This window comes from Bufo bufo, chromosome 11 (assembly GCF_905171765.1).
Source record: "Bufo bufo chromosome 11, aBufBuf1.1, whole genome shotgun sequence".
NCBI lineage: Eukaryota > Metazoa > Chordata > Amphibia > Anura > Bufonidae > Bufo > Bufo bufo.
Genome location: NC_053399.1, coordinates 46,871,302 through 47,011,344, shown reverse-complemented (window position 1 = coordinate 47,011,344; position 140,043 = coordinate 46,871,302). Strand labels below are relative to the sequence as shown.

At 44.5% G+C, this 140,043-nt stretch overlaps 2 protein-coding genes across 3 annotated transcripts; one reads left to right on the top strand and one right to left on the bottom strand.

Moving 5' to 3' along the window:
* Positions 1–18,772: 18,772 nt before the first annotated feature.
* PPP2R3C (protein phosphatase 2 regulatory subunit B''gamma) lies at positions 18,773–44,280 on the bottom strand. The gene is made up of 14 exons (XM_040412559.1): positions 44,189–44,280; positions 39,197–39,265; positions 38,863–38,984; positions 37,836–37,940; positions 33,256–33,368; positions 33,047–33,144; positions 26,085–26,155; positions 25,088–25,220; positions 23,006–23,061; positions 22,611–22,686; positions 21,428–21,564; positions 20,782–20,919; positions 20,634–20,693; positions 18,773–19,446 (listed from the first exon to the last, which is right to left on the bottom strand). The coding sequence occupies exons 2-14, from the start codon at positions 39,243–39,245 to the stop codon at positions 19,258–19,260; spliced, it is 1,347 nt and encodes a 448-aa protein (XP_040268493.1). The 5' UTR covers positions 39,246–39,265; positions 44,189–44,280; the 3' UTR covers positions 18,773–19,257.
* A 234-nt stretch (positions 44,281–44,514) lies between these two features.
* Positions 44,515–137,012, top strand: LOC120982427 (protein only RNase P catalytic subunit). 2 transcript variants are annotated; one of them, XM_040412557.1, is made up of 8 exons: positions 44,515–45,618; positions 50,727–50,774; positions 53,163–53,295; positions 112,077–112,184; positions 129,340–129,488; positions 132,242–132,434; positions 133,890–134,023; positions 136,967–137,012. In XM_040412557.1, exons 1-7 carry the CDS (start codon positions 44,645–44,647, stop codon positions 134,019–134,021), a joined length of 1,737 nt encoding a protein of 578 aa, XP_040268491.1. In that variant the 5' UTR covers positions 44,515–44,644; the 3' UTR covers positions 134,022–134,023; positions 136,967–137,012. The 2 variants fall into 2 exon arrangements, with proteins under 2 accessions (XP_040268491.1, XP_040268492.1); XM_040412558.1 differs by lacking the exon at positions 136,967–137,012 and having other exon boundaries at positions 133,890–134,107.
* The last annotated feature ends 3,031 nt before the right edge of the window (positions 137,013–140,043 follow it).

The following is a 140,043-nucleotide window of genomic DNA, read 5'->3' as shown; positions in this document are numbered from 1 at the left end:
GAAAAAGTGCATCTTATGGGGCAAAAATATGGAAATCCTAGGCATAGGCCATCCAAATTTTTTAATCTTTAAGATGCGTCTGTCTCTTTGTGACTTTGGACTTTTTTATAGTAGAGCTTGAAATGGACACTACAGCTGGAAGATATAACCTCATTCATGTTCAGTTTAAGGCCCCATGAACACGACCGTGCCCATTTTGCGGTCTGCAAAAATAAGATTTTTGTAGTTACCGTAAAATCAGTTTCTCGTTCAATTCATTGGAGGACACAGCACCATGGGTATATGCTCAGCTACCACTAGGAGGCGACACTAGATATCAAAAAGGTTGGCTCCGCCCAGGTGTGCTATACCCTCTCCACAGACACTAGGCTAATCAGTTTGTACCAATAGCAGTAGGAGAGAGAAACAAAGGCAAAGAACCAACATGTCCTGGTCCGGGAAGGAAAGAATAACAGCAGCCCGGTGACAGAGAAATGAAAACAAAGGGTGGGATCTGTGTCCCCCAACGAGAAACAGATTTTACGGTAAGTATAAAAAAAACTATTTTCTCGTTAATGTCATTGGGGGACACAGCACCATGGGATGTCCCAAAGCAGTCTCCGAGGGTGGGAAGGAAATCTCATGCAAAAAGTTTGGGTGTACAGATGCAGGAGAACCATGTGACCAGGCTACGCCCCATGTGCCTTTAGCTAAGCCCCTGCATGTGACCCAACAGGACCAGGAAAGGCTATAGCATGAAATGGTAGATAGAACACTAAGGAAGTGAGCCGAGAAGCTCCAGGACCAGGAAGAGTCCAAAGAAAAATATTATGGGAGACCACCAGGATCCCAAGGACAAGTGCCTGGGGAAAAAAGGCCATATGCAAGAAGGGGACAAGGGGAAACACCCAGCTCCACAAAGGTGGGAAAAATTAGAAGCTACAGCATAGGGAGCAGGGCTAGATGTCCTGCGCAAGAACAGAACAGAGAGTTGAACGAGTACGCACTAGAGAGCCCGAGGAAGGATCTGGAAGAGCCAGGGCTCCACCTGAAGAAACAGGAGAGCAGCACAACCGAAGGTGTCTGTTGGTAATGACCTAGCGCTCTGCATATAGAAGAATGCTCCAGGAGGAGGATCTATAAGAGGACAGACCCAACAAGAAAAATTAGACTATGAGGGGACCAGGCGGGAGAGAAAATGCCTGGGAAAAGGACAGGAGCAGTCCTGAACTGGAAAAAAGTTCCTGGAGACAAGCTAAAGGAAGACCCAGCAGACCACCCCTCGGCAAAAGGAAGGCGATACCATAAGGCCTGGAAGCAAGTGAACCTGACCAGTAAGAGGATCCGGCAAGGAAAAAACTCTAAACTGTCTCAGACCAAAAACATGGCCTGTCTGTGGCAACCACCATGTGAAGGCTAGGGTAGAAAGAGAGGAAACAAGGAAGCACTGGAGGCTGAACGATTGAGAGAAAGAATAGCAAAGACTCACCACGGGAAGGGAGCAAGCCTTCTTCCACTGCAAGGCAGGTGGGAACCCCATCCTGCCAGAGAAAGCAGCCAACCCCTGGGGGAGAAGGGGATCCTAGGTAATGGCCAGGAAAAGGGAACGTAAAGACATGCGTCCCATACAAAGGAGGCGAGAATCGAGCCTCAGAAAAACTGGAACAAAACATCACTGTGAAACGTAAGACCAGAGAATCCCTGGCCACATGAAGCCTCAGGAAAAAAGGAACTAGTTTCAGGCCCTGGTGATACAAGTGGAGACACACTCGTCTGAGAGATATTGGAGTAGAAGACCGAGGACTCCAAACAGCCTAAGGAGGAACAGTTCTCAAATTGAGGGAAAGCTTCATCCCAGAAGTGGCCAAAACGAATGTAAATTGCAAACCGGAGCAATAATTCCCAGGTACCAGGACCTGAATCTGGGGCGACGGGAAGAGAGATTAGAATCTCAAGAGGGAAACAAGCCTATGGGGACCCAGGAGGGAAAAGAACCAAACTGTGCCTAAAGAATCAGCTGTCATGCAGTGCATGTGCGGTCAGAGATGCCATGAGTAGCTTTTTCAGAGGGAACCGGCCAGCTAGATGGTCTAAGAATCATTAGGGCAGGGACTCCAAGCAGGATTACCCAGTCAGAGGCTCAAGTAGGGTCCACAGAACTGGACCACATGAGGATAATAATAGCCAGATTATCGAAGGGGCAAGTACAGCAGCATGGATTTTGTAAAAGAATCGCCAGACCTCCATATGTCAGAAAAGGATGCGGAATTCGCCAGGGGAAGCCGGGAGAGACTACACTGACATGTAGAAACCAGCTACCAGCAGGGCACAATGAAACCCCCAAGGAAGGAGGAAGAAACTGACAGGTGCAGACAATGGCAAGGCCCAAGTGAACGGCACTTCTGTCATGCAGCACAACTAGTCAAAGAACATAAGGGAGTTCCAAGAACGCCCGGACCATGGAAGAAGAACTACGGGACCATGTCCGAGTGAGCAGCGGAAAATTACACCCACCAAGTAGGTGTGTGGCGCTCACTAGTCCTGTCACAGCCATATCAGAGAGGATGTCCAGCGATGACCTGAAAACTGCAGTAGCAGCTGGTGCTCACAATGCTTCGTATCCCTGCAGGATAGAACATCCAGTGGTGATCCAGGTACTCTGCCAGGACTGGGCCATGTAACTCTGTGAAAACAAAGCAGAGAGGCATTATCAACAACGCGAGTACTCCATCCATGAAACGGGGTAATGCGGCTGTGTGGAATACAGTAGTACTTTATAGGGTTGACAATGAACAAACCTAGCATGATAGCCAACAACCTGCCCATGGCGGAGGGAGTGTGGTGGTCTGGTGCATAACAGGACTGAGAAGTCCTGTTAAGTATTGCATCAAGCAATAAAGTAAAAATCATGCCTAATACAGGGGCAATGAGAAGACTTGGTGCATTCAGAAGGCCTGGTTTAGGAGGTACTGCATCGGGTGTCAGATCTGAACAGGCCAGCCATATACTGGATCTAACAATTGCAACTCTACTCCGCCCAAGAAAGGGGGGGGCGGGACATATGGTTACCAGGTACATACTACAACCAGGATGGTTTGTCGGATACAGCGCCTTGAGATAGTACAAGTACACCGCCGAGGATGACGGTAATGGGTGCCAGATGCATACTAGAACCAGAAAAGAGTGATGAATACCGCATCTGGGGATGGTACCATCACTCCGCATGAAGAGGGGCCATATGATTACCTAGCACACATTAGAGCCAGGAAAGGGCAATGCAGGAGCCGTATGGGCCACAGATTGTACCAATAGGGCACAGCACTTGGAGATACTACAAATACTCCGCCTGAGAATAGGAGTAATCTGGCTGCATGATGCACACTATAATGGGAGTGGAGACATGGCTACAGCATCTGGAACTGGTATAGGTACTCCGCTTGATAAAGAAGTTATATGACTGTGTGATGCACACTAGAACCAGACAGGTGTAATGGCTACAGCATTTGGAGATGGTACAGGTACTCTACCTAATAAGGGGGTAATACGGCTGTGTAGTACAGATTAAGGCCAGACAGGTATAATGGCTACAGCATCTGGAGATGGTGCACACTAGAACCAGAGAGGTGTAATGGCTACAGCCTCTGGTGATGGTACAGGTTCTCCACCCAATAATGGAGTAATGTGGCTACATGGTGCACACTAGTACCAGACAGGTGTAATGGCTACAGCCTCTGGAGATGGTACAAGTACTCCACCCAATAATGGAGTAATGTGACTACATGGTGCACACAAGTACCAGACAAGTGAAATGGCTATAACGTCTGAAGATGGTATGGGTACTCCACCCAATAATGGAGTAATATGGTGCATGGAGCGCATTAAAACCAGACAGGTGAAATGGCTATAGCATCTAAAGATGGTACAGGTACTCCCCTTGATAACGGAGTAATATGGTTGCGTGGTGCACACTAGCACCAGGATGGTGTATTGGCTACAACATCTGGAGAAGTAATACGGTGGCCTGGAACACTCTCCGACTAGGAGGGTGTGTTAAATATAGTCCCAGGTAATAGTGAAAGTACTCCAGCTGAAAAGGAGATACATTGGATCCAGGAAAGTCTGCCGGATACAGCATTTGGCAGTGGTATGAGTACCCCCCTGTGAAGGAGTACATACCTGGGACACCACATAGGTGGGCCCGCGTGCTAAACACAGTGGCGGGTAAAGCACCACCTACTGGAGAGGCGGCAAGCTGACTTACCTGTGTGGATAATTACCTGTGCAACCAGGGGAGTGCCATCTGAAAATCCACTAAAGATACCAACACTGCAGAGGAGAGGTTCCTCAGTGGACATTTGTCTTTGACCACCCAGAAAGATTCTGCATGGTGGAAGACCGCCTGATGCTCTGTTCTGAGTCAGACTCGGTGCAGAGGAGTCCCCCGAGGAGGCAGGGTAAACCTGAGGTGTTTCCCTCAGTGCTAGTCCCATCCTGGGAGGAAACCAGGATGTAGGGGGTGAGCAGGACCTATGAGGGGAGATCCTAGGCCGCTATTAGACTCTGCCCCCTGATATTGACCAAGGCAGGAAGCAAAGGACTCCCAGGGGGGGCCTATGCTGCCGCATGAGGGCAGGGATTTTTGTCCTGGAAGTGACCGGAGGACACAGAGGAGGAGCAGGACCTAGCTGAGACAACCCAAAGTCAATTACGGGACCTGGTGTCTAAGCGTGAGCGTACCCCGTTAGCAGAGAAGTACTTGGGGGGCAGAAGCGGCCGCATTTGGGCAGGCAAGCGGTCCAATTACTTCAACATGGATTGGGAGGGTAGTGCTAGATTCCCTATGGCCTGGGATAGAGAACAGACCCATTCAGGAGGGGCAGGGAGCCTGGAGACCAGGCACTGCGCACAAACAGGGCCAGGCTGACCACATGGCAACTTTCTACTGAAAAATACGTGGCGACCCCGAAGGTAGGATGGGAATGGGGAACTTCTCCGCATTGCCAGCCTGGAAGTCGGAAAAACAGTCAGCCGGAGGTTGTCCTACCGGACCCCAGGTGCTGTGTCCCTGAAGAGGTGCTGCAGCAGCCACAGAAGAGTGCAGGAAGGCTGTATGGGATGATCCTTGATGCTGGCAAGATGGAAGCCCTGAAGCCGGAGTTAAGTGAAAGCTCTACCCCTCCCAAAAGCCGAGAGGAGCGGGGAGGGGCCAGGAAAAAAGCCTGGGAAGCCAGAAGGGGGCGGGAGAGGATGCGGCCTAGCCTAGCTAAGGTAAAGGCCGAGGCCTCGATTAACGCGGCCGGAAAAAGTGAGCTGTTAGTGGGACGGAACCGCGGGAAGCCGGGGGCCCTCCGGAAATAAAAAAACAGACGTGGGGGGCTCCTGAGGAGGAGCGACGCTCAGGGAGAGGAAAAACGGGGCAAAAGGCACTCTTGGGACCCGAGGACAGGCCAGAGAAGATGCCGCCTAGTCCCGGCAGAAGCCGGGGACTAAGGTAGAAGGAAAGGCTGGGGAGGGACATGGGTGGCCAGGAGGAGAAGGGATTCCCAGGCCCCCCGAATAAAGTGAAACCCACCCCCTGGCCAAATGAGGGGAACTAACCCGAGACCCCATGGGACAGGGACGCAGGGGGTAATGCTTACCATCCGGCGTCTTCAGGCGCCGCAGTGTCACCCCTTCGGCAAACTTGCACTTACGTGGGATTACCGGAATGCCACTGCAGCTGCAGTAATGGGGGACTGGGTGACCGGCTAGGTACTCAAAGTACGCGCCCGCAGGGGCTGCAAGTAAAGTGGTTATCCACGATGGAGCCCCATCCTGCAGCAGGCAGAGACCTGCAGACAAAAAGAAAAAGAAATAAAATAAAATAATAAAAATAAAAAAGCAGCAAGACCTGCAAAAAAAACAGCAGGTCATGTCTGCCTCCTACGGACACTAGACTAAAACTGATTAGCCTAGTGTCTGTATAGAGGGTATAGCCCACCTGGGCGGAGCCAACCTTTTTGATATCTAGTGTCGCCTCCTAGTGGTAGCTGGGCGTATACCCATGGTGCTGTGTCCCCCAATGACATTAACGAGAAATATGGATGTGGTCCGTGTGCCACCATTGACTTCAATGGGTCCATGGTCCACATTTTGCACACATATCTCTTTTTGTGGAACGGTTGATCCGTGTATTTTCTGCATCTGTATGTCCGTTCTGAAAAAAGGATAGAACATGTCGTATACTTGGCCCTAAAATTTGGACAGACCCGATAAAGTCAATTAGTCTGCAAAAAAAAATATGGACATGTCCATGAGGTCTAAAAGAAAGAGCCCATAAACTGTTACTATGGGAGACCTGTGATTTCTCTTTAATATCAGTTTGATGTTCTCCAGCGAATGGGAGATATCACTTACAGTATTTAGCATTAGGTGACTTTTTTTCTTTTTCTATAGGCGGCCCTTTCTAGCTGCTTCTGGTCACCATCTTCCCTGTCTCCTGAATACAATGTCCGCTCACAAAGACACTTCCATTCAGTGCCTCTTTTTCTATCATTATCCATATGTTGTGACTCTCGCGTCAAATGTTTGAGATGGGTTCAGCCCTTTAATAATGCCACGGTAGCTAACAGCAGTTAATAATTATAAAAGATAAAAAGAGATATAGCACTGATGCCATCAAAAAAGGAGACTTATAAAAAGCTTCTGATGGAAATAGAGGAAAGGGTGAAACAGGTGTAGAGCTGGCCATAGCCACACAGTACGCTATAGGCAACATTTTTTTATAGAGAACCTGTGACCAAGAAATTTAGTGCAGTCTGCATGCGGAGAGTCATTAAAACTTGCAAATTACACATTTAAAGGGGTTGTCCTGTTTCCTATATTCATGACCTATCCTCAAGATAAGGCATCAATATCAGATCGGCGGGGATCTGACTCCCGGCACCCCCTGCTGATCAGAAGAACGCAGCACCAGCGCAAGCTCTGCCTTCTCTTCACTGTTTACCTGCTCGCTGTCAACATCACAATGGCGAACAGATGTAAGTGCAGCTCCTCCGTCCCCATTCATTTCAATAGGAAGGAGCAGACAGAGTGTAACTGCTCCTTACCATTGAAGTCAATGGGATGAATGAGCTGCAGGTACACTTGCTTACTGCTAAACAGTGAGCGCTACATACTCTTTAAACAGCTGATCGGCAGGGGTGCCGGGAGTTGGACCCCCTCCGATCTGATATTGATCACCTATACTCAGGAGAGTTCATCAATATAGGAAATGGGACAACCCCTTTAAATCTCTGCTCTTTAATTGACAGCAATCTATCTATACATACTTACAGGTGAAACTCGAAAAATGTGAATATTGTGCGAAGTTCATTTATTTCAGTAATGCAACCTAAAAGGTGAAACTAATATATGAGAGACTCATTACATGCAAAGCGAGATATTTCAAGCCTTTGTTATAATTTGGATGATTATGGCTTACAGCGTATGAAAACCCCAAAGTCACAATCTCGGGTACCCTTTGCTCAGGGGGTATGGATTAATTAGCTGACTAGAGTGTGAGACTTTGAGCCTTTTAACTTGCATTACTGAAATAAACTGAACTTTTGCACTATATTCTAATTTTTCGAGTTTCACCTGTATACATAGGGGAAAATGCTATCAGTCTCTGATAAGACACCCACTTGACTACAGAACTCAAAAAGATCAGATATTTAAAGTGTACCTAAACCTTCAAATACACTTTATTAAAATATGTTCTAAATGTGAGGGAAATAATTTTTGTAATATACTTTAAGGGTAATTTGTCACCTGCATCATCGCTATCTAAGTAAGGGAATTGCATAGTAGCACATTATAACGTATTCACAAATAGCAATAGGTTTCCTATTTTCAGCCATGGCTTGGGCTCTGCATGAAGGGGGGCTCAGGCACTGGCACTAGGTGGACCTGGGCAACTTCAGCGGAGGTACAAGTTATACTGAATCTTTTCCCATAAAGTATACATTAATCTGCTCAGCTCCTCCTGCTCTATAATATGCTACCTGCGGCTTGCACTGCTTTTTGTGATGACAGGTTCTCTTTAACCTCTTAATGCTCTGTGACATACCATTGTAACATAGATTGCTGGTACTCTGTGCTAAAATACTATGTCAATACTATGCAGGCTTAGGAGCTGGGCCAGAAATACTGCATGCAGGTGCCGGCTGTATTATGCGGCAGGGACTTGGCTCTCTCTGCCTGGATTGAGGATAACTCAGATCCCAGCAGTTTAACCTCTTAAATGCAGCGGTCAACAGCATCTGAGCGGCTAGACATAGAAGGAGCCCCCTCAGTCTTTCAGCCAGCATCCTTCTAACGCAATCGTGGGGTGCCCAGTACTTGGCAAGGCAGCCAGGGGCGTTCTGAGGGGCCCAAGGTATTCCATGTCCCAGCCAGTGATATATCCTGCCAGTCAGAATCACTATGCATCGAGGGACTAAAAAACCCCAAAAAGATTAAAATTCAAAAAAACTAAAAAAATTTAAATTCAAAGACACCCTTTTCCTAATATATATATATATTAGCGTTGATTGAGCACCAAAGTGCCCGGGTGCTCGAGTAGAACAGTTTGGGATGCTCGGGTGCTCTACAGACCCTGCTCTGAAGAGGGGACGGTGTCTGGTTCACAGGAAAAGGTCAGAAATTGATGGAAACACCACTGAAATGGTTCTGGAACAGCATGGGGAGGATGTCTGGATGCATCTTGGACTCCCAGGTCGCTGCTGGGAACGATGTTGTCCGAGTAGTACGCCACTTTTACAGACTGACAATAATACGCACAAAACCGAAGATAAAATCGATTTTAGAGGAAAAATTGTCAGGAAACATTCTTTCCTGTATATTTACTTGTATATAAAGTGCAAGTGGTGCCAAAAATTACAAGGAAGAGGCACTTCGATACAACCTGTATATCACAGAAAGGAGGGCCTCATACACACCCTTGAAAAATTATGATTGATGGCCTGCTGGTGACTGCTGCTGAGCTGACCATCTAAAGCATTATGGACGAGGGCCTGCTGGTGACCCTCTAAAACAGGGGTAGGCAACCTCCGGCACTCCAGCTGTTGTGAAACTACAACTCCCAGCATGCATACTTCCTCTGCTCTTCACAGAACTCTCATAGAAATGAATGGAGCATGCTGGGAGTTGTAGTTTCACAACAGCTGGAGTGCTGAAGGTTGCTGATCCCTGCTCTAAAACATTAGGGGTGAGGGTTAGAGATGGCCTTGCGGTTCGCCTGGCGGTCGTTTCGCAGCGAACTTTGCTCGTTCGCTGCTCGACAAACAGGCGAACATATGGCGATGTCCACCGGCGCCATATTCTTTGCATTGTGCAGAACTTTGACCCATGACACATCCATCAGGTGGGACAGGACAGCCAATTGAGACGTTTCAGCACATGGAGACACCCCCTACCCTATAAATAAACCCGATCTGGCTGCTTTACATTCAGTTTTTTTCCAGTGTAGGGAGAGGTTGCTGTGTGGAGCAGGGACAGACTGTTAGGGACACCAAACACTAGCTAATAGGGCCACAAAAGTCCTTTGAAGGACTGGTATAGGTGTGCTATCGATAGGTGTGACATACTGAGGGGTGTGATATACTTATAATATACTTTCTAACATACAAAGTATATTATAGTGCATTTGTGTTGTGTGCGGTTCTGCTGCGATACTGCAGCTATACAGAGGGACAAACGTTATTGGAACAAATAATTGCAACTGGTGTGCTATACCAGTTGCCCCCCAAAAAATCTGATTGAGGCAGGGGTGTGATATACCTATAATATAATTTCTATATAGTGCATGTGTGCAGTTCTGCTGAGATACCGCAGCTATACAGAGGGACAAATGTCATTGGAACAACTAATTGCAACTGGTGTGATATACCAGTTGCCCCCCCAAAAAACTGATTAAGGGGTTCTATATACCTGCTTCCACAAATACTGCTCTTCTCTAGGGACCTTGGCACAGGGTCATTTTGAAAATGACAGGCAGAGGAGGAGTGGGCCTTTCCGCAGGGGTGGTAGGGGTCGGGCAGGTGCACAAGGCCGGAGCCTAAGTGGGAAGTTGGAGAAGGTGCGTGCGATTACGTCAAAGGACGCACCAGAGTTGGTTGAGTGGCTCACTCAGCCTTCCGCTTCTGCACCCTCCTCATCCTCTGTATCAGCACCCTCCACACTCTCTGCTGTGTGCACCCCCAAAGACACCACCACCACCATAGCCTCTCCATTTCAGTCAGAGGAATTATTTTCCCATCAATTTCCAGACCTTACCGATGCGCAGCCATTCTTGGCATCGGATGAGGAAGAGGAGGTAGCAACGGCCGCCACCCAGCGGTCTGACGACAGTACCCAGAACAGCCCAAGGAGGGTGGTCCCTGTTGTTGCTGCCTACTCCGAGTGCACAGGAGGCAAAAAGCAGACTGCTAATGTATCTGGACTGAGCCATCCACCATTCACGGTTACTTCTTGCGCACCCAGGACGCCGGCACATGGCTCCACAGTGCTGATAATAGTGTTGCCTGTGCTGTCAACGCATACGTTTCGGTAAGCCCAACACACACCTAGGGACGACCGCCTTAAGAAGGCACCTGGCCTCCCATCACCGAGCCCAGTGGGAGCAAAGCCGTCAGAACCCACAAAGCCACATTCCTGGTGCTCCACGTCCTGCCTCGTCTCCTTCTCCTCTCTCCTCCCATTTGTCCTCCACTCCACCTTCCACTGTGCTGTCGTCACGTTCATCTGGCAGAAGGTAGGCTTCCGTGACCCAAATGTTCAAGCGTAAAAAAAATGATGTGGGTGATTGAGTCAGCACAACCCTGTATGTGGTGCACATCACTATGGCGAAATACATATACAAACGCAAAATACAAATGTGATAGCACTCTGCAACCAGCATTCTGCCCTGACTCTATGCTGGATGAGGCATTGGTGTACATTTTGGCCAAAGCGTAATAAGCCACTCAACACGTCAAGGTCGCCTCTATGGAGTGGTCCCTAACACTCGTTCCTACCTGTTTATGGGCCATGTTAGCCACACAAAGTCCAGGCAATGCAGGCTAGCATGCACGCCAAGCACACTCTGCTTTTAACCCCGTCCGGTGCCATTACAGCTTTCATCGGATCCAGGGATGCAAGTACCAACATGCATGCTGAGCCCACCATATAAAAAAAATGATGACTGCGGATAATCCTCTTGCCCAACGGCTGACCGCTGGCTTGTGGAAACTGCTAGCCCACCAACTACTGCCATATAAATTAGTGGACTTGGAGGCCTTTAGAAAATTTGTGGCCATTGGCACACCGCAATGGAAGGTCCCCGGAAGGAAATATTTCTCCCAGAAGTGCATCCCTGAACTATATGGCCACGTTCAGCGGCAAGTTAATATATCTTTGGCACACAGTGTTGGTGCCAAGATACATCTGACCACAGACACGTGGTCTAGAAAACACGGGCAGGGAAGGTACATAACTTTTTCTGACCACTGGGTGAACCTTCTGACGGCCGTTAAGCATGTAACCCGTGGCACTCGTGTGGATTTGGTGTTACCGCCACGGATTGCATGCAGGCCTGCCTCTTCTTCTCCTCCATCCGCTGACTCCTCCTTTTCCACTGCTACCGCCTCTTCCGCTACACCCCCCAAGCTCCCCAAAACCTATTCGACGTGCCAGGTGAGACGTTGCCATGCTGTGCTGCAGCTGTTGTGCCTGGAATCCAAGAGCCACACCGGTCCTGCACTCCTTTCAGATCTGCAGTCACAGGCCGATCAGTGGCTAATCCCGCTCAATTTGACAGTTGGTAAAGTGGTGTGCGACAATGGTGCCAATCTGCTGAGCACACTGAAACAGGGCATGGCATGGCACACGTCCTGAACTTAGTTGTGCAGCGATTCGCTGCCAAATACCCCGGGGTCCAGGACGTCTTGCGGCAGGCCAGGAAAATCTCTGGCCATTTTAGAAGATCTTACATGGCCATGGCTTGCCTTGCTGACGTTCAGCGGCGACACCACTTGCCCGTCAGACGTCTGATTTGTGACTGCCCGACGCGCTTTCCAGCAGAAACGTGCCGTTAACGACTACCTGTACGAACTCTGTGGCAGGACAGGTTCTGGACGGCTTTTTTTCTTTTTCACCGCGCCAGTGGCTGCTCATGTGCGACGCATGCAGACTTCTGCGGCCATTTGATGAGATCACCAAACTAGGCAGTCACAGCCAGGGCACCATCAGTGACATCGTACCTTACGCCTTCTTTCTGGATGTGCATTGCGTCGTGTCATTGATAAAATCGTCGAGGAGCAGGAAGATGAGGAAGTCGCAATGCTGAATGAATTGCCAGGGGGGCTACTCCATCTGAGACAAGTCAGCAGTAGTCTGAAGAGGAGTCCGAGGCGGATGGTGCCTGGGGGAGGAGGAGCAAGAAGAGCAGGGTTTAAACTTTTCTGGGATCCCTGGTGTTGTCCGTGGATGGGGGGGAGCAGCCCGAGGACGACATTCTCCTGGGCGATGAGCAGGAGCCAGGCCACTCCACCGCTTTCAATTTAGTGCAAATGGGGGCATTCATGCTCCAGTGTTTGAAGAGGGACTCCCGTATAAAAAGCATAAAGGGCAAGGACCAGTACTGGGTGGCAACGTACTTAGACCCCCGGTACAAACAGAAAATGGCGGACATGTTACCAGCCTCACAGAGGGCTGTCAGAATGCAGCATTTCCAGGCCTTGCTATAAGAGATGCTGCAGTCTGCTGTTGCGGGCGCTGGCAGAGGAATTTCCACCCACAGAGAAACAGTTGCGAGTACCAATCCTACAGCACATGCAAGAAGAGGCCGGTTTAAAGATATGTTGATCTCTTCGGATATGAAATCATTCTTGCAGCCAACCCATCGACAGCCGCCTTCCGGATCCAGCCTCAGGGAACGCCTAGACCGACAGGTGTCCGACTACATCGGGTTAACGGCCGATGTGGACGCTCTGAGAAGCGAGGAACCCCTTGACTACAGGGTGTGCAGGCTTAACCTGTGGCCAGAGCTGGCACAATTTGCCATTGAACTCTTGGCTTGCCCCTCGTCGAATGTCCTGTCCGAAAGGACGTTCAGCACAGCAGGGAGATCGTGACCGATATGCGCACTTGCCTAGCTCACGACAGTGTGGACTACCTCACATTTCTAAAAATGAATGCGGCATGGATCTTGGAGGAATTCAACTGTGACGACCACGTTTAATGGAGTTTCCTCATGACAGCCCACAAATATCCGACACCACCAAGAACAAATAATGGTCCCTGTCTTAGGTAAATACAGCGGCATAAAAGGCCTTTTCTGTCCGGTGAATGCCTAATGTTTGGGACCTCAGAGGAATTCAACATCTGTGACGACCACGTGTTATCGAATTTCAACTATTATCATTTGGGGTTTTTTCAAGAGGGGGGATTTCGTTAGCCATGTTTTTAATCCAATTTTATATTTTTTGTTCTTTTAAACCTGTATTTGACATCTATTTGTACTGGCCTGCAGTAAAATTTATATCCAATGACCGTCTAATATACCTCCAGCCACATAATTACTTGTTCTTTTTTGTCCGGTGAATGCCTAATGTTTGGGGCCTGTACTCCACTGGCCTGCAGTAAAATTGATATCCATTGACAGTCTAATATACCTCCAGCCACATAATCACTTGATCATTTATGTACGGTGAATGCATAATTTTGGTGCCTGTAATCTAACTGGATAACAGTAAAATTGTTATATGGTGACTGCTTAATGTACCTCCAGCCACATTATCAATTGTTCTTTTCTGTACGGTGAATGAATAATTTTTGGGGCCTGTAGTCCACTGGCCTGCAGTAAAATTGATATCCAATGACCGTCTAATATACCTTCAGCCACATAATTACTTGTTCTTTTCTGTCCGGTGAATGCCTAATGTTTGGGGCCTGTAATCCAGTGAACTACAGTAAAATTTTTATGTATTGACCGCATAATGTGCCTCGAGCCACATAATCACAATTTCTTTTATGTCAGATGAAGGCCTAATTTTTAAGGACTGTACTCCCGTGACCTAAAATACATTTTTTCTAGGCTTCAGCAGGGCACTTTTCTGAGAATTTCCCTTTAAGACGCATAAAAATGGCCCCCGATTAAAATACATATTTTTGGGGGGAATTTTTGCCATTGATCCCCCTCTGGTATGTCACTGTCCATGTTGTGGGATGATTTATGCACTTCTTTTAAGTAATTGGTGGCTGCAAATATGACCTGAAGGTTTTTCAGGTTCGCCTGCCATTAAAGTAAATAGGGCCCGCCGTGAACTTGCGGTTCGCGAACATTTGATCGCGTTCGCGCGATAGCGAATCGTCCCGGCCGATGTTCGTCCATCACTAGTGAGGGTCTGCTGCTGAGCTGACCCTCTAAAACATTAGGGGCGAGGGCCTGCTGCTGATCTGACTCTCTAAAACATTAGGAGCGAGGGCAGTCTAATAAGCATGTTGATATGATGGAGGAGGAGGACGAGAAAAGGAAGATTGAACCATATACCCTTTTTTGTGGTGGAAGGGGTGCATGGGAATACAGTGTATTCAATACACCATAAAAGCCACATTTAAAGTGCCTTTATGTTCAGCCGCTTTCCTCTGGTGGAGTAGAGAAGTCAGGGGCAATCCAGGCCTTGTTCATTTTGATAAGAGTCAACCTGTTAGCATTTTCAGTTGTCAGGCGGATGCGCTTATCAGTCATTATGCCCCCAGCAGCACTAAATACCCGCTCTGACAAAATGCTGGCGGCAGGGCAGGCCAGCACCTCCAAGCCGTAGAGCACCAGTTCGTGCCACGTGTCCAGCTTGGACACCCAATAGTTGTAAGGCACAGAGGAATCACTGTCGACGCTGACACGGTCTGCTATGTACTCCTTCACCTACTTCCAAAACTTTTCCCTCCTGGTGACACTAGGCCGCGCATCAGGGTGAGGGTGCAGGCGGGATGTCAAAAAACTGTCCCAGGCCTTGGAGACTTCCCCTCGTCTCCCCTCTTCGGTTGCCCAAGGAACTACGCGCTCTGCCGCCAGCGTTGTCAGCTGGAAATTTTTGGAGCAATTTTTCCACAAGGACCTTCTGGTATTGCACCATTTTGCTAGTCCTCTCCACCACAGGAATGAGAGATGAGAAGTTCTCTTTGTAGCGAGGGTCGAGAAGGGTGAACAACCAGTAACCGGTGTTGGCCAAAATGCGTATAACGCGAGGGTCACGGGAAAGGCAGTATAACATAAAGTCAGCCATGTGTTCCAGAGTCCTAACAGACAAGACTTCGCTGTCCTCATCAGGAGGACGACTCTCAATCTCCTCCCCCTCTTCGGGCCCATCCACGCTGAACAGATGGAATAAACCTGCTATGGGTACTGCCCTCTGTAGCGGAGGCAACCGTCTCCTGCTTCTCCTCATCATCCAATTCGCGCTGAGAAGACGGAGGGTGGTCTGGCTATCACCCTGTGTACTGTCTTCCCCCATTTCCACATGCAAAGCGTCCACCTTAAATTGTGAGCAGCGAGCGTTGTTTCAGTAGACACAGAAGTGGGATGGTTACGCTGATAATAGCGGCATCGCCGCTCACCATCTGTGCTGATTCCTCAAAGTTGCGTAAAACCTCACAGAGGTCAGACATCCATACCCACTCGTCGCTTGTGAAGAGCGGAAGCTGACTGGAAAGGCGACGACCATGTTGCAGCTGGTATTCCACTACTGCCCTCTGCTGCTCACAAAGCCTGGCCAATATGTGGAACGTGGAGTTCCAGCTCGTGCTCACATCGCACAATAGTCGGTGAGCTGGCAATTGCCAAGCACTGCTGCAGCATTGCCAGACCGGCGGCAGCTGTAGATGACTTTCGGAAATGGGCACACACGCGGCACACATTCACCAGTAGCTCAGGCAAATTGGAGTAGGTATTGAGAAACCGCTGAACACGTGGGCTAGGCATGGTATGTGTGTGAGCTTGCTGAGCTCCAAAGCCGTCACCAAATTACGGCCATTATCAGACACAACCATGCCTGGTTGTAGGTTGTGTGGCGAGAGCCACAGCTCAGTCTGGTCCCTTATACCCTGCCACAGCTCTGTGGCGGTGTGCTGTTTGTCACCTAAGCAAATTAGTTTCAGCACGGCCTGTTGCCACTTCCCCACTGCAGTGCTACACTGCTTCCAGCTACTGACTGGTGCTGCAAGATGAGAATTGAGAGGTGGAAGTGTAGGGGGAGGAGAAGGGGGGTTTGCAGCCACTAATGTAGGTGGTGGCGGAAATCCTGATGGAAGTAGGGCCCGCAATCCTTGGAGTCGGCAGCACCTGTGCCATCCCACGGTACGACTCGCTCCCGGCCTCCACAACGTTCACCCAGTGTGCCGTCAGGGAAATGTAGCCTCCCTGTCCAAAAGCACTTGTCCATGTGTCAGTCATTAAGTTCACCTTCCCAATAACTGCGTTGGTCAGGGCACGGGTGATGTTACGGGACACATGCTGGTGTAAGGCAGGGACAGCACACCAGACTGTTGGCTACTGAGACTAGACTTTGTGAAAGACAGGGTGGTGCTTAACCGACTGGAAGCATTATCTGCTGCAATCCAACCGACCACCTGGTCGCACTGGTGTAACTGCAAGAGTGGTGTCCTGCGCCGCCCTAAAAACTGGGACATGAAGCTAGGGATCGTGAATGAGAGTGTTTCTTGTGCTCTGGCAGCAGGCACAGTTTCACTGCACCCAGGGCCATGGCCTCTGCGTGCACCATCAGCAGCACGACCACTTCTCCGTCCCTTACTGCTCGTCTTGAGCATATTAAATGGTATATATGCTTGCAAGTATGTCACACATACAGTAGCACAGGATTTGTAAGTGTATGCGCAAATAAATTAGACTGAATGTCACAGATATTTAGGATGCGCAAACGTTATACCGGAGATGTAGCGCAGGTAATGTTGCTGTCAGCAGCGGCCAAACAATTGCGCTTAATGACACAGATATTTAGGATGCGCTAATGTAACACAACAGATGTAGCAGAGGTTGTGTCACTGTCAGCAGCGGCCAAACAACTGCACGCAATTTAGCGCAGGTTGCGTTAATAATATATATTGCAGCCAGATAAAACAATAGTCCTTAAAAGGACTTTTGGGTCTCTAACACCTTTCAACACTAAACAATTCCTGTCCCTACACTATCTGTCCCTTCTGCTGCAGCTCTCCCTGACTAAGACTGAGCCGAACCACATGTCATCTGGTGCTATATAGCACCCGATGACGCGTTCCGGCCAACCAATCACTGTGATGCCAGTAACCAACATGGCTACGGCATTACAGTGAGGGCCAGTACCTCGCAGCCAACAAACGTGCGGGGAGGAGACTCTAGCATCACACACAGACGATATAAAAAGATAAACATTATGGTCATCACAGTGTCCGTAAAAAAAACAACAAAAAAACTGAATTTAGTTTTTTTTGTCTCGGCCAAATACTGAATAAAAAAAATTATCAAAACTCAAAAGGTCCCTTCTATCCCAAAAAGGTATCAATAGTACTACAGCTCGTCCCGGAAAAAATGAGCCCTTACAGACCAGTAGCAGAAAAATAAAAATGTTACAGGTATCAGAACATAAAGCAATCTTTTTTTTTTTTTTTTTCAAGAGCATTTAGATTTTGTAGTGGTAAAACATAACAAAAGCCATATACATTTGGTATCTTCTTAACTGTACTGACCCACAGAATAAAGTTAAAATATCATTATAACCACGCAGCGACTATTGTGAAAACAATGGCCAAAATGTGGTGTTGCTGCAAACTGATGCCTCCAAAAATGTTTAAATATTATACAATTCAAATGATGTACCCCAAAATGTTACTGCTATGTCAGAAAAAAAAAGTTATGGCTTTTTAAATGTGGAGATCAATAAATGTGGAAAAAATATAAATCACAGTCTTAGGGTACTTTCACACTAGCGTTTTTCTTTTCCGGCATAGAGTTCACCCCTAGGGGCTCTATACCGGAAAATAACTGATCAGTTTTACCCTAATGCAGGCATGCTCAACCTGCGGCCCTCCAGCTGTTGCAAAACTACAACTCCCAGCATGCCTGAACAGCCTACAGCTATCAGCCTACAGCAGGGCATTGTGGGAGTTGTAGTTTTAAAACAGCTGGAGGGCCGCAGGTTGAGCATGCCTGCGTAATGCATTCTGAATGGAGAGCAATCCGTTCAGGATGCCTTCAGTTCAGTCTTTTTGACTGTCCAGGATGAAGATAATACCGCAGCATGCTACGGTTTTATCTCCGGACAAAAATCCGGAACACTTGCCGGAATGCCGGATCCGGCATTTTTTTCCATAGCATTCAATAGCATTTCCATAGCATTCAAAATACCCCAATGCCAGAACCGTCCTTCCTGTCTGCGCTTGCGCAGACTGAAAAAAATGTGAAAAAAAATAATTGCCGGATCCGTATTTCCGGATGACACCGGAAAGACGGATCCGGCATTTCAATGCATTTGTAAGACGGATCAGGATTCTGATCCGTCTTAAAAATGCCATCAGTTGGCATACGTTTTGACGGAACTGCCTGCCGGATTCCTCTGCCGCAAGTGTGAAAGTTCCCTTAAAGGGGTTCTATCCATTCAAGTGAACAGAGCTTATCTGCGCCCAGGCAAGTTGATACAAGTCGTGACGTCACTGGGCCAGCGGTAAACAGTGAGAAGGCCGCGGCGCTACTGGAGCGCGCCGCTGCCTTCTCAAACAGCTGATCAGCGGGGGTCCCGGGTGTCTGACCCCCGCCGATCAGAAGCTGATGATCTATCCAGAGGATAGATCATCAGTTTAAACAAAATGCAGAACCCCTTTAAGTACTGCGTCCTTACCAGGTTACATATATGACTCTGTATTTTATAACCAACAAAACTGTTTTAAGAAACATTTACATTCGGACAACTGGAAAAATGCTCAAAATAAATTACTTAAAAAAGTAAAATAAATAGGAAAACGAAACTAAAATCTGCTGTTCAGTCCCAAACGTCAAGAACATATAAAAGATAACTCTAAAAATGGTCTTTCCAGCACAGAAATGGCCTTTATGTGCTTCACCAATACTCGTCGCTTGGGAGAAGACCGGATTTCAAAACCGCAGTGCATCATGGTAAAATGGCGTGCAGTTATTGGTGTGCAGCACACGACTGCTAAGTGTAGTAGGAGTTCATCCACGTGGTATCCATTGTAGAATTCGTAGACGTTTTGACCATCAGTGGATGCCTATGTATATTCAATATCAGCAGGGCTTTCTCCATCGGTGGCTACCAGGACTTCTCGATTTTCATAGGTCCAGAACCCATTAAGATCTATCAGAATACTGCACACGGTGTCTCCTTGGCTGCTTTGGATCAGATCTTGGAGTGAAATGCGTAGGGGATCTTTTGGTTTTACCATGTCAAAGATTTCATCCTAGGAATTGAAATGTTACAAATGAATAAGCAGTGTTACCTGACTGCCTTCAACATGCCCCATAACGTACTGAATACTAGCAAGTATTGCTTATTATGTGCTATAAAGTAGAAACCTATTTGCGTTATGTACATATATGCCAGCACAATGGGGCAGATTTACTATTGAACATGCTCCAGTTTTTTGGCGCATTTTGCCTGAAAAAACTGGCGTGCATGCTTTGCATCACATTTACCAACTGTTTTCCACACTTTTCTAGGCGGTTTCCAGCTCTTCTGACAAGGGATGTGGCCTAATTGCACCTCCAAGCGCCAAAAAATACACCAAAATGTTGGCGCATTTTTGGAGTAAAACTTCAACATATAGGTTACATCAACTTAGTGCTGACAGTTTTTTTGTTGCATGGCGCACAGATAGAATCCGGAGCAGGTCCATGCTCCAGACTAGTCAATTGGTCTAATAGTATTCTTAGCGTAATGTAAGACACTATTAGTAAATCTGCCCCAATGTGTTCATCCTCCAAAGCTACTGTATATTTACAAGGGTTAAATTGGATCTGTAGGTATCATCATCAGCAAACTGGCCTTGTTTACATCAGCTGGTATTCTGTGAATTAAATTCTCAAATAACACATATATACCGTGTTTTTCACTTTAAAAGACGTAACTTTTCCCTGCAAAAGTGGGGAGAAATGACAGTGCGTCTCAAAGTGAATACTAGTGAGCGCTCACTAGTATGCAGTAGGTGCAGGGGCTGAGGTGCAACGAGTGCTGCCTGTACTCACCCCTCCCTGGGTCCGCTCTGCACTGTCCTGACGACATACAGTGTCAGGACGTAGTGTGCCCACTATAACCGGACGCTGTACGCAGTCGGTCACAGTGCAGCATGGGCCAGAGAAGACCTGACATCGTGACTGGAGGCGAGACCTGCAGAGTATTTATTTCAAGGTCTGATACAGAGGGGGGGGGGGTTCTGACATTGAGGTCTAATGGGGGTCTGATACGAGGGTCTGGCGAAGAGGTCTAACGGGGGTCTGACATAAAGGTCTAATGGGGGTCTGATCTGGTGTCCTGATATAGGGGTCTGTGTGTCGGATCTGATGTTTTCCTTATTTTCCTCCTCTAAAAGTGCATCTTATAAAACGACAAATACGATAGATATGTATATACACACATATATGGATTTACCTTTACATCCTGAAAAGAGACTGGATCTTGTCCATGGATCTTCATTTGCTCTTGAATGGCCTATTATGTAAAACCAGAGAATATTTCATATACATTTCACAGTCACCGGTTTGACTTTGTCAGAGGCCAGCTATGAGAGACAGCATACCCGGAAGAAGTAGTTCAGAGAAAACACATTCAGGCTGCCTTTGTTCTCAATGTCCAGAAGCTTGAATATATACTGCAGGGCAGCTGGCTCTTTCCTGTTCTCCAGTGCTAACACAAAGTCTAAATATGTCTTGTAGTCCTGCAAGGGGAAGGGGTGAAGACAGAAATACCGGTAAGTAATACCAATTCTCAGTGTATAACAGTAAGCTCATTTTGGGCTACTGCTGCCATTCTTTAGCCCAGGTCTAGTTTCATCACATATGCTGTCTATTTTAATAAATACTTGAATTCCACCTAAAATAACAAATCTGGAGCCACTTTGCATTGTGCTGTTCCTCTATTAATCCTCCAAGAAACATATCTACCACTAGGTGTTACCATTCCTCTTGTCAAAAAGGGCTGTCCCTAACACAGTGAGCACTGACTGGATAATGTCAGCGTGAGCATGGACATACCCTCAACTGTTATCACCAGGATGTCATTTATGCATACATTTCTAAGAGGAATAACAGAGCAACAGCAAAATGCAGAGGTATGAGAAAAGATGCTTTAAATTGTTACTAAAATAGATGTGTCTGGAGAACAGATGAGTCCTCTTTAATCTAGTATAACACCTCAAAAAAGCTCTGAAGTAATAGGGCGCTTACCATCTCGCCATCATAGGTCAAGCATTCCTGGAACACCCGATCCAAGAAGACGCTGGTCAAGGTACCAGTTCCATACCGGGAGAGCTCTTCTTTGCTTAACATCCCATTGTGGTCCTTATCAAGATTCAGGTACTGACCTAGATATTTGTAGTGTAACATAAAAATGTAAAAAGATATTGTGCATTTCACTCACTCACAGGTTCTTGAAGGGGACCTTCTGCTTGCATCAACTCTGCTTTTCCAGCATCTGGAGTATTGATCTTCTGAGAGCGTTCTGGGTATCAGCTCTGCTTTTCCAGTATGCGGAGTATGGATCTTCTCAGAGCGTTCTGCACCTTCTGCTTGCATCAGGTCTGCTCTGCTTGTCCAGCATGCAGAGTATGGATCCTATATAACTTACCATGCTGAAAATCAGAGCAGGGCTTGTGCACGTCGAAGGTGTAGAGCGCTCTGAGAAGCACCACTGCACCTTCCATGCTTTCAGTAAAGTTTCCTTCTAAAAATTAAGCCATTTCTTAGTTATATCTGCCACCCAGCTTTCCCAGACACCTGAACTGATATTTAAAGAGGTCGTCCCACGAAAAATATTCTACAGTTTTCAAACCAGCACCTGGATCTGAAATCTTTTGTAATTGCATGTAAATAAAAATTTAGCATAACCACTGAGCTATTGAATTATATCTGTACAGCACCACCTGCTGTTTTTTTCTTTTTCTTATTTCTTTGTTTTTCTCACTGAGATGGCCGCACATGTTCAGTTTCATCCTTCAACTGCCTCCTGAGCGGTGATAGGTGGAGCATGGACACGCCTCCTGAGCTGTGATAGGTGTAGCATGGGCATGCCTCCTGAGCTGTGATAGGTGGAGCATGGACACTCCCCTTGAGCGGTCAGCTTGATATAAATCTAGCAGAACAATGAATGAGGAGATCTCTGGATCCATGTGAGGTACAGGGCTGGTTCTAGCTTTGTTAGAAAGAGATTGTCATCTACTATATGATGTCTGATTTTCATTTTTTACTTTAGTCATGGGAGAACCCCTTTAAGAAGCCTATTCCGATGTTGAGGAAGTTGTAAGGCAGCAATTTAGTTGATGGGGGTTTTAAGTTTCTACATATTTGAACTTTGTTCATGTCTCAGTTTTTCCGGGACTTTATAATCACCACTAAAATTATATGAACTTACCATAAACCCTCAGTGCAGAGGGGGCAGAAAACCAGTTAGATTCCTGACTCTCCTTAGAAAGTTCTTCATCTCGTAGCTGTAAAAACAGAACAAGTCACTTATTAACTGTGTCGCCAGAAGAGCCCAGAGACAAACAATTACAGGGTCTGTATAAGAAAGCTGGGAGGCACTTTTGATGGCAGCTGGCACTTTTGGTTTTGATGCAATGCCAACCTGAATAAAAAAAATAAAAATAAATACTAGCCTTCTCAAAGATCAAAAAAATACGCAGAGCACTGGCCTTTTTTTTAAACATTTGTGCTAGTTTTTAGGCTTTGTGAATATAATATCCTCATCAGTGCACCAAAGTCCAAAAATTAGAAGTTATATTCAGAGGAAATGACGAAGACACTTACCTCAAGTAAATCATCCAAAAAGCTACACGCTAAAATATCCTGTATTTTTATCTTTCCTGGAAAAAATAAATACAAGTGATAAATCAATCTACTAGTATAGCTGCTGTGCAAATGTATATAATGATAAAAACAACAAGTGTATGGGGCGCCACAGTATGTTTTCCAAGTAAATAGAATAAAACGGCACAATTGGTATAAAAAAAGAGCAATCTTATCTTTTAGCTCATAAAAGGTATACACATAGGAGGTATACACATAGATTAGAATTATAACCCTAAAACATACGCTAGGCCAGATGAATCGAATATGTCATTTACTTCACTAGGGAGGGGGGTGTACAAGATAAACTTAAGACGCTTGACATCCTTTCCTCCCTCGCAGAGATCGCCTGTAGTATGTTAAAACCACCAAGTCCACAAGGATGATGACCCGGGGTACTTCCAAACATAAGGTGCTTTATTAGAAACCAGCTCAACGCAGCTCATTTCGGGGAATGTATATAAAATCCCCTTCTTCAGGAGCATAGACAGTGAACAGACATTGAAAAGCAAACACTTAAATAGGTGCACAGAGGTAGCACATGACTAGTCACATGAGGTAGCACATGACTAGTCACATGAGGTAGCACATGACTAGTCACATGACATTCAGGTTCATTTCTAATCATGCGATCTCTAAACCAGAAATGCGTTCTATTTTTCATTATTGAAGTACATAATGAATACAATTGTAACTTGTGGAATACATAGATATATATTATATAATGCTACATAATTATAATAATAAAAATACCAATATTATGGCGCCAATCAGCATGAAAACTGCTTGTATTACGCGGGAGACTGAGAAGGCCAGACCGGAAGGAGAGCAGCCCTTCACTTCCGGTTTGCCTTCCAGCGTAGAGCGGGAGTTATGTCTGGATTTATCCCGGTTAGACTCTCCGGGATAGGGAATGAGGTTGATTTCGCTAGTCTATGTTGAAAGTTGCTCCTGTAAAATGTTCTTCCTCGATATCAGCAACTGCTGCTGAGTGCTCCGACAAGCAGCAGGTAAGTAGTTATCAACAGAGCGTGTGTCAATGTCAATACTACTAGGATTATTGGGAAAGGAAGTATGGGATCTACTGTATTCCCATGTCCTAATTTGACCCTTTTCATAATCAGTTACGTCTCTTAATAATTTCTTAAATTTTTTATATACTACATTATATTCAAATCTTCTAAAGAACCTCCTTGGTGGTAATGGAAGTTGAGTATTTGACTTCACAGTATTAAGACTGCTAGAGAGACTCTGCAATTTAACAATGGATAGTTCACACAGATTTTGGCGTTTTACAATAAGATTAATCATCAGTTGTTTCAAAAGTTTCAAAAAGTACCAGTCAATTTCATGATGGATGAGTTTCTTGACTTCTTCAGTGAGATTTCTTTCATGTCATGTATATAATGAATGGGGTTGGCCCATCTGGGACATTGATGAATCCGCTCCAATCTAGAGAAAGCGGCCCCCCGAAGTGAAGGAGAGTACACCGCACAAGCTTGGCTGTTTTCAGAAGTCCTATAGCCGGTAATGAAGAGCACACAGTGCAAGAGCTGCACCTCAGAATTCCCAAAGCGGTGAATGGTCGGCGGACGCGCATGTGTGTACATAGCGGAGGAAGGGAGCAATACAAAGGATAAAAATGAAGCTCAATATGGTCTTCATCTGGAAATCACTGGGCTGCCATTCCATTTTCCACCACCTTGTTTGCAAACGCTGCATCTCCCTCGGCAAGTTCTCATACTCATTAAATTGTGGATAGAGCCAACCTGGGATAGGCCCCCTCTCTCTACAGACCCCGGAGCCGTCACATATACCATACTTATGAGCAATTGTGCAATTTTCTTGATGTGGCACAATGCTCAAGAGTACGGCCACAATGGATGAGAGCCTGACATCCTGACTATACAGACAAATCACTACAACCTGCTTGTGTGGAGGGATGAAAAAACATCAGGCCATAGGTGGTGCAGGACAAGGCAGGTAGAAAACATAACCTGGTGTTTGACGTCCTTTGACGATATAAGTATTTGTTTGCATTACCTGTCCTTAGAGGATCTAGGAAAAAGAAGAATTTCCGGACAGCAGTGCAGACATAGAAGGAGTAGAAGGACTTCTCCAAACCGTCCAGCTGAGGCAAGGTTGGAATAAGCTCAAGGATGTAATTCTCCAAGTCCTGTAAAAATAATGAAGTCATCACCGGATATGTCTCTGATATTAATCGCCGCTATTCTCATTACAGACTTCCTTTCCTGCTCTTCATACAATACAGTAACCAAAATACCTACAACTGTACATAAATATGTAGTAAAGGGTTAAACAATCACAAAAATCCTTGGAATTTGTTTGGATTTTAGCTCAAATGGACTTTCACTGCAATCTGATATCATGCCACAAAAACTGGAGGGTTAGGGACTAATTGATCTACCTACTCTTACCCAGTAGAGATGGCATCAAAAAGTTGCAAAGTTTTTGGGTCTATCTGCCGAATCATCACTTTTTAACCTGCAGGGATGCAACTAACCTATAGAGATGCAACAAAATTAAGAGAAGTGCACCTCTTAAAGCCTGTGGTGCATCTGACGCCAGTGGGGGATAGATTAAGACCAGCATGTATATAGCCGCTCTTAATAAATGCCCCCCATTGCTTGCATAAATGGGGTACATTACATTTGTAAAGAAAAAAATTAGTGCTGGGGTACAGCACAATTCTTCCTGTCAAAACAGCTGGAACCTTGGCGGAACCACAATGGGGACTATCGGTCTGGTGTAAAAAACATTTAAAGAGGTCGTGCTAAGTTTTGCTTTTAACTAACTGAAACTTTGGGATCCAACCGCTGGCACCCCCGGGGTCCCATTCCACCATTCTGATGGAGCAGCAGGTCGAACCAAATATTACTGTTACGTGGTAGGTGTGAGACCCTGTTAGGACCCCTATGATGAACAGGCATTAACTGTACTATTATGACAGGTTTCAGAAAGACAGACTAGGAGGACACAGTAGTGTGCAAGCAAGGACAGTATGGAGACTGCAACGTACCGACTCTCTCAAGTAGCCTTGTCCAGCCACATCATACAAGCTTAGACCGATCCTGGTTTGGTGGAGCCATACTAAAAGAAAGGATGTATCCATTAATATGATTTGAAATGTTAAAGGTGGTGCCTGACCCCAAAACAAATTTTTAATTAGAGTCGGTAACGGTTTAACCTAAAGAAAAAAAAAAAAAAAAAAAAAAGGTATGGCAACTAAGGGGTTAATCAAGCAGTTTGTATATATTTCTAAGGCCTCTTTCACACTTGCGTTGTCCGGATCCGGCGTGTACTCCACTTGCCGGAGGTGCCCGCCGGATCCGGAAAAACGCAAGTGTACTGAAAGCATTTGAAGACGGAGCCGTCATCAAAATGCGTTCAGTGTTACTATGGCACCCAGGACGCTATTAAAAAGTCCTGGTTGCCATAGTAGGAGCGGGGAGCGGGGGAGCGGTATACTTACCGTCCGTGCGGCTCCCGGGGCGCTCCAGAATGACGTCAGAGAGCCCCATGCGCATGGATGACGTGATCCATGTGATCACGTGATCCATGCGCTTGGGGCGCCCCGACGTCACTCTGGAGCGCCCGGGGAGCCGCACGGACGGTAAGTATACCGCTCCCCGCTACACTTTACCATGGCTGCCAGGACTTTAGCGTCCCGGCAGCCATGGTAACCATTCAGAAAAAGCTAAATGTCGGGTCCGGCAATGCGCCGAAACGACGTTTAGCTTAAGGCCGGATCCGGATCAACGCCTTTCAATGGACATTAATTCCGGATCCGGCCTTGCGGCAAGTGTTCCGGATTTTTGGCCGGAGCAAAAAGCGCAGCATGCTGCAGTATTTTCTCCGGTCAAAAAACGTTCCGTTCCGGAACTGAAGACATCCTGATGCATCCTGAACGGATTTCTCTCCATTCAGAATGCATTAGGATAAAACTGATCAGGATTCTTCCGGCATAGAGCCCCGACGACGGAACTCTATGCCGGAAGAAAAGAACGCAGGTGTGAAAGGGCCCTAACTAACTTTAACACTAACTGTTTAATGTCACTTAAACGGGGCTGAGCCACGAAAAATATTCAACATTCTTCAAACCAGCACCTGGATCTGAATGGCTTTGTAACTCCATGTAATTTAAAAAAATTTGTCTAGCCACTGAGCTATTCAATAAAATGCATCTGTATAGCGCCATCTGCTGTTTGTTCTTTTCCGTATTTCTTGTCCACCTCACTAAGGTGGTCGCACACGCTCAGTTTGAATCTTCGAGGGTCAAAAGCAGGGCAACTAAAGTAATAACTGGAATGGGTAGACTACAGGACCCAGACGAGGGGACATCCTCTACCTGAGGAGCTGGTGATGGTGAACTCAAGAGGGGCCTGGATGTATTTCGGGAGTGTAATAATATTACAGGCTATAGTTACTAGATTTCTGGAGAAGGGTTGTTGATCCAGGGAGTTATTCTGATCGCCTGATTGGAGCCTGGAAGGATTTTTTTTCCCTAAAATGAAGAAAATTGGCTTCTACTTCGATCAACTTACAGAATAACAGGCTGAACTGGACAGACGGGTGTATTTTTTTCAACCTTAAAAACTATGTTACTATGTAACTGCCACCAGCCATATCCTTTGTTAGAAGCTGTGACAGTTACAGGGAAAGAGCTGCCGCAGAAAGGACATGTCCGCTGTGAAAGGACAAACCCTCTGAGCTGCCAGCCTGAAATTAATCTAGAAGAGTAACTTGAAGCAATGAATCTCTGGATCCAAGTGAGGTTCTAACTTTGTTAGAAAGAAGTTGAGTACTATATGATGTATGATTTTCATTTTTTACATGAATTACAGCATAAACCCTTTAACAAGAAAATGTCCTTTTCTGTGTCATAATTAGCCTTATTATGGTCTACATTAGTCATTGCATGAAAATACGCTTTTATGACTAACCTGATAAAAGTTACCGCCTGCAATTACAACTGCTAATTCAGCACCCTATGGTCTGAAAATCCCAGAAATCTGACAAGCAACAAAAAAAATAAAAAAATAGTCCCATAGAGGACTACCTGGAAAATGACCAGATAGTCAGGCACTGAAGCGTTTCGGGGCGAGCAGCAGGGTGGACGGAATTGTCATCAGGAACCAATGTGCTGCTGCATTCAAATCAGCATGTATTGAAGGGGTTGTGCAGTGATGTTAGGCTACTTTCACAATAGCGTTTTTGCTAAAACCGACAGGGCTCAACACCCGACAGGGCAAAAACGCTTCTGTTACCGAAAATACAACCATCTGCATCCGTTATGAACGGATCCGGTTGTGTTATCTTTAACATAGCCAAGACGGATCCGTCATGAACTCCATTGAAAGTTAATGGGGGAAAAATCAGTTTTCTATTGTGTCAGAGTTAAACTTGGATTGTGGGTCATACCGGATCCGTTTTGCTTCGCATCCCGTAGACGTAATAAAGCCATTTTAACTACATGCTTCATCTAGATGGTATCCTTGGCAGCGCCCGCAGAAGAGGTTCATCTGTTTTTTATCCGGCACAAGTTTTACTTTCCCCAGATTACTATGGTACCTTTCATAATGCCGGTTATCGCCGATTTGCTCCAAAAAACTGTTTTATACCATATGGTAATTAGGTTCTGAAGGTGCCCAGGGGCGGCGTTCATGCGGCCGGTGCCCAGGCCCCTCTGAGCTTTGCTTACCAAACTCCTCCTCTTTCACCCCTCTGGCCCGCCCTTGTTTAATCTTCTTACCTCCTCCTCTCTGTCTGAAATCCTGTGCCTCTGCCAGCTGGATCGGGTTGCGCAGGCTGGCGCATGCCCATTGAAAGTCCCTGTTCCTCTGCCCATAATGGGCAATGCAGTGCAGCGGGGACACGGGGATTTCAGACAGAGAGGACACGGGATTTCAGACAGAGAGGAGGAGGTAATCAGATTAAACAAGGGCGGGCCAGAGGGGTAAGAGGAGGGGTTTGGTAAGCAAACACAGAGGGGCCTGGGCACCGCCCGCATAAAACGCCGCCCCTGGGCACCTTCAGAACCTAATTACCATATGGTATAAAAGTGTTTTTTGGAGCAAATCGGCGATGGACTGCAATATGAAAAGGTACCATAGTAATCTGGGGAAAGTAATGGAGAACCTGATCTGAGTAGTCTAGAATGGTCATATTTGGTGAAAGAATCCCTTTAAGCTCCACATACATAGGGGAATGATCGGACAGACTTCTGGGCAAATATGTAGCCTCCACTACAAGAGACAATACATCAGGGGTCCCTATGGCCAAATCAATTCTAGACAGTGAATGATGGGAGCTGGAGAAACATAAAAACCGGCGTGCATTTGGATTCCTCACCCGCCATATGTCATGCAGGTCCAGCTCCCGCAGTACAGTGGCAAAGTTAGTATCTCTGCCCTCGCCTGAACCGCCTACCCTATCCAACCGTGCAGAGGGACAAGTATTAAAGTCGCTCACTATTAGCAGAGGACACTGAGATAGCCTGCCAACGTATATCATAATCTCTCTTAACACTTCACTACTATAAGGGGGAGGAACATATACTGCCACTAAAACAAAGGAGGAATGATTACATGTACAGTGCAAACACACATACCTTCCTGCTGAGTCTATACGGGACAAATGACAGATAAATGATATAGATTTGTGCACAAGGATACTCACACCCCTAGAATGCGAGGAAAACGTGGAGTGGTAGGAATGACCCACCCATGGATTGTGCATGACATAGGTGGTAGTGGGAATCAGATGTGTCTCTGATAAACAGATTATTGCAGGCTGGAAACGTTGTAGCGCTAAAAAACATCGCAGCTCTCTTAGTTGGGTCCCCCGAACCTCTTATGTTCCATCTTACTATTTTAAGACTATCCGCCATATTTCTCAGACTTATACAGTCAGGTCCATAAATATTGGGACATCGACACAATTCTAAAAAATTTTCTCTATACACCACCACAATGGATTTGAAATAAAACTAACAAGATGTGCTTTAACTGCCGACTGTCAGCTTTAATTTGAGGATATTTACATCCAAATCAGGTGAACGGTGTAGGAATTACAACAGTTTGCATATGTGCCTCCCACTTGTTAAGGGACTAAAAGTAATGGGACAATTGGCTTCTCAGCTGTTCCATGGCCAGGTGTGTGTTATTCCCTCATTATCCCAATTGCAATGAGCAGATAAAAGGTCCAGAGTTCATTTCCAGTCTGCTATTTGAATTTGGAATCTGTTGCTGTCAACTTTCAAGATGAGATCCAAAGAGCTGTCACTATCAGTGAAGCAAGCCATCATTAGGCTGAAAAAACACAACAAACCCATCAGAGAGATAGCAAAAACATTAGGCGTGGCCAAAACAACTGTTTGGAACATCCTTAAAAAGAAGGAACGCACCGGTGAGCTCAGCAACACCAAAAGACCCGGAAGACCACGGAAATCAGCTGTGGTGGATGACCGAAGAATTCTTTCCCTGGTGAAGAAAACACCCTTCACAACAGTTGGCCAGATCAAGAACACTCTCCTGGAGGTAGGTGTATGTGTGTCAAAGTCAACAATCAAAAGAAGACTTCACCAGAGTGAATACAGAGGGTTCACCACGAGATGTAAACTATTGGTGAGCCTCAAAAACAGGAAGGCCAGATTAGAGTTTACCAAATGACAACTAAAAAAGCCTTCACAGTTCTGGAACAACATCCTATGGACAGATGAGACCAAGATCAACTTGTACCAGAGTGATGGGGAGAGAAGAGTATGGAGAAGGAAAGGAACTGCTCATGATCCTAAGCATACCACCTCATCAGTGAAGCATGGTGGTGGTAATGTCATGGCGTGGGCATGTATGGCTGCCAATGGAACTGTATTTCTTGTATTTATTGATGATGTGACTGCTGACAAAAGCAGCAGGATGAATTCTGAAGTGTTTTGGGCAATATTATCTGCGCATATTCCGCCAAATGCTTCAGAACTTATTGGACGGCGCTTCACAGTGCAGATGGACAATGACCCAAAGCATACTGCAAAATCAACCAAAGAGTTTTTTAAGGGAAAGAAGTGGAATGTTATGCAATGGCCAAGTCAATCACCTGACCTGAATCCGATTCAGCATGCATTTCACTTGCTGAAGACAAAACTGAAGGGAAAATGCCCCAAGAACAAGCAGGAACTGAAGACAGTTGCAGTAGAGGCCTGGCAGAGCATCACCAGGGATGAAACCCAGCGTCTGGTGATGTCTATGCGTTCCAGACTTCAGGCTGTAATTGACTGCAAAGGATTTGCAACCAAGTATTAAAATGTGAAAGTTTGATTTATGATTATTATTCTGTCCCATTACTTTTGGTCCCTTAACAAGTGGGAGGCACATATGCAAACTGTTGTAATTCCTGCACCGTTCACCTGATTTGGATGTAAATACCTTCAAATTACAGCTGACAGTCTGCAGTTAAAGCACATCTTGTTCGTTTCATTTCAAATCCATTGTGGTGGTGTATAGAGCCAAAAATTTTAGAATTGTGTTGATGTCCCAATATGTATGGACCTGACTGTATGTAGTGACAAGGGGTACACTTAAATGACCTTTCCACCCTATAGATACCTGCCCTATAGATATTGAATTCTGCAGCGCGCCAGAAGTGAACAGACCACAAAATTGCAGTCCGAATGATCTGAGAGTCCCAGAGAATTCTAACGGAGGTAGCTTAGTGCCTACTGAACAGATGCTAGTGCAATTTGCATCACTAATGCCACTAAAAACAAGAGTCCTTTTGATAGGGAAGAAAGAAAACGGTAAAAACCAGTGCCCTGACTTCTAATGAGAACATCTACTGTACATTTGATACTTTGCAGTTACTAAAGAAGTCAGTGTATATTAAGTAGTGGTGTGTCTGAGCCTCTTTATGAATCTTCATAGTCAACTGGATGGAGGTGCAGGGTGTCGGACCCCTGCTGATCAGATAGCGATGGCCTTTCTTGGCTTTACAGCTCAGCTTATTTTTTTTATTCCCTACCTACAAGATAGGGGATAAGTATCTGATCGGTGGTTACTGCTGGGTCCCCTATAATTATGAGAATGGGGATCCTGTGTCCACAAAGAAATGGAATCGTAGGTCAACCATCTTTCCTTCTGCTTCATTCAATGTCTATGGGACTTCTGGAAACAGCTGAGCATTGTACTCGGTTATCTCTAGCAGTCCCATAGAGGGTGAACAGAGTAGCTATGTGTATGCTCGACCTGCCACTTCATTCATAAGGGGACACAGGATCCAGTTCTCGTAATCAGTGGTGGTCCCAGATAGTCTGTGGATAGAGGAAAGTTTTGTATTGATAGAAACTAACTCCGGACCACATACCCATTGGAGTCAATGGATCCACAAAAAATACGGACGTAACATTGAACACATTTTTGCGGATCTGGGATTTGCAGACCATAAAAAAGATATGGTTGTGTGTATGGGGCCTTATACAGATTCTACAGAAAAAAAATAAAAATTAAGGTACAGTAAGCAGAGTACCTCCAACGGAGGCATGCCACGCAGCTGCTATGGGGCCCCTGGAGGAAGGGGTCCCAGTCTTGGACAAAAGGCCCCGCCTCCTAATTACACTTAATTCTCGCTTTTGTCTTGATTCCCTGCTTCCTCTGTCCTGTCCTCGGGGCCCCCCTTTACTCAGCACATCATCAGTGGCTAGCGCTGCACCCGCTGGATTCCCGACTAGCCCTCTATGTTGTTTCGCTACTGGGCACTGGGCTGGCCAATCAGCATTAGTAGTGCTTGCAGAGCCTGCTGCTGATTGGCTTGCCTAGCGCCCATCAGATAAACTTTAGTGTCCTGTGCCACGGGAGTTGGGTTTTTATTCTTCTGCCATTAAATTGCAAGTGACAGTGTAGAGGATGAGGAGAGTGACTTCTGCGTAAACGCTGACTTTAGGTGAGAAGGGACTGTGCTGTGTTTTGGGTATTTCTAATTTGGTCTCACCTTTTCTCATAACATAGTTGAAAAACTGCATAATTGATATCCTGCCATATGGATCATTGTGAATAAGTTTGCTGAAGACTTTAGCTGCAAAAAACGGCCTAAAGTAAAAAAAAAAATACATATTAGTAACAAGCAATTAGTAAATGATATATACTTCTACTGCCTGACAGACAGCAAAGCTCTAGTCGATTTGTAGAACATGGACTAACTTGCATTTCGGCCCAGCCTTTTCACCAACAATTTGGAAGTTAGTATAGTTGATCATGGCTTCCTCCCCAGTCATGGGAGGCGACTGGTGCTTGTCCAGAAGGAACCACAAGTTCTAGAAACATACAAAGAAAAAAACATAGGCAACTAATATTGGAAAGCATAAAATGATTAGAAAATAGCCAAAAACATGAAATACAGCTGAGAATACAGCATAGTAATAATCCCAGCAAGTTCTACTCTGTTATCTCTGACCTGGACTATTTCTAACTGATGACCTATCCTCTGAACAGGTCACCAGCATCTGATTCCTTGCTCACCAAGCACACTGCTGAACATTGTATGGTGGCTGTACTTTACCTGAATGAGGCTGAGCTGCACCCAGGCCATGTGACCAATGGTCGTGACATCACTGGTCAAGGGAAGGCAGCGAGAAGGCCGTGGGACTCATTGGGGCGCTGGGCGTTCTCAAACTGTTAATTGGTGGGGGTCCCCGGTGTTGGACCCTAGTGATCAGATGCTGACAACCTATCCAGTTGGTAGGTCATCAGTTGGAAATAGTTGGATAACCCCTTTAATGTGTCACTCAATGATTTGGCAATCCTTCGAAAAAAAACAGTATGCCGTAAACAATCTTATGCCAGAAAATGTTCTGATAGTCAAAGTGCTTCAAGGTACATTATCACCGATGAAGGCGCCCGGCGGCTGTTCTCAGAACTGCCTGCTCCCGGTGACCGCATTTGATTTCTGACCGGCTCGCGGCACAGGCACAGGTAAGGGCTTACCTGTGCATCGCCGGACGGGTGAGTCAAGATGGCAGCCCGCATGTGTTTGCAGCAAACACTGCGAACTGGCCAACACTGGCAGGGTAGTTGCAGCATAGGGCAAAGGTATGCCAGGACTCTGCAGGGTAGTTTTATTTTAACTATGCCTAGTTCTAACCCATGCTTCCTCCCAGATATGGGTCAAGGTAAGTATTAATATTAGTAACCTATGTCTATACTTCCAATAATTAAAAACGAAAAGTTTTTTTCTGGGATTTTTACATAGATTTTTTTATCCAAAGGTAAAACCATTATCAGGTCGTTGGGAGTCCGACACCCCGCTAATCAGCTGTTTGAGGGTTACCAAAATGACACAGCTCCATCCATTGTGTAGTAGATGGAGCTACTCCCAATTCCAGTAACCAGCTCCCCCCACTACACAACACATGAAGCTGTATAGTTCCTGCACCAGAGCTACTCTATAACAGCTGATCGGAAGTGGTGTGGGGTATCGAACCCCGCTGATCTGATATTGATGGCCTATATTGAGGATAGGCCAGCAATAGAAAAATAACCAAAAAACTTTTGGAATATCTGCTACCTTTGAGCTCCCAAACATGTCTGATTGTTGGAATTTTACAGCATACAGTTAAGGCAAATGCAGAATTAGTGGTTATGGGCCAAAACTACTATTTCTCAGCTTCCATACATATGTAGCCAACATTATCTTACATAGTTACATAGTTAATATGGTTAAAAAGAGACATGAGTCCATCAAGTTCAACCAAGGGATAGGAGGGGACACGAATTTTAGAAAAGGGAGTGAGACCCAGATTATTATTTTTTTTGATTCAGATAATTTTTATTCAACAGTTATCTAAGTTACATAAGCATAAGGGATTATACATAGGTGTCAGCTGTGTACCAAAAAACAGAACCCCCCAGCGAAGAGACAGTTACTGTGTGGTCTGGACCCGCCTGTCTCCAAATTCAAACCTAGCTCCCATTTCCCCCTCTACGTCATTCTCACCAAATCTATTGTTCGCTACATTGGATCTGAACACAAAGATTTGCTATTTAACCGCACCATATAAGTCTCCCCCCCTCCTCCATCGCCAGGGGATTAGAGGCAGGCCCGGAGGAAGACGCACCAATCCTGGAAGAAACCCACTTACCCCATATTTTTGTAAACTTGGCGATACACTGCCTTTTGACATAGACCCCTTTTTCTAGTCAAAGTATACCATCCATTCTGTTTAGAAACTCAGCTAAAGTGGGGGGTTATGAGCGAAGCCAGTGCTTAGCGATTAGTTTCCGGGCCTGAAAAAGTATGCGCTGCACACTCAAGAATGTACAATGGTCCGCAATAGGGGTGCACCGAAATTCCGGCAGCCGAAAATATCGGCCGAAAATGTACCTAATCCATTTCGGCCGATATTGTTACATATCGGCCGAAAATATGGGGTGTGGGATTTGTCACCCACCAAGTAGCTCACCATCTGCGGGCGGGCGGTTTACTTTAAGTCACTGCATCTTTATTTTACCTTACAATCGTGACGCTCCAGTAACAACTCTGCAGGCAGAGCGGAGGGCGGCGTAACGTCACTTACTCACGTGACGCGCCTGCTCCGCCTCCTTCATTCATAAAGTGGGCGGAGCAGGTGCGTCACGTGATTAAGTGACGTTACGCCGCCCTCCGCTCTGCCTACAGAGTTGTTACTGGAGCGTCACGATTGTAAGGTAAAATAAAGATGCAGTGAGTGATTAGTCTGCTGTGAGCAGCAGGGCCGGGGCTGTTATGGGTAGGGGGATCGGTCTATGGCACTGCTATGGGGAGGGGGGATCTGTGCACTGTTATGCCCATAACAGTGCACATATCCCCCCCTCCATAACAGCGCCACCCACAGATCCCCCTCTCCATAACAGCGCCACCCACAGATCCCCCTCTCCATAACAGCGCCACCCACAGATCCCCCTCTCCATAACAGCGCCACCCACAGATCCCCCTCTCCATAACAGAGCCACCCACAGATCCCCCTCTCCATATATAATATGATTTATTAAATTCATGAAAAATAATTATTAATAAAATAATTTAAAAAAAAGGATTTTAAAAGTATTTGGGCAAAAAGGCGGTTTTCGGTTTTCGGTCAAGGGCATCCTGAATTTTCGGTTTCGGACCAGAATTTTCATTTCGGTGCACCCCTAGTCCGCAATGTCCAATATCCCAAATACACATGCCTTAGGAGGAACCCCTACATCAGGGGTGGCCAACCTTACGGACACAAAGAGCCAGAAAAAAAACAACTTATGACTACCAGGAGCCACAAGCTATACATCGCGCGGTTGTGATTTTTTTTTTCTGTTATGGCGTTCACCGCATAGGAAATATTTTTTCATATTTTAATAGTTCACACATTTTTTTGGGCATGGCGATATGTAATATGTTTATTTTTTATTGTTTGTAAATTTTATATGTAAAATTGGGAAAGGGAACGATTTAAACTTTTTATTTATTTATTTACTTTCAGCCCCCTTAGGGGCTAGAACCCTTGTCCTAGTCACCCTAGTAGAGCTCTATTAGGGTGAATAGGACTTCACACTCTCCCTGCTGCCCTGTGCATAGTACACACGGCAGCAGGGCTTCAGTAGCGTCCTGGCTGCCATGGTAACAAATCGGAGCCCCAGGATTACACTGCCACCAATAAAGAGGGGGAAGGGGACCCTGTGGCCACTGCCACCAATGATACTAATACTTGGGGGGGGGGGGGGGGCACTGCAATGATTAGAATTTATAATACTAGGGTGGGGCGCACTGCGCCACCAATGAATGTAATTAACACATTAATTCAAGTATAGGAGGCAACGTGTGCCGGCGGCGGTATCACATACCCGACCTCAATAATAGGGCATGCAATCCGCAGAACCACGGCAATTAATTTGAAAGCTCCGCACACTCACAGAACATGTGCACTAGAGACGCAGGACCCACCCCACATCTCGGGCAGGAGGCGTCAGCTCTCACCCTGATTTTAAACAGAAAGGATGGGGTCCGGTATACGCGGGAACGAGAAATAGTTGAGACACACGCTGGCCTTCACTGACCGATAGCTGTGGTGTCAGTGCAAATACTGCACTCCATTGATCCACAGATATAGGGCCAACATCCTTCTCCCATTTTTGTCTAACCGGCAGAGAGATTTGTCTCCCACAGACTTCACAAAAAGATCCTATATATGAATGAGATTAGCCCTCTCGAAGAGCGCCGAGTGAGAATCTGCTGCATCAGAGGGACTATTACACAGGAAACTGGGACCCAGATTTCTACACATTTTCATAAGCATTAATGTAATTTACTTACGAATTTATCTAGGCCCTTTTTAAAACTGTCCACTGTTCCTGCTGTGACCACGTCCTGACTATTCCACTATTCACAGTGAAGAAACCGTGATGCTTCTGGAGACTGAACTTTTTCTTCTTCAGTCGGAGGTTGTGCCCCTCTTGTCTTTTGAGGGGATTTTACATGGAACAGCTTTTCAGCATATTTTTTGTATGGCCCATTTATATATTTGTATAGGGTAAGCATGTTCCCCCCCCCTTAAAAAGATTAAATAAATGTAATTCTTTAAATCTTTCCTTATTACTAAGACCCTCCATGCCCCTTATCAGTTTAGTCGCTCTCCTATGTACTTTCTCTAGCTCCAGGGCATCCTTGACATGGTAATACAACAAATCTTGTTTAAGTGACCCTCTTAGCGTGCCTGAAGTCAAGATAATGCTGGCTACAATTTCAAAATGTATAATAAAGTCAATCTCACCTGCAGTTCCTCATTGTCCAGCAATTCACGGCTTTTCCTCTGTAGAAAGACAGCTCGTGACTCTTCTCTCAGCTTCTGCTGTAACATCTCGTCCTCTGCTGGTAACTGTGTGGAACAAATATCTGAGGCTTTTAGAAGGGCACTTCACTATTTTAGTTATTTAATACTATGGTGCCATGTTTTAAGCTGGCCATACACTTGTAGAAGCAGCTGACAGCTATTCCTAACCAACATCTCATACACCTACTGCTAGGTTCGGCACATTAGATAGTCGGTTGATTCCCCTGAAATCAGCAGGTTCAGCAAACCTACGTCTAATGTTTATCACCACCTCAATGGGTTTGTCCAGGTGTACATACTGATGGGCAGAGGTATAAAAAAAATGTGTACCCTACTTCCTAAAAGGGGTTGCACCCCAGCCTGGAATAGCTGTTGAGAAATCCATACTCACCTGCTCCCCGTTTCTCTACCCTGGTCTTCTGATTACTATCTGTCAACTTCCAAATGGAAGGGGTCACGTACGCTGCTGCAGCCAATGACTGGACTCAGCAGTGATGTGTTCCCAAGCAGCACATGACCCAGTAGTGACGTGCAGCTTTGGGATACATCACTGTCATTAGCAGATGTGCATGTGACCCCGTCCATGTGGAAGCTCAACCGATGGGAATAATAAGACTAGTGTAGAGAGACAGGGAGCCAAAACAGAGCAGTGGGGAGCGGGTAAGTATGGGTTTCTCCACAGGCATTCCAGGCTGGGGTGCAAAATTTTAAATAAAAATTATTATTCTGGAAACCTCTTTTAGAAAGCAGGGTGTGCATTCCTTATACCTCTGCACATCAGTACATACACCTATACCTTCAGCTTAAAAAAACTAGTACTGGTACTAGGTTATTAGCAGATATAAGAGATTACAGCCCCTTCTGGAGATACACAAGCTATTCTATTAGGCAGTTCTCTCTTCTGCAGCTTCCGTGGAGTCCTATGGCGGCCCACAGTGACTGATGTAAGACTGGAGCATGTGCTCACCCGGTAGTAGAATCGAGGGATGCTTTGGGAATTTGGACCCTTCTGGCCGCCTTTCCATTCTGTATAAAACCTGGTGAACATGGCCATTTCTTCATCTTTCATCTCTTCCTCGCTTTTTCTGCCTGATGAACAGAACCATTTCTATTATAAAGCTCACATATAAACATATACTGAGAGAGTGACAATCCCCGTCGGCATAAGGACATTATAGAGGGAGAGTGTCGCTCCCTCTGTCCCCTCTACTAGCCACTGAACAAAGCAGCTCCTGCGCTGGCGGACTTGACATTTCCCATAGTGTATCACTGAGTAATTAATGCTTATTACATTATACTACCTTTATTATCTTTCTCCAGCTTGTTTTTGAGACTTTTCTTCCAGTCCATTGTAGTGCGACGTGATTTTTCTTAAAAATAAAAAATAGATATACGTAAGAATCCAAACATGTCAAAAAACACAAACCGCAGCATGCAGTGGTTTCTGTCCGGCAAATTCTCTGAGAATTGCGTCTCGATCTCTGCCAGACCCCATAATAGTTAATGGGGCCAGCGAGCATTCAGTTTGCATCCGGCAGAGCTGGATCCGGAGAATTCTGACGGAATTGCTGCCGGAGATAAGAAACTAGCCTAATGCAGCTTATGGAAAATCAGCATTTACAGTAGCAGCAAAGTGGATAAGATTTTCCAAAATCTCATTTATGTTATATAAAAAAAAAAAATCTGCTGTGTGGAGCATAAAGGGAATCACCAGTGACCTCCAGCTGTTTGCATAGACACAGCTGTCGTTCTCCTGATTAAAACGCTGTTTTTCTTTTGTTGATCTGAGGCTCTGTTCCAGTTATGATACTTGTTCTTAATATGCAAATTAGGCCTTTGGTGCAATAAAGGCGTCACCATTGTACTTGTTGCACCCAAACTCTGCTCATTTCTGTGGCCATCCTCACTCCATCAGAGCTTTGCAAAAGAGCAATGGTGATGCCCTCATTGCACCAAAGGCCTTATTTGCATAGTAGGTTTCAGGAGGCCTGTAAGGTAGCTGAGACTGTTTTTACTGATAACCCCTCCGAGGCAAACAGGTTGCATTGGCTTCTTAAAGGGCGGCAATATATGCAGCACTTACAGGTGAAGAGCGACCGAAAACTTTTTTTCCTTAAACAACAATCATTTGAGCAGGGGGGACAGGCAGGTAAGCTACTCGCCCACATTGCTAGAAACAATGCCTCGGCCCCGCCAGTTCTCCGTATCAAGGGGTTAGATGGAGAGATAAAAGAAAAGTCGCCAGATATTATCACTAGATTCCAAGAATTCTATCAAAACCTATACAGTTCAGCGGCACAGTATTCACCCCAAGAGCTAACAGATTACCTACGGGAGGTGACATACCCCCGGTTGAGTGCTGAAGATAGGGACATGTTGGAGGGGGAGTATACCCTAGATGAGATTCAAGAAGCTATGAGAGGTTTGTCGACTGGTAAGGCCCCCGGACCGGATGGAATTCCGATCGAGGTGTACAACAGATATAGCGCTATTTTAGCCCCCAGAATGAAACTCATGCTACAAGCGGCTAAAACCCAGCAGAAACTACCGGACTCCTTTTATGATGCCACCATAGTGGTAATCTTGAAAACAGATAAGGATCCACTGGAATATGGTTCATACAGACCTATATCCTTACTGAACCTGGACTATAAAGTCCTTACAAAAATAATCGCCAATAGACTAAATAGGGTAGTCGCCTCTGTTGTACACCTGGATCAATCCGGTTTCATACCTGGGAGATCCACCTCCAATAATATTAGAAGGGCGCAAGTTATCACGCAATTAGGTAGAGCCCTGGATAAGCCATGGGTGTTGGCCTCTCTAGATACGGCCAAGGCCTTCGATTCGGTGGAGTGGCCATACTTACTGGAAGTACTGGATTGCTTCGGCTTTGGTCCGGTTTTCATCAATTGGGTACAGATGTTATATACACAGCCTAGAGCTAATGTACTGGTGAATGGAGCACACTCAGATTATTTCGACTTGGCTAGAGGGACAAGGCAAGGATGTCCTCTATCGCCCCTCCTGTTTGCAGTCGCAATAGAACACCTAGCAATTAGACTGAGACAGGACGAGGTATACAGGGGTATTTCCTTAGAGGATAGAGAGGATAGGGTGGGACTCTACGCTGATGATTTGATTCTTTTTATGGACAGGGCGGAACAGTCACTACCTAGAGCGATTGAGTTGATTGAAAATTTTGGCCGTTTCTCTGGATTACACATTAACTGGTCCAAGTCAGCACTGATGCCTCTCAAGCCGGAGGGTTGACATACGGTATATCACAACCTCCCGGTGGTAGACAGGTTTAAATACCTAGGTATTATAATTACTAGGGACCCCCCTCTAGCGTACACCTTGAACACGGAGCCTTTAATCTCCATATTTACTGGGAAGTTTGCGGCATGGCAATCCCTTCCCATTTCAATGATGGGGCGTCTGAATCTCATTAAGATGGTCCTCCTCCCTAAGGCCCTATATGTTCTAGAACATGCGAGCACAACCGTTCCTAGAAAGTTCTTTCACCGCCTTCATTCCATGATGTCAGCTTTCATTTGGGGTAAAGCCAGAAGGAAACTGGCGATACGCACTTTACAGAGGCCTAAACTGCAGGGAGGTGCGGCACTACCGGATCTGTTTTTATATTTCCTAGCGGGACAGCTGCGCTACCTTGTCACCTGGGTATCCTCACAGCCCTTACCCAATACGGAGTTCTATCTGCAGAACTTCCTCCAACTACACTCCCTATGGCCGGTTCTGGAAGATATTAGTCTGTTCCATGGGAAAGCCCTCCCGATACATACGCTTGCCCATCAGGTTTGGGAGGCAGCCAAGCTAAAACACTACACTGACATCCCGGACTTAATACCCTTGTGGGATAATCCTATGTTTCAGCATCTAATTGGGCATGAAGGAGCTTCGATGTGGAAGGAACATGGTATTCTTACACTGAGAGATTTATATGAGGGAGGCTCCTTGAGATCCTACTCTCAGATTCAAGAAAAATTTGATACCCCAAGACACATGTTTTTCAGATATCTACAGGTTAGGCATGCCCTATCTGCGCAGTTTGGCAGGGACTCAAAAAGGATTTCTAAATACCCCCTGATTGGAGTGCTTTCCACACAAGGTCCTAGAGGTCTTATATCAGCTATCTACACGCACCTCATAACTACGAAGATAGACACACCCCCATTGACTGTTGAGGATAAGTGGAGGGATTGCATTCCGTCTCTTTCTAGAACAGAGTGGTGTGAGGCGTTGGCGGCCCCTACAAGGGTGTCCCCCTCAGTTAACAATAGGATGATACAATTACATATACTGCATAGAAGTTATCTTACTCCTAGTAGGTTGTTTAAAATGGGCAGATCTGAGAATGACAATTGCCTAAGATGTCACCAAGCTGGCGCTAATTTCTGGCACATGATGTGGGACTCCAGACTTATTCAAAAATTTTGGAAAGATGTGACGTCCCTACTGTCAGATCTAGTGCCGGGTAGGGTCCCCCTTTGCCCTAAGATGTGTTTGTTAGGAATCATGGACGAAGAGCAATGGTCCCACCATCATAGGGTATTTCTGGAGGAAACTTTATTTTTGGCCAGGAAGGCTATAGCCCTTCGTTGGATGGCTGATAGAATGACTAATGTTAACCACTGGAAACAAGTAGTAAATCAGATTATCCCATTAGAGAAAGTAGTCTACATTCATAGGGGATGCCCCCAGAAATTTGAGAAAGTCTGGGGAGAATGGTGTGAGTCCGCAAATACGCTAAGTTCTCGTTGAGACTCCATATGCTAATACAGATAGTGAAGGGAACTGTGAGGTGCTTTTATAGTAAATTATTTGCATAGTATCATAGCTCAGGAACGGAGCCTAAGATCAACTAAAGAAAAACAGTGTGAATGAACCACGGCTATGTGTCTATGTAAAACAGATGGATAGGGAGGTCGCCGGTGACAGGTTCCCTTTAAATCCGTAACATGTCAATTTATGTTGCGGTGTTCCACCACAGATGTTACCCTTTGCAATCCATGGGTGACACCCGCAACAAATCCACGTAATTCATGCTGATTCTGATGCATTCTCACCACCAGATGTTTTGACTGCAATGTACACGTGTCGGACTGCACATTGATTCTGGTGTGGAGTCCATGACTAGATCCACATCCTATACATCTGAATGGGGCGGTTCACCTGCTTTAGAAAATTCTCACTCAGATTTCCGGCTGCGTGGCAGAAAATAATCCCCTGCAGAAATAGGTGGCACATCACTTATTTCAGATGGAAACTCCAATGGTTATCATATTGATGACATTGAGGATCATTCTCCTGCAGACCCTGAGCACAGCCGAAGGTACAACCTCAGATTCTTGCTGGATTTTTATCTGATGTGTGAACACACCCCAATGGTTCATATACACCTAGTCTGCCAGTGCCCGTATTGCGGCCTGCAAACGGATGGATGCGGACCCATTCACTTGAATGGATCCGCAATCTGGACGACGATACGGAGCGGAAGGCCACGGAAGCACTACAGAGTGCTTCCGTGGCATTTTGGTCGTGCCTTCGCACTGCAAGAAAATACAACACTTTTTTTTTGCAGATGGATGCAGACCCATTCAACTTGAATGGGTCCGTGATCTCCACCGGACAGATCACGGACCCATTCAAGTTGAATGGGTCTGCATCCATCTGCACCAGCCACATGCACAGAAGGGGTGGCACATGTTCGTGTGCATGAGCCCTAAACGGTTGATTCCAGGATGGAGAGCAGACCACAACGTGGCCCAAATCCAGGGTCACACGTGATTGTCACAGACACACAAGACCCAAATTTCACCTGTTTCTTTGCATCTCTGCAACGGCACCTCTGTTTATGGCGGGCATTGCTGTCACATCTATATCACTAAGCAGTGTCTTACTAGCTGCTGAGGGACTACACTTCCCAGCATGTCCTGAGAAAACAGTGACGCAGACAGCAAACTGACAGACACAATTCTAAGTACATAGGAGGGAGATTTATCTAAACAGGTGTAAAGGAAAACTGGGCTAGTTGCCCATAGCCACCAATTAGATTTCCACAGCTCTGAAAAAATGAAAGGTGGAATCTGGTTGCTATAGGCAACTAAGCCAGTTTTAATAAATGTCCCCCACAAAAAAAATATAAAACTCTAAAGGGACAGGCAATGTGTCCTCCTGATCTCTACCCCGCATTCTGCACCTTCAAGCGATCAGTAACCCAGTCCAGTCAGTGTAAGCAGATTCACAGCACCTAAGAAGCCATACATTACCTGCTGATATGGAATCGTTACCATAGCACACTCCAATCTCCACGGTGGTTCACAGCGTCACTTCCATACTAAGCTATCGTTTACCCCGACAGTTACTGTCCTTCATAACACAGTTTTACGATATGTCTCCGGTTCCCTACGCAAACTGTAGGCAGGGAAGCCATGTTTCTGTAGACCTCTTTCCTATACAACGCTCTAAGCGTTCTAAGCAAACATGGCGCACGTTTCTGGAGACAATGGCTAAAACTTCCAGCGCTCTAGTGATGTTTGAACTCTAGCGAAGTTTTGATTGGTTCCCTTTGAACCCGGAAGTGATTGCGATTTGACATAGACATGTGGGCACAAGGAGAGAAGCAGTGAGCTGAGTTATGGTGAACGTAATGGATTTACTTCATAGCTCATGATAATGAATACGAGTTTATTTCTGTAGTCACTGAGCCTGGGCTATCCAGCAGCATGTTATCCCTCCAGCTGTGCAGTAGGTCCTGGTGTAGGGCAATAGGTGCCAACAGAGCACCAGTATGTCTGACCACTGCTGGTTTCATGCCCTACATAAGCCGGGTGCCAGTTTACAACCCTGTTCAGACCATAAGTGCAACGTGTAGCGTAAACGCCGCTCGTGTAGACAGAGACGGTTCCTCTGTTAAATATCCAAGGCAGTCTGAAAGGAAGGAATACCTGAGAGGCTCATCTGTGTTCTCTGCTGGTGCCGCCAAAACAAGGTCTGACAAGAACAGAGATTTGACCGCCGGAGGCAAGGGCCCTGCTGCCCGTGTAAATGATGGTAAAGTAGCTTTGCCCCCTGGGCCGTTGAGTGCCGATGGCTGGAAGAACCTTCAACTGGACCATAAAGAGGACAGTAATTTTGAAGATCATGCAATGGCTCAGATGATTAAAACCAATGCTGATATAGACATTGCCAAGTCCTTGTTGTCTTACGTGGCGGGAAAGGACGGCGACGTTACGTACAAGTTACTCCTAAAATATCTGGTGCTATGTGTGCAACAGAAGCAGATCAAGGAAATCTATGACATGTCTGACATCATGAAAATGAAATTCCAGACTTTGGAAACCGGGGTTCACAGTCTCCTTATTAAAGGCCTGTGCTACACTGATCGCTGGAGGGAAGCGATAGATTCTTTAGAAACCTTAAAAAAGGCCGGTACCCCATCCGCCAGGAATTATGGAGAGTGCATCAAAGGAGCGATCGACCATCGGGATGACGAGCTGGCCTGGACCCTTTATGATGAAATGCTACAGAGAGACTTGGTGCCCCCTGAAGAGTCCATTCAGAGCCTGTTTAATGCGGATCAGGACCTACAGGATCAGGCTTTCAGGGACAGGCTTATTGGTGTCCTCAGATATTTCAGGGAAAGTCAAATCTACCCTGGGCAACCTCTGATGAAAACCATCAAGTCCTGGTTTGAAAGGTAATGTTGGGTAAATCTGCATTGATGTATGCAGGAGTCTTGATGATGGAGGGGTTCTCATATATTTAAAGGGAACCTGTAATCAACTGTATGCTGACCTCAATGAGGGCAACATAAAATAGTGACAGAAATGCTGATGTCAGCGCTGTGTCACTCATGAGCTAAAAGTAAGTGGTTGCTGAGAACCAGCATCATAATCATGGATCTCAGGACTTAATGAATAACCAGGACTCTTCTCAGGTGGCCCTGACTCTTTTCCAGGCCCCGTCTACAATGTTTGTGATGTTGGTTCTCGGCAACCACTTACTTTTAACTTATAAATGACAGACCGCTGAAATCAACTCGCCTGTCTCTACTTTGACCGTACTACTTTGACACGACCGTATGTATTACATTTGCAAATATGGATGACGTCCGTGTGCATTCCGTATTTTGCGGAACGGAACAGCTGGCCTCTAATTGAACAGTACTTTATCCTTGTCCGTAATGCAGACAATAATAGGACATGTTCTATTTTTTTGCGGAACGGAAATACGGAAACGGAATGCACAAGGCACACCTTCTGTTTTTCTTGCAGACCTATTGAAATGAATGGTTTCGCATACGGTCTGCAAAAAGAACGGAACGGACACGGAAAGAAAATAAGTTTGTGTGCATGAGCTCTTAGATCCACCACAAGAGATCTCCACCGCATGCGTGAGATTTCAGGGCCAGGCGTTGGAGCAGTCTCGCTAGGAGAGGGAGTGGTGCTCCGAGCAGTCAGGCCAGCCCCCTTGATGCTTTGAGCACCTTATTTACATATAACTAAAAATAGAAATTTTTCTGCATCTGTAATACTGATTGCAGGGAACTCAGTTAATTCTCCACGATCAACCAGTATGCCAGGTTTAATAGGTTTGATCATGGTAACAGACGCTCTTTAAAGGGAGTCTGTCACCAACTTTTCAAGTTCTACACTGCTTATATTGCTTTCTTGCACACACGACTATAACATTACCTTTGTTGTTTTAGTACGATTTTCTAAAGCTGCAAAACCAAGGTTTTAATGGTATGCCAATGAGGAATTACTCAGGGGTGGTGTTCTGACTGGAGGTGTCCAGGCCCCCTCTGCGTTTTGTGCTCTTAACTCCTCCCCAGCTTTGTCTGGCCAGCCCTGTAATCATCTTACATTATCCTCCCGAGATCCGGTGCGTGCACAGTTCACTGCAGGGCCAGGGCATTCACATTGCTGCAAACAAAGCCGATGCCATCCGTGGTTATTGGAGTGCGCATGCCCGAGCCCGGTGGTGAACTGTGCACACGCAGGATCTCAGGAGCTGGAGAGAACATAAGGTGATTACAGGGCTGGCCAGACGAGGCTGGCGAGGAGTTAGGAGCGCAAAACACAGAGGGGCCTGGACACTTACAGTCAGAACACTGCCCCTGGGCACTTACAGTCAGAACACTGCCCCTGGGCACTTACAGTCAGAACACTGCCCCTGGGCACTTACAGTCAGAACACTGCCCCTGGGCACTTACAGTCAGAACACTGCCCCTGGGCACTTACAGTCAGAACACTGCCCCTGGGCACTTGCGAGCCCTCATTTGCATACCATTAAAATCTTGTAAAGAGTATGGTACTATTATGGTCATCTGTGTGTGTGCAAGAAGGCAATATAAGCAGTGTAGAGGGTGAAAAGTTGGTGACAGACTCACTTTAACATAGCTTGAGAGAAGAGGTGATGTGAATTTTGAACATCTTGGTTCCCATCATTGGTGGTAAATGATTGAGTTTCTTGAGGGGGAGGAATCACAGACATCCTGTATACCAGCGGTGGCGAACATATGGAATAGGTGCCAGAGGCAGCACTCAGAGCCCTCTCTGTGGGCACCCGCATCCTGGAAAAAGTATATGGTGTACCAATATGCCTTAGACCAGGGATGCCCAACCTGCGGCCCTCCAGATGTTTCAAAACAACAACTCCCAGCATGCCTGGACAGCCTACAGCAGGCTTGCTCAATCTGCGGCCCTCCAGATGTTTCAAAACAACAACTCCCAGCATGCCTGGACAGCCTACAGCAGGCTTGCTCAATCTGCGGCCCTCCAGCTGTTGTAAAACTACAACTCCCACAATGCCCTGCTGTAGGCTGTTTGGGCACGCTGGGAGTTTTAGTTTTGCAACAGCTGGAGGGCCGCAGTTTGAGCTTGCCTGGCCTACAGCTATTAGAAAAAGCTGTCAGTCTGTTTTCATTGAATGCTGTCATCTGACAGCTCAATTCATCTCTTATCTCCTCACCTAATAAATACTCATTATAGCTAAATTTTTCTCAAACTGATAAGAATTTGCCTTAAATAAGTGTTTATGATGTCAGGAGATCAGAGGTAAGAGCTAGGGATCGACCGATTATCGGTTTGGCCGATATTATCGGCCGATATTGAGGATTTTGAACGTTATCGGTATCGGCATCTATTTTGCCGATATTCCGATAACGTATTGGGAACACAGAACGCGCTGCTCTCAGCGCGTTCTGTGTTCCCTCCGCAGCACAGGGGAGAAGGAAGCAGTGTCTCCTCCCCCTGTGCTGCTGCTGCCGCCAATGAGAGGAGAGAACATAGAGGAGGGGCGGGGCTGTGGCCGCTGCGCCACCAATGAAGATAAGCCTTTCATTCATTCATATACAGGAGGCGGGAGCCGGCTGCAGAATCACATAGCCGGCTCCCGGCCTCTATGACAAGTAGCTGCGATCTGCGGTAGTTAACTCCTCAGGTGCCGCGGATCGCAGCTACAGTTCATAGAGGTCGGGAGCCGGCTATGTGATTCTGCAGCCAGCATGATTGAGAGACTTATCTTCATTGGTGGCGCAGTGCGCCCCCCCCCCCCAAGCCCCCCAGTATGAATCATTGGTGGCGCAGTGCCCCCCCCCCATCCCAGCCAATAGTAAAAACATTGGTGGCGCAGTGCGCCCCCCCCCCCCCCCCAGTATTACTCATTGGTGGCAGTAGCCACAGGATCCCCTCTCCCGTGCTCCTCCGATCGGAGCCCCAGCTGTGTAAGCCTGGAGCTCCGATCGGTTACCATGGCAGCCAGGACGCTATTGAAGCCCTGGCTGCCATGTTCAGCTCCCTGCTGCTGTGTGCACTATGCACAGAGCAGCAGGGACAGTGTGAGATCCTATTCACCCTGATAGAGATCTATCAGGGGGAATAGGACAAGGGTTCTAGTCCCTAAGGGGGCTAAAAGTTAGTAAAAAAAAAACACAAAAAATATTAAGTATAAATGAAAAAGATTTATAAAAAAAATAAAAAAAAATACACATTAACAATAAACAAAAAAAATACACATTAACAATAAACATTAATTTTCAGCAGATTTGTGTAGGAATTTATTTTTTTTTCTCAAAAATGAAAATTCCCAGAATATCGGTATAAATTATCGGCTATCGGCCTGAAAGTTCACAAATTATCGGTATCGGCCCTAAAAAATCAATATCGGTCGATCCCTAGTAAGAGCTACACATGAGCCGTCCGATGATGGGATTCAAAGAAAACAGACTGTGACAGCTTCCAAACAGACTGATTTTTAACTTTTATATCTCAAAAACGGCTGGACATTTTTAATAACGAATAAAAAAAAATCTTTTTAACCCCAAATGAGTAAAATGGTGTTCATAGCCTTTAAGCAAGATTGGCATTTTTACACTACCTTTAAAACTTTCTGAAAAGAGGGAAGGGTATTTGCAAGGACATCAGCCCCAGCATATTTATCATCATTTACGCCAGTGTCTGGTGTAAATAATGACTGAAGTGTATGTGCACTACAAGCTGCCATAGATTGCAGTCGGGTGTAGGGAATGCAGGAGGATATGCCTTAATTATGATGAGGCCTGTGCCTCTTCCTAAATTATGTGCATCCTCCAGGACTCCAGGAGATATCAGCACACACCAATCTTGATAAATCTCCTCCAAGCAGTTAGTTTTTTGGAGAAAAAAAAGTAATGACTGAGGAGTAGAGGAGTAAATAGTTACTAATTCTGCACCAAGCATTTTGAAAACCATTTCCATACTGCAGAGAATGAATAAAGTGATGGCTAAGGCCATATTCACACGTCAGTGTTTGGTCAGTGATTTCCATCAGTGATTTTGAGCCAAAACCAGGTGCGGGTAAGAAACACAGAACAGGTGCAGATCCTTCCCTTATGTCTGTGGGGGCTCCACTCCTGGCTTTGGCTCATAATCACTGATGGAAATCACTGACCAAACACTGAGGCCTCGTTCACATTTTGTGTCGGTGTCACGTCTGTGAAAAAAAGCATACGTTTCCTCTGTGAAGTCTGTGTGTCCGTTTTCACCATCCGTGTGTCATCCGTAATTCACTGACATTGCTCAGCTGAAAATTAATTTCCAAAGAATCCCCTATTAGTCTTCAGTGAAAAACGGACGCAACACAGACACAACACGGATGTGTGTCAGTGATTTTCACAGACCCATAGAGTTCAATGGGCGTGCTTGGTCCGCATCACGGATCAAAGTAGTCCATGTCCCCGTGATTTATTTACGGGCAGTAAAGAAAATACTGAAATTTGAACAGACACATTTAAATCAATGGGTACGTGTGCGGACAGGACACGTCAGTGAAAAATGGAAATGTGAACGAGGCCTGACTGCGTGAAAAAACCTGTGTACCAAATATCCCTGTGCAATACTGGTAGCTAAATTGTGCCACTGTTTTAAGAACTTGATGAAACTGTCTGACCTGTTACATGTGCACTTGGCAGCTGAAGACATCTGTATTGGTCCTATGTTCATATGTGCCCGCAGTGCTGAGAAAAATTGTGTTTTAATATATGCAAATGAGCCTCTAGGAGCAACGGGGGCGTTACCATTACACCGAGAGGCTCTGCCGCGCCCTGTGCACTTTGATTGATAGAGTCGGGCAGTGTAGACCCTGACTTCTCCTTAAGTCTCACTCAATGCCATGCGCTTCAGGAACCAGCGCAGACACAGTACAGGGAAGAGGCTTGCCGGCAGTTCTCTTCCAGAGCAGGTCATTGATCCATTGACAGTTAAAAATCTAGTAGTGAAAAACCTGATAAAATCTGTTGTATAAATTGCTTTTTTTTTTTTTCAGAATTCCCAATGAAACTTGGAAAGGGCAGCTTACCAAAGTCACAGACAGGTAAGTGTTACATTTGTATTCTAAAGTAGAATACATGTAGATTTGCATTTCCCACAGAAATTCACAGATTTATTCATGTCCTACAATTAAATGTCCAGTAGGAGGCGCTCTTGTCATTAGATTGCCATGCAAATAAAAATTTTTTTTATCTTGCAAGGTTCTTGGCAAACAAATCATGCATTTTCTCTGTAGTGCTGGCAGGACGTTCTTGTGCTCTTTTGTACCATGCAAATGCAGGACGTTCACATCTGCGTCATCATGGATCCAGCAGGCTGTTCCGGCAAAGAGCAGCATGCCAGAGTTCTCCAGATCCACCATAGGCCAAATCACCATTTAGCTTTCCATTCTTCTGATCTTTTAGAACAGAGTTGCCCAACCTGCGGCCCTCCAGCTGTTGCAAAACTACAACTCCCAGCATTCCTGGACAGCCTACAGCTATTAGGGCATGCTGGGAGTTGTAGTTTTGCAACAGCTGGAGGCCCGCAGGTTGAGTATCCCTGTTTTAGTAGAATGGGGGAAAAAAACAAAGCCATTATTTTGAGCATCAGTTATGATCTGTTTCCATCCGTTTGTGTCACTTCCACCAGTTCTTTTTGACAGGAACAAAAGTATTTTTTTCAGGACTTTTTCTCCCGTCAAAAATAACTGATCTCTGACAGAGGTGACTCATAAGGCCTCTTTCACACGGGCGAGTATTCCGCGCTGGTGCAATGCGTGAGGTGAACGCATTGCACCCGCACTGAATACGGACCCATTAATTTCTATGGGGCTGTGCACATGAGCGGTGGTTTTCACGCATCACTTGTGCGTTGCGTGAAAATGGCAGCATGCTCCTCTTTGTGCGTTTTTCACGTAACGCAGGCCCCATAGAAATGAATGGGGTTGCGTGAAAATCGCAAGCATCTGCAAGCAAGTGCGGATGCGGTGCGATTTTCACGCACGGTTGCTAGGAGACGATCGGGATGGGGACCCGATCATTATTATTTCCCCTTATAACATGGTTATAAGGGAAAATAATAGCATTCTGAATACAGAATGCATAGTACAATAGGGCTGGAGGGGTTAAAAAAAATAATAATAATTTTAACTCACCTTAATCCACTTGTTCGTGCAGCCGGCATCTCCTTCTGTCTTCATCTGTAAGCAATAGGACCTTTGATGACGTCACTACGCTCATCACATGATCCATCACCATGGTGATGGACCATGTGATGAACGCAGTGACGTCATCAAAGGTCCTATTGCTCACAGATGAAGACAGAAGAGATGCCGACTGCGCGAACAAGTGGATTAAGGTGAGTTAAATTATTATTATTTTTTTTAACCCCTCCAGCCCTATTTTACTATGCATTCTGTATTCAGAATGCTATTATTTTCCCTTATAACCATGTTATAAGGGGAAATGATACAATCTACACTACAACTAAACCAAACCTAAACTTCTGTGAAGAAGTTCGGGTCTGGGTACCACAGTCGGTTTTTTATCACGCGCGTGCAAAACACATTGCACCCGCTCGATAAAATCTGAACATCGGAACGCAATTTCCTTCCTACTCGCGCGGGTTTGCCGCAATGCATCGGGACGCATCCGGACCTAATCCGGACACGCTCGTCTGCAAGGGGCTTAACTGATGCTCAGGATAACATATCCGTTTTTTTCTTCTGTTATTATGATGGATCAGAAGAACGGAGAGCTAAACGGTGATGTGAACTCGGCCATACCCGGATAGTGCCGCGCACCGCCAGACCCCATAGACTATAATGGTATCCGGCTGCAGGAACAGCCTGCCGGATCTGGGATCGCATATATAAACATACCATTTATTCACTTTGGATTATATTATATAATTCCTGGCATCAAAATATATTTTCCCTTTTTAACGTATAAAACTTTAGACACGTGTGTTCCTCCAGCTTCCACAGCGGAGGGTAGAGAGACCTATGTGAATTTTTTGGTAGTTTTTTTTTTTTTAACTTATTCCCATCTTAGGATATACTAGCTCATGATCATAACCACTTTATGAAAAATGGGGCTTTGACCACTGGGAAGCTCAAGGATCTTTTACTGCTTTTTCCTGCCCAGCAACTACCCGCATAGCCTCTCTGCGGGGTATGGCCGCAGTGTCCTCATTCAGGTGAATGGGCCCCCCAACAATCATAAAGTGGTGGCATATCCTTAGATGGGAATAGCCCATGAATATACATGCATTCTCAGGGAGGTTCTTTATGTGTGTGCAAGCAAGTATACCCGCAGTGTCTTGACCAGCCGCTCTGGTCTTTCCATAAGTTATATAACCACCCCAGAATAGTTATGGCACCCCTCTGTATGTGTGGCTGACTGTTCTGGTAGGCTTTGCCACCTTTCAGTAACACATACTGTTTCCACAGTGGTCACTGTCAGGCTTGTAAACAACCACTGGAGTCCATTCACCTGACGCCAGAGGAATACAGCACCCTGAAGAAAGTGGTCATTGACCGTGTCATCAAGGGGGAGGATACTTTTCGTAAGACCACCCCAGAGGTGAGTGATACTTATTCCTTCATCACATTTTCACCATCAAGTGGCTCGCTACCAGCCGCCATATTGCCAATGTGTCATGGGTCTTAAATACACTTTGGAATTGAAGGTCCCTTGCTGCCCATTTATGGGTCATGTGAACACTAGCGGCCAGCAGTCTCTGTGTTCATCGGATGCAAGATGGCAGCAGGCACATGATCTATTCACGTGACTGCTTCCTCTGCTGTCCCTAACTGCATCCACTTCTGTGCGGGCACAATAACTGCCTAAAACACTAACCGTCCCTTCTGTGCAGTAACGGTACCTACCAAAATCGGTCAAAGGAATGACAACTTCTGAACATGTGACAGGGTCATGGACACTCGAGGCTCATTGATGCACGTGGGGAGTGAAGTTTATCTCCCACAGGAGACCTATTGTAGCACAGATTGCTGAAAACGTTACTGCTGACTATGATAGAAAGGTGTAAGAACATGAATTACTTCACAGCTTGTTGTAATGTAGACAGACCAGAGTGCCCATGGCTAAAAGCACCAACAATGGTCATGGGAGCATCAAAACTGGAGCAATAGAAGAAGGTGACCGGGTCTGATGATTCATGGTTTTCTTTGTGTCAGGTGCTACCAAATTTAAATCACCCTCCTTTTCCTAGAATAAAAAAATAAATACATAAACTATAAAAAAAATATAAACGTCATGGGCACCGCCACACCCGAAAATGCCCTTACTATTAAAGTCTAAAAAAGGCGAATGGCGTAATGGAAAAAATTATCACTGCACCATCCAACCAGGAGACTACTATTCACTGCACCACCCAACCAGGAGACTACTATTCACTGCACCATCTAACCAGGAGACTACTATTCACTGCACCATCCAACCAGGAGACTACTATTCACTGCACCATCCAACCATGAGACTACTATTTACTGCACCATCCAACCAGGAAACTACTATTCACTGCACCATCCAACCAGGAGACTACTATTTAGTGCACCATCTAACCAGGAGACTATTATTCACTGCACCATCCAACCAGGAGACTACTATTCACTGCACCATCCAACCAGGAGACTACTATTTACTGCACCATCCAACCAGGAAACTACTATTCACTGCACCATCCAACCAGGAGACTACTATTTAGTGCACCATCTAACCAGGAGATTATTATTCACTGCACCATCCAACCAGAAGTCTACTATTTAGTGCACCATCGAACCAGGAGACTACTATTCACTGCACCATCCAACCAGGGGACTACTATTCACTGCACTATCCAACCAGGAGATTATTATTCACTGCACCATCCAACCAGCAGACTACTAGTCACTGCACCATCCAACCAGACGACTACTATTCACTGCACCATCCAACCATGAGACTACTATTCACTGCACCATCCAACCAGACGACTACTATTCACTGCACCATCCAACCATGAGGCTACTATTCACTGCACCATCCAACCAGACGACTACTATTCACTGCACCATCCAACCAGACGACTACTATTCACTGCACCATCCAACCATGAGACTACTATTCACTGCACCATCCAACCATGAGACTACTATTCACTGCACCATCCAACCATGAGACTACTATTCACTGCACCATCCAACCATGAGACTACTATTCACTGCACCATCCAACCAGACGACTACTATTCACTGCACCATCCAACCAGACGACTACTATTCACTGCACCATCCAACCATGAGACTACTATTCACTGCACCATCCAACCATGAGACTACTATTCACTGCACCATCCAACCAGACGACTACTATTCACTGCACCATCCAACCAGGAGACTACTATTTAGTGCACCATCTAACCAGGAGACTATTTTTTTTGTTTCAATCGTTTTTATTGGTATTTCAATGTAATACACAATACAATAAAAATGCATTACAATACTTGCATTGTCAGTTGAGTTATTAATAACAAATATAGTACAGTGACATAACCCTTGTCAAAGTAAACAAACACACATATATGACATCCATGTTGAAGCCTATTCAGCCCATAAACCGAAAACTTAATGTTTTCCGAACCATAGGCCCCCACTGTAGGAGCATGCGAAAAGAGTATCTAAAAGAAAGTATCCACCACCTCCCCCTTACATTCGACATACTTTATAAATCTGCAAGATTTATTCTTTATTGGTTGTCCAACACTCGTGTGAGTCTAAATCTACTAGTTAAATTTCAAGGTATGTTTCAGGGAATGTTTTTCCTCTTTCCTTCCCATCACTTTTTGCAATATGGAGACGACATCCAAACTTGCCACAATTTCAAGAATTTTTGATAAGTGCCATTCCCTAAGGCTATAATTCTTTCGTAGGCAAAAGTGGTATTAATTGCTGACACTAGGTCCCTCAGATGTGGAATATCCCGAGATTTCCATCTCTGTAATAACATCAATTTAGCTTGGACATTGAAAACACAAACCAATTTCCTGTTTTCCACCTGAAGATCTGCCACTCCAATCAATAGTAGGACAAGTTGCGGTGACCATACCAACTTTTGTGGGAGTAGTAGGCCCAACATCTTTTCACATGCCTCCCAATATTCTGAAATCAATGGGCATTGCCAGAGGATGTGAAGAAGCGTCCCTCTTCCTCCACATCCCCTCCAACACTCGCCAGACACCCCCTCATACATATGTTGCAATTTTTCTGGGGTGTAATACCAATGTAAGATTGTTTTCAGAGCTGATTCTACGTGAGAGGAGCACTGTAAATTAGAATGGATCACTCTGATTGATCTCTGCCAATCTTTCTCAGCTATGTCGATATTCAAAGACCTTTCCCATTTATGCATGGGGTGAGATTTTTTAAATTGGGTTGGCTGAAGTAATGCCTCATATAGTGTCTTAATCCCTTTAAAATTACCTGAAATAAATGTCATGCCTATTCGATTATATTTCAGGTTAGCAGGGCGAAGTGATTGTAGCAAATGCCTAATTTGTAAGTATTTAAAAAAATCAGACTTGGGAACCAATAATTGTTCCTGCAAGGCTTGGAAGGTTTTCAGCGTTCCATTCTCATACAATAGTTCAATTGTACCCTCAGTCCTCAAAACCCACCCTGAGAGATCTACGTGTGGAAGTAAGGCTTTTATAAAAGAAAAAGGCAGTGATATCACATTAGGCGGGTGTCCCTCATTATCTATACTATGAAATTGCTGCCAAGCTGAAACAGATGCAACAATTATCGGGTTCATATTCTTAGGGATCTGAATGCTCCAGAAAGGTAAATGGAATAAGTCTGGCAAACTAAACGGAGCTGCCTGTGCTTGTTCTATTTGCACCCAAGGGATTTCCATTAATTCTCGTTTCCAGCTTCTAAGCATGGATACCAAAGTGGCCAGGTAATACGCTTTCATGTCTGGGACCGCTAGGCCACCCCTATCTCTGGGTCTCTGAATAATATTTTTAGCCACCCTTGGTTTCTTGTATTCTCATATATATTTGGATATTGTGTGTTGCACTTTGCTGAAAAACCTATTTGGTAGCGGAATGGGGACCGTACGGAATAAGTATAAAAAACGGGGGAGGATAAACATTTTAAAAGCAGCAATCCTACCTAACCACGATGTTTCATGCTTATGGAAATTATCTATGTCTTTACCCACTTCTGTTAGTAGGGACTCATAGTTGAGACTATACAGTTTGGACAACGAGGGAGTCATACTAGTTCCCAAATATTTAATACTGTCTGTACACCAGTCAAAGTCCCATTTCTCTTTAAAGGACCTAGTTAAGGTATCCGGGATATTGATCGGCAATGCCTGTGTCTTGGAGGAATTTAAATGGTAGTATGATATGTTTCCATAGATTTCTATCTGACTCATAACCGCTGCTAAGGATGTTTCTGGATATGAAAGAGTTAGTAAGACGTCATCTGCGTAAAGTGAAATTACATGCTCCTGGCTTCCAATCATAACCCCCGGGATGAGGGGGTCCATTCTTATAGCTTGAGCTAGTGGTTCCATGGCTATAATAAAGATCAGAGGGGACAGTGGGCAACCCTGTCTAGTGCCGTTTGTTAAACTAAACGACTCTGACAAGGCCCCATTGACATATACCCTAGCCGTGGGGTTGCTATATAAGGCCTCTATTGCGGACATGATTGGACCACTAAATCCCATGTTCGAGAGCACCGAGAATGCGAATGACCATCTTATTCTGTCAAACGCCTTCTCGGCGTCTAAAGCCAGAACCAGCATAGGACTCTTCTGCTGTTTGACTTGGTGGAAAATGCCCAGCATTCTCCTAGTATTGTAGTAGGACTGGCGGGTTGAAACAAAACCAGTTTGGTCAGTGTGTATTATGGAAGGGAGTATTGCAGCTAACCTAAGAGCCAGAAGTTTAGCATAGATTTTAATATCTTGGTTTAATAAAGATATGGGCCTAAAGTTTTGGGGTTTATCCGCTGGTTTACCCGGTTTAGGTAAAGTAATGATAGTGGCTTGTAAGTTTTCTTCAGGGAAATTACCAGATTTCAGGGCGGATTGGCAAAAATCCCGTAGAAAGGGGCTTAAGATATGTGAGAGCTTTTTATAGTAATGACTCGCAAACCCGTCTGGGCCAGGGGCTTTGTCTTGAGGCAAGGATTTTATCACTCGTTCAACCTCCTCAGTTGTTATGTGAGTATTGAGGGTGCAAAGTTGCTCCCTGGTTAGAGTGGGTAGATTCAGAGTATTAAGATATCTTCTTATCTTGTTGATCAGGTCTGGGGGAGATGGAGTTGAGTCCTTCAGATTATAAAGATCATGGTAATAGGTCTGAAACCCCTCTGCTATATCTGATGGGGAATACATTTTTGTTTGTGTAATAGGGTGTAAGAGATACGGTATTCTACTTTTTGTCCGTTTTGCCTTAAGGCTGGCCGCTAGAAGTTTACCTGCTTTATTTCCCTGGGAGTAATAGCGTGCTTTAGATTTCCGGAGTCCTTTTTCAAAGGTTTCTAACATGTGATTCCTCAGATCCTGCCTGGTCTGCTTTAAGGCTTCCATATTGGAGGGTGAGGGATTATTCTTGTTCCTATCTTCCAGTTGTTTCAATTTGTTGAGCAACTGTGTTATGGTCTCCTCTAATTTCCTCTTTCGCACCGCCCCCTGTTGGATGAACGTCCCTCTTATAAATGCCTTATGGGCATTCCATAGTACCACCGGATTAGTATCCTCTTGTTTATTAAGATGAAAAAATTCTCTCAGGACAGATTCAATACGCTGACCATGCTGTGGACAAGATAATAAAATGGGGTTGCTCCTCCAAAGATATCTTGGGGAGTAGTTGTTTTCTTCTGACAACTTCATTGTAATTACAGCATGATCAGACCACTTAATCTGCCCTATTCCTGCATCTATAACCTTTGTCAGTGCCTCCCTTTCTATCAAGAACATATCAATGCGGGAATAAACATTGTGTACCCCTGAATGAAACGTATAGTCCCTCTCTGATGGGTGTTTGATACGCCAAATGTCAAACAATTCTGCTTTCCACAAGGTATCACTTAGGGACTGGTTAGTTCTACTTGATGAAGAGGATGTATCTATTTCTGGGTCTGTAGTTAGATTGAAATCCCCAAATAATAAAAGTTGCCCCTTCTTTTTCTTACTAATTATTTTCAATACTTTTTTCAAGAACCGAGTTTGACCCTTGTTGGGAGCATAAATTGATACCAGGGTGAAAGGAGCATTGTTTAAAGTGCACACTAGAATTACATATCTCCCTGCTGAGTCACTGGTTTGCTCTATTAGTGTGAATGCTAGAGAATTTTTTATAGCTATCATCACCCCTCTAGTTTTGGAGTTGGAATGGGCTTGAAAGATGTGGGGAAATTGTGCATTTTGTAGTCTATGAGCATCCTTAGCTAGTATGTGGGTTTCTTGTGCCCCTAGAACATCACAATTAAGAGACCTAGCCTCCCTCCATAGGTGAGATCTGCGCATTGGACTGTTCAAACCATTTGTATTAATGCTTGCAAAAGATATTACCATAATAAAGCAGTTTAAAGCGTAAGGTAAAGAAATCGCATAATATACTGTAAAAAAGGTGCAGGACGCCTCCCAGCCAGCGCGCCCGCCACCAGAACACGGAGGAGGTGGACTCTTGTACAGGCCTACGTATGGTACTATTCATGGATGTAACATCATATAACAGTATTAAAACATAATAATAACACATAACTAAAATCATAACTTATAGGTATACCCGTAAGAGCCAACAGGCTCTCCGTAAACCTAAAATAACTCGGGGTATAAATGTCCTGTCTGAAGCCTGAGTAGTAACCTAATTGGACAGGCACTCAACCCCGGCATTTGCACTGAGATCAATTCCACCTTCTGGTGAACCCTTGTTTAACGGACAGTATCCCAGTCCTTCTGGATTTTGTCAGGTGGAGCCCGGCGTTGTTCCGTTATTAAGTCCATTGGGATGTCCCAACTCTGCAACAAATCCTTGCCTTCTTCTATAGACTTTATAATGTAGAATTTCCCGTCTTGATGGATCATGAGGCGCACCGGGAATCCCCATCTGTATTGAATCTTGGCTTTTTGTAGTGCCGCTGTAATAGGTATCAAGGCCCTTCTTTGCCTAAGTGTTGCAGCCGATAGATCTGCATATAACGAAACATGATGGTATGGAGCTGGCAGTCCCCCATTTTGCCTAGCAGAGGACATTAGTTGCTCCTTAATAGAGTAAAAGTGGACTCTGGCCAGGACGTCTCTAGGAACATTTTCATCCAAATGCCTGGGACGCGGGACTCTGTGGGCCCGATCTATCTCTAGGTCTTTGTCACTGCTTTGAGGCAAGACGCATTTTATCAGCGCCCTTACATATGAGGGAATGTCCTTGGAGGCAACACTTTCAGGTATCCCTCTTAGCTTTATGTTGTTACGCCTGCTGCGATCCTCCATATCCGCCATTTTGTTTTTCAGGGCCTCCACTTCAGCTTCTAACGCATAGTGAGCGTCGATGAGGTCGTTATGGGAGCCTGCAAAGTCCCCAAATTTGCGTTCTAAGTGATCCGTTCTCGCCCCCAGGTCTTCCACCTCTAATCTTAAAGGGGCCACTATGGAGCGCATATCATGCAGGAGAGAGCGCCTCTGTATCAGCAGCATGTCTCTCATCACAGTGTCCGTCAGGGCCATGTTAGTAACTGGCAAAGCTAAAATTTCAGCCTCCCCTGTATCTTGTAGGTCCCCATCTGTTCCCAAAGTACCTGTTTGGGTAACCTCCCGTTCCGGAGATCTGATGCGTTGTGGGGAATGTGGGGAATCTGCTGCTCCTGTTGCCGCTTTTCTCCCCTGCGCCTGGATAGAAATGATCGCATCGCACTCACCCTCCTGCCCTGTAGAGGATTCTCCTTCGTCGGGTGCAGGTCTCGGTATCTTCCCTACAGCCAGCTCTCTGTCTGGGTCCGAGCCATTAGCTGAGTGGGTGGCGACCTTGCGTTCGCTTGTAGCTGCGCTCCGGTCTCCGGCGCCATCTTGGGACCTTCCCGCTTCCCTTGTGAAGTAAAATTTTGTCAGCTTCGGGTGCGTCACCGCTTTTTTCTTTCGACCCGTCATCTTCAGGAAGGGTTCAGTAACTCTCCCTTTCAGTATTTAGGTGTCCACCGTGGATTTAGTCGCTGTGTAGGTCGCTGAAATACAGTGCTAGCTCCGGAGCTGTATCACACTACATCCGCGCGCCTCGGCAGCCAGACCACGCCCTAACCAGGAGACTATTATTCACTGCACCATCCAACCAGGAGACTATTATTCACTGCACCATCCAACCAGGAGACTACTATTTACTGCACCATCCAACCAGGAAACTACTATTCACTGCACCATCCAACCAGGGGACTACTATTCACTGCACCATTCAACCAGGAGACTACTATTCACTGCACCATCCAACCATGAGACTACTATTCACTGCACCATCCAACCAGGAGACTACTATTCACTGCACCATCCATCCAGGGGACTACTATTCGCTGCACCATCCAACCAGGAGACTACTATTCGCTGCACCATCCAACCAGGAGACTACTATTCGCTGCACCATCCATCCAGGGGACTACTATTCGCTGCACCATCCAACCAGGAGACTACTATTCGCTTCACCATCCAACCAGGAGACTACTATTTAGTTCACCTAGCTTGGTAGGGGGCATGGTTTAGTGGAAAAGGGCTTGACTAAAGATGCATCGTTTTGCACCAAAATTTTGTCACAAAGGTGGTATAAAGTTAGAAAGAAATGTCTAGCCATGCACCACATTTCTAATCCAGCTTGAGCCCTTGTGATAAATTTGGCACAATCAAGCTTTACTCTGTGTACAGTATAGACAGGATTAATGTATACAGTGCTCCGTGCATATAGTAGCGCCTGTGCTGGGTATCACAGCGTTGTCACGTTCAAGTGAATACAGTATTCAGCCAAACCGCTACTATTTGCTACGTTGTGCTGAGTGTGTGGAGCAATTTAAAAAAGCTGCAGTGCTCAATGTCAGTAGTCAGACTCCCGAACAATCTAATATTGATTGCTTAGGATAGGTCTTCAATATTAAAATCGATATCTTAGAAAAAATAAAGTCTTATTTTATTCCCTCGTCTTATTTGCCAATCATGGATACATTTGTGAATTAGGTAAAGCATTTTTATTCTTCTATCTATCTTAAGGAACAGAATAAATCTTGCTGGTTTAGTCTGTAATTTCCCTCTGTTGTGTGGTACATATGTAGGTGGAAAGCAGGACACTCATTTTGTTATCTACCAAGTTTTTTGAAGATATGACTAATCCTCTCATGCTGAAAGAACCCACGGCTTTTCACTGGCTTTACCCGCTTTACTAATATATGTAGTTTGCATTTAGTGGCGCATATTGTTATAGATTTTTTTTAAATGTTTTTCTGAATTGAAATGATATTTAACATAGGGTTGCTTCGATACCAAAATTTTGATTCGGTTTCGATACCATAAAAAAGTATTGCGATACTCAATACCATTCGATACCACGCAAAAAAAATAAAACACCAAAAAAGCCGCGTGCATTCCGCATTTTATGGAATGTCCGGCCCATAATTGAACAGTCCTATCCTATTTTTTGGGGGTGACTAAAAAAAATTGGGAATCGTGCGGTTTTTATTTATTTATTTTTTCTGTTATGGCGTTCACCACATAGGAGTTTTTTTAAAATATTTAAATAGTTTGGATTTTTTCAGACGTGGCGATATGTAATATGTTTATTTATTGTTTATATATTTTATATGTAAAATTGGGAAAGGGGGCGATTTATACTTAATAATTTGGTGTTTTTTTAGTTATTTTTTTACTTTTTATTTATTTAATAACTATTGCCCTTAGGGGCTAGATTTTTTAATCCCTTGTCCTATTCACCCTAATAGATCTCTATTAGGGTTAATAGGACTTCACACTCTCCCTGCTGCCCTGTGCATAATGCACACAGAAGCAGGGAGCTTACCATGGCAGCCAGGGCTTCAGTAGCGTCCTGGCTGCCATGGTAACTGATCGGAGCCTCGTGATTACACTGCTGGGGCTCCGATCAGAACTGCCACTGTACCACCAATGAGGAGGGGAGGGGACCTTGTGGCCACTGCCACCAATGATTTCAATACTGGAGAGGGGCGGGGGGCGCACTGCGCCACCAATTATTTTAATACTTGGTGGGTTGGGAGGGCGCACTGCGCCACCAATGATAATTAACCTTTATTACAGATACAGGAGATGTATTTGTATTAAAGGTTAATTATCATTGGTGGCACAATGGCTAGGCACCTGCTATGCTGGCTGCTTGACTCTGGGAAGGACACTCAGGAGGAGGAGGCTGCTGCCGTTCACCGAGCTCACTTGCTCAGACGGCGCAGCAGTGTATTCCCTACCCCGTCCAGCCTCCTGCTTTAACTAATAGCGGCACATTCATTGGTGGCAGTGGTGCGGGCAGCTTCAGAGCCCGCTCAATTCATTAGGCTCAGCGCGGCCGTGTCCCTCCCTCCTTCTCAACTGTCGGCGCGCGCGCCGAGTGCCATAAGAGGAGAGTCTAGTTAGTATCGAAAAAATGAACCTCCTTATACCGAATCGATACTGGCAAAAAAGTATCGATTGGGTATCGAAAGTTCTATACTCGAATCAACCCTAATTTAACATAGTTATCACAGAATAAGTTGTAAGTAAGATGTAAAGATATACTAATGTTTTAAATTAAAAGTGCAGTTCTCTGTAAATCAAACTTTTCTCAAACTACCGGTATGTTAATTATTTTATTTTTAGGATATGTTCACACAGGAGTGAAACCGTTTTACATCCCAACCAAGTGGATGAGATCTTAAAACATTTTTTTTTTTTTTAGACGCTGCGGAAAAAAATCTGAACTGTAAATCGACCTGCGGTGCAGATTTTAACTCCTCAGCGTGTCAGTTTATGCTGCATATTTAATTTTCTGCAATGCAGAGGAATAAATCTTCTGGAAATCTTCCGATAAATCTGCACTGATATTTCCACTGCGTGGCCATACCCAAATTTTTACAATAAGAAAGAAAATTATAATCTTGATTATTTTTTATTTATTTTTTCTAACAACTTTTTTTTGCATTTTTCTGTTAATTTTGTCATATGAAAGCTTGTTTTTTGCAGGACCTATTGTAGTTTTTAGTGACACAATTTTGGAATACATATAACGTTATTCAATTGTTGCTTTTTTGCACTTTAAATTTATGACATTCACCATCATGACATAACTATCATGCTAGCAGCAAGGGCTGAATGGATTGCACAGGCTGAACAGGTTTTCCTCTGAACAAGCCATCAACGTGTAATTGGTGGGGGACCCCCAACAATTAGTGTATAAAAACATATGTCTACGCTACACGGGTGAGCTCACTACCAGACATAGCTGCACACATATGGCCTGGGGTTGCTAACAGAATGGTTTGAGTTTTTCGTTAATAAAGTCTATTTCCTAAGTTACCCCAAATGGCAAAAAATAACTAAATATAAATAAAAATTAATATATATACACCGTGTGTATGTGTATATACATATATATTTCCCCAGTCGTCTCCATGACAGCACAACCTGAGATTGACTTCCTCTGATAGGACAGGAAAAAACACAGAGAGGTTAAGAACCCCACCCCTTCCACTCATCACCAGTGTTTTTTCCTGTCCTGTCAAGGAAGGAATACCAGAGAGGTGTGCTGGGAGCTCGTCTGAGTTCCTTCGCTTAACTCTGCAAGTTTTATTCTTTTTTGTTTGGTTCTCCTACCGGATTGTTGTCAGGCCTGAGGTCGGTTCCGGAGGTCCGGCTCTTCCCTCCTCTGTATGCGGCTTGTGCCCGGGTCCCTCTGTGTTTGGTGGCCCCAGCGAAGCTCCCTCCTGCGGCGGTCCAGTGGGGCTTGATGCGGAGTGGATAGGCGGCCGGAGTGAGGCTAAGACGCTCTTCCCTTCGGCCGCCGGGTGATGACGTCAGATGCTGAGGGGGCGTGGCTTAGCATCTTGACGTCACGCGGCGCACGGCCGGGAGCCTGGCGGTAAATTTCAAATTGTCATGGCGGCCTTCAGAGTGCGCCCAGCGTCTCCTCACCTGCCTGCAGTGTTTTGGTAATCCTGCTGTGGACGGGACCGACGATGAGTGCCCCTACCACCGCCGGCTCTGGATTGGAGCCCCCCACTACCTTGGGTTCTGTGAGTAGCCTGTTTCAGGCGCCCCTCGTATGTTTGTTTGCCCTGTAGTAGTTGACCCTTCTCTCCCTTGTATTGCAGGGAGAAAAGGAGTCCTCCTCTTCCACTAAAGTTAAACCCAGGAAGTGTGGCCGTTGTGCTAAGCGCTTACCTTCCTCTGGGTCTAAACTTCAATGTAAAGAGTGTACCTCCTCAGTAGTCAAGTCGGAGTCTTCCAGTTTACTTGAGGAAATAAAATCCATAGTTAGAGTGGAAGTCCAGTCTGCCATGTCTGCCCTGGAGCCCACCCCCACCCCCACATAGACCATGTTCTTCTAAGGATATTATGAATGTTGGTAGTGATTCCGATTCTCTTAATCCAGAATTCTCAGACTCTGAAATATTGGAAAAATTTCAAGAGTCTGATGAAGGTAATGAATACAAAAAGTTTCTCTTCAATTCTGAAGATATTGATGATCTAATTAAAGCCATAAGAGCCACGATTAGGATGGAAATTCCTAGGAAACCTAGGTCTGTACAAGAAGAAATTTTTGGGGGGCTGGGGGAGAGGCAGAGATCTGTTTTTCCTGTTCCTGATAATATACAGAAACTCATAAAGGCAGAATGGGTTAAACCTGAAAAATGTTGATTTATTCCTCGTGGCATAAAGAGACGGTACCCCTTTGAAGAGGCGGATTTTACGGACTGGGAGTCCATTCCCAAAGTCGATGCTCCAGTGGCCAAGGTCGCTAAGCGTACGGTCCTGCCCTTTGAGGATGCAGCCCAATTAAAAGATCCCATGGACAGAAAGGCAGAGAGCTTACTCAAAAAAACCTGGGAAGCCACTGCAGCCCTATTAAAACCAGGGGTGGCTGCGACCTGTGTAGCCCGCATCTTAGCCGTATGGTTAGAACAGTTGGAGCTACACCGAATTAACAAGACCCCTAGGGAGCAAATCCTAGATAGTCTCCCCTTACTCAGGAAGGCCACAAATTTCCTAGCGGATGCTTCCGCTGAGTCGGTCAGGCTGTCGGCTCGCACTGCAGTACTCTCCAATACCATCAGGAGAGTCCTGTGGTTAAAAGCTTGGTCAGAAGATATAGCCTCTAAAAATAAGCTGATATCTTTACCATTCCATGGACAATATGTGTTTGGCCCTGATTTGGACAAAATCTTAGAGCAGGCTACTGACCGTAAAAGAGGCTTCCCCGAAGATAAATCTGGGAATAGAAAACAGTTTTTTCGCAAGCAGCAGCAGGATTCCAGACCTGACCGTGGAAGGTCGGGAGGACGGAATTATACCAGGGGGAATAAAGTGAAAAGCTTTCTCTTTAATCCCAATAAGGGTGGTCCCTCCGCCTCCTCTTCCAAACAATGACGTCATCCGAGTCGGGGGAAGGCTCAGTTCCTTTTTAAGTTTCTGGGAACAGACCATCACAGACCCGTTTATTATCAGCATCATAAAAAACGGGTATTCTTTAGAGTTGGATTCCCTTCCCCCGCAAAAGTTTGTAATAACCCAACTCCAGGGATCCCTAGAGTCCTCCCTGTCCGGGAGTATAAAAGAACTCCTGTCCCTATGGGCAATAGAAGACGTCCCCAAGGAGGAATGGGGGAATGGTCACTACTCGCCTCTATTCATGGTCCGGAAACCAAACGGGAGATTCCGAACCATCATAAACCTAAAACCACTAAACAAACACATTTCATATCACAAATTCAAAATGGAAACGGTCAAGACTGCAGTAAAACTTATCAAGAAGGGGGCTCAAATGATTACAATAGATCTCAAAGATGCTTATTTCCACATCCCAATACATCCCCTTTCCAGAAGGTTCCTGAGATTTGCAGTGAAGATGAAGGGAAAGATCCGCAACTATCAGTTCACCTGTCTACCTTTCGGAATTGCCTCAGCTCCTTGTATCTTCACCAAGGTTATGGCAGAAGCCGTGGCCTCTCTAAACCGCAGGGGGATTTTAGTGGTCCCTTATCTAGACGACTTGCTGGTAGTGGCAGAAATGTCAGATCTCCTCCTAATATATCTACAGGTGGTCCTCTCTCACCTTCAGAACCTGGGGTGGATCATCAACAGGGAAAAGTCCAATCACAAGTCACAGGAGAGTGTTCTTGGGCATTCTACTGGATTCGACACTCCAAAGATCCTTTCTTCCTCCTACAAAGATCCAGGATCTAAAACTAAGAGTCCAACAATTCCTAAAGATGCGTTTTTAGTCTATCCGTCAGGCTATGAGGGTTCTAGGTCTTCTATCCTTCTGCATCCCAGCCGTTGCCTGGGCCCAATTTCACATGAGGCCTCTGCAGAGCCTTGTCCTAAAAAGGTGGAACATATCCCAGTTGACCCTAGAAGACAGGATGTCAGTAACCAGAGACATAAAGGCCTCCTTGATATGGTGGCTCTCAGACAGGAACCTAAAGACGGGGTTTCCCTGGAGCCAAAAAAATGTACTATCACTAACGACGGATGCCAGTTCCTGGGGTTGGGGTGCCCTTTCTGCCACCGGTTCCTTTCAGGGTGCCTGGTCAGAAACTCAGAAGAGAATGTCATCCAACTACAGGGGACCTCTATGCCATATGGGAAGGCCTCAAAGCAATCCAGATTCAGGCCAAAAACTGTCATGTTCTAATAAATTCCGACAACTCCACAGCGGTAGCGTTCATACAACATCAAGGAGGGTCGAGGCACGGTCATCTTCAGAACCTCACAAGACAGATATTCCTCTGGGCAGAAAGGAATGTGAAATCATTAGGGGCGGTACATCTGAAAGGCTCACTTAATACTCAAGCAGATTTCCTAAGCCGGCAGAGGCTGGATCCAGGCGAATAGTCTGTCACAACCAGCCTTCCAAAAAATACAAGATCAGTGGGGCATTCCATCCCTAGACCTATTTGCCTCAAAAAGAAATCACAAAGTTCCACATTACTTCTCTCTAAACCCGAAGGATCCGTTTGTGGCAGTGGATGCCTTCACCCAGGACTGGACGTCGGGGCTGGTGTATGCCTCCCCCCTTTCCCCCCCCCCCCCCCCAATTCTGATGATCCCAAAAGTCCTCCAAAAATTCCAAGCAGAGAGATGTGTCCTGATCCTAGTCGTTCCCTTCTAGCCCAGAAGAGGCTGGTTCGGTCTCCTGAGATCCCTCAGTCAGGAGGACCCAATCCTATTTCCCCTGGAGAAAAATCTTCTGATGCAGGGTCCAACCCCTCACCCGAATCCCAGACTCCTCAGTCTATCAGCTTGGTTACTGAGAAATCCATCCTATTAGGCCGAGGCCTCTCTCAAAGGGTAGTGGATACTCTCCTTCTTAGTAGGAAAACAAATACCTGTAGGTCCTACCTTTAAAGTCTGGAAGAAGTTCGCTGCCTGGGTGAATTCAAGGTTTAACCAATCCTCACCAGACATCCCTCTCATCTTGGAGTTCCTCCAGGATGGGTTGGACATGGGCCTCTCCCCTAATACTCTTAAAGTACAGGTTTCTGCCATAGGAGCCCCTTACAACACCAGTCTTTATGAGAATGCCTGGGTGTCTAGATTTTTAAAGGCAGCTGATAGGTTGAGACCCACAGTTAAAAACCTGGTCGCTCCCTGGAACCTGAATACCGTACTATCATACTCCTTTTGAGCCTTTGGATTCCCTATCCATTAAATGGCTCACCCTCAAGACCATTTTTCTAGTGGCCATTTCTTCTGCAAGAAGGGTATGTGAGCTTCAGACCCTGTCGATTCAAGAACCCTTTCTTTCAATTTTTGAGGACAAACTCGTCTTTAAATTAGACCCTGGGTTCCTCCGCAAGGTGGTGTCCACCTTCCACAGGTCCTAGGATATTGTTATTCCCTCCTTTTTTTCCCAATCCTAGGAATGATCAGGAAGTAAAGTATCATAACCTAGACGTTAGAAGATGTGTTCTTCATTACATGGAAGTCACAAAAAGTTGGCGAATTGATAAGAATTTATTTGTGCAGTTCTGTGGCCCCAATAAGGGAAAAAAGGGAGCAAGGAGCTCTATATCCAGTTGGATCAGGTGTGCCATCTCTGAGGCCTACATGGCTTCTGGCAGGGAGCCTCCTCAGTCTCTCAAAGCCCATTCTGTAAGATCTGTTTCCACCTCTTGGGCCGAGAGGGCCTCTGCATCACTAGAGCAGATTTGCAGAGCAGCCATGTGGAAGTGGGCCCATACCCAAGGTCCTGGGTGCTGTTGTCCCCCCCCCCCCCCCCCAAAATAAGGTTACTTTGTTAGTTCTCAGGTTGTGCTGTCATGGAGACGACTGGGGAAATGAGTATTACACTCACCGGTAATCCGGTTTCCTGGAAGTCTCCATGACAGCACACATATATCCCACCCTTTTTTTCTTTATTGGTTTCAGATTCCTTTAATAGTTCCTTTCCCCTTTCCCCTTTCCTCGTTCTGTTATAAATACACTGGTGATGAGGGGAAGGGGTGGGGTTCTTAACCTCTCTGTGTTTTTTCCTGTCCTATCAGAGGAAGTCAATCTCAGGTTGTGCTGTCATGGAGACTTCCAGGAAACCGGATTACCGGTGAGTGTAATACTCATATATACATTAGTGGCATTTGGTTACTTGCAGAGGAGAACCAATGAACACTAATGGTTATGTGTTCATTTCAGTGCTCTCCCTGTCTTTTCCCGACCTCTTTATGGCCGCTGTAATTTTTTTTTATTTATTTTATATTTTTTATGAACTAATGCAGGAGACAGATCCACAAAAAAAAAATGGTTTCAAAAATCTGTATATCCTTTTAATTTCTTGATCCTTCGTAACCACTTTTTAGTGATCTAGTAGTTTTATGAAATTGCTAAACTTTTTGTCCCCTGTATGATGTTCTTTCTGTAAGAAGAGCCAATTTAGTCCTATAGTACGAGGACCCCTAGGAGAGCACCCAGAATATTCGATTCTGCGGTTCCTATCACTTTGGTGGTAGTGGAAAACCTGCTCACTCAGGGAAAACACAACCCAATCCTTTGTGCGGATCCACAGCTTGTTGGACTTCCAGAAATGCCAAAATATAAGGAGAGGAAGGATCTAGCGTGTTGTAGAAAATCCAAGGCTGTATTAGAAAATTCCAGTAAAAATACCATCTTCTCAGTAAAAGCTTCACTTGCTTACATGTTATAACCGTCTGGTGCGGTCATTTCCAATAAAGCCTTGGATTTTTATACAACGCGCTGGATCCTTCCTCTCCTTCTATTTTTGGGTTTCAATTTTTTTGTCACTTTGCTGAAGAAATAGGAAATTGTGGTTACCGCCAGTCATAATTTTCATGTTTGGCTTGCGCCGTCCTTTAAGTTGGATATCAGCTAAATGAAATTAAAAGGGACCTGTCAGGATTTTTATGCGGCCAGAACAACGGCCAGCATGAAGTCCCAACAGGCTCCCTCATTATGGTGAATTAAGATCTGGTGCAGTTGTGTGTGGAGGGCAGGATAATTACATATTTATTTTGCTCACTTTTATAGCGTTGAGATATTCCACAGCAATTTACAGACACTATGATTAGGGATGAGCGAATCGACTTCTGATGAAACATCCGAAGTCGATTCGCATAATACTTCGTTTGAATACTGTACGGAGCACTCGCTATTAGAATGTATTTGCTCCTATCAGCCGAAGTTATTACTTCGCATGATAATTTCATAAATCAATTTCTACTGTAAAAAAAAACATTTCCCGAACTTAGGTTCAGTTCCAAGTGGTACCTTGGAACTGAACCTGATCACAGTCCCTTTTACATTTGGCAGACAATGATGTAGAGGTCCACACCTTCCTGTAGATGGACTCCTGTTTTTCTTGTAGAAGTCAAAGGACAGGTCCTTGGTACCCTACAGAGCTGGGAAAATCCCAGGGAGTTTAAAGGGCATCTGTCCGCAGTTTTGTACCTATGACACTGGCTGACCTGTTACCTGTGCTCTTGGCAGCTGAAGACATCTGTGTTGGTCCCATGTTCATATGTGCCAGTGCCTGCATTGCTGAGAAAAATGATGTTTTAATATATGCAAATGAGCCCCTAGGAGCAACAGGGGCGTTACCATTACACCTAGACGTTCTGTACTTTGATTGACAGCGCCAGGTGTGATGACATTTTCATTGCCTGGTCCTGTCAATCAAAGTGCTACAGTTGCAGAGAGATAGGTACAAAACTGCTCACGAATGCCCTTTAGAGAAGACCTGTCACCTCTCCTGACTTGTCTGTTTTAGTAACTGCTTGTATTCCCCATGTAATAATAATTCAGGAGCATCTATTTTCTTTATGTTTATGTTGTGTCATTCTTCTCTAATTCCTTATAGAAGTTTATGGATAAAGGTACAGATGGATGTTATCGGTTGTGGGTGTCTCCCTGCACACTTGTTCATCGGGTGATTGGCATCACATTTACGTGGCCAGATTGTGGGGAATGACTGTTCGCAGGAACGTTTGTGTCAGTGGCGTACATAGAGAAGTAAGGGCCCCATAGCAAGGATCAAACCAGCCCCCCCACATAGGACAGAAGGGGTTCTGCCTAAAGTCTTTTCAAAGACCCTTGGGCCATTTTTCCACTGCTTCATTTGCTAAAAGTTGTTCCTTTAGAGGGTAGAGTCCTGACCAAGTTTTCACCTCCAGTAGAAGAGGAGATAATCCCAACTAAGACTGGGCCCCCTCTTGCCCTGGGCCCCATAGTATTCGCATGGTCTGCCGCTATGGTCGTTACTCTCCTGGGTCGTGTCCAATTCTCAGACCGTGTAAATGCACTTTTATCCGCAATGCATGTCGGCTCTTGAACTTCTTAATGGAATAGTACTGTCTATTGTTTATTGAACATATGGGGTGGTCTACCCTATATGTAGAGATGGCCCAATTCTCCTATTACTATACAGGCTATTACCTGAGGTCAGGAGTTCATTGTTCCAACAATCATATGTCACCAGGGCATTAACCCAACTGTCAGATCAGAGAGTATACAGAAAACTGAATATTCGAGCACAAGGTGGACATACTTCTGCTTGACTTTGTGTCAAGTGCAATTATGAATTTCAAGATGGTGAAAGCTTTGATCTGTGAATATCAAAGGATGCCTCTTCTGTACCTGTTGACCAAAATGTAAAAGATGATAAAATTCCTCCTGGGCTCCCAGTTGTATGCGGCATAGGATCATTGCTACAACCCTCGTCTGTCTAGATTGACTTCTCACTGGAGATCGTGAAAGGTGATATCACATTTCTGAGCGCACTTGATGTACTGAGCTTATCCGCTAACAAACCACAGGAGGAGGGCATGAATTGTGTAAAAGAGCGGCGGTGGCAGGACAGGCAATCGGGTAATGAGATGATTGTGTTTCTGATGGCATTTGTGAGATAAACTGCCAACAAGATATATGAATAGGAAATTAATTATTATAGATAGGCACTCTTCATTAGGAAACATAAATGTCTATTAAGATATTTAATATTATACGTTCCTAAACAAAATATACTTCTAACTTAACCCCTTCAGGGCCTTGCCATTTATTCACCTTAAGGACCAGGCCATTTTTAGCAAATCTGACCAGTGTCACTTTATGTGGTAATAACTTTAAAGCGCTTTTACTTATCTAGGCCATTCCGAGATTGTTTTCTCGTCACATATTGTACTTCAAGACAGTGGTAAAATGGAGTAAAATAATTTCATTTTTAGGCCTCATGCACACGACCGTCGTTGTGGTCCGCATCCGAGCCGCATTTTTTGCAGCTCGGGTGCGGACCCATTCACTTCAATGGGTCCGCAAAAGATGCGGACGGCACTCCATGTGCTGTCCGCATCAGTTGCTCCGTTCCGTGGCCCCGCAGAAAAAAATATAGCATGTCCTATTCTTGTCCGTAGTGTCTTTTAATTCTAATGTGTGTCACCCCTGAGCTAAAAACTCCCTCAACCACTGCCCCCTGACATGTTTCACCAGTTACTCTGGCGTCTTCAGGGGGACGGGCAGTGCTTGAGGGAGTTTTTAGCTCAGGGGTGACACTTCATTAGAATCGAAAGACAATAATGCACAGTAATAGTAGTGAGGGACAGAGTTAGATAGAGGGAAGAGTGGAACAAGCGCGCCGTTACCAGCCTATCTAGTCCACTGCTGTAGACCTAACACAGTGTTGTAGATCTAAACAGCAGTGACAAAATGAAGTGACACAACTGATAGTTTTAATTTTGTTTTGTTTTGGTCACAAGAGACATTTTACAAAGTCAGCATTAAAAGTAAATTTTTATGAATAGTAAATTAGAGATTCAATGGTCTTTGTCACAAGATATCACTGAGACGTGTTATCACGGTTCCTTTTATTCTGCTAAATCTGTATGTTCCTTTGGAGAACCCTACACGGAGCAAACTTCAAAACAGATTTAGAATCTAGGACTAAGAAATTCACAGTAGTGATGCACATTTAGTGCCCCTACACTGTAGTTAAGCCCCCTTAGTGCCCCCGTTACAGACTACTCCCCTAGTACCCCAAAACAGTAGTAATTTCCCCTTAGTGCACCCTTTACTGTTATTATGTTCCCTAAGTGCCCCCCACACAGTAGTTATGCCCCTTAGTGCCCCCACACAGTTGGTATACCCCCTTTAGTATCCCTACACTGTAGTTAAGCCCCCTTAGTGTCCCCATTACAGTAGAATGCACCCTTAGTGCCCCCACACAGTAGTTATGCCCCCTTAGTGCCTCCACACAGTAGTTATGCCCCCTTAGTGCCCCCACACAGTAGTCATACCCCCTTAGTGCCCCGGCACAGTAGTTATGCCCCCCTAACAGTATCGCTGCTCCCTTCATGTCCAGTCTTACAATAATGCTGCCCCCTTAGTGTTAATAAAATAAAAAAGTCATACTCCCCTAGCTATATTCCCCCAATTAACAAAGCACATTCTACTCCAGCAGCAGGCGTAATGCAGTGACGTCATCGCTGAGTAGCAGATTGCACAGGCTAGGGATGAACTCCGGCCTGTGCGTTTTCGTGCTCTGCTCAGCAGGCACTTGACGTCGCAGCATTACGCCTGCTCCTGGGGAGCACACAGGCCAGGAAGTGGTGGAGCAAGATGCTGACGGCTCCCAGCGTCACCATTGCATTCAACTGTATCTGTGTCCTGAGGATGCAGATACTGTTGAAATTGGGGCATACCTCAGCCGTCCCGGGACTGTGGGACAGCCGCCAAAATCCGGGACTGTTCTGCTGGATCTGGGACAGTTGGGAGGTGTGCTTGTAACTGTGCTGGTAAAGGAGCTCTTGATTGTAAGCCAGAGTGGATTTGATTTAAATCAAACCGATTTAAATCACGATTTAAATCACTAGTCAGTAAGGCTTGATTTAAATCATAGTTTTTTACATAAAGATTCATATTTGGACAATTTTTCTGTTGTACTTAGGAAGGAGAAAAATAATCATTACCTTAATAACAATTTAAATAGGATTTATTCAACTGAAACAATAGCATTACAGCATGTTATTTGCTTAAACATCCATGTTTGTTAACTAATTTGGCTAAAGAAAATATATATATTTTAAGAAACTTAGACTGTCAGCCCAGCCTACAAAAGAAAAGCTTAACAATGTCCTCTGTAGCTCACTCGTCATCTTCATCTTATTCTTTGTTCATAATCTGGAAAAGAAAAACAAGCTTTCCTGCTTTATCGGGACCCAAACAATTTCTCAATTTAGAATGAACGAGTCCAAAGGAAGAGAATATTCTTTCAACGCCCGCAGAAGAAGCTACTGCTGTTAAAAGTGAAATCATTACTTGAACAGTCTCTAAATCCAAGTGCTTAAAGGGAATCTGTCACTAGCAATTTACCCAATTTTTTTTTTCAGGAATCCATGTTTAACAGAGTAACTTTTTTCCATCTGTCTTGTTCTTTTGATTGTGAGTCTTGTCATTTCTTCAAAAAATCGATTCTTATGATATGTAAATGACGCTGTAAGGAGCCCAGAGGGGCGTTCTTCTTTCTCCACGGTGCCCAGGGACGCCCCTCTGAAGTGCCGTGCCCGCCTAAATTTGAAAACTAATAACGCCTCCAAGTTCATCTAAATCGCCTCCCAGAGGCGCGACTAAGTGCTCAACACCCCCCCTCCTCAGCGCCGCGCTCTGCGGCAAACACCCCGATCCTCCTCTCGCCGGCATCCCAAATCCCGCGCAGGCGCAGTGCCGGCGATTGCCTGCGATATGATGAGATGATTGACGGCACTGCGCCTGCGCGGGATTTGGGATGCCGGCGAGAGGAGGATCGGGGTGTTTGCCGCAGAGCGCGGCGCTGAGAAGGGGGGGGTGTTGAGCACTTAGCTGCGCCTCTGGGAGGCGATTTAGATGAACTTGGAGGCGTTATTAGTTTTCAAATTTAGGCGGGCACGGCACTTCAGAGGGGCGTTCCTGGGCACCGTGGAGAAAGAAGAACGCCCCTCTGGGCTCCTTACAGCGTCATTTACATATCATAAGAATCGATTTTTTGAAGAAATGACAAGACTCACAATCAAAAGAACAAGACAGATGGAAAAAAGGTACTCTGTTAACCACCTCAGCCCCCAGTGCTTAAACACCCTGAAAGACCAGGCCACTTTTTACACTTCTGACCTACACTACTTTCACCGTTTATTGCTCGGTGATGCAACTTACCACCCAAATGAATTTTACCTCCTTTTCTTCTCACTAATAGAGCTTTCATTTGGTGGTATTTCATTGCTGCTGACATTTTTACTTTTTTTGTTATTAATCGAAATTTAACGATTTTTTTGCAAAAAAATGACATTTTTCACTTTCAGGTGTAAAATTTTGCAAAAAAAACGACATCCATATATAAATTTTTCTTTAAATTTATTGTTCTACATGTCTTTGATAAAAAAAAAATGTTTGGGTAAAAACAAATGGTTTGGGTAAAAGTTATAGCGTTTACAAACTATGGTACAAAAATGTGAATTTCCGCTTTTTGAAGCAGCTCTGACTTTCTGAGCACCTGTCATGTTTCCTGAGGTTCTACAATGCCCAGACAGTACAAACACCCCACAAATGACCCCATTTCGGAAAGTAGACACCCTAAGGTATTCGCTGATGGGCATAGTGAGTTCATAGAACTTTTTATTTTTTGTCACAAGTTAGCGGAAAATGATGATTTTTTTTTTTTTTTTTTTTTTCATACAAAGTCTCATATTCCACTAACTTGTGACAAAAAATAAAAACTTCCATGAACTCACTATGCCCATCAGCGAATACCTTGGGGTCTCTTCTTTCCAAAATGGGGTCACTTATGGGGTAGTTATACTGCCCTGGCATTCTAGGGGCCCAAATGTGTGGTAAGGAGTTTGAAATCAAATTCTGTAAAAAATGACCAGTGAAATCCGAAAGGTGCTCTTTGGAATATGGGCCCCTTTGCCCACCTAGGCTGCAAAAAAGTGTCACACATCTGGTATCTCTGTATTCAGGAGAAGTTGGGGAATGTGTTTTGGGGTGTCATTTTACATATACCCATGCTGGGTGAGAGAAATATCTTGGCAAAAGACAACTTTTCCCATTTTGTTATACAAAGTTGGCATTTGACCAAGATATTTATCTCACCCAGCATGGGTATATGTAAAAAGACACCCCAAAACACATTCCCCAACTTCTCCTGAATACAGAGATACCAGATGTGTGACACTTTTTTGCAGCCTAGGTGGGCAAAGGGGCCCATATTCCAAAGAGCACCTTTCGGATTTCACTGGTCATTTTTTACAGAATTTGATTTCAAACTCCTTACCACACATTTGGGCCCCTAGAATGCCAGGGCAGTATAACTACCCCACAAGTGACCCCATTTTGGAAAGAAGAGACCCCAAGGTATTTCGTGATGGGCATAGTGAGTTCATAGAAGTTTTTATTTTTTGTCACAAGTTAGTGGAATATGAGACTTTGTAAGAAAAAAAAAAAAAAATCATCATTTTCCGCTAACTTGTGACAAAAAATAAAAAGTTTTATGAACTCACTATGCCCATCAGCGAATACCTTAGGGTGTCTACTTTCCGAAATGGGGTCATTTGTGGGGTGTTTGTACTGTCTGGGCATTGTAGAACCTCAGGAAACATGACAGGTGCTCAGAAAGTCAGAGCTGCTTCAAAAAGCGGAAATTCACATTTTTGTACCATAGTTTGTAAACGCTATAACTTTTACCCAAACCATTTTTTTTTTACCCAAACATTTTTTTTTATCAAAGACATGTAGAACAATAAATTTAGAGAAAAATTTATATATGGATGTCGTTTTTTTTGCAAAATTTTACACCTGAAAGTGAAAAATGTAATTTCTTTGCAAAAAAATCGTTAAATTTCGATTAATAACAAAAAAAGTAAAAATTTCAGCAGCAATGAAATACCACCAAATGAAAGCTCTATTAGTGAGAAGAAAAGGAGGTAAAATTCATTTGGGTGGTAAGTTGCATGACCGAGCAATAAACGGTGAAAGTAGTGTAGGTCAGAAGTGTAAAAAGTGGCCTGGTCTTTCAGGGTGTTTAAGCACTGGGAGCTGAGGTGGTTAACAAAAAATTTAACATATACAGCCTTATTCTACATAATTAAAAAAATAATCTTTGTTTCATAATGAAATAACCTTTGGATGGTAATATATTTTCCTCAAAAAGCATTTTATATTAAAAAATCTGATTTAAATCAAAAAAATCCGATTTTCTTTTTTTTTTTTTTAAATCATTGATTTTTATCCACCCTGATTGTAACAATGCCACACGGATACGGACATCACATGGATGACATGTTTGGTCCCCCCTCGCTTCTGAAGCTAATTTCAGGCTCCTTAGCAACACAGATTAGACATTAGACCAGACCCCAAAAATGAATGCAAACCCCTGACTAGACATCTATACATTTAGGTCAAGTGGAGGGCCCTATGAGATGAGGGTGCATGAGGGGGCCCTAAAAGAATGATGGGAATTGTTGGAGACTACAAACCTTACCATTAACAGCAGGACTACCTGGAATAATTGCTCATACCGGAGGGAGGGGGCACAGATACCATATATTTCTATAACTAATAGGCTGCTGGTTGCTTGCCCACTCGACTTGGACAGCGCCAGGGACATCTGGGGATTTAGGGGTGAATTAAAATAAGTGGACTAACGAGATATTGATTTGTGCAAATTATTATTATTATTTTTAATTATTATTATGGACTGTAGATTGTTGCTCCATATTTCCAATTTCTTTAAATAATCAGCTGTAGTTGGCACTGGTCATATGGACAATGCAAGTTGGGTGGTGGAGAAGGTGTTCGATGCTGTTCACACGTTTAGCTTATGATGAGAATTATAGCGCAGATTCTGCCCCAAAATCCTCATTAGATCAGCTAACCCTCCACATCCAAAGCAAGTGAATGGGGTTTTTAAAGGGAACCTGTTATCAACTTTGTTACCCATACTAAGGGCAGCATAAAGTAGTGACAGATGAGTTGACTTCAGCGGTCTGTCATTTAAAAGTTAAAAGTAAATGGTTGCCATGAACCAACATCACAATCATTGCAGACTGGGCCTGGAAAAGAGTCAGGGCCACCTGAGAAGAGTCCTGGTTATTCATGAAGTCCTGCTCTCCCTGCACCTGCTGATGACTGACCGTCTTCTACCTAGTTTTCTCCCTTTCTCTCTAGGAGAGAACTGACAATCATTAGCAGACGGGCGGGAGATTATGAATAACCAGGACTCTTCTCAGGTAGATTTGACTCTTTTCAAGGCCTGGGCTGCAATGATTATGATGCTGGTTCTCGGCAACCTCTTACTTTTAGCTCATGAGTGACAGACCGCTGACATCAGCATTTCTGTCACTACTTTATGCTGCCCTCAGTGAGATCAGCATAAAGTTGATGACAGGTCCCCTTTAAATTCTGTTTACACACCCTGTGAAAAAAAAGCAGAAAGAAGGAGCAGGTAAATTTCCACACTGAATAGTTGACGGACTAGCCCGACTTAATAGGCCTAGTTATTATATGGATCTCTGGGCGTATCTGAAGCGCATGCATGGCAGCAATCCGAGCATCAGCCTCTAGTAAATACACATCCAATTTCCATAGGCAGATCCATGATGGACATAGTTATTGGTGGGGGGTACTACGTGACAGACACTATTATGGTTTAGATACCGCTTTTTTGCTAGTACATTTCTATGGGTGCTGCTAGTGCTAATGAAGTAATTGGGAACAGCACTACAGTGACGAGTACTGTCCATAACAATGTTGAAGGAGCTGTGTAGTTTTAGAGCTGACTTCTGGTGATGGATCTACACCCAAACAGCTGATCGGCAGGGGTTCAGGGTGTCGGACCTCTGCCGATCAGCTAACCTCTCTCCCCTCCACTGCCTTCTTTTCCTCTGCACTTCTCTGTAGCTGCTCCCCTTCCTTCTGGTCCTGCAATCTTCTCCTTCGCCCTTCCTTCTGAAGAGGCAAGGTTCCTATTTGGCAATCTCTTCATCATCTGGCTGGCCAAAGTTCCAAACTCCAGCCAGCCAAAAAATTCATCTCATGCACCACTTCAGGATGTTCCGAGGATGCCTATTTTAGCCACAAAAGGATGCAGAGACGGTATTGAGCTCCACAGACATTGCCTTGACTGACTGCAGTCCCAGAATGCCTGCAGCGGAAGAATCACTGGCCTCAGTTGTGACCTATACCCAAGCAGCATATTTCAGGGGCATAGCTAAAAAGTGAGTAAAGCTGGAAACCCCTTTAAAAGGGGGCTGTCAAGTCTGTTGAATGTTCTCAGACAGTGACCGGTCTCAGGCAGGCCGACCAAACAATGTAGAACTGTTGGTTAACCTCAAAATTCCCTTCAGAAAATCCCTCCTGGATATTTTTTTCTGTATAGATAGGTACTTTTCAGAGCCAAAATGAAGACCTCACTTTTTCCAAGAGGGTAAACACAGAAGTCAGTCTCTTTGGTTACAGTGGTGCAGTGTAAAAGCGCTGAAGCTCAGAATAGGTGGTGTTTAGGGACGCAGTTTAGAGGAGTGGGAGTGCTTTTTCAGTTTGCCTATATCTTGATATAGGGAGGGGAATTTCCAAAACACAATTAAAGCCTTGGCACTTTTTTTCTGCAAACATGGAAATAAAGTACATGACTGATTTCTATAACCTCATGTGTATCCTTACCTGGATTCTGTAATGCTGATGACTGAGGTGTCCACACAAACCAGCGCATTGCTTGTTCATCAGGTGATCTGCTGCACCTTTACACGGGCCGATTATCGGGAATGAGCGTTCGTTCCCAATAATCTGCCCAACAATCAGGCAATGTGAATGCAGCTTAAAGAGCCTCTGTCAGCATAATCATATGCGATTAACTGCTGCTGAGATATATTCGCTTTTAAATTTATGCTAATGAACTCTTTCGAGCACCAGGTGGCTGGCTGTAGCACTTGGAGCACCGCTATTTCTGCGCCCCTGTGCTCTGTGTACTCCCCCCGCCCCTTTGATTGCAAGGGCTAATAGCCCAGTCTTCTGATGCCTGCACTGTGACTCACAAATATGTGGTCCAACATTAACATGGTATGTCGGGGGCGGACTGGCCATAGACTCTACAGGGAAACTTCCCGGTAGGCCAATGCCCAGGAGGCTGCCTGAGCCCTCCTCACGGCCGCCAGTTAGGTAAGTAATGATCTGACGCTCCTCTCTTCTTATAAAGTTTCCATCCTTTAAACGTATACATTTTCTTCAGAAGATGCCTTCAAATCCTTAAATCTTCATTTAAGATGGGACAGGTTTGACACAAAAAACTGACACAAATGTATTGAAATGCATGCACATATGTTAAACGTATACATTTAAAAAAAAAATCATAAAGCTAAACCATAACATTTTTATGTACGTGTTATGTTAAAAAATTACAAGATGCGAACAGCCCCTAACTTGTAAATCCCTGCACTATTCTGTCAACACTTAAAACAATAAAACTTTTAAAGATAATAATCATCATGGTTATTGTCAGTAGTGGGTGTTATATATGTCATGGGTGTGTCTGTGGGTGAAATGCTATACTTTAATGTTGAAGATGAGCTCAGTCTTGTATAAAATGCAAGTGATTTTGGCTAAAATCCTCTTTGTAATTGGGTTTTATTAAAAATTGTTAACCACTTCTCTTCTGCAGCCTGCATATATTCCCATACATTGCAGGCTGCTCAGCGTGGAATCTTTCAGACAAGGCTTAGTCTGCGGCCCCTCACTCTGCTCGCATGAACGTATATAAAGCTGATGTCTTTTGATTAAAGTTTTGTTTTATTTGTTTTGGTTGTAAAGATGTCCGCTTATATTTTTGTTCAGGAGAGCAGAGCGAGGGGCTGCAGACCGCACCATAAGAGAGCTCATCTGACGTATTTCACACTGAATGGGACTGAGAAGCTTGCAATGTTTAAGAATACAAGCAGGGTGTAAAAGAAAAAAATAAATGATTGAAAGGTTAAAAACTTTTTATAAAGTTCCATTACAAAAATTATTTTGGCCAGATATACATGCATTTCAGTAACAACCTTTATAAGCTTTTATCAACTTTATATGTGGTTTTTTTTTATGCAAAATTTTTGGTAAGGCTTGTCTCTGTTGGCGGTGCAACGAAGCTGCATCACACGGAAGAAGCTGTCTCCTTTACGTTTGGTGCCATCAGATGTCTCAAGCACATAAAGTCTCAGTTCTATTGATGGTTCTCTAGGCATGTAATCCTAGCCCAAGAATGTTTTCACACTTCACTTTTTTGACGTGATTTTTGCAAAACCATTGTAATTCGCAAGACGTTTTGATGCAGTGTTGCAAAAATCATGGCAAAGAAAAGGTTTGATGACTTTTTAACCAGGCCTCAACCTTTATGTGCGAACATGCCCTACGTCCGAGACCATGCACAGCCATATCAGCCCCATCCGTAGCAGCCAATTTCCGTACAATTTTGAGGTAGTTATGTGGCCCATGCAGATATTCATAGGGTATAGATGCAACAAAACAATAGCCCTAAGGGCTTCCTACCAGACTTGACCCAGATTAGCAATTTTTCACTGATAAAATTTAAAACACTTTCTTTTGCTCACAAGTACTGATTTTAGATAAAAATAAAAGTTTTATTTTATCAGTGAAAAATTGATAATCTTGGTCAAGTCTGGTAATTAGTCCTTAGGGCTATTGTTTTGGTTGAGTTGATTTACCATTACCCAGATAAGGTCCTTATTTTGTTGTATAGGGTATAGATGCGCTATTATGTACTCCATATCTACACTGTACAATACTTGTAACATTTTTTATAAATCTGAGTACATAAAAATTTTGTGGTTCTAAATGAGGGCATATAAGTAAACCAGATTGTGCCTATTTACTTGCATTGAAATGTACTTCTCATGAGCTGAAAATGCAGAAGTCTGAGTTGCCGTTTCTGCCAATGTTCAAATTTTATATGTGGATGCAGGAACATTTGTAGATCCAATGGTTTTACAGCTTTTTGGAGGGGTTACATCTCCTTTGGTTACAATTTAAGTCTGTCATCAGCATTTCACGTTTGTAACCCTTCCCATAGCTTTCAAGCTTGCTTACAGTTATTAAAAACGTTACCTGGAGCTAACGGCGCGAAGCCGGCGCATGCGCATTAATTACTGTGATGCCGTACCAGGAATGGTCATCGCAGTGCGCATGCGCCGGCGGACGGACTGACTGCGCAGGCGCGGGATCTCGGCGAAACAACAAATTAGTAGATAGGCGGGCGGAGGGAAGGAAGGAGCGGGGGGAAGCGAAAAAAAGGCTAAGCTAGCAGGGCACCTACGAGCGTAACGCCGCCCCTGGGCACTTGCGAGCCCTCATTTGCATATGCTGCAAAGATGTTTTTTGACGGTTTTATAAGTCCAGGATTGATGCTAAAGGTAACGTTTTTATTAACTGTAAGCATGCTAGAAAGCTATGGGAAGGTTACAAATGTGGAATACTGATGACAGACTCCCTTTGATGTATTACTACCTTAAGTGTAATAACGCTTTACAACCTGCAGGTGGAGCTTTTGCTACTGAATTGGATGATTCAAAAAATAAAGGCATTGGCTCTGATTCATCAAGACCGGTGTCTGGTGCATTGGTCTTCGAAGGGGCTTTTGCTGCCTGAGGAGCCATATCATTTGTGACAAGGTTTCGTTATGTATATCTTGGCTCCAATGGCAGTCCGCACACCAGTTTCTAGTGTAAGCGCCTGGCCCTGAAACCTTGTGGTAGTGTGGGCACCTCTTTAATCGGCGCACACCCTCTACTGAAGCTCGATGGGTGGATGCACAGTACAGGTTCCATCAGCCCAGCGGGCTTCAGTACTGTGCAACGTAACCATTGGTAATAAAGACTAAGGGTTCCTGCACACATGAATTTGTCTCTGGCGGGTATTTTAACAGTAAAAAATGCCAGAATAAGCACAGGTAGGTTTTTTGCTGTATTTTTGAAAAGCGAGAAAGACAAAATAACCCCACCTAATCAACAAGATCTCCAGAAAACTCTTGTGTGTCCTGCATTTTATATTTCCCATACACCTTCCGCTGACATCTGGAGCTGGAGTTTTTACTGCAAATTCCACACAAAAAACCTAGGTGCAAATACACCACTAAGGCTGCCTGCACACAAAATCCACATGCAAAAAAAAAAATAAAAAATTTTAAAAAACTGCACATAATATTCACGTTGCGGCTTTTGTCCAGCTGTTTTTGGAGGCATTTTCTGTTTAACAACCCCATTGAAATCTGAGCGGAAAAACCACCACACATAAGGTGCAGAATGACACGAACAGATGACGTGCTGCGGATTTTAAAACCCGCACAAGTACAAAATATGCAATGTGTACATGAGATTTGGCAAATTTCATTCATTTTGCTGGTACTGTACTACAGTGTGGTTTTTCTGCAGGAAAATCCACACAGGAGAATCACACTCAGACCTTTTGCACATGACTGTAATTTCTGTCCGCATCCGATCTGCATTTTTTGTGGATCGCATGTGGACCCGTTAATTTCAATGTGGTGGCAAAAGATGCGGACAGCATACCGTGTGCTGACCACGTCCCTGTGTCCATTCCGTGGCACCGCAAAGAAGTAAAATATTTCTACAGGATTTTTTTTTAAAATTGTTGGTGTGCACTCGGCCGCTATCGATGTTTTGTGGCCCTCAGAACACATACGGTCTTGTGCATGAGACCTAAATGCACATTGTATGCAGTTATAGAATAAACAAAGGAGTGCGCATAGGGAGTACCGCTGAATGCCACAGATTGGGTGCTCATCTGGACTGGTTGTGCTAGAGTAGGGATGCACAACCTGCGGCCCTCCAGCTGTTGCAAAACTACCACTCCCAACATGCCCTGATGGCTATAGGCAGTCCGGGCATGCTGGGAGTTGTAGTTTTGCAACAGTTCGAGGGACACAGGTTAGGCATCCCTGTGCTAGAGGCACAACACTCTGAAGGGCATTAGATATCCACTGCTGCTGCTCACACTATCACGGTGCAGTAGCTGGCTGAGTGATGCATCCAGAGAGAAAGAAAGAGGAGGAGGAAGCGCTGTCCGTATCGGTGGAAGAAGAACGGTAAGTATATCCCTTTATTGGTCAATGACGTTTCTGACCAATAGAGAACAACATAAACGTATATACTTACCCTTCTTCTTCTTTCAACAATACGGACAGCGCTCCCTCCTCCTCTTTCTTTATCTCTGGATGCATTGTGTGCAGTTACCATAAAACTGCACAAAAAGGAACCAAAGACTGTAAGGAACCCCCCCCCCCCCTGCCCCCAACACAGAAAGGGGTTGCAAACAGGCTCGGACTGGCCCACAGGGGTACAGGGGAATCCCCTGGTGGGCCCCTGCGGAAGGTGGGCCCCTAGTCTCCCACCCGCTGCACAAGTGGCACATAACACATTAGATTTAGTACACTACATACATATATTCAATGTACAGCACCTCAACCAGCTAATGTTCATATAAAAAACTTGTTAGATTATTTATTATATTTGAATGTATCCGTACGGTGGGCCCCCAAAATAAATTTTACTGGTGGTCCCTAGGTACCCCAGTCCGACACTGGTTGCAAAACATTTACTGCGGAAGGCGACATGAATTTGTCAGCAGTTAACTCTGACCCATTATTTTTTCTGCCTGTTATTTCCTGAACTTGTAAGAGAATGGAATGCACATGACCGCTTCATAATACCATATCAGTGCAATCTGCACTATGCAAACGTTAGGCTCAAGTTTTAGAACCTGATTCAAATAGGCCAGGGACACAGTGTGGATTTAAGGCAACCACCAAAGTTCATCCCAGTTTCTTTCTGCTGGGTAGCGTCTGTGCACAGAAGGAGGGATACTTGACTATGCAATATATAAGGAATCCACACCGTCGCATTTACAATCACCAAATTTGACACACAGGTACATCAGGTGTCTGGGAAGGTTTTAGACCAGGTCTCAGCTCTCTAGGACGTACTGTTCCTGGGATATTCCCCCCAAAAAATGCATTAGCCAATAGAAGCCTGGTCACATGACCATTATCAGCCAATGGAAGCTTGCAGGTCCTCCAGTCTCCACATACAGTTTTACTCCAGGTTTCCATAACAACCCAGCCATTTTTCTTCACTGCTGTAGGAGAGCTTTAACCACCTCCGGACCGCCTAACGCAGGATTGCGTTCCGGAGGTGGCAGCGCTGCGCAGAGTCACGCATATACGCGTCATCTCGCGAGACGCGAGATTTCGCTCAAAGCCGGCCCGCGCATGCGCATCGCGGGCCGGCAAAATTAAAAGAAGTATTTCGTCACCAGCCTGCCAGCAACGATCATTGGCTGGCAGGCTGGCGATTTTCAAAAAATCCAATCACAAGCCATATAACAGATCATATTAGTAAATATGATCTGTTATATGGCTTCTCTGCTCCTGTGCTGGTCCTTTTCGTCGGTTGGATCCAGCACAGGAGCAGACTGAACTGTGAGTAGCACCAACACTACACCTTAGCCCCAGATCACCCACCTGCACCCCAATTAACCCTTTGATCACCCCTTTGATCGCCCCTGTCAATCACTAGTGAAAGGAAAAAAAGTGATCAGTGTAAACTGTCACTTTTTTTTTTTCACTGGTATTGGCTGTTAGGTTTTAGGGATAGTTTAGGCCCCTTGGTTAGGTAGTTAGCGTCAGTTAGCGCCCACCGCACCGCAGTCACTTTTATTCGCTGTTTAGCGTATCGCTAATCAGCATTTGTACTTTTATAGTATCTGTAAGTGATCAAAACTGATCACGGTCAGATCTATAATAGTATTAGTGTCACTTTAGTTTGCCCTCCACCCAAAACGCAGTGTTTGCCCGATCAGGCCTGATCGGTCGCCCACACGTGCGTTCACCCACGCCCGCCCCACCGCAGTGACAAAAAATATATATTTTTTGATCACTGCACATTCATTTTACACGCACTGCGGCGATAAAAAAATCAGTTTTGATATTTTTTATCAACCGCAGCAGCCTCCGGTACTTCGCTAGCCTCCCCTTTGTAAGACAGGTTTGCTTTTTTTCTTGGGTAGTCTCAGGGAATACCCCTAAATTTAGTAGTCCAAAATGTCAAACAGGGGGTATTCTTCTGAAGAGGCCTACAGGATTCTGACCCAGTCGGATGAGGAGTGGGAACCCTCATCTGACGAATCTAGCGGGTCAGAATATGAACCTGTGGAAAGCAGTGGCTCTCTGACCCAAAGTTCGGACGAGGAGGTGGAGGTCCCTGGCAGCACCAGGCGTACCCGGCCCCATGTCGCTAGACCACAGGTTACGCAGGATCCGCTTCAAGAGCAGCAGAGTGGGGCTGTCGCTGCCGGATCACGTGGTGAGGCATACACCAGCAGCGCAGCCCTTCCTGGACCTAGTACCAGCACTGCCGTACAACATGGTGAAGTAGCGAGCACCAGAAGGGCAGTTGAAGCTGGTACGGTGGCACGTGCAATAGTTACCCCGTCGCAGCCACCGCAAAGACAGGCCCGTAGAGCCCCTAGAGTCCCTGAGGTGCTGGCAAATCCTGATTGGCAGTCACCAACTTCAGCCGCACCAGTAGTTCCCCCTTTCACCGCCCAGTCTGGAGTTCGGGTTGAGACGGCTCAAATCGGTTCGGCCCTGGGATTTTTTGAGCTGTTCTTGACTGCGGAGCTCTTGGACTTAGTCGTGGCAGAGACCAACCAGTATGCCACACAATTTATAACCGCTAACCCGGGAAGCTATTATGCCCAGCCTTTCCGGTGGAAACCAGTCCAAGTTTCCGAACTTAAAATTTTTTTGGGCCTTCTCCTCAACATGGGCCTGACAAAAAAGCATGAATTGCGGTCATATTGGTCAACGCACCCAATTCATCACATGCCCATGTTCTCTGCTGCTATGTCCAGGACACGATTTGAGACCATCCTACGTTTTCTGCATTTTAGCGACAATACCACCTCCCGTCCCAGAGGCCACCCTGCTTTTGACCGGCTCCACAAAATTCGGCCCCTCATAGACCATTTCAACCTGAAATTTGCAGATTTGTATACCCCTGAGCAAAACATCTGCGTAGACGAGTCCCTAATACATTTTACCGGGCGCCTTGGCTTCAAACAATACATCCCAAGCAAGCGTGCCCGGTATGGGGTCAAATTGTATAAGCTCTGTGAAAGGGCCACAGGCTATACCCACAAATTTCGGATCTATGAGGGAAAAGATCAGACCCTGGAGCCGGTCGGTTGCCCTGACTACCTGGGGAGCAGTGGGAAGACAGTCTGGGACTTGGTGTCACCCTTATTCGGCAAGGGGTACCATCTTTATGTGGACAATTTCTACACAAGTGTGGCCCTCTTTAGGCATTTGTTTATAGAACGGATTTGCGCCTGTGGCACCGCGCGAACTAGTCGCGTGGCCTTCCCCCAACGGCTTGTAACCACCCGTCTTGCAAGGGGGCAGAGGGCTGCCTTGTGTAACGAAGAACTGCTCGCGGTGAAATGGAGAGACAAGCGTGACGTTTACATGCTCTCCTCCATTCACGCAGACACGACAATCCAAATTGAGCGAGCAACCCGTGTCATTGAAAAGCCCCTCTGTGTCCACGACTATAATGCGCTCATGGGAGGGGTGGACTTCAATGACCAGATGTTGTCTCCGTATTTAGTTTCCCGCAGAACCAGACGCTGGTATAAGAAGGTGTCTGTATATTTAATTCAATTGGCGCTCTACAATAGTTTTGTTCTCTACAGTAAGGCTGGGAGAACAGGATCCTTCCTCAAATTCCAGGAAGAGATCATCGAGAACCTCCTTTACCCAGGAGGTTCCGTGGCCCCATCCACCAGTGTAGTTAGCCGTCTACACGAGCGACATTTCCCCAGTGTCGTTCCTGGTACCTCAACCCAACCGTCACCCCGAAAAAGATGTCGTGTCTGTAGCAGGAGTGGAATAAGGCGTGACACCCGCTATTTCTGTCCTGACTGTGCTGACCACCCTGCCCTATGCTATGGAGAGTGTTTCCGGAAGTACCACACACAGGTACACCTAGCATAGGGATCACATCTCACCAGGACAGGCACACAGGGCTATTAGGGCCCATTCACTCACAGCTGCTGCAAACCTCTCCTTTCACCTGGGATAAAGTGCATAACGTACTTCGCCACATCTTTGGGCGATTTGCGCTTTGCACATTGTCCCATGGGGAAGGAGAGGTTTGTTCTATAAAAGGTAAAAAAAACTAAACAAAAAAAAAAATACCGGTGTGTAAAAAAGTTAAATGTTCAGTTAAAAAAGTTTAAAAAAAGTTTCTATGTTCTGTTCAACAGTTAATAAAGTTATTGCTTTGCGGCCTGGTTTTTTCTTTTTTGTTTTGTTTTTTTTACCTTTCAGGTGGACCAACCGATCGACTAGCTGCAGCACTGATGTGCATTCGGACAGAAGCATTGCGCTGCTGTCAGATTACACGCAAGTCGGTGTATGCGGCGCTGCAAGACGAGATTTCTCCTCTGCAGTAAAAGATACGTTTGCCGAGGCATATGAGCTGAGGAGGTGGCGGTGTTCATATACTTTGGCAAACACTTTGTATATATAAAAAAAAAAATCCCGGCAATGATTTATTCATCCACATCGATTGATGTGAATGGAGAAATCTGGTTTGCCAGGGCATACGAGCTGAAGTGGGTATGGATGTTGGGCGGAGCTCCTATGTCCTGGCAGACGCCTTTCCCCTCCTTTTTCTTTTTTTGGCAGAGATTTTTTCATCCACATTGATCGATGCGAATGAAGAAATCTGTGCCGTTCATTTTTTTTCTTTCAGCCCAGAGGCTGAACGGAAAAAAAAAATCTCATTACCCGTATGCTCAATATAAGGAGAATAGCAGAAACTCCTAATGCTGGGCATACATGTAATGATTGCGGAGACCCTCAAATGCCAGGGCAGTACAAACACCCCACAAATAACACCATTTTGGAAAGAAGACACCCCAAGGTATTCGCTGAGGGGCATATTGAGTCCATGAAAGATTGAAATTTTTGTCCCAAGTTAGCGGAAAGGGAGACTTTGTGAGAACAAAATAAAAAAAATCTATTTCCGCTAACTTGTGCCAAAATTTTTTTTTTCAATGAACTCGCCATGCCCCTCATTGAATACCTTGGGGTGTCTTCTTTCCAAAATGGGGTCACATGTGGGGTATTTATACTGCCCTGGCATTTTAGGGGCCCCAAAGCGTGAGAAGAAGTCTGGTATCCAAATGTCTAAAAATGCCCTCCTAAAAGGAATTTGGGCACCTTTGCCCACCTAGGCTGCAAAAAAGTGTCACACATGTGGTATCTCCGTATTCAGCAGAAGTTGGGGAATATGTTTTGGGGTGTCATTTTACATATACCCATGCTGGGTGAGATAAATATCTTGGTCAAATGCCAACTTTGTATAAAAAAAATGGGAAAAGTTGTCTTTTGCCAAGATATTTCTCTCACCCAGCATGGGTATATGTAAAATGACACCCCAAAACACATTCCCCACCTTCTCCTGAGTACGGAGATACCAGATGTGTGACACTTTTTTGCAGCCTAGGTGGGCAAAGGGGCCCACATTCCAAAGAGCACCTTTCGGATTTCACAGGTCATTTACCTACTTACCAGACATTAGGGCCCCTGGAAAATGCCAGGGCAGTATAACTACCCCACAAGTGACCCCATTTTGGAAAGAAGACACCCCAAGGTATTCCGTGAGGGGCATGGCAAGTTCCTAGAATTTTTTATTTTTTGTCACAAGTTAGTGGAAAATGATGATTTTTTTTTTTTTTCATACAAAGTCTCATATTCCACTAACTTGTGACAAAAAATAAAAATTTCCATGAACTCACTATGCCCATCAGCGAATACCTTGGGGTCTCTTCTTTCCAAAATGGGGTCACTTGTGGGGTAGTTATACTGCCCTGGCATTCTAGGGGCCCAAATGTGTGGTAAGGAGTTTGAAATCAAATTCTGAAAAAAATGACCTGTCAAATCCGAAAGGTGCTCTTTGGAATATGGGCCCCTTTGCCCACCTAGGCTGCAAAAAAGTGTCACACATCTGGTATCTCCGTACTCAGGAGAAGGTGGGGAATGTGTTTTGGGGTGTCATTTTACATATACCCATGCTGGGTGAGAGAAATATCTTGGCAAAAGACAACTTTTCCCATTTTTTTATACAAAGTTGGCATTTGACCAAGATATTTATCTCACCCAGCATGGGTATATGTAAAAAGACACCCCAAAACACATTCCTCAACTTCTCCTGAGTACGGGGATACCAGATGTGTGACACTTTTTTGCAGCCTAGGTGGGCAAAGGGGCCCACATTCCAAAGAGCACCTTTTGGATTTCATAGGTCATTTTTTACTGAATTTGATTTCAAACTCCTTACCACACATTTGGGCCCCTAGAATGCCAGGGCAGTATAACTACCCCACAAGTGACCCCATTTTGGAAAGAAGAGACCCCAAGGTATTCGCTGATGGGCATAGTGAGTTCATGGAAGTTTTTATTTTTTGTCACAAGTTAGTGGAATATGAGACTTTGTATGAAAAAAAAAAAAAAAATCATCATTTTCCACTAACTTGTGACAAAAAATAAAAAATTCTAGGAACTCGCCATGCCCCTCACGGAATACCTTGGGGTGTCTTCTTTCCAAAATGGGGTCACTTGTATGGTAGTTATACTGCCCTGGCATTCTAGGGGCCCAAATGTGTGGTAAGGAGTTTGAAATCAAATTCTGAAAAAAATGACCTGTCAAATCCGAAAGGTGCTCTTTGGAATATGGGCCCCTTTGCCCACCTAGGCTGCAAAAAAGTGTCACACATCTGGTATCTCCGTACTTAGGAGAAGGTGGGGAATGTGTTTTGGGGTGTCATTTTATATATACCCATGCTGGGTGAGATAAATATCTTGGTCAAATGCCAACTTTGTATAAAAAAATGGGAAAAGTTGTCTTTTGCCAAGATATTTCTCTCACCCAGCATGGGTATATATAAAATGACACCCCAAAACACATTCCCCACCTTCTCCTGAGTACGTAGATACCAGATGTGTGACACTTTTTCGCAGCCTAGGTGGGCAAAGGGGCCCATATTCCAAAGAGCACCTTTCGCATTTGACAGGTCATTTTTTTCAGAATTTGATTTCAAACTCCTTACCACACATTTGGGCCCCTAGAATGCCAGGGCAGTATAACTACCCCACAAGTGACCCCATTTTGGAAAGAAGAGACCCCAAGGTATTTCGTGATGGGCATAGTGAGTTCATAGAAGTTTTTATTTTTTGTCACAAGTTAGTGGAATATGAGACTTTGTAAGAAAAAAAAAAAAAACTCATCATTTTCCGCTAACTTGTGACAAAAAATAAAAAGTTCGATGAACTCACTATGCCCATCAGCGAATACCTTAGGGTGTGTACTTTCCGAAATGGGGTCATTTGTGGGGTGTTTGTACTGTCTGGCCATTGTAGAACCTCAGGAAACATGACAGGTGCTCAGAAAGTCAGAGCTGCTTCAAAAAGCGGAAATTCACATTTTTGTACCATAGTTTGTAAACGCTATAACTTTTACCCAAACCATTTTTTTTTTACCCAAACATTTTTTTTTTATCAAAGACATGTAGAACTATAAATTTAGAGCAAAATTTCTATATGGATCTCGTTTTTTTTGCAAAATTTTACAACTGAAAGTGAAAAATGTCATTTTTTTGCAAAAAAATCGTTAAATTTCGATTAATAACAAAAAAAGTAAAAATGTCAGCAGCAATGAAATACCACCAAATGAAAGCTCTATTAGTGAGAAGAAAAGGAGGTAAAATTCATTTGGGTGGTAAGTTGCATGACCGAGCAATAAACGGTGAAAGTAGTGTAGGTCAGAAGTGTAAAAAGTGGCCTGGTCTTTCAGGGTGTTTAAGCACTGGGGGCTGAAGTGGTTAAAGGAAATCTGTCACCAGTATAATTGCTATTGAAGTAAAGCCATGGCCTAATAGCACTTAGTACCTTATTTCAAGATGTGCCTTTGTTCCAGCAATAGATGTTTTTATCCTCTGAAAATCCAGTTTATTTGGTATGCAAATGAGCCAATAAGGTGCTCAGAGGGGCGTCACTCTTGCAGGAAGGAGCCCATAAATGCCCCTTGCCACAATGTGTCCACCCTCAAAAGACTTAAAACCCCGCCCCAGGTCTAAGCCACACCCCTGATCTGGTTAGGCCACGCCACCTCACACTCCTGAGCCGACGGGGGTTGAAAAAATATAGGTAAAAATCAACTTTTTCTCTGCAGCTCACACTCGGACAGCACAGTGCTGCTGTCTTAAAGTGAGCTGTTCAAAAGGACACGCCCCCGATCTGGTTAGGCCACGCCCCTCCCAAGCCTCAGCCGATTGAGATTGAAAAAAATGAAGTTAAAAATCAACTTCTAGGTCCCGCTCTAAGCCACGCCCCGATCTGGTTAGGCCACGCTCCCTCCACTCCTCAGCCGACAGGGATTGAAAAAATGAAGGTAAAAATCAACTTCTGTCAGCTGCCTGCAGAGGTGGGAGTGAGGGTGACTTTCTCCCTGCAGCTCACACTCCGACAGTACTATGTTGCTGTCTTAGAGTGAGCTGTTCAAAAGGACACGCCCCCGATCCAGTAAAGGCCATTGTTAAGGGGGCGGGCCCCTGTGGAGGTCACTGTCAAGCGAGTGGTATGCTGTGAAAGTCACTGTTAAAGGGGAAGGCTGCTGTAAAGGTCAAAGTTAAGGGGGTGGGCTGCTGTGGAGGTCCAATTTTAAGGGACGGGGCACTGTGGGGGTGGGGGGCTGTGGAAATCACTGTTTTGGGGGTGGGGTGCTGTTATAGTGGATACTGTCGATATCTTTTAACGACACACACAAACATTAAATAAAATAGATTAAATATACCCGAGCGAAGCCGGGTCCTTCAGCTAGTAACTAACTATTTTAAACACCCTTTTTTTCAAGCTCACCTGTCTAACCTTTGTGTTCCCGTATTCTGATGCCTTGGGTGAGTCCCAGGTACGGCAAAGCAGGAAATGAGGAAAGACGGCTTCAGAATACAATATACACTGCTCAAAAAAATAAAGGGAACACTTAAACAACACAATGTAACTCCAAGTCAATCACACTTCTGTGAAATCAAACTGTCCACTTAGGAAGCAACACTGAGTGACAATCAATTTCAAATGCTGTTGTGCAAATGGGATAGACAACAGGTGGAAATTATAGGCCGTTAGCAAGACACCCCTAATAAAGGAGTGGTTCTGCAGGTGGTGACCACAGACACTTCTCAGTTCCTATGCTTCCTGGCTGATGTTTTGGTCACTTTTGAATGCTGGCGGTGCTTTCACTCTAGTGGTAGCATGAGACGGAGTCTACAACCCACACAAGTGGCTCAGGTAGTGCAGCTTATCCAGGATGGCACATCAATGCGAGCTGTGGCAAGAAGGTTTGCTGTGTCTGTCAGTGTAGTGTCCAGAGCATGGAGGCGCTATCAGAAGACAGGCCAGTACATCAGGAGACGTGGAGGAGGCCGTAGGAGGGCAACAACCCAGCAGCAGGACCGCTATCTCCGCTTTTGTGCAAGGAGGAACAGGAGGAGCACTGCCAGAGCCCTGCAAAATGATCTCCAGCAGGCCACAAATGTGCATGTGTCTGCTCAAACGGTCATAAACAGACTCCATGAGGGTGATATGAGGGCCCGACGTCCACAGGTGGGGGTTGTGCTTACAGCCCAACACCGTGCAGGACGTTTGGCATTTGCCAGAGAACACCAAGATTGGCAAATTCGCCATTGGCGCCCTGTGCTCTTCACAGATGAAAGCAGGTTCACACTGAGCACATGTGACAGACGTGACAGAGTCTGGAGACGCCGTGGAGAACGTTCTGCTGCCTGCAACATCCTCCAGCATGACCGGTTTGGCATTGGGTCAGTAATGGTGTGGGGTGGCATTTCTTTGGAGGGCCGCACAGCCCTCCATGTGCTCGCCAGAGGTAGACTGACTGCCATTAGGTACTGAGATGAGATCCTCAGACCCCTTGTGAGACCATATGCTGGTGCGGTTGGCCCTGGGTTCCTCCTAATGCAAGACAATGCTAGACCTCATGTGTCTGGAGTGTGTCAGCAGTTCCTGCAAGACGAAGGCATTGATGCTATGGACTGGCCCACCCGTTCCCCAGACCTGAATCCAATTGAGCACATCTGGGACATCATGTCTCGCTCTATCCACCAACGTCACGTTGCACCACAGACTGTCCAGGAGTTGGCAGATGCTTTAGTCCAGGTCTGGGAGGAGACCCCTCAGGAGACCGTCCGCCACCTCATCAGGAGCATGCACAGGCGATGTAGGGAGGTCATACAGGCACGTGGAGGCCACACACACTACTGAGCCTCATTTTAACTTGTTTTAAGGACATTACATCAAAGTTGGATCAGCCTGTAGTGTGTTTTTCCACTTTAATTTTGAGTGTGACTCCAAATCCAGACCTCCATGGGTTGAAAAATTAGATTTCCATTTTTTTATTTTTGTGTGATTTTGTTGTCAGCACATTCAACTATGTAAAGAACAAAGTATTTCAGAAGAATATTTAATTAATTCAGATCTAGGATGTGTTATTTTTGTGTTCCCTTTATTTTTTTGAGCAGTGTACATACTCTTAAAAACTTCTCCTTTATTGCATAATATTTAACAGCAGACACATCCACATCATATGCAGTGATCGTTAACGCGTTTCAGACATATCGTCCTTATTCGTAACACTGTATCAAGATGGAGAGCTATATTTAAATGTTAACTAACCCCTCCTCTCGGAACGAGGGGAGGGGAGAAACTACTCCATTGTTCACTCCATCATGATGACACCTGTTACCCATATACACATTAAGTTTCAGGTGCTCTTTACACTGGGGTTAAAGGTAGTCTTTCACGCCGATTGACCCTACAGGGAGTGCAGAATTATTAGGCAAGTTGTATTTTTGAGGATTAATTTTATTATTGAACAACAACCATGTTCTCAATGAACCCAAAAAACTCATTAATATCAAAGCTGAATATTTTTGGAAGTAGTTTTTAGTTTGTTTTTAGTTTTAGCTATTTTAGGGGGATATCTGTGTGTGCAGGTGACTATTACTGTGCATAATTATTAGGCAACTTAACAAAAAACAAATATATACCCATTTCAATTATTTATTTTTACCAGTGAAACCAATATAACATCTCAACATTCACAAATATACATTTCTGACATTCAAAAACAAAACAAAAACAAATCAGTGACCAATATAGCCACCTTTCTTTGCAAGGACACTCAAAAGCCTGCCATCCATGGATTCTGTCAGTGTTTTGATCTGTTCACCATCAACATTGCGTGCAGCAGCAACCACAGCCTCCCAGACACTGTTCAGAGAGGTGTACTGTTTTCCCTCCTTGTAAATCTCACATTTGATGATGGACCACAGGTTCTCAATGGGGTTCAGATCAGGTGAACAAGGAGGCCATGTCATTAGATTTTCTTCTTTTATACCCTTTCTTGCCAGCCACGCTGTGGAGTACTTGGACGCGTGTGATGGAGCATTGTCCTGCATGAAAATCATGTTTTTCTTGAAGGATGCAGACTTCTTCCTGTACCACTGCTTGAAGAAGGTGTCTTCCAGAAACTGGCAGTAGGACTGGGAGTTGAGCTTGACTCCATCCTCAACCCGAAAAGGCCCCACAAGCTCATCTTTGATGATACCAGCCCAAACCAGTACTCCACCTCCACCTTGCTGGCGTCTGAGTCGGACTGGAGCTCTCTGCCCTTTACCAATCCAGCCACGGGCCCATCCATCTGGCCCATCAAGACTCACTCTCATTTCATCAGTCCATAAAACCTTAGAAAAATCAGTCTTGAGATATTTCTTGGGCCAGTCTTGACGTTTCAGCTTGTGTGTCTTGTTCAGTGGTGGTCGTCTTTCAGCCTTTCTTACCTTGGCCATGTCTCTGAGTATTGCACACCTTGTGCTTTTGGGCACTCCAGTGATGTTGCAGCTCTGAAATATGGCCAAACTGGTGGCAAGTGGCATCTTGGCAGCTGCACGCTTGACTTTTCTCAGTTCATGGGCAGTTATTTTGCGCCTTGGTTTTTCCACACGCTTCTTGCGACCCTGTTGACTATTTTGAATGAAACGCTTGATTGTTCGATGATCACGCTTCAGGAGCTTTGCAATTTTAAGAGTGCTGCATCCCTCTGCAAGATATCTCACTATTTTTGACTTTTCTGAGCCTGTCAAGTCCTTCTTTTGACCCATTTTGCCAAAGGAAAGGAAGTTGCCTAATAATTATGCACACCTGATATAGGGTGTTGATGTCATTAGACCACACCCCTTCTCATTACAGAGATGCACATCACCTAATATGCTTAATTGGTAGTAGGCTTTCGAGCCTATACAGCTTGGAGTAAGACAACATGCATAAAGAGGATGATGTGGTCAAAATACTCATTTGCCTAATAATTCTGCACGCACTGTATTAACCTATTAACAGACTTATGTCCATGGCATCCCCCCTATTAAAACTGTTCTTACCGTTAGTTCCCTGCTAGCATCGTTCGTCCGAAAAACACTTTTATTCCGTATGCAAATTAGGCTGTGAAGGTAATTTTCATACCAATCCACTCCCCCTCCGCTGCTTCTGCCCGCCCTTGGTCTCTTCTCTATCCTTCCTACTGTCCGTAATCCCGCGCATGCGCCGATGACCGCGATATCGGCGCGTGCGCATTGAATGACCACAGTCTGGCCGGGGCATCACAGTTTACTGTGCGCATGCGCCGACCCGGGCCGAACTTACGTTCTTGCCGTGATGCTGAGGGGGAGGGGAAGTGGATTGGTATGAAAATGACCCAGGGGCCTGGGCACCGGCCGTTGTAAGGCCGCCCCTGGGCACCTTCACAGCCTAATTTGCATACGAACGATGCTAGCAGGGAACTAACGGTAAGAACAGTTTTAATAGGGGGGATGCCGTGGACATAAGTCTGGTAATAGGTTAATAGGGTCAATCGGCGTGAAAGACTACCTTTAATTTTCCAACCAGGTTAACCCTTGCCTTCAATGGATCTCTGAGTCATGATCTACAAACTCCATATACGGGCTTCAATACCTTGGCTGGAAAACAATCGCACAGTGTGAACAGTAACATCCCATACTATATTAAAAACAAAACATGGTAACTAACCCTAAATCCACGCCATATACAACCACATATGGATCCATATAAATAGTTTCAGACAAAATCTCTTGCATTTATTTCCAGTTACTGGTACACATACATGAGTTCTTTTTTCAGGTTCAAGCCCGTAGGGACCCTGGTGTTGAGCCTAAAAATCCAATATGCTTCACGGAGGAGACGTTTTTTGTGGTGATCTCCACCTCGCAATGGTGCAATTACCTTCTCCACCGCAAAAGCACAAAAGGATCTTGTCCTAGGGGCATGAACCTGAATGAAATGTCTAGCCACATTGGAAATATTTACTGCAGTGGGATTCGCAATATAATTAAGATGTTCTAGTATTCTATTTTTGAATGTACGTGTAGTGCTTCCCACATACATTAGGTCGCATTCTATACAGCGGATAACGTAAACCACACCCATAGTATTACAGTTGATGTAACTTTTAATCACAAACTATCAAAATTATCAAAGTTTTTTGTTGGGACAACATAGTTGCATGTCTTACAGGGGCTGCTGCCACATTTGGTAAAGCCCCTGTAACTCAACCAACCACTCCCCATATTTTTAGTGTTCACTTTGGAAGAAAAAAGGGAGGGTGACAGAGTATTGGACAAGGTTGGAGCCTTCCTTGGAACTATATGACATCCAGATTTCAGCGCATCATATAATATCTGATCCTCATATAAAATTGGCAAACAGTTGTTGACTATACTGCGTATTCTGCTAAATTGTTTACTAAATGTTAATACCAGGGTGGGCACCCCGTCCCGCTCTCCGCGACCTTGTTCCTCTTTCCCCTTCACCCTATTTCTGTCCGGTTTATGACTGTCAGCACGACCAAAAAGCATATTAAATCTGGTTCTCTGCAATGCTATGGTTTTGCCTCTATGAAGCATCCAATTTGGATAGTTTCTGCTTTTTAATCTGCTGTCAATCAACAAACATTCTTCCTCAAACGCAGATATAGAACTGCAATTTCCCAGAGCCCGAATGTATTCACCCACAGGAATCGCCTTAATGACATGCAATGGGTGATGATTTTTAGCATTCAGGATGGAATTACCAGCTATATCTTTCCTGAAGGTTTGTGCTATGCAATACTTCACCTGGATGGCCAGTTAATGTTAAAGGGCTTCTGTCAGCCCACTAAACCGTTTTTTTTTTTTTTTTGCTTAATAATAACCCCTACACTGCGATTTATCCATACATAAGTAAAATAATAATTTTGGTTCAGTAGAATTTGCTAAAACCCTATTTTTATAATATGTAAATTACCTTGCTACCAGCAAGTAGGGCGGCTACTTGCTGGTAGCAGCCGCATCCTCCCATCGTAATGACGCCCCCTCCGCTTGTTGATTGACAGGGCCAGCGGACGGGATCTTTCTCCGCTGGCCCTGCCTGTTTTCATTCAATATCTGGCGCCTGCGCCGCGGCCGTACCTCTCTTCAATCTGCGCAGGCGCACTGAGAGGCGGCCACTCACTCGGCCGCTTCATCCTCAATGCGCCTGCACCGATGACGTCACATCTACACCCGGCGCAGGCGCATTGAGGATGAAGCGGCCGAGTGAGTGGCCGCCTCTCAGTGCGCCTGCACCGATTGAAGATAGGTACGGCCGTGGCGCAGGCGCCAGATATTGAATGAAAACAGGCAGGGCCAGCGGAGAAAGATCCCGTCCGCTGGCCCTGTCAATCAACAAGCGGAGGGGGCGTCATTACGATGGGAGGATGCGGCTGCTACCAGCAAGTAGCCGCCCTACTTGCTGGTAGCAAGGTAATTTACATATTATAAAAATAGGGTTTTAGCAAATTCTACTGAACCAAAATTATTATTTTACTTATGTATGGATAAATCGCAGTGTAGGGGTTATTATTAAGCAAAAAAAAAAAAAAACGGTTTAGTGGGCTGACAGAAGCCCTTTAAATCCAGGAAATTAATACTTGTATTCTCCATAGTACACGTGAAGTGTTATATTCATTGTCATTTAAATAGCCCTGGAGGTCCGGCACGGCAGACACATCGCCCCTCCCATAAAAGGAGCAGGTCATCGATGTATCTGCCGTACCAGACCAGTAACTAACTATAACGGAATATAAAGGAACATTAGTTGGGTATAAAGGAGCTGTGATTTCAGAGTCTGTGCAATCTGTATGATTTGTGCCTGGCTGCTGTTTCCTAGTGTTCTACCTTTGGGCACTTTAAGCTAGGTTGGTAAAAGCGCGATTGTCATGCAGTTTAGAATAAGTATGACCAATGTCACCAAAAAGTACACCAATAATGCATGCTGAAAAAAAATAAATTTCGCTTTAAAACCGCAGAAAGAAAAATCACCCCAAAAACAAATGTCCTAATCAAGGAGAATTTCAGAAACCTTCACTTGAATGGCAGCTGAGCTGCAGTACCCTGGCACGGACACTACATAGTGGACTGAACCTACTGCTTCCATCGCCATCCTCCGTTTAGTCTCTGTCGCCAGCCAGAAGCAGCTAATTGTCGAGGATACCCACTGCCCTCCCTTGCCCTGCTCTGTATCACGCAGGGCAAGGGCTTTTTCATTAGATCCGGTGATGTACCGGGTTGCTGCTAGGCAGAAGCTTCCACCTAGCAGTGTTCCCTGTGACGTCACCGGCACTAATGGGCAGGCTTTAGCACCGGCCTGTGAAATGACTGCTAGACGGAAGCCTCTGCCTAGCAGTGTGAGTATGTAAACATAAAAGCCAGGGCAAGGGAGAGCATCGGAGCATGATATGCTCCAATGCTCATCTCAGAGGGGCTGCCTGGGTGAAGAAGAGGATATGTCCGGGTTCAGCTCTGAACCTGGACAACCCTAGGGCTGCCCCATAAGAACCAAACGCCTGTGTCGCCCTCAGTGACCAATTTAACCTGTTTATGACTTTTTTTTTAATTAAAGCTATATGCTGGCTTGCACTCCACGCATGTATTGATGCATGTTGGAAACAGTGTTCTCATAAATATGACTTTCAGCATGAACTTTTTTTGGGGGGAAATTTTTTACTACATTTATGGCAGAATTTCTGACCCAATGTCAAACATTTACAAATGGTGTTACGCCATTGTGGCATAAAAAATTTGCGAATTATGGGCATTTTCAACTTTTTAAGCTTCTCGGCAAGCGTTGGGGCTTTGCACCGCCCACTGGATTTACTATAACTTTCGCCAGATAGTGGCTTTAGTAATTGCTGAAGTCTCTGCTAGTCCTGGCTGTCGTATACTTCAGTATTTGGTGCCCGGCAGGGCAGAGATACGCCTAATTTATAGAGTAGGGATGAGCGAACTTGTGTTTGTAAGTTCGAGTTTGGGGTTCAGGTTTTATTACAATTCCGTTACCACGGGCCATAACGGAATTCTATGACGGAATCAAAAAGGAATGCCACATTCCGTTTTGCATTCCGTCATAACAGAAGTCTATGGACCGCATAACGGATCCGTCTGGTTTCCGTTATGCAGGAATCCATAACAGAATTGTAATAAAACCCGAACTCGAACTTGTAAAACATAAGTTCGCTCCTCTCTAATTAATAAATTAGGCGCATTTCATGCCGCTGCAGAGAGAACAAGAGTGGTGTATGGGTACGCCAGTCTTGATAAATGTCCTTCAGTGTGTCTAAGTGTGTCTACATGCACACGACCGTGCCGTTTTTTGCGGTCCGCAAAAAACGGAAGCCGCCCGTGTGCCTTCCGCAATTTGCGGAACGGGCGGCCATTGTAGACATGCCTATTCTTGTCCGCAAAACTGGCAAGAATAGGACATGCTATATTTTTTTTGTGGGGCCTCGGAACGGAGCAACGGATGTGGACAGCACACGGAGTGCAGTCCGCATCTTTTGCGGCCCCGATTGAAGTGAAGGGGTCCGCACCCGAGCCGCAAAAACTGCGGCTCGGATGCGGACCCGAAAAACGGTCGTGTGCATGAGTATATTTAAATGGTACATGTTGTATATCTTATGTGCAGTTCCCTAGGCATGTTTCTTTTCCTTGCTACCTCATGACAGACATTTATGTATGCTAGTAATTTGGACCAAAATGGTCACACCAAATTTGGTGCATTTTATTACTAAAAGAGGTTGTTACCATCATTGGGTGCTTATCGCCATTGCGCACCCATTCATTTCAATGGGACGTCCGAAAATAGCCAAGCAGCACTCCCATGGAAATGATTGGGTGCGTGGTGCGCCCTTCATCACTTTGCAGCCTGTGTTCTAAGGCTAGGTGATAGATTTCCTAGTGAAATTCCCCCCAATGTCCAAGATGGGGCAACCCCTTTTATACCTTTTCTGTCCACAGTTTTCAAGATGGTACAGGTAGACCTAAAAAGTAAAGCAGGTTATGAATTGTACTACTGCAAACTGCAGCTGAAATGTTGTACCTCTCTATGTTACACTATATAAAAAGGAACAGGTAGAACTTGAAATTCTGTCACTTTTGACATTTCTTCTTTGTACATCTAATCTCTGGGTATTCCCAGTATCAGGGCAATAGAATGTACTAAAGTAGTCCGCTCAGGTGCCCTCTCATTCTTTTCTAACCTTTGCGTTTCACAGGTATTCTGAATATGCACATAATAGTTCTGGGTATTTCCCATCTCTGAAAACCTGACTCAGTAAAACAGGAAAAGCAGAACTGTGCATAGGAACATGTATAAAACACCAGGTTTAAGTTGTACATGTGGTCATATGAACATAGGTACTTTTCGGCTGCCTAATTGATTAAATTCCTGTTATTGTCCCTTTCCTCTGGCTTATTCTATTTGTCCCCAAACAATGCCACAAAACCTTTATCACCCTAAGGATACATGCACACGACCATATGTGTTTTGCGGTCCACAAAAAAAAACGGATGACATCCGTATGCCATCCATATTTTTTTTTGCGGATCCATTGTAACAATGCCTAAAACAGACAAAAATAGGACATGTTCTATTTTTTTTGCGGGGCTACGGAACGGACATACTGATGTGGACAGCACACGGTTTGCGGACCCATTGAAATGAATGGGTCCTATACGCAAAAAAAACGGAACGGAGACAAACAACTTTTTTGTGCATGTAGCCTAAAGATGAACCCTTACACAGCGCTCCAGATGGCGACCAAAAAGGTCGCCAATGCGCCTTTAAATTTGCAGATGGCGACAAGACTTTTTAGCCTTGTTGCCATTTGCGATAGGGCTGCCGCGCTGTAGCTGAATATTGCAGCGGGGCATGGGAGCCAATAATTCGTAGCCCTGCTGCCCAGTGCAGGCGTTCGCTCAGCAGCACAGGGGAGAAGGAAGCAGTGTCTCCCTCCCCCTGTGCTGCTGCTGCCACTGTCACCAATGAAGAGACAGAGGGGAAGAGGAGGGGAGGGGCTGTGGCCACTGCGCCACCAATGATGTTAACTCACCCATTAATTCAAATACAGGAGGTGGGTGCTGGCTGCAGAATCACATAGCTGGCACCCCACCATAACCGGAACCCCCGCAGTGTGCCCCCCAAGTATTAAAGTCATTGGTGGCAATGGCCACAGGCTCCCCTCCTCATCAGTGGCAGTTCCCATCTAAGCCCAGTGTAATCGTGGGGCTCCGATCGGTTACCATGCAATCCAGGACATTTACTGAAGCCCTGGCTGCCATAGTCGGCTCCCTGCTGCTGTGTGTACTATGCACAGGGCAGCAGGGAGAGTGTGAAGTCCAATTCACCCTAATAGAGCTCTTGGGAATTGGGAATCGGCTTACTAAAACCTCTGGCACACGACCATGTTCGTTTTGCCGAATGCAAATTGCAAGTCCATTAAATGCAAATGTGGTCCATGTGCATCCTGCAATTTCCGCGGGACCCACTGTAAAAAAAAAAGCCTATTCTTGCCTGCAAACCAGACAAGAATAGGACATGTTCTATAATTCGCTGCATGAATGCGGACTGCACACAGATTTCATCCATATGCTGTGATTTTCTTCTTTTTTTTTTGTGGACCCATAAAAATGAATGGGTCCATGTGTGTTCTGCAAAAAATGCAGATCAGACACGGACCAAAAATACGGTCATGTGCATGAGGCCTGAAGGTCAGTTGATCAAATTTGCGAGCTGACCTGGTCTACCGTAAGTGCTATTGAATGAGAAATGCACAAAATATACTCATCAATAATATGGAAAGACATTGGATGACAGAAAATTCTGGTTTTGTCTGATGCCAGGAGAATACTTTTTGAGCCACATGAGAGTCCACATCAGGTTTTTGTTGCACATTTCATGTATACACATGATATCTCTATTAAATGGATGCCTTCGACGGATGTAAAACCTGCCATTTGAACGAACCCTTAATAAAAGTATACTTCTGCTAGTCACTTCAGATGAGGTTCATAATATATGCAGGATAGATGGGGTCTGCAGTATTTGCTGCAGGATCAGAAAATCGTGAGTAGTCACCTGGTGGCTGCAGATGAGTGCTGCTGGGTAATAGCCCAAGCTACAAAAGGCACTTAAAATATATTTGGAGTCTGGGGGTCTGTCATGACTTGGGGTGGGAGTATGTCTACTTAGAAAAGTAAGTCTGCGCTGTTGAGGAAGGGTACATTGCTCAAAGGGGAGCTCTTTTCTGACTCAAGTGATATTCCAGGTCTGCCTCACACATCCATGACTGCAGCAATCATCCCCTGAAATGGGTTTTGTGGACTCACCCTACAGTTTCCTCACAGGTCCCAAATGTTTGCAGCTGTCTTCTAGATCAGGCTAGAAATCTATGTCAACCCTATACATTTTAAAAGAATAATAATGAAATAAATAAAATTCTACCTAGAAATACAGCATTTCATTGTAATGTCCATATTAATTCAGAACATTCAGCTGAACTTTTAGAATCCTCCAGAATTGCGACAGAGGAAAAACAGAATCCATTTATGAGATGTACATTTGCATTTTCATATTTTTTCAGGAAGTTGAAGAAAGGTAATTTACCAGGAAGTATGAACACGTTTTTCTTACAATAATTGAATGCACACGTGTCCAGAACATTATTACTGTAGAGGAGCACTAAACAATAACCCTAGCACTGCCTGTCTTAACCCCTAAAGGACACGGCCATTTTTCACCTTAAGGACCAGGCCATTTTTTGCAAATCTGACCAGTGTCACTTTAAGTGGTGATAACTTCAAAACGCTTTGACTTATCCAGGCCATTCTGAGATTGTTTTTTCGTCACATATTGTACTTCATGATACTGGTAAAATGGAGTCAAAAAAATTCATTTTTATTTATAAAAAAATACCAAATTTACCAAACATTTGGAAAAATTAGCAAATTTCCAAGTTTTAATTTCTCTACTTCTATAATACATAATAATACCTACAAAAATAGTTATTACTTTACATTCCCTATATGTCTACATAATGTTTGGATCATTTTGGGAATGACATTTTATTTTTTGGGGATGTTACAAGGCTTTGAAGTTTAGAAGCAAATCTTAAAATTTTAAGAACATTTCCAAACCCCACTTTTTAAGGACCAGTTCAGGTCTGAAGTCACTTTGTGAGGCTTACATAATAGAAACCACCCAAAAATGACCCCATTCTAGAAACTACACCCCTCAAGGTATTCAAAACTGATTTTTACAAACTTTGTTAACCCTTTAGGTGTTCCACAAGAATTTTAATAATTTCTTTCCAGTTATAAAGCAAGGGTTAACAGCCAGACAAAACTCAATATTTATGGCTCTGATTCTGTAGTTTACAGAAACGCACCATATGTGGTCGTAAATATCATGTTTTAGTGTTCCATAGTCTGAGAGCCATAGTTTTTTCAGTTTTTGGGCAATTATCTTAGGTAGGGTCTCATTTTTTGCGGGATGAGATGACTGTTTGATTAGCCTCTTTTGGGGTGCATATGACTTTTTGATCGCTTGCTATTATACTTTTTGTGATGTAAGGTGACAAAAAATTGCTTCTTTTTTTTTTTTACAGTGTTCATCTGAGGTTAGGTCATGTGATATTTTTATAGAGCATGTTATTACGGACGCGGCGGTACCTAATATGTATACTTTTTTTTATTTACTTAAGTTTTACACAGTGTCGCCAAAAAAATTAACCATAATCTTCACAAAGTGAAAATCGAAAAGCTTTATTGATAATATATAATAAATACATACATATTAATAAAAGGCAGCACAAAGGTGGAACACAAAGATGAGGAACAGGACCCAAGGGGGGGCCGAGAGGTCAGCACACCAAAAAGCAGGGAAAAGAATGTAAGATGATAAACACCAAGGCACCTCTAGACAATAAGCCCCAAACAGGCTGCAATGGAGGCGAATGTGAGGATAATAAGACTTGGTGAGTGAACAAAATAAGCATACCCTGAGTGGTGTGTCGATCTATCAGCCGCCTCCTGACCCAACGCCGTTTCGCCAGAAACCTGGCTTCTTCCGGGGATATGGAACAGTAGGCAACAACCTCCCCTATTATAGTGCCCACACAGGTGTGTAGGGAAATAATTAAAATCCAAATGACACCTGCACCAATGGCGGTGGAGCTCCAAGTGCTGTTGACCAATCAGCGGGGTCGCATAAGCATGGTGGGGGCGGGGCCGACTGTCAGAGACACATCATAGCCAACGCTCCAATGCCAGGAAGGAATAGCCAATCCATGGCCTATGAGGTCATGTTGGGGGAGTGGCAAGTGTTGCACAGCTGTCGTGCGGCGCAGCACATGACCGTGGCGCCGCAGAACCAACAAGGCCCCGTCAGCACCAAGGCGGAACTAGTGTGACGCGACAGTCATGCGATCAGACGCACGACCGCAGCCAAGGGAATCTATATACAACCACGCTTCTACTGATGTAGTCCACCGCTCCAACAGGTGTGATAGGTAGTACTAAATATAAATAAAGAAAACACAACTGGTTAAAAACAGGGGAATAAAAGAAAATAAAGTTAAAAACAAGGGACCCAGGATGCGCAAAGGTACCCCAAGAGAACTCAAAATTTATATGGAATCATCTATTACAGGAAGGGGGCAAAGGACATGTCCTCATTCAATCCCCTGGGTGTCATGCAATCTAACTCGTGAATCCAACGCACTTCTTTTTGTGCCAAGGTCTTTTTCCAGTTACCACTACGTAATGTGATATACACCCTATCAATACCACAGATTCTGAATTGGGTGCTGTCACAGTCGTGGAACAGTTTAAAATGTTTGGGAATAGTTTTTAACAGGGTGATATCATTTTCATCCTTGGCAGCTTCGATACCCAGAATGTGTTCGTGTCCTCCTCTTTAGTTCTCTAGATGTCAGCCCAACATAGATACACCAAAACATCATTTTTTTTGTTTTTAAAAAAGCTGTTATTGTGTAAAACTTAAGTCGCCCAATTGTTACCGGACAGAGATAATCTAAAAAAAAAAACGACCCACACGGAGTCATAAATGTCGCCAAAAAAATGAACCATAATCTTCACAAAGTGAAAATCGAAAAGCTTTATTGATAATATATAATAAATACATACATATTAATAAAAGGCAGCACAAAGGTGGAACACAAAGATGAGGAACAGGACCCAAGGAATGCATTGGCTGTATGAGTAATACTGTGTGTATTACTCATACAGCTTCCTGTCTGTGAGATCCAGGGGGCTGGATCTCACAGGCTTTTCACCTGAAGGCAGCGCCGATGTCTAAGGAAGGCATCGCCCTGCCTTCCATGCCATCGGGTCCCCATTATAGCCGCACGGAGACCCAATGGCACCGCCAACCGTCCGCCGCAATGACCCGTAAATGCCGCAAACCACAGGTCTGAATTCATACGGGGGATCACAGGACCCCCCCACGCATTGTCCCAGGGTGCCTGCTGATTGATTTCAGCAGGCTCCCAGTTCCGATCAACGCGCGGCGGTGATCGGAACTACACATGACGTACCGGTACGTCATGTGTCCCCAAGAGGTTAAAGGGGTTATCCCTTGAAGAATGTAAAAAATGAAAATCAGACATCATATAGTACATGAAAATCTCTTTCTAACAAAGCTAGAACCAGCCCTGTACCTCACATGGGTCCAGAGATCTCCCCATTCATTGCTCTGCTAGATTTATATCAAGCTGACAGCTCAGGGGGCGTGTCTTTTCTGCTGCAGCTAAGGGGGTGTGTCCATTCATTACAGCTTTCTCCCTATCACAGCTCAGTGGGCGTGTCAATGCTCACCCTATCACAGCTCAGCAGGCAGTTGAAAGCTGAAACTGAGCATGTCCGGCCATCTCAGTGAGCAGGTCAAAAAAAAAAAAATTAAAAGAACAAACAGCAGGTGGCGCTATACAGATACATTTTATTGAATAATTCAGTAGCTATACAAAATTTTTAGTTGCATGCAATTACAAAAGTATTCAGATCCAGGTGCTGGTTTGAAAACTGTAGAATATTTTTGGTGGGACAACCCCTTTAATCTTCTCCTTTATTTTTATCCCATCTTGTCTTCTACTGGAATTACCATGTCTGTTATAGCCAGACACCACTGGATCCCCGTTGACTATAATGGGATCCGATAGGTTTCTGGCATAAATGCCGGCTTTCTGCTGGACAAATACAAATCCGTTGAGCCTTACTGCAGAGCTGATCTGGGTCTGCTAAGACCCAGCATCTCTTTCAGTTACTCAGTCTCCAGTGATCACACTGCTGCCTGATCTGTATACACAGCACTTATTGATTACCGCAAATACAGTGATGGCAAAACCATCCTGCCTTCTCTATGGGCAGTCCTGCTGTCGCTGGCAGTGGGCTCCCTATTTGTGCATCTGCACGGCTCAGTGGTAACGTGTCCCCAAGCAGCATGTCATTGCTGGTTCGTGTTTCTCCTGGGGAACATGTCACCGCTAAATCCAATCATTGGTTGCAGGTACGCACATGAACCTGTCTGTCTGAAAGTTTACAGGATGGGCACCAGAAGACTGCACAAGAGAGCAATGGGCCCAGGAAGCTGGAATGGAGCTGCTGGGGGCAGGGAGTATGGATTTTTCAACAAATATAGCGGGCTGGGGTTGGAATTTTAAAAAGTGCACAAACTTTTTTAGGCCTCATGCACACGAACATGTGCTGGCTGGGGTCCGCGATCCTCATCCGACGGTCCACACTGCAAAAAAGTTGTGCATGCACTACTTTTTTGCGGTGCGGAGGCACGGACAGAAACCCAACGGAAGTACTCCGTGGCGCTTCCGTGGGGTTCCGTGCCTCCGTTCCACAATGGCCATTTAAGGGAATGGGTCCACATCCATGATGCGGGGAGCACATAACTGATGCCCATGTATTGCAGACTCGCGGTTTGTGGGCCGCAATACAGCCACGGCCGGGCAACAGCCGTGTGCATGGGGACTTAATGTAATTAGTGGCAGAAAGTCTGTAAAAATGTTCACCCTGTTTCTCTGAACCTTAATTAGCTGCTAATTTACATTTTAATGAGCTATTTTCTGATTTAAAAAAAAAGTCACTTCTGACATGTAAGCTTACCATACAAGACTTACCACAAGAGAATATTGTCCATTACATTTTGTTCTGTATCCTGTAATTAGCTGAATCAACGTTAATATAAATGCTTAAAGTAATCACCGCAATCCAAGGCTGCAATCACCCAACCATAGCCAATGGACATTAAAATCTCAGATACATAAATGACAGTATCTCTGACCACACAGACACTTATTTCTCATCCTATTCTGACCTCAAATTTCACATTGACACAATCTGATGGCCATTACATTTTTTATCTTTTTTTTTTTTTTTTTTATAAAAAAAGGCAAGAATGAACACTAGTTAGGGTACTTTCACACTTGCGGCAGAGGAATCCGGCAGGCCTTTTATCTGCTCATTGTAATTGGGATAATGGGGGAATAACACACACCTGGCCATGGAACAGCTGAGAAGCCAATTGTCCTATTACTTTTGGCCCCTTAACAAGTGGGAGGCACATATGCAAACTGTTGTAATTCCTGCACCGTTCACCTGATTTGGATGTAAATGCCCTCAAATTAAAGCTGACAGTCTGCAGTTAATTTCGTTTCATTTCAAATCCATTGTGGTGGTGTATAGAGCCAAAAATGTTAGAATTGTGTCGATGTCCCAATATTTATGGACCTGACTGTATGTCCTTCCTCCTTTGTCTTTACGTAATTCTTAATTGCCTGCAGCTTGTTTATTATTCTGGTTGCTTGGCATCCAGGGGATTACCAGTCACGTTCCTTGTACCGCCACACCCTGTGAGACCTGTGCACATATACTGGGGAGTCCCGATGATTCCCTGTGAGCACAGGGAACTTGTTTGACCCCTCTCATTGTTTAGCCTTTGTTTTACCTTCTGTTCTTTGTGTTACATAACAGTTTGTACGTTTTGTTCCATAAGAGTAAATATGTACCTGATGTAATTGTGCTGACTGCTTGTTTTTTATTGCCTTGGTAGATGCGTACTTTACAGTGTGCAAATGGCACTTTTGCAGCAAAAAAAAATGCATTGTTTTTACAAGTGCAAACAGGCTTTAAAGAGGTGTGATTGTCTCTTGACTTTATATTCTAAAGCCGCTATTAGACCACACGATAATCAGACAAATTATTGGGAACAAGCGTTCATAAGAGTAGTCGATCAGCTCATTTATTGGCTGATGGGCATTATTACACTGGATAAGCGATGCATTGGCAGCACATCTGTGCAGTCAAGGAATAGAACAGAATGAATCATTCCTCCCACATTCAGTTCGTATGGGCCTGTGCAAATAATCATCCGGTCTGTGTTGGCCTGTGCAAACGAGCGCCAATCGATCATCTATGGCCCCTCGCACTGCCCGAACATCGGGCACTGTAATGGCACCCTGAGTGGACGTCATCTAAGCCATTTAACACATTAAGAGGTTTACTAGCTTCAGGGTGCATCCTCGCGATCCCATACCTTGAGGATTTTCCGATTTGAGATTACAGGTGGAAAATCCACAGCATTTTACAATAGCAGCAAAGTGCATGAGGTTCAAACAAACTTCACCCACACACTGCATACAAAATCTGGCTGGAATCTGCTCAGAGACTGACATGGTGCAAATTTTAAATCAGCGGCATGTCATTTTGTACTCATTCAATGCAGATTTCACCCTTTGAAATGCATAGCGCGTGATCCATGGCAAAACTGCAACAAATCTGACCCACCTGCGCCGCGTTCTCTCTGCCTGCCTTTCATTTTAATGGGAGACAGCGCTTTGTCTCTGGGAAGGAGCCAAGTTAGTTTATTGCTGTTTATATAGTTCTAATTAATGTATTCTGTAGATCTAAAGTTCAGGTTTAGAAGCTTCGATGTACAGCCGATTGTCGGGAAGCGTCAGCTGCTCGTTCAGTGAAGGAGACCGCTGCATTTACATCCTTCACAGTATGAGGACGAGGGATCACTAGAGCGATTGCTTGTCACATACAGAATCATTGTTTCTGGGCAGCAGATCTTGTTTAGACAGCATGATAATTGGTTTGTCTGCACGAACGACAGGATCACCGTTTCGCTCGTTTATCGGGGGATCGGCAGCACATTTAGATGGGCAGATTGTCGGGAACAAGCGTTTGCAGGAACGTATGTTCCCGATAAGCTGCCCGATTATCAGTCAGTGTTAGGCTACTTTCACACCTGCGTTCGGTGCGGATCCGTCTGGTATCTGCACAGACGGATCCGCACCTATAATGCAAACGCTTGTATCCGTTCAGAACCGATCCGTTTGCACTACCATGAACAAAACATGATAATGCAAACGGATCCGTTTTGATTTACACTGAAAGTCAATGGGAGGCGGATCCGTTTTCAATTGCACCATATTGTGTCAGTAAAAAACGGATCCGTCCCCATTGACTTACATTGTAAGTCAGGACGGATCAGTTTGTCTCTGCATCGTCAGGCGGACATCAAAACGCTGCAAGCAGCGTTTTGGTGTCCGCCTCCAGAGCGGAATGGAGGCTGAACGGAGGCAAACTGATGCATTCTGAGCGGATCCTTATCCATTCAGAATGCATTGGGGCAAAACTGATCCGTTTTGGGCCGCTTGTGAGAGCCCTGAAACAGATCACACAGGCGGACCCAGAAACGCCAGTGTGAAAGTAGCCTAAAACTTTCCCAGCGTGTTGACCTTTATCATGCTGCGTGAAGCATTGACAGAAATGCCATCATTTTTGCCCAAGACCACAGTGCCAGTGCTTTAGTGTGCATTTTAACTTCAAATACCAGTGAACAAAAAATAGCATTTTCCCAAATGTTTGTGCATTTAGTTGAACTAACATTTCCAAGTGCATTTTATTCTTTGTGTATGTAACCATATATGACATATGCATATGAATATTACACGTATTACCCAACATAAGTCATTGGACAAAAAGTGCTGAATTGATATTTATGTTGTTTTTGGTCTTTGTAGGAACTGCAGACATTTCTTAAATTTGTGGATTCTCAGCCGCCCTATGATATTGTGGTAGATGGACTGAATGTTGCCTATCTCTCCAGAACAAATCCACTTTCAACTCCTGTGAGTATTGACTAATTTACAGATCTGGATTATAGAGGAGTATATGTCTTTACAACATAACATTTTTCTATGTACTCGGGATAGCCGTTCTTCTCTGTTCTTGTAGCAGTGATGATTGAACACCATGGGCGAAACTTCATTGTACAAGATCTGTGATTGACAAGTGTCCTAGACATTGTAATATGTGACATCTCTTTCTAAATCCATAGGCATTAATTTGGCGTTGGTAGCCCCTTTGCAGCTAATACAGCTTCCACTCTTTTGGGAAGGATTTCTACAAGATTGTGGAATGTGTCGGTGGGAATTTTTGCCCATTCGCCCTGAAGAGCATTTGTGAGGTCAGACACTGATGTTGGACGAGAGGGCCTGTCTTGCAATCTCCGTTTCAGTTCATCCCAAAGGTGTCAGATAGGACTGAGATCAGGGATCTTGTGTGGACCAGTCAAGTTCTTCCACACCAGACTCACCCAAACATGCCCTTATGCATTGTGCTAACTGTAAAGTTTGGTGGAGGAGGGATAATGCTATAGGGCTTTTGTTCAGGGGTTGGCCTAGGATCCTCAGTTGTACTGAAGGGAAATCTTAAAGGAATTCTGTCACCTGGATTTTGCCTATAGAGCTGCAGACATGGGCTGCTAGATCGCCACTAGCACGTCCGCAATATCCAGTCCCCATAGCTCTGTGTGCTTTTATTGTGTCAAAAAAAATCATTTTATATATATGTAAATGAGGCAAGTAAGGTGCCCAAGGGGCTGTTACTAACGTTTCTGGAGCCCAGCACCGCCTGCATCCTCCGAATCTCCTCCTTGCTCCCTGACGTCACAAAGTTAGAGCGCCGTAATCTCGCGCATGCGCGAGTACCCGGCATGTCAGTGCCGGCATAGTGTTCCTTCCCTGTGCTGGCATCAGCCTCAGGGAACGAACTGCACATGCACTAGCTGCGAGATTACGGCGCTCTAACTTTGTGACGTCAGGGAGCAAGGAGGAGATTCGGAGGATGCAGGCGGTGCTGGGCTCCTTCACAGTGGGTGTTGCTGGGCACCAGAAACGTTAGTAACAGCCCCTTGGGCACCTTACTTGCCTCATTTACATATATATATATAAAATCGTTTTTTTGACACAATAAAAGCACTGAGAGCTATGGGGAATGTATATTGCGGACGTGCTAGTGGCGATCTAGCAGCGCATGTCCGCAGCTCTATAGTCAAAATCCAGGTGACAGAATCCCTTCTGAAATTTTGGACAATTGTAGGCTTCCAACTTTGTGGGAACAGTTTGGAGAAGGCCCATTTCTGTTCCAGCTTGACTGTCTCCGAGTGCAGGTTGGGTAAATTTGGTGTGGAAGAACTTGACCCTTCCTGACCTCAACACCATTGAACACCTTTGGGATGCATTAAAACACAGATTAATTGACAGGTCCTCTAGTCCAATCTCAATGTTTAATCTCACAAATACCTTTCTAGATAAATGAGCAAAAATTCCCACACACTCCAAATTCTTGTAGAAAACCTTTGCAGAAGAGTAGAAGATGTTATAGCTGCAAAGGGAGCACCAACTCCATATGAATGCCTATGGATTTAGAATGGGGTGTCATATATCCTCCTTTAGGTGTAATATGTATGTGTCCCAATACTTTTTCCATATAGTGTAATATACCAGGAAACACCATTCAGTTTTTCAATTTGTGGTGGTCCAGCTCACAGTCCCTCCACCAAGGTCATTTTTGAAACCTCAAACGTGGATTACTGCAGGAGTGACAACCAACCAGACCGGTCCATCTGTGTAGATAGAGTTACCAATGAAATTCAATGACCTGTCAAGTGTAAAATTATCAACACATAGCGAGAAAAACAACATATAAAGTGTGTCACCTAATTATTTAATGCGGTAGGGAAAGGTGTGTAACTGAGCCATAGCTAATGCACATAGTCAAAGGGCTTTTATGAGGATAGGTCATCCGTTAATAAATCTTGAAAAACCCATTTAAGCTATTAAGTAACCAGTGCAAATAAATACTTGAAAGAAATAGCAAATAATATTATCTTTATGGGCATTCAAGATGAAAAGCACATTCAGAACTGTTTGTCAAAGTAACAAATCTGATCCAGCTGGCATCTTGGAACGGGCTGGTAAAATACTGTAAGCAGGTACCAATTTGCTCTAAACACTGTGCTAGTTTCTTCAGTGCATTAATCTGAAGTTCTTCAAATTAAGTAGATTTCTCCCTTTTACTTCGTGACTTGATGCCTTTGCTTTGATGTGTTTGACACGTCGAGCCTCCAATGATGGGCAGATGTCCTACTGAATGTGAGACACTTGCACGACCACCCAATGACGTCTTGAGGGATCATAGCTCATAAGCCGATCAGTTTGTAACTGAAATATATATATATATATATATATCTATATATATATATATATATATATATATATATATATATATATATATAAAGAAGGACGTATATATGTGTGTGTATGTATGTTCCGCGATCACTCAAAAACGCAACCGTCGATTTCAACCAAACTTGGTATACACATCCCTTGCTACCTGGAAAGAAATCTTGTGGGGGTCATACGCCCCTATATTGCTCTGTAACGCAAAAACTCATCGATCAATTTCTTCTAAACTTGGTACACATATCACTTACTATCTGAGAAAGAATACTGTGGAGGTAACATGCCGGTACACAATGAGTTTCGGTCCGTCCCAACGTCTGTCTGTTCTTTATGTGCGACCAAATGGCTGGACCGATCTTCACCAAATTTGGCACACAGGTACATCAGGTGTCCGGGAAGGATTTAGACCAGTCTCGGCTCTCTAGGATGTACCTTTCCTCAGATATTCCCAAAAAAATGACGTGTATTACCCAATACAAGCCTGCAAGTCTTTCTCTTCATATCCCAACTGCCATACACACGGTTACATGTCCCTTATCAGCCAATAGAAGCTCGCAGGCCCTTAGTCTCCACATACACACAGTTTTACTCCAGGTTTCCATAACAACCCGGCCATTTTTCTTCACTGCTGTAGGTCATCTTTAGGCTAGGGCTACACGATAACATGTGTCGCGCGACAATAAGTCACATGACACATGGGGCACAACTACACTGCTACATGTGTCGTGCGACATTGTCGCAGAAAAATCCATCTTGGATGGATTTTTTGCAACTGTCGTGTCGCAGTCGCGGCATGTCACATGTCACAGTGCAACACCATAGCCTATCATTATAAAAATTGTTGAGACAAAATGTTGTGTGACACATGTCGTGTAGCCCTAGCATTAAAGGGGCGGGCACTGTGGAGGTCACTGTTAAGGGGGCAGGGGCCACTATTAAAGGGGCAGCTGCTGTGGAGGTTAAAGCAGCAGGGTACTGTGGAGGTCACTGTTAAGGGAGCGGGGTACTGTGGAGGTCACTGTTAAGGGAGCGGGGTACTGTGGAGGTCACTGTTAAGGGGGTGGGCCCCTGAGGAGGTCACTGTCAAGGGAGTGGGATGCTGTGAAACTCACTATTAAAGGGGCGGGCTGCTGTGAATGTCAAAGTTAAGGGGATGGGCTGCTGTGGAGGTCCCATTTTAAAGTGGAGGGGCACTGTAGGGGGGTCAGTGTTAAGGGTTGGGGAACTGTGGAGTTCACTGTTAAAGGGGCGGGGAGCTGAAGAGGTCACTGTTATGGGGGATACTGTTGATATCTTTTAACGACACACAAACATTAAATGAAATAGATGAAATATACCTGTGCGAAGCCGGGTCCTTCTGCTAGTGTATAATATAATACATTTTTGTAGATCAGGAAATGTTTGCAGTGCTTGGACAGGTGTGCAGTATTGCTGAGCGTGCGTACTCTTCACACTGTTCTGCCTGCTCCATCCTCAAACTGCCTCAGTGATTTCATGTTATGTCTCTCTAGCAACAGACAGTGGCAGAGCCACATTCCTGGGGTTTGTACGTAAGCCTCTCTCTTTCATGTGCACGGAGTGACGACACACGTCATAGGCTGGATTATTCTTTACAAAGGAGACCAACCCAGGTTTCCAACTCATTGACGTAAAAGTCAGCAAAGGGAATCCCTGCACGCACTTCTCATGAGTTTCCCCATTATGCAACTATACATCCGAGTGAAACTGGTCGCTCACCTATTGCATAGTTTATTAATTGTGCTATTGCTAAAAAAAACTCTTTTGTAGCACCAGTAACAGAAGATTAGCGTGTTACTAATTTTGCAAGGATATGGCTATATATATATATATATATATAGGTTGCAGGGTATGTTTTCCGACCATTAATCAATAATTGACTCTGTCGCACCATGTAAAGTATGAAGTTTCTGATCATTTGAATTCCATTTTGTATCTGTTCATTTAAATTTCATTTTCATTCAGGACTCCAGCTGATATAATTGTGTATTATGTTCCTTAGCCTTTGTATATACGGTAGATAAGTGCAAAAGAAGGATATTATATCTCCATATGTATATACTACTTATTATATTTAATAAAATCTGATTATAAACCGTCCTTTGAAGTGTAGCTGTAATTCAGGTAAGAGTCTCTCTTTTTAAAGAGTATCCGAACCTGAAATCTTGCTCTTATCATCAAAACACCATGCAAATCATGAGAATCTTTTTGCATAATTTTTGTCTTATAAAATCGTGCCATGATATTGTTCCATACTTGTCATAGCGCCCCCTCGTGTTATTTTGAATCCCTCTCAGATCGTCCACCTCATGTGTTGCCTCACATAGGCCAGTAGATTAGTCCCACGTACCAGATCCTTCTGTACACAGACAACAGACTGATTTCTGCTGTTATGTAGGTCAGCCTATAAAGCTGACACATACATATATATATATATATATATATATATATATATATATATATATATATATATACTTGCTGAACCCGCTGTTTTCAGCAAGACCCTGCTAACCATTATATGTGTATGGGACCCCCTACACTTTCCCTTCACAAGATGTATTCTTTTTTGGGAAACATTTTGTTTGAGTTTATGTTTGTGCACTTGGGGAAAAAAATGTGCTTCCTTCAACCAGTGCTGCCCTGCTCACTACCTGAATTCCAGGTGCCAGCCTATATATTTTGGTGCCATTATCTTTTATTGTGCTTCTGATCAGAATATTTTTCAGTGGCTGCTGACCCACAGGGCACACCAGTGCGGAACACTGAAGGTTCAGAAAAACCATAGGCAGGAAACAAGCCAAGATCAGAGTAGTTGGCATGCAAGCAATTCTGTAAACAGTCCAAAGGTCAGGGCAGGCAGCACAGACAGAGATCGATACACGGGCAGGCAAACAAGACAATGGCACACCTTTGCAGGAAACTAGTTAAACCTATTGCTCAGGTACCCTCCAACAAAAGAAGGTGCCTTAAATACCCTGAGATGACCAGCCATAGACTGGGGAAAATGAAGGTGCTCTTGCTGGCCCTTTAAGAGCCAGACGGAGCATGTGTGCCATAGGGTAGTGAGAGGCAGGGCAGACCTCAGCCTGTGTGGAGTGCACAGAGCAGCGCTGCTCCGGCAGCCAGACCTGCCAGAGAGAGCAGCAGGGCAGCCGTACCCTCCAGGAGGAGTAAGGTGACAGGCATGGGCTGCCAGTATAACACAAAATAAATGGACCTAAAGAGCATAGAGAATCAGTGGGGGAGATTTATCAAACTGGTGTAAAGTAGAACTGGCTTAGTTGCCCATAGCAACCAATCAGATTCCACCTTTCATTTTCCAAAGGAGCTTTGAAAAATGAAAGGTGGAATCTGATTGGTTGCTATGGGCAACTAAGCCAGTTCTACTTTACACCAGTTTGATAAAACTCCCCCAGTGTTTTTTATGTGTCTAAGGCCTCATGCACACGACAGTATTTTTTCGCGGTCCGCAAAACGGGGTTCCGTGATCCGTTTCCGTTTTTGTTTCCGTGTGTCTTCCTTGATTTTTGGCGGCTCACCAGACATGAAAAGTGAAAAAAAAAATCTAAGTCAAGTTTGCCTTGCAAATGATAGGAAAAAAACAGACGCGGACGCTGATGACAATCTTGTGTGCTTCCGTGTTTTTTCACTGACCCATTGACTTGAATGGGTCTGCGAATCGTTGTCCATTAAAAAAAAAATAGGACAGGTCCTATTTTTTTGACGGACTGGAAACATGGATCACGGACGCGGATGACAAACGGTGCATTATCCGAGTTTTCAACGGACCCATTGAAAGTCAATGGGTCCGCAGAAAATCACGGAAAACGGAACAACGGACACGGAACACAACAATGGTCGTGTGCATGAGGCCTAAATGGAATAGCTAATACCAAGACACCCAGGAATTGATAACCAAACTGTAGCTAATTAAAGGGTAACTGTCACCAGGATCAACACTGTCTAACCAGGCACAGTGCCCCAATCCATTGCAGCATTTAGGAGAAATGTAGATTTTTTTTAAATATGCAGATTAGGTGTTAAGTGTACCAAGGGTGGACCCTGGTCACTTGGTGCACCCTAACTCCTCTGCACTGATTCAGGCGCCTATCCCTGTTAAAGGGGATGTTCGGGTTCAAAGCTGAACCCGGACATACCTCCATTTTCACCCAGGCAGATCCCCTGACTTGAGCATCGGAGCAGTTCATGCTCCAATGCTCTCCTTTGCCCTACGCTAAATCGCGCAGGGCAAAGGCATTTTTAGGAGTTCCGGTGACGTACCGGTTCTCTCCATGGTGCTGCCAGGAAGTCCGGTAAAATGGCTAGGGCAGAGCTAAAGCTCGCCCATCAGAGCCGGTGACGTCACCAAACACACAGTGTGGTATTGTAAACAAAAGAGCCCGTACCCTGCGCGATCTAGCGCAGGGCAAGGGAGCGCATCGGCGCATGAGATGCTCCGATGCCAACATCAGGGGTGCTGCTTGGGTGAAAATAAGGGTATGTCCGGGTTCAGCTCTGAACCTGGACAACCCCTTTAATTAACATGGTTGTTTTATCTGAAACTTTGATTACGTATCGCTAGGAAATGCAGTCAAAGTCAGATAGTTGCGGGTACCAATTCTAAAACCCACACCTATCTCTAAAATGATCCCCCAAAAGTGAAGGAGAGCGCAACGCAATGCATGGGCATCACTTAATGGGTCCGCGATCCGCAAAATTCAGTCCGCACCGTAAAAAAAATAGAACATGCTGTATTTTTTTGCGGTGCGGGGGCACTGACCGAAATCCCACGGAAGCGCTCTGTAGTGCTTCCGTGGGCTTCCACTCCATATCTTGCTGATTGAGGACCCATTCAAGTGAAGGGATCGGCATCCGTGATACGGAGCACACACAGCCAGTGCCCGTATATTGCGGATCCACTGTTTGCAGGCCGCAATACTGCCCTAAGTGATATCTATTATTGTAATCCTATCTGTGATAATAGTGTGATGGCTGCTGAGAAGATATCGCTACAGAACAGGAAATGTCAGCCTATTATTAGTGGCCAATGTGAAAACCACAAGATTTCAGGATTTTTTTTTTGAAGAGATAGTGACATGGAAAATAATAGTAATCACCATCAATGATACCGTATAATTAACATAAAAGCTTGGTTTAAACAATAGGTCATTTTTTGATGACACATTTGCTTGAAATAGATACAAAACCAAAGAAGCTGGTCCTATAGGGAAACTGTTTGAAACCAGTGATTCTTATACTAGTTATATTCAATTATAATATTGAGGTCAGAAAGCCCCTTGAATAACAGCAGTTGTATCAGATCGGTTTAGGTTCGCCACAGTGAAATTCCCCTCCTGACACAGAACCTGATCAGCAAAACACGTGCCCACAAAAGCCTCTTTTCAGCATTGTCCTGACAGTGAGTACTCGCTGAGTATATTCTAGCTGTGTCATGTGTTGTTGCCTGTCATTTTCTGACATTTTCATTATTTTACAGCATGTGCACTGTAAATGATTCAGCTTTTTACGATGATATGTGATACATATAGTGCCTTGTAGAAGTATTCAACCCATCAAAACAGATTTGTCTGCAGTACAAAGGAAATTAAAGCTGAAATCACACACAGCATCTTGTGTGTTTGTTTTTCCTGCTGTGTTTAGCCCCTTCAGGACCCTGCCATTTTTCACCTTCAGGACCAGGCCATTTTTTGCAAATCTGACATGTCACTTTATGTGTTGATAACTTTAAAACGCTGTTACTTATCCAGACCATTCTGGGATTGTTTTCTCGTCACGTATTGTACTTCATGACAGTGGTAAAATTGAGTAAAAAAAATATCCAAATTTACCAAAAATTTGGAAAAAGTTGCAAATTTCTCTACTTTTGTAATAGATGATAATACCTCCAAAAATAGTTATTACTTTACATTCCCCATATATCTACTTCATGTTTGGATCATTTTGTGAATGCCATTTTATTTTTGGGGAACATTAGAAGGCTTAGAAGTTTATAAGCAAATCTTGAAATCTTTTAGAAAATTTCTAAAACCCACTTTTTCAGTACCAGTTCAGGTCTGAAGTCACTTTGTGAGGCTTACATAATAAAAACCACCCAAAAATGACCCCATTTTACAAACTATACCCCTCAAGGTAGTTAAAACTGATTTTACAAACTTTAGGTGTTCCACAAGAATTAATGGAACATAGAGATAAAATTTTAAAATGTCACTTTTTTGGCAGATTTTCCATTTAAATCCATTTTTTTCCAGTTACAAAGCAAGGGTTAGGCGCAGAAGGAAAGGAATGCCATACGGTTTTTGGAAGGCAGATTTTGCTGGACTGGTTTTTTGACACCATGTCCCATTTGAAGCCCCCCTGATGCACCCCTAGAGTAAAAACTCCAAAAAAGTGACCCCATTTTAGAAACTACACCCCTCAAGGTATACAAAACTGATTTTACAAACTTTGTTAACCCTTTAGGTGTTCCACAAGAATTAATGGAAAATAGTGATGAAATTTCAGAATTTCACTTTTTTGGCAGATTTTCAGTTTTAATCCATTTTTTCCAGTTACAAAGCAAGGGTTAACAGTCAAACAAAACTCAATATTTATGATTCTGTAGTTTATAGAAACAACCCATATGTGGTCGTAAACTGCTGTACGGGCACACGGCATTGCGCAGAAGGAAAGGAACGGCATACGGTTTTTGGAAGGCAGATTTTGCTGGACTGGTTTTTTGACACCGTATACCATTTAAAGCCCCTCTGATGCACCCCTAGAGTAGAAACTCCAAAAAAGTGACCCCATTTTGGAAACTACGGGATAAGATGGCAGTTTTGTTGGTACTATTTTAGGGTACATATGATTTTTGGTTGCTCTATATTTTTACACCTTTTTTTTTTTTTTTACGGTGTTCATCTGAGGGGTTAGGTCATATATTTTCATAGAGCAGGTTCTTATGGACGCGGCGATACCGAATATGTATACTTTTTTTTATTTACTTAAAGGGATTCTGTCATGAGATTTGAGCCCTAAAAGGCTAAACATATGGCCAGGTCCGTACTAATAACATGAATCCTAAACTGCCCTTATTAAACTTGCTTGTGGCTCTATTAGCCCAAAAAACTGGTTTTTATAAGCTGTCACTCACCTACCTAAGGTGCCCAAGGGGTTTTACGTTAACCCAGGGTGCCCGCCCGCACCGCTCGCCGTCTGGTGCCAAGCGCCGCCTTCCTCACCTCAGCCCCGCCTCCGCAATCCTCCCGTCCCTCTGCTAGATCCGGCGCCTGCGCACTAGGCTCAGCCTGATGCGCCGCGGACTCCTGGCAGCGGCTTCGTTGAGCGAAGTGCGCATGCGCCGGCCTGATGCCGCTGGCGCTGGGCACCAGATGGCAAGGGGTGCGGGCAGGCACCCTGGGTTAACGTAAAACCGGTCACTCCGGTCATCACATGATCCATCACATGATCTATTACCATGGTGATGGATCATGTGATGACCGGAGTGAAGTCACCAAAGGTCCTTTACCTGTAATTAATGCTCACCACAGGTCCTGTTCAGCAAAGGAGACAGAAGGAGATGCCGGCCTCCGCGATCAAGTGGACTAAGGTGAGTTAAAAAAATGTATTATTTTTTTTTAACCCCTCCAGCGCTAGTTTACTATGCATTCTGCATTCAGAATGCTATTATTTTCCCTTATAACTATGTTATAAGGGGAAATAATACAATCTACAGAACACCGATCCCAAGCCCGAACTTTTGTGAAGAAGTTCGGGTTTGGGTACCAAACATGCGTGATTTTTCTCACGCGAGTGCAAAACGCATTACAATGTTTTGCACTCGCGCGGAAAAATCGCGGGTGTTCCCGCAACGCACCCGCACATTTTCCCGCAACGTCCGTGTGAACCCAGCCTTTGGGGCCAGGTCTGCATGAAAAACGCAGAATATAGAACATGCTGCGATTCTCACGCAATGCAGAACTGTTGCGTGAAAAAAAAACAACGCTCATGTACACAGACCCATTGAAATGAATGGGTCACGATTCAGTGCGGGTGCTATGCGTTCACGTCACACATTGCACCCGCGCGGAAAACCTGCTTGTGTGAAAGGGGCCTTAGTGGGGCTGCCTGTGTGAAAATATGGGTATGTCCAGGTTCAGCTCTGAATCCGGACAACCCCTTGATGTAGTGTAGGCTAAGAAAATTTCTGATGACAACCGCATTGAGATGTAGTGCTATGCACATTCACTGTACACATTTACTACATACAATACATGAACACACACTTATTACATACTGTAAGGCCGAATGCACACGGCCGTGTTCCGCGGCCGAGAGCGGTCCGTGGTATGCCGGGCTGGATTCCTGTTCAGAGCAGGAGCGCACGGCGTCATTGGTTGCTATGCCGCCGCTACACTACAGTAATACACTCGTATGATCTATACGAGTGTATTACTGTACAGCGGCGGCATGAAGCGCACAGCGTCATAGCAACCAATGACGCCGTGCGCTCCTGCTCTGAACAGGAATCCAGCCCGGCATACCACGGACCGCTCTCGGCCGCGTGCATTCGGCCTTAAGCACACATGCACACTCAATATATACAGGCACATACATACTTACTTATGGAAATAGTTTTTTCAAAGAAAAAGATAAGAAAAAAATTGCATTTGCCTGTAGGGCCAGGAAAAAAATAAGTAATAGAATAGAAAACATAGAACACGGGTCTATCCCTCAAGCTGTAGATTATTGCACACTTCAATGGGAGCACCATCAGTGCTTGTGATTCCTGTTATGTGTGGGAGCAGTCAGGATGAAGTCAGTAGACTGTATACAGGTTTACAGCAATCTGCACTGCGTGTGCACACATACACAATGTAAAGACTACCTTAAAACTTCCAGGTCCTTTCAGTCCCTTAAACCACCACCATGCTGGATTGCATGATATGCCCATGTTTCCAAAAACGCCCCTGTATATATTTGCAGATTCAACATGGAAGGTGCAGTATGCAAAGTACTAGTTAGATGTTATCTGGGCATTGCTGCTATCAGGAAGAGATAAGGCTGTATTACACTGACCAATGATCGGCCAGTTCATCGATAACGAGAGTTTGCAGGAACGCTTGTTAGCGATGATCTGGCAGTGTAATACTGCCGCTGATTACCCAATTAAATCTTTCAACAGGTTTACAAATCATCGTTTCCCAGTGGCAGATTGTGCCGTCTAATCACGATCTGCTGCCGGCAAACAACGATTCAGTATAGGGAAGCGTTCTTCCCATACTGTGGAGGAGATCACTGCATGTAAGAGCAGCGGTCTCCTCCGCTAGTGAGCAGGCGATTGCCGACCGAAATGCTTCCCTCCCGAAATCGCCTGCAGGATTGTTTAATGATTAATCTAATACAGCCTTCAGGAAGTTCAAGCCCCTGAGCGCGCTCTCCTGACCGATTGCCACCTGCCTATGCTTTAATAAATTTCTCCCAAAGAGTCTCCAGATGTTTTTCCTGTGGTCGATACGGGTGCTAAAACCATATCTCTGAATGATAACATTCTGATCAGAAAAAAATGGCCGAAAAACGTGATAAATATGAGTTCCATTGAGAGTAACTAAAGCCCTACTTTCTTAGTGACACTGATTCGTAAATATGGTGTTTCGTCCATACAGAAAATTGTCATAAATGGACCCCATAATCTATGCAAAAACATGAGGTACACTCTGTACTATTCTTTATTTACAATTGGTCAATAGACCATTAATGTCCCTTGATTAACACGTGTTGCTGAATGTAAAATTTAACATTTATTAATTATTTTTAAAACATTTAGAACATCTTAATTGAAAAATATCAGCTCTGCCTGCCTTATGTATTTTGTAATCACTCAAGGTCTAATTGTTAGGTGTGCTAACAATTAGACCTTGAGCACACCTAACAATTAGACCTTGAGTGATTACAAAATACATAAGGCAGGCAGAGCTGATATTTTTAAATTAAGATGTTCTAAATGTTTTAAAAATAATTAATAAATGTTAAATTTTACATTCAGCAACACGTGTTAATCAAGGGACATTAATGGTCTATTGACCAATTGTAAATAGAGTATGGGAAGTTCCAACACGTGTTAGGGAGGTATATACAACTTTAGTTAGTCACTCTGTACTATAGCCCAAAACTATATTGAGAATTCAGGTGGTTGTCGTTGAGAACAGATGGTAAACTTGTTGTCAGACTTGGGCCTCATTCCCAAGACAGAAGTTGTGCTCTGAATCCGATCCTCGTTTTTTGCGGATCGGATGTGGACCCATTAATTTCCATGGGGCCGTAAAAGATGAGGACAGCTCACCGTATGCTGTCCAGATCCGTATGTCCGGTATGTGGCCCCGCAAAAATATAAAACATCTCCTATTCTTGTCTGTTTCGCTGACAATAAGTCTGCAAAAACAACCAGATGCAACGCAGATGTCATCCGTATTGTTTGCAGATTCATGTTTTGTGGGCCGGATACACTCGTGTGAATGCACACTGACCCCAAATAATAATTTCTGGGCAGTTTGTTTTTCCTACATGAGTGTATTCTACAATGACTGGAGTAAAGATTTTTTGGTGACCCAGAATACAGAACACCAGACCAAATTCTGTGCAACCAACAAGGAATTGCTATGTTATGAGTTCTGAAGCTATTGTAGGCTGTAAGTCAGGACCCGGTCAGTACTGGACAGTTGCTTAATTTTTCATATAGATGCAAAATGGTGTTTCATCTCCTGCGAAGGCACTTCCGAAAACAGCGGAGCCACCAGGAGGTGTGCTCTCCTTTCATGGCGGGGCTCTGTTCTACGGATAGGATCGGGTCCCAGAGGTGGAGCCCACACCTATCAGACATTTATGGCATATCCTATTGATATGTCATAGATGTTCCAGATGGAAGTACTTCTTCAAAGGGACTGTCCGAAATAATACAAAATCTTGTTGACATGACTTTTCTATTGTCCGCTTAGCAGATCCATTTAACAAATATACTAAAAACATGTACAACACAAAGCATTTGCATCTGTACTTACATAGACCTACTATAATTGACCTACTATTTTTTTTCAGCATTGCAATCTATTTAAAACCGATGCAAATGATTGCCCCTCTGTTTCTAGCAACCATGCCTGTTGAATGGATGATAGAAATGTCATGTGAACATAGCCTCAAAGGGCTTGTCCGAGATTTTTAATTCTCTTGGACAGTCCCTTTAAATGAGTATTTCCATCTGGCACATTTATGTCATATTGATAGGATAGGCCGTAAGTGTCTGATAGGTGCAGACTCCAACTCTGGGACTCACTCTTATCTGAAGGACAGAGCCCCACTGTCAAAAGAGAGCATGCCTCTCGCTGGTTTGGCTGTTTTCGCAAGTCCCATCCCAGTAGATGGAGAGGTAGTCACACAAGTGCGGTGTCCTCTCCATTCACTGCTATGGGACTTCCAAAGATAGCCAAGTGCACTCACTCTGTTTCTTTTCAGATGTCCCATAGCGGTGACTAGAGGGGGCGCTATGCACACTTGCTTCTCCGCCTTCCTCTGCCAGCCACTTCCTTTACTTCTTGATTAATAAGGCCAGGTCCTTCAGATGTCCCATGGCGGTGAATAGAGGGTGTGCTGTACCCCCTTGCTTCTACACCTTCCTCCCTTCCTTTACTTCTTGATCGTTAGGGCCAGGTTCCTCCATAGTCTTCTCACTTTGCCCTGTCAATAAAGAAGGAGGATGGGCTGGCAGAGGAAGGTGAAGGGAGTAAGGGTGCACAGAGTGGCTTGGATACGCCCTCGGTGCACTTAACTGCTCACACTTTCTTTCCATTTTAAATTTTCCAAACAAGGTCACTTTTTCTCCCAGACAGCGTTGATGCATGAGACTGTAAATAATTAAATATTAAAATGTCTTCTAAATCATGTTCAGATGTCTCTATAAGTGTGTTCTGGAATATAAAGCTGTGTGGCAATGATGGATCATCTGACTGACATGAGCTGTCTGCTTCCTGCCACCCGGCAGACAGGACCTATTTTTATACCGCGCTCCTGCCATCTTACACACTTTCACAATTTTTAGGTGGTTTCCCACGCTCCACTTAACGCTAGATTTCTGCGTTGATATCAAAAACAATTCATGAAAAAGGTTATCCAGTTCACGAAGTATAACTGAATAAGGCCTCATGCACACGACCGTTGTTTTATTCCGTGTCCGTTGTTCCGTTTTTCGTGATTTTCTGCGGACCCATTGACTTTCAATGGGTCCGTTGAAAACTCGGCTAATGCACCGTTTGTCATCCGCGTCCGTGATCCGTGGTTCCAGTCCGTCCAAAAAATATAACCTGTCCTATTTTTTTCACGGAAAACGGTTCACGGACCCATTCAAGTCAATGGGACCGTGAAAAAACGCAGAGGCACACAAGATTGTCGTCCGCGTCCGTTTTTTTTCCTACGGTCGTGTGCATGAGGCCTAAGCCAGAGGATAGGTCATCAATTCAAAAATCTCAGAAAACTTTTTTAGATATATACGAGAGGGGTCCACATAGGGTCTGAATCCCTGTAACAGTCATACAGAAGAGAGAGTGTATGCTTTGGGTTTTCATTTTGAGTGCAAAGGGTCAAATCCAATGAGAGAAAAACACGGAACGGGGCACTGTATCCACGGGAAGACACACAACTCCACCCATTACTCTGGTATCCTCCAGCCTTCTTGATGACTCCCTTCCATTCAGCTTCCAGTAACACAATGAGGGTGTTCTTGTTGTAATGGTCTTCATCTTCCTGTGGATGGTGCTCTTGCACTTAGAATACGTTTTGTAGGTAGCCTCTGCTACCTCAGGGCCATTATCTCTAAATGTTTGCTGATAACACAAGGACAGTTTCTACGACCCTTCCAAACAATAGCTGTCCATTTCAATCACAGGTGTGCTCTCCATTGGTATCACAGATGGAGACAGTATTCCCCAAATGCTTGTTGACACCACAAGGATGCGCCCCTTCAGAACAATAGTTGTCTATTCTAAGCACAGATGTGCGTCCATTAGCATAAACCTCCATCACCACAGGGGTTTCTTTCTATGGCTTTCACAGGGTGTACATCAAAGGCAAACAAGATCATCATGTTGATAACCAAATACCACTTGGAGCAGGCTTCCGTTCATAATCCAATAACGGAGTTGTATATGTATACTGTATATTCCATTCCTGATATTATTGTGAATGTTGTCCATGTTGGCTTCCTACAATGGGCACCTTTTGGCTATAGTAGTGGCTCTATTATGGGCAAAAAAACACTTTTGTAATTGGGTTTTCAGTAGAAATTCTTCACTATTTTTCTCCTGTAGCTTGCATGTATTACAAGGCGAAGCAAGCTGCTTAATCCTATTCTCTGACCATTCCATGGACTGATGATCATGTAAGACAGGGGTGCCCAATCATTTTTTGGTCTGAGGCCGCATTGTTTGTTTTTAATGGGGCCGCAATTAAACTTTTACCTTACCATGTTCTACATGCAAGGGTGTCGGAACTGCAGGCTGCCATTAACCCAACAGTTTTCCACATGCAAGTGCAACTTCACCTCCATCCCAGGTAATCACTTGGTGTTTTTTTTATTGTAATCTTGGTTGGAGATCGAGCCTTTAGAGAGCCTGTCTGACAGAATGAGCAGAGAATAGTGTAGAGCAGCTTGCTATGTATTGAATTACATGCAAGCTGCAGGAGCAATACGGTGCAAAATTTTAAATAAAACACTAAACAATTGCAAAGTCCTTTTGCAGCACCGTCAAGGTATCTCAGCGTGGCATGGGTTCCTACCACTAGACGACCTACGGTGTGTGAACACGGTCTAGCACCTCTCAGACCGTGTTCACACACCGTAGGTAGTCTAGTGGTAGGAACCCATGCCACATTGAGATACCTTGACGGTGTTGCAAAAGGGCTCCGATGTGTTTCTGACATTAATACATTGGCTAAAGTCTCAGTTCTTCTTGATCAGCTTGAGGGATTGGCCAGTGCTGTCAGTTGCATATCATTGTGGTGCAGTGTTTTTATGTATTTTTATATTTCCATCCATACATTATCCCATCTTGTGTAGGATGCTTTTGTGGTGCATGTGGTCCGCTGCCGACATCCTCCATTGAATGCATTTTTGCTGGGGATTGCCGTTAGCAACGGATCACACGTGGAGGAATTGCTCCCCCGGTTATAAACACGCCACAGTGTTTGGGCTTTTTGAGCGTTTCCTCCCATTTAGGCCAATTTATTTCAGTTCTTTTTTTTTTTTTTTTTTTGCAAGGTTGTGGCCACCATGATTCTGTCTAGCATATTCAGAGTAATATGGAACAAGACCACTTTGACATTTAGCGGAGGAAATCCTGTGGAAGTCCCCCTTTCTTTGGCCAATTGCTCAGCCTAAATTTACTAAAAATGTTAAAAGACAAAAATAGCTATGTTGCTTTCTATTCACCTCATCACTTTATTACCACACTTCAATAGAAACTGTCACTGGCAATTTTAGGGAACCTGAAGCAGTATATCCAGAATTTAAATAATCCTATCAGATGTCTGTTTCGTGAATAATAAAAAGAATATTCAGCCGAATATGTCTGGGCAGCTTAGATGTTCTAAAGTTGTTATTTTATGGGGAATACCAGTACGTCCTGAATAAGACATGTGGAGGGGCTTAGGGTTATGCATCTGTTTATTCTATTCTCTGTTTCATCATGTCTTCCAGCTCCTAACTGTAGTGTCCTGTCTGGCAGCAAGGGGCAAAAGGATCCTGGTGCTCGGTAGGAGGCACATGCTAGTCAACTCCAAAAAATGGCTAAAAGAGGACATTCGGCGCTTGCAGGAATGTGCAGACTGTTTTTTCCTTGACAACATGTGAGAACAATTTTGTTTGTTTTACCGCCCAACTAGTTGAGGAAGTGATGATTTGCATACTATTTCTTTTTTTTAAGTTTTCTCCCCCCCCCCTCTAAGTCCCAATCTTAACAATTGTTAATGGTTTATAACTATCTCAAAAAAGGTGGTCATGTGACCCACAGCAACCAGAGACTTGCTTGGCTTTTGTAAGATGCACTGGAAAGGTTAAAAGCCTATGACTACCTTTAACAGACAGGGGTCTCCTATCTTTTGTGCTGACCCTCTGCCGTGCACAATTTGCCATGGATATTCTGCTTTCTCTCTACACTAGTAAACAGCCTATGTGATTCTCTTCCTGCAAACTGCCTCATGTATGTTTTCCTCCCTACAGCCCACCTCTCCACACTCTGATTTGCTTTGCACAGCCTCCTCCCCCTCTCTGCTGCTATAGCCCCATGCACACAACAGTATTTTTGGTGCACATCCATTTTTTGCGGATCGGATGTGGACCCATTCATTTCAATGGAGCAGCAAGAAAATGCGGACAGCACACCATGTGCTGTCCACATCCGTATGTCCGTTCTGCAGCCCCACCAAAAATATATATATATGTCCTATTGTTGTCCATTTTGTCTACAAAAATAGGACATTTCTACAGGAGATGGAAAAAATAGTGGCATGCATATGGCCAGTATCTGTGTTTTGCGGATCCGCGGTTTGCAGACCACAAGACACATATGGTCGGTAGAAAACTAAAAGTTATGGATGGCAGAATATTGCAACACAGAGTAATTTTATTTCTAAAAAAATATCTTTTTAAATTAGTAACAATAGTAAACATGAGAAAAAACCTAATTTGGTATCTCCATAATTGTACTGACCCACAGAATAAAGTTAACACGTCATTTTTACCATGCTGTGAATATTGAAAACACAAAATGGCAAAATTGAGCAGTTTTTTCTCAGTCACCTAAAAAGTGTTTTAAAAGTTATACATTACAGGTACAGGCACCTGAAAATAGTGGCATTCAAAAATATAACTCGGCCTGCATAAAATAAGCCCTCATATGGCTTAGGCTACTTTCACACTTGCATTTACATTTTCCGGTATTGAGATCCGGAGCTCAATCCCGGAGAAAAACGCTTCAATTTGTCCCTATTCATTGTCATTGGGTACAAAACTGAACTGAACAGAACGGAGGGCTCCAAAATGCATTCCGTTTCGTTTGGTTGCGTTCCCATATCGGAGAGCAAACCACAGCAAGTGCGGTTTTCTTTCTGTCATGAGATACGGAGCTAAACGGATCTGGCATGACCCACAATAGAAAACTGATCCGTCCCCCATCGACTTTCAATGGTGTTCATGACGGATCTGTCTTGGCTATGTTAAAGATAATACAACCGGATCCTTTCATAACGGATGCAGACGGTTGTATTATCAGTAACGGAAGCGTTTTTGCTGATCCCAGCCGGATCAGGCAAAAACGCAAGCGTGAAAGTAGCCTAAGTTGATGAAAAAAAAAAAAAAGTTATGACTTTTAAAATGTGGAGATGAAAAAACAAGATTGCTGGAGTCTGAAATGCGTTGTCCTTTTTCTACCTTAGTTTTATCTTGGCCCTGGACAGTGCTTTACCTAATTTACAAAAATGCACTCATCTGCTCCTTGCCGTTCTGTTCCAGGGTCTCGTTTGGTTCCTTTCAATCACTGACATGTAAATTGCCGGACATGGACATGTGTGCCACTGTGACCAATCACTGGCCTCAGCGATGATGTGCTCCCAAGTGCCACGTGACCCAGCAGAGACATACCGCTGGGGGGCACATAACCGCTGAGGCCAGTGATTGGCCACGGTGGCACATGTGATCCGGTCCAGAGGTTTATACGCCAGACCCTTGGCAGTGTTACAGAGCAGCAGGGAGCAGTTTAGTGACTTTTTATTTTAGGTATAGCAGTGTCCAGGGTCTAGATAAAATTAGTAGAAGCTGTACAACTCCTTTAAGTATGAAACTAGGACATGTCCTTAAAGTTACATTCACACAACTTGGGTCTGTATCCATATGCGGACTCATTCGTTTCTATGGGGATACAAAAAATGCTTTCCTCTGCCATGTGGCCATTCCGCAAATGATAGAAGATGTCCTATTTTTGTCTATTTTGTGGACAAGAAAAGGGATTTCTATAATAGGACCCGTGGGAAATTGCGGGATGCACACGGCTGGTATCCGTAGTTTGCAAATCCGCGGTTTGTGGACTGCAAAGCGGATACAGCTGTGTGAATGTAGCCAAAAGGGTATTGAAAGTTTTATAAAAAACCTGAAGGGGTAGAAACTGTACTCCAAGTGCTCTGCACCTTTGGCTTTAAATGGCTCTACAGTGAGGTCTAAGTCAAGAAGCCTACATCTTAGGGCCGGGGCTGGGTGCCATAACCAGCAGGTTGTAATTTGCTGATTATAAGGCTACTTTCACACTAGCAGCACGGACCTCCGGCAGGCTGTTCACCCAACGGAACAGCCTGCCGGAGGTCCGTGCCGCTAGTGTGAAAGTAGCCTTACATGACATATATGACTGTTAATTTGAGGCTGAGTTTCTATGTTCTGGTTTTCTGATGCAGTTTTTTTAAGCCAAAGACGGAGTGGATTAGAAATAAAAGTAGTATCTGTCCTTTTATACTTGCTCTCTCTTTGTGATTCACATCTAGTTTTCACTTCAAAGCCTGAAGGACTTGCCTTCACATGCTCTTTAATTGTGGTTTATGTTCTCTTCTTTCAGATCACTAGATGACCCTTTCCTACTTTATGCCTGTCTAAGCTCTGGTAGTCACTGCTGCTTCATTACCAGTGATCTTCTAAGGGACCACAAAGCTTGTCTGCCCAATACAGAAACACAGCGTCTCTTCTTCAAGTGGCAGCGGGGTCACCAGCTGGTGCTTCCCTTCTACTCCTCAGGGAATGTTCATTTACGGGTAATTAAAATTTCAAATTGTTCTCTTTTTTTTTTTTTTTTTTTTTTTTAATAGGGTTTTGTCATTACTTTCGTAATATAATGTTTTCCTTGAGTTTATTCCATTATTCCATTTTGACAACTTTTACCAATTCTTCCCAGAGAGATAAGTAGCACATGGGTAGGTGCCTGACTGCCATAGTTTGTGAGTTCACATGCATTTTTCAGGTGTTAGTGGAGAATTATCATAAAGGGAATCAGTTCTTTCGATAACTTTTAGAAACGTGCTAATGTACATGCATTTCCATAAGGAGACTACAGACGATGATGGTAGTGATTTGTTGAAGAAACACTTTAGGAAAATCTAAATGCACTGGGGTACGCCTAGTGCAGGGCCCAGGCTTCTCTCTTTAAAGGCTATGTACACCTTCGGGAGCAATTTTTGTAATCACTGCAATTTACTCATTTTGGGCTAAAAACATTTTTTTCAATTGGTCGTTATTATAAATATTCAGCCGTTCTATCACAAAGGGTTAACAGTTAGTCTAGCTGTGTGAATTGTACTTTCACTGTGTGTGTGTCATCTAATAAACCTTATCTCTAAATTACTAAAAGGTAATAAACACTTACATTTTTATCAGTAAGATAAGAACTGAGCTATAATGAGGGTTTAGGAGGTCAGCGATAGGAGGCCATCAGCTGAGCTGCCTGACAGAAAACAGTGAAAATACAGAGCCTGCTACTAGGAAATCTCAAGGCTGTACAGTGAAAGGGGCTCAACATTTTTAATAAAGAACAATTGAAAAAAATATTTTTAGCTTAATATGAGTACAATGCAGCGATAAAAAATAGCCCCCACAGGTGTACATAGCCTTTAAATACCAGAATCCTGCACCTCTCTTTCAGAGCCAGCACAGTGCATCATTTTTATCATGACTCCATAAGTGATCGGGACGACAATCTCCTTCATAAACATGCTTCAGCAGATTGTCCTAGTGTTTAGTTTTTACAGGGGCCTAAACCCCTGCCAGACACCGGGGCTTATCTCTTGGAGGAACGAAGGGTCAGGCATGTTAAAATCTAACATACTTGTTCATTATTTTCCACAACATTAGCGTGTTTTTGCCACAGGCAACGACTTTAATTAGCAAGTAGAGCCACTGTGGCAGTCATCTGGTCTCTGGACCTTCTCACAAGATCCCTGGTAAACAGCTTATTTTGCTGGGCGAAGAGGAGGCCAGCTGCTCATTTCTGATGCTGAAACCCTTATGATTTAACCTGCAGTCTGTAGACTGATAGGATATACTGCCTGCTGCTTATATTATATACCATTCATGGCCGAGTAAAGGAGTTTATTAGAAGGACATATACAGATTTCCCACCAGATTTCATAACCAGGTAGTGGCTTTTAAAAAATATAATTGTGGTCCATATGTGGAATGAGATGTTATATTAACCCTTGTTTTTGTTCCTACAGCCAATCCTGACGTATGACACCATCCTGCAGAATACAGATGTTTCTTGGCACATTCCGTATGATGAAGCCGGGGTAAAGAGAGCTTCCTACGAGGTTCCCAAGACATGGCTGTGCCTGAGAAAGTTAGCCTGACCGTTCATGTGCGCGGTACTCATTAGGTCCTGGGTCACTATTTCACCTCTTAGTGTTATGCTGAAATAAATCTTTAGTAAATCTTCCGTTATTACTTTCTGACTGTCCATTTTGGACAATGCTTTTTGTGAGAAGTGGGGTGGGTCCACATGTCATCAGCTATAATCTTTGGGGGAAAGCAACAGCAAATGTTCAATTCCCCTCAAACACCACCACAAGGGGGAATTATAGTATTACACTGCTTCCTTTAAAGAAGACCTTTCATCATTTTTACTTTATTTTTTTAAATAAAAGAAATACCTCATACTGTAGTCCAGGTTCAGAAGATGCCATCCTGCTAGTTTTTCGTGATCCGCTATGCCCCCCGTTTGATTTTTGGCGCCTAATATGCTAATTACTAGCGGGGTGCACCTAGCCTTTCTGCTGCCTGAGGCGAAAACTGAAACGGCGCCCCTCCAATTTCTTAACTTAACATCTTCGCCACAATGAAAGCGCTTATTGCCCATGGCCCTTCCGCTGCCCCCTCTTGCCCCTTCCTCGTGCTGCCTGAGGTGATCGCCTCACCTGGCCTCATTGGTGGTGCACCCCTGATTACTAGCATCGGTACAGGGAGGAGGAGACCTCTGCTCTTCTCATTGGGCATCTCCTCCTCCCTGGCTGTGATGCTGTCCAATCGCTGCAGACCATTTCCGAGCCAGGGAGAAAAAGAGCTGTTGTCGTGAGAAAATCTTGCTAGAACAAAGTATGTAAGCGAGCATACTACTTTCTGTACTCGCCTACATAGCCTGTAGAGAACCATATGTATAGGTATGCTATCTTGAGACCTCCAACAGTACAGTAGAGCTGTCATTAGAGAGGTTCTCCACAATTTAACAATTGATGGCCTATCTCTAGGGTGGGTCATCAATATTAGATTGTTGGGGGTCCGACATCCTGCTGATCACTTGATTGGGAGTTGATCTGGAACAATAAGCAGCTTGGGCCCTACACAATGTGTAGTTCCAGCATTATTTCTGGTGCCAGAGCTGCTCTGATATTGCTGATCTATCCGAGGGACAGGTTATCAGTTTTTAAAGGGGTTGTGTCACTTCAGCAAGTGGGGTTTATCATGTAGCAAAAGTTAATACAAGGCACTAATGTATTTTGTTTGTCTCTGTTGCTTCCTTTGCTGGCTGGATTCATTTTTCCATCACATTATACACTGCTCGTTTCCATCATTACGACCACCCTGCAATCCAGCAGACCAGTGGTGGTCATGCTTGCACAATATACGGAAAAGTGTCGGTCTCTCTGTTGGCTGGGACCATGGGAGCTCACATAGGCTAGTTCTTTTTCCTATAGTGTGCAAGCACGGCCACTGCTGATGGATTGCAGGATGGTCATAACCGTAGAAACGAGCAGTGTATAATGTGATGGAAAAATGAATCCAGCCAGCAAAGGAAGCAATATGGACAATCACAGTACATTAGCAAGTGCCTTGTATTTTGTTTCTCTACATAATATGTGTTATTTGCTGTAGTGGCACAACCCCTTAAAAGGGGTTTTCTCATCTCAGACAATGGGGGCATATCACTAGGATATGCCCCCATTGTCTTATAGGTGCGGGTCCCACCGCTGGGACCCGCACCTATATCGAGCCCCGAAAGCGAAGGAGAGCGCACTGCGCACGCGCAGCCGCTCTCTATTCATTTCTATGGGGCCGCCGAAAATAGCCAAGCGCTGGAGTCCTCCAGCCTCAGCGCTCCCTGCGCCATTCTCTATATAGGTGCGGGTCCCAGCGGTGGGACCCGCACCTATCAGACAATGGGGGCATATCCTAGCGATATGCCCCTATTGTCTAAGATGGGAATACCCCTTTAAATCTTTAAATTGATGATCTATCCTAGGTATAGGTCATCAGTTCTTAAATCCTGGAAAACCCCCTTAGGTTGCCCACCCTCTAATGGTAATGAACTGACTATGCTGAACTGCCCCTGGCAAAACTGACAACTGAGCTGCAGAAAACAGAAGTGTTAGCCTATTGTGAGCAGTGATGGCCAGTTCACCGTGTTCACCCGCGAACGCGTGCGAGCTGCCATCTTAACTCACAAGTCCGGCGAGGCACAGGTAAGTCCTTACCTGTGCCTGTGCGCGAGCCGATCTGAAAGCCCCCGGAGGCTGTTGAAGGCCCCCCGGAGGCTGTTCTCGGAACTGCCTGCTCTTGGAGACCGCATTTCATTTCAGACCGGCTCGCGCACAGGCACAGGTAAGGACTTGCCTGTGCCTCGCCGGACTTGTGAGTTAAGATGGCAGATCGCATGTGTTCGCAGGCGAACACGGCGAACTGGCCATCACTGATTGTGAGTGCTGTAGTGGGCACTGTGAAAATTTAAACATATTTCAAGGTTTTTATGTGGATAGTCACATTAAAGATCTTAAAGAGGACCTTTCACCGATTATTACACTATGAACTAACTATACAGATATGTAGAGCGGCGCCCGGGGATCTCTCTGCACTTACTATTATCCCCGGGCGCCGCTCCGTTCTCCTGCTATGCCCTCCGGTATCTCCGTTCACTAAGTTATGGTAGGCGGAGTTCTTCTGTAGCGCTGGCCAATCGCATTGCAGAGCTCACAGCCTGGGAGAAAAAACCCTCCCAGGCTGTGAGCTCTGCGCTGCGATTGGCCAGCGCTAGAGCAGAACAAGGGCAGACTCCGCCTACCATAACTTAGTGACTGGAATCTCCGCCTACTATAACTTAGTGAGCGGAGATACCGGAGGACATAGCAGGAGAACGGAGCGGCGCCCGGGGATAATAGTAAGTGCAGGGAGATCCCCGGGCGCCGCTCTACATATCTGTATAGTTAGTTCATAGTGTAATAATCGGTGAAAGGTCCTCTTTAAATATATTTATAATAAAACTATAATTGTAATAATGTTTCACTTTCTAATGATACTTTACCAGATACATTTCCCTGTAAGGCTACTTTCACACTTGTGGCAGAGGAATCTTCCGTCGCTGGAACTGCCTGCCGTATCCGGCAAAACGTATGCCAACTGATTGCATTTTAAGACTGAGGAGGATCCTTATCCGTCTTACAAATGCATTGCAAGAACAGATCCGTCTGTCCGTTTGTCATACGGACCAACCGATCCGTTTAGATTTTTTTTCACATTTTTACCGGTCTGCGTATGTATATTTATTTTACTCACTCAGCGCTGATATATTCTGCATCGCTTTACAGACATCATTACTCTCTGTCCCCAATGGGGCTCACAATCTAAGTTCCCTATCAGTATGTCTTTGGATTGTGGGAGGAAACCTGAGTACCCGGAGGAAACCCACGCAAACACGGGGAGAACTTACAAACTCCATGCAGATGTTGTCTGCGGTTGAACCTAGGACCCCAGCACTGTGGCGGTTAGCACTAAAAATCATAAAATATGTTGAAATTAATTGTACAATTCATCTGCAAATGTTTATGTTATGCTGTTTTTTAATATTGAGGGCACAGTGATTTTCTGTATTTTTTTTTTTTTACTCCCGGCCTTTTCGGAGCAATAACTTTTTTTTTTTCCCATTCTTATAGCCATATGAGGGCTTGTTTATTGCAGGACAAGTTGCACTTTTTAAAGGCACCATTAACTGTTGCTTACAATGTAGTGTTGAAACTTCAAAAACTTCTAAAAGGGGTGGAACTGGGAAAAAAAGCATTACCGCCACAGTTTTATGGATTTCGTTTTTACAGTGTTCCCTGTGCGATAAAACTGACATATGTCTGTCATTCTCGGGGTCAGTACGATTACAGCGATACCATATGTGTAGTTTTTCTTTTGTTTTAGTACATAAAAATAAAAACTTTTGAAAATATGTATTCTTTCTTTGCATCGCCATATTCTGACATGTATGGCGCATGTCCTCAAGGGGTTAAAAGGAGTCTTTCAGCAGTTTTGACCATGCTAAGTGGTTAAACAGCTCTAAGTAGGGGCTGGGGAGCGCAAGACAAACATACCCTTTATGGGGCCTTTATCATCAGGACTTTATCATCTGATGAAGCACGAGCGAAACCCGGGTCGTGCAGAATCCTGAGGATGTTTTTTCATTGATGGATGTTTGTGAGTATAAATAAATCCTTTTAACAGCAAACTGGTCGATGGTACTTCACTATTGGTGCGACCTTCTGTTATTTCACAGAGCCATCCATAGAAAGAGGACTGTGGATCGTGCGAAGATCGCCATCTTCCTGTGTCTACTATATACCTGTGAAACGAACAAGGGAGGGACCTTTTTCTGAAGGGCGGAGAAAGCAGCACGGTCCCACATAACTTTTTTTGTGAATATGTAGGTTTTATTCTATCAGGTATTGCTCCAGCAAGTGCCCAGGAGGCGGAGCTTCACTTTAAAGTGCATCCCATCTGCTTTGAGGAACAGCTGTACTGGTCTCCTGATTGGATGCTGCAGCCATCACTCACAATGGAGGGGAGGGACTTGAAGCAGCTGAAAAAAGAGAGCACTCACAGAGAAGCTCAACCTTCTGGGAACTTACCGAAGCAGAATCTGGCAGAATAAAAGTTCATATTAACACTACTCCCTGATAATAAGAGCTCCAAAAAAGTTTTTTTTTTCTCCAACTATCACAATCCCCTGGTCAAAACTGCTGACAGACCTAACAGTTTGAGAAGCACTGAAGAAGGCAATATTTAAAGTGAGTTATTTAAATCACGTTTTTATGTTGAAACATTTTTTTAGGGTGATTTTTGTTTTAATTTTCCATATCACTATAAATATATATATATATATATATACCGTATATACTCGAGTATAAGCCGACCCGAGTATAAGCCGAGCCCCTAATTTTACCCCAAAAAAATGGGAAAAATTATTGACTCGAGTATAAGACTAGATTGGGAAATGCAGCTATAATGCAGAGTGTATGTGTATATAATGCACACACTCTACATTATATACACACATCTGCAAGAGGGTGACTCCCTGTATTTAATGCAGAGTGTGTGCATTATATACACACACACTCTGCATTAAATACAGGGAGCCATCCACAGATCTCCCCCCTAAACAGTGCCATCCACAGATCCCCCTACAGTGCCATCCACAGATCTCCCTACAGTGCCATCCACAGATCCCCCTACAGTGCCATCCACAGATCCCCCTACAGTGCCATCCACAGATCTCCCTACAGTGCCATCCACAGATCCCCCTACAGTGCCATCCACAGATCCCCCTACAGTGCCATCCACAGATCCGACGCTCACAGCAGTATTCTTACTTTGTCTTTGCTCCGGTAATACAGGCAGTGCGGGGAGCGGCGCTCACTCACTGACGTCACGCGCCTTCTCCCACTAGGCGGCGCATGCGCGTGACGTCAGTGAGTGAGCGCCGCCCCCCGCACTGCCTGTATTACCGGAGCTAGACTAGACTCGAGTATAAGACGAGGAGGCTTTTTGAGCACAAAAATATGTGCCAAAAAACTCGTCTTATACTCGAGTATATACGGTATATATATATATATATATATATATATATATATTTTATTTTTTTAATTGTACAGCTTTCACATTGGCGACTATGATGATATTTTAAGACTTCCTACTCCCTACAGGTAACTTTTCGGTAGCGATTACATTATCATCACAGGTAGGATTACAATGACATATCACCTCTGTATACATAACACAGGATCCACCATTCACGACTGGTGATGTCACAGCTTATCTACTCCCTACTGACCTCTGCACAGGTCACAGAGCTTGCCTACAAAACTCTTCCAGAGAAGTCATTGAGGGCCCCTCCTGTCCATTTTGTCTACGGCCTATGTGGGTGCTCTCAAAGAATGGGACATCTTGACATACAGTATTTTAGGCCTATTGGCCAGTGAAAACTGCCTGATTTTATGACAGATAGGGACATAAAAAATTAAAAAAGAATCATCAAAAATTATTTTAAAAAGTGAGTTCTTTTTATAAAGGCATTCGTACAGATAGAATAGATGTCTGCTGCATAATTTTAAGTTGGGCAGCTAT

Coding starts and splice junctions, on each gene's coding strand:
- PPP2R3C (XM_040412559.1), bottom strand. CDS start 39,245: ATGGACTGGAAGAAAAGTCTCAAAAACAAGCTGGAGAAAGATAATAAA. Junction 23,062..25,087: donor CCTAGATCCTCTAAGGACAG/GTAATGCAAACA, acceptor TATTTTTTCCAG/GAAAGATAAAAATACAGGAT. Junction 20,694..20,781: donor CTCTGAACTACTTCTTCCGG/GTATGCTGTCTC, acceptor TTTACATAATAG/GCCATTCAAGAGCAAATGAA.
- LOC120982427 (XM_040412557.1), top strand. CDS start 44,645: ATGTTATCCCTCCAGCTGTGCAGTAGGTCCTGGTGTAGGGCAATAGGT. Junction 53,296..112,076: donor TTCGTAAGACCACCCCAGAG/GTGAGTGATACT, acceptor TGGTCTTTGTAG/GAACTGCAGACATTTCTTAA. Junction 112,185..129,339: donor CAAATCCACTTTCAACTCCT/GTGAGTATTGAC, acceptor CATGTCTTCCAG/CTCCTAACTGTAGTGTCCTG.